Raw genomic sequence first — 144,179 nt, forward strand, 5'->3', positions numbered from 1 at the left:
GGGCTTAGCTTTTTGTTTGCTTATGCGATGGTTTTTCTTTTCAACGGTTTTCCTTTTCAATGAGTTTTCTCTTCCGTTTCTCCAGGTTGAGAGCAGCCATGTCAGAAGAGGCGGTGCGTCAAACACGCAGCCAGAAGAGGGCCATGGAGAGGGACAGCACGGGAGACATGGACTCCAAACGGGTCAAGCTGGAGAAGGGGGACGCTGACGGAAGCCCCCTGGACCTGGATGGGGCCGAAGCAGAGGGGGACAAACTGAAGAGTGAACAGTCGGCGAAGTTGGCAGCCAGCATCCTTAAGACTGGGGAGGTGAAGGCCACTATCAAGGTGGAGGTGCAGACGAGGGACGAGCCTGTTGACATGAGCACATCCAAAAGGTGAGGCATTTTCCTTAATGTTCTGTGGTGGCATGCTTTTGCTTTCACTTCACGTGGTGATATTGATGCTAAAACATTTGTTCATGTATATTAAGGCCCCGTGTTGTCCACAGTAAACCTTTTCCTCATACGTCGTCTATAATCAGCTTTCATGCTAAGTGAGGGGTAAAGGTGAAAAGAACACAAGCATTTCCAGATCGCACTTGTGATGTGGCAGGCAGCACATTGATCTGTCTTCTTCCTTTGGGAGGAGTTTGCCTATAAAGTTATTTTTAGTTTCTTTGCGTTCAAGCTCAATGCCTTGCGGTTGCACAGTGCTGTCCACTGGAGTTTCAGGTTCCTCTTGAAATCAAGTGAGCACCAAACAGGAAGTTGCATGCGGGGGGGATGCTCATGTGGGGCCCAGGCTCCATTTTCTCCCACAGCAGCACCTGAGCTTTGCCTCGCTCCTCACACAAAATGAAGACTATGTGTCACAAACTGGTTCCAACTGGCCGTTGCCATGGTTTCTACTTTGGAAGGAGCAGTTGGATGAGGGAGGGGCCAGGAGGAGTGGTGGGTGTGTCACATGACCACGCCGACGAATGCCTGATGTCAAGTGATGAGAGATAAATGCGTGTGGTGACGCAATGACAGTTCATGTCGAAACCAAGAGCTGACTCATCTCAGTTTGTCACCTTTGAACTGGGCTCAGCGCGTGTAATTAGTCACTGCACAGCCCATACTGTACTGTTCCATATGAATGGATTAGTTTTATAGGAAATCTTTTTCCAAGAGGAACCTGTAGTTTGCCTGCTACTTTAGAGTTTCAGACTATATGTCACCTCCATTTTGTTTCGTCATCTCTTCGGTGAACGGCTTTGCTGATGTTAAAGCTCCATGCAACGCATATGCTGTTGCTTCAAATAATTGTTACAGATTGAGCGGTGCTTAATCTTATAGTGTGCGGTTCAGTTGTAAAGCCGGGGCATGCAGAAACACTGGACCTTACATAACCAACCTGATGTGGAAACTCTTCCTGACTGAGTGGCAGCGACAACCATAAGCTAGTCCCCTTTGGTATTTGTCCTATGTAATTCAACCTATGTTTGACAATTAAATGTAACTGCTTTTATGGAATGTATACAGATCACGCCTCGGGCTGCAGGAGGGCAAACTGTCAGCAAGAGGCATACTTTCAATTTTACAAGTACCTGAGGCTGAGATTGACATATTTTCTAACCTTTTGAAAGATTTCAAGGAGGTTTTATGTTTTTTGTTTCATACCTGCTGTGTTCTGTATCATTAGTTTCTGTATAGTATATGCAGCTTCCTTTGATGCTGTCCTGCTGAAGGGGGTGTTTCGTAGATGGCAGTTTAGCAACCACGCGCAAGTGAATACAGAAGTGTGCACCATAGTGCGAAGAAGTGAGTGAGTTGGGATTATAAAAGATGAACAAGTAGCGTTGGGGGAGGGGTGCGCCAAGTAGCGACTGGTTGAGTGACCGAGTGAGAGAGTGTACACAATAGGTTGGCTCCTGGCCATGTTATTCCCCTGCCCCCATCACTGTCACCCTCTCCCATGTCTCCAGCGGACCTCTGCTTAGTTCAACTTGTGACTTTGTTGTCGGCAGCTGGGAGGGAGGGAAGAGCCAAGGCCCAGGCTCTCCCAGTTCGACTAGGCCACAGAGGTACGGGAGGAGGAGGTGAGGCCTCGAGGTTCTTTGTGGTGAACCAGGCCTAAGCTTGGACACGTTTGGAATCAGTCTTTCCCATGTGGGTGCATAATTCCCTTAGAGACAAACCACTATGTCACTCAAGTCATCTTCAGCCAGGTCTCCTTCAAACTTTGACTTTTCTTCGACATCTAAATCGGAAGAGAGATGGAAGACCTCTGTGTAACCATGTTTGATGGAGACAAACCTTAGTTATTCCCTCGCTTGCTCCCTCTCTCGCCATTACTCTCTTATTGATCTCCCGGTTCTTGTTTTCTTGTCTGCCTCAGAGCACATTTTCACCGCATTTGGGAGGGTGATTAAAAACTTTGATTATATGCCTCCTCCTAGTGGAAGTTGGTCAAAACTACAAGTGCTGTGTTGCTGAGACAATGGACCTTCCGAAGCTAAACACAGTCTGCTTCATTATGCTGGTCAACAAATTTGTTTGGATTTCAAAACTTTTTTTTTTGTGTTAGATTTGAGTCCAAACTGTCATCCCCCTAAAACCTTGACAAAGTAAGGCAATGTTTTCAAAGTTTAAAGTTCTTTCATCAAAGTGAGCTTAACTATTCTCATGTTGCGAACAAAACGGTCCTAACTTTCTGTAGTAAAGTGTAAAATTTGATCAACCACTAATGTGATGTAAAACATTGAAAGGAATTAGGGGTGAAAGGTAGGGGTGGACCCCTACCTTTTTGAAAAGCAACCATCGTATTTTTTTGACGTCGCTCATCTGAGCACTGAATGAGTCAAGTCACTTTATTAAATGTACCTTGAAAGGCAGCTTGATTTGCAGCAGACACTTTCACTTCCCTTCTCACATTCTTCTCTTACTGTCCTTTCAGAATAGGGCTTACCAGAAGTCGAATGAATAAAACTAAATTTGACAAGCCGGACGGCGTTCGATTTCAGTTGTTTACCTATATTTGTGTATTGACTGATAATGCAGTATTCAGTCCGAATAGGATTTCTAAATACTTTGTTTTTCCTGTCGTCCTTTCAGTGAAATCAAGAGAGAGCGCCAGCCGCCATCACCAGATGACGTGATCGTGCTATCAGACAACGAGCCATCCAGTCCTCTCATGAATGGCCACTGCTTTACTAAGACGGACACAGAAAAACTTATGGTGGGAAAACTGCAACACTTTTCTGGGTGTTGTCAAGGTCTATTTAGAATAGGAATATTATTTAATCTCTCTTTCCGTTATACAGAAGAGTTCTCCCGAGGAGCGGGAGCAAATCATCAAACAGCTCAAAGAAGAGCTAAGACTCCAAGAAGCCAAGTTGGTGCTGCTTAAGAAACTACGACAGAGCCAGATCCAGAAGGAGAGCACAGCTCAGAAGGTAAAACAAAAAATTAAAAGGGAAACTCAAGTTCAAACTGGGTCAGGAGATTAATATCTGATGTCCGAGTCATCCGCTGAGCTATTTTGGTTCTTGATAAAGCCCTGGAGGCTTGTGTTGTGGATCAGCTGATGCTAGCCTTTTGAGAGACAGACAGACCAACAGTTCATTAGGTGATGCATGTCTAATATTAAGCTATAAGACATTAATTGAGGCTTCACTGATGAAAATCTGTCAGATTCTTGCATGATTGTTACTTTAAATGACAGTTTTGATTTCTCTCATTTCCAAGGCATCTGGCTCCGTGGCGACTCCCCCTCCTCTGGTGCGAGGTAGCATTACATCAAGCAAAGGACCCCTTCAGGTACACACTACAGCAAATGGTCTTCATACTGTATAGAACGGTTGAACAACTGCAGATTTATTTTAGTCGATTTAGATGTGATGAAAGTCAAATCGAAGTCGATTAATCATAATTTTAATTGGATTAATGATATTTTTTCAGCACAGTACACCAGTCCAGAACCTTTTTTGCGCCACAGACCGGTTTCACGTAAAGACATGTTTCAACGGACCAGCATAGACACAAATAAAAAACAAATAAGTAATAATAACAGTAAAAATATAACTCACCATTCAGCTGACTGTTGTTGTAGCAATTAGAGTTGCCATGTTTCTCTCCAATAAGCCAGTATCATCTTGTGTTCAGTAATCAATAGTATAGCATGTTATAAGATGGGACAACGTAGCCAGATCCCAAAAAGTTTCCATTTCACTTGAGCCTTTATTGTATATTTTGCAAGTTACTGTGCTACTGGTCTAATTTTTTTAGTAAAATATTTCCACACACTTGTAACTTCCATACGACGTCAGTGTTGAAAAGCGACAATGTTGTGTCCCAAAGTTGGTGAGTGTTGTACCATACAAGTTCTATGAATAGTCTAATATACTATACTGCCTTCGTTCCTTGCTGCCGGTCCTGAGGTACGTCTGGTATGAATCTTTTAAGACTAGTGGCAAATGAAATGGCTGAAGCCGGCAAGGCTTACCACTATGGTGATTCACAACAAGTGTATTTTTGTACTCTTGGACCTGCACAGACATATGAAGACTGTGTTGGTCTGACATTTCGCTGTTACACAGGGTGTTTAATCTAGTGCAAGCAGCAGACAGGAGTCAAAAGTCCTCTGTAAATTGGCCAATTGGAAGACGAGATGCCAAAAACACGTGATGAGCGATTAGTCGACCTCAAGCATTAAACTTCGATGTGGAGTAGTAAAGTTAACTCGTGGACTAATCGGGTCAACCTACACACTTGGTAGAATATCATATATGTTGACAGGCTTGTTGCATATGGGCGGCTATGGCTCAGTAGGTAGAGCGGTGACCGAAGGGTAACTGGTTCGAATCCTGGCTGCGACTGTCGAGGTGTCCTTGGGTAAGACACTGAACCCTAATTTGCTCCCAGTAGGCCTGGCAGAGCCTTGCATGGCAGCAGCCGCCCATTGGTGTATGAATGTGTGTGTGAGTGAGTGAATGTGAGGCTTTTGTCAGGAGCTTTGAGCACTGTGATAGTGGAGATAAAGCATTATATAAGTGCAGTCCATTTACCATTTGACAGGTAACTGGTCGCAGCTCAGGCATGGTGATCCCTCCGCCTCTGGTGCGGGGAGGTCAACACGTCCCGTCCAAACACAGCTCTCAGACAGCCATGCCACCACTGGTCAGAGGAGCCCAGGTTGGTCCTCCCAATATTCTTTACTACTGATGTAATACATTTCTTGTCCCGACTCTGCTCACTTCTCTTGTGTCTTTTTTGCGTTTTGTTTTGCTTCTACATTTGGCTGCAATCAGCCTGTTACTGTGACTCCCCAGCAGATCGCCAGCCTGCGCCAGCAACAGCAACAGCACGGAGGCTCGGGCCCTCCTCCTCTGCTGCTGGCTCCCAGGGCCTCCGTGCCAAATGTGCAGGTCCAGGGACAGAGGATCATTCAGCAGGGCCTCATTCGGGTGGCTAATGTGGCCAACAGTAATATATTGGTCAACATCCCACAGGTGAGAACACAACCGAAGCATTAGTGGTGCCTCTTAAGGTTGCAACCATTTTTCCCATGAGAAGTAATGAAAATGGAAATAATTTGTCTGAAACTCAAGTTATCAGTATCACCATGAAAAAATAACAACTATAAACTGTACAATCTTGTTTCTTAGACATGTGTCAAAATGAAAACATAATATAGCACTACTTGCCAACAAGTGACCTGTATGTTGTTGGAGGCCTCTTTGAATATGGCTCTATATGCTCTGCTCTGGGTAATTCAAGCTGTTTATAATTTTTTCTACTGATTTGCATAATTTAATTGATTTATTGTGAATATAACAATTCTAAATATTAGTAGAAATAGACAATTTTACAATTTTTCTTATTAAATGTAAAAAAAATCTTTTCTATTTTTATTTTTTCACATTTTTCATAAACACAACTTTTTTTCCACCTCTCTACAAATGACATGGCCCATCCATCCATTTTAATGACAAATGTGAACCTTAAGTACAAAGATTTGCCCACCACTGCTTTAAAATTTTTCCTGGTAAAATTCTGAAGTTGTATGACATGGACAATTGAGGTTCAACTGTGCGAAACTTTTTATTTGTATCCACTACATAGCTTTCAAGGTTCGAGAACAACATTTTGAATGTGTCGTCACTCACATGGGCTCTACTATTGTGTTCAGGCGTCTCCAACGGGCATTAAGGGTTCTTCAGCGTCACCCAACTCTGGCATCAATGAGTCGCCTGCCAGCCGCCAGGCCGCCGCCAAGCTCGCACTTCGCAAGCAGCTGGAAAAGACGCTGCTGGAAATCCCGCCGCCTAAACCTCCTGCCCCCGAGTTCAACTTCTTGCCTTCAGCCGCCAATAATGAGTTCATCTACTTGTTGGGGTTGGAGGAAGTGGTGCAAAAACTCCTCGACATGCTTGGTAGAGGTGGGTCAACCTTTTTATTCTGTTACTGTGTTTGAGATGTATGCCATGTTTTAATTATTTAATCCCCCACCACACCACCACCCATAGGCAATCTAGGTCCAACAACCGGCATGTCCAGCTCAATTCCCAAAGAGCCGTACACATGCACCCAGTGTAAAACTGATTTCACCTCTCGCTGGAGGAAGGAGAAGGCCGGGACCATCCTGTGTAACCAGTGCATGTCATCCAATCAGAAGAAGGCACTCAAGGCAGAGCACACCAGTCGGCTGAAGGCGGCTTTCGTCAAGGCACTGCAGCAGGAGCAGGAGATTGAACAGCGCATCCTCCAGCAGGCCACCACCTCCTCCGCCACATCCATCTCCAAAACCACCTCATCCTCTCATTCGATGTCCAAAAGCGAGGTGCTCGTGTCTCACCAGTACAAGCAGGTCAGGGCTGCCATGTCGCATAGATCTGTGACGGGCCATCATTCTGCCATTAAGCAGGTAAACGCCACCTAGCAGACAATCATGTTCAGCGTATTGCTGCATTTCTGTGATGTTCTGGTCAGTTAGCATCACATATTCACCTACAACTCCTCCCCCTCCTCCTCGCAGCTGCAGAGTGCCGTGACAGCGGCAGCATTGAGCAGCAGGCCAGGTAAGCACGGGGCGGCGCGCCCGCTGCAGCAAGGGGTGAAGGTCAGCGCTGGTGGCAGCAACAGTAATCAGGGCAACGTGACTGCCTGGAGGAAGAGCAGCAGCAATGCAGGTGGATGACACTCTTTGATCGAACTACTTCCTTTGGCATGTTCTTTTAGTCTAACATTGTTGAAATTATTATGTCTCACCCATACATTTAACAATTAGGTGATTATCTGCCAATCTGTCCCCAACATGTTTTATTTAATTAAGTAAATCTACAATAATTGCTAAAGCAAATTTTGCAATGACCCTACAATAAATGGATATAGTTAATGAGCTGCCATTCTTCATGACTTCCTAAACTTTAATAAAAATCTAATAACAGTACAGAGACATTTAGACATTATTACAAAGCACAGATGTTACATATATCTGTATACACCACTCAGAAAATGTTAGGGATATTCAGCTTTCTGGTGAAATTTCAAGATGAACCAAAACTGCAGTGTAACCTTAACAATTTGACCTTCTTAAAAACTTCTAATACATATTTCCAACAATTCAATGTTACAGCTCATTTTGCACAACTTGCTGTTCTCTAACAAGGAAATGAATGGCAAAATTCACAAGAGGTGTCGACCAATAAATTTCCTTGTTAGAAGTGGCATTGAATTTGCTACTTGGCTAGTATCACACACACGTCATCAGCAGGTTGCAACATAGATGATAGAGACTGGAAGCCATACAAGTGGATTTCCTTGAAAATTGTCATGGATCAAACACCTGTTCTAGATTTTGCCCTTCAACTCCTTGTTAAAGAACAGCAGGTTCTGCAAAAAGTACTGAAACATTGAACAGTTGGATGTGCATTCAAAGATTTAGTAGTCAAATTCAGTTTACCTGTTAAGGTTTGAGTGAATTTTAGAATAATGTAGATTAATTTAGATTCAGAAATTTCACCTGAGGAAAGCCCACTATCCCTCACTTTTTGTAAGTAGTGGAGATGCCTGAAGACATGGTCACGCTTTGCAGCAAATGTTTGTTGAATCGATGCCCCTTTTTATTTTCCTTCAGGGGAAAAAAAACGGGAAGCAACTGTGATTATATTTGTATGCGTTTAAACCCTATTGTTCACAATGTTGCTAACCAAAACAGCAGCACTGAAGCACTTAAACATTTTCTCAGTTGTTGTGAACAAGTTCCCTGCACAGTATTTAAGATCTTACACTGTGGCTGTGGTTTCGTTGTCGATGGGCATTCAAATAGATTCTGACGTGGTCTTTTCATAATGTTGTGAGCATCTGTTTATGATCAGGGAAGCTATGACACTTACTTGTCCTACCCTGTCTGTCTCTGTTGACGTTTCTCTGCATTTCTCCTTAATAGTCCTTTTTATCTTGTTTTAAAAGTCCACTTTCACGTGAACCTTACTTAATGTGAACCCCCGTCCTCATAGCTGGATAGATACCCGCCGGTCACTGGTAGTTATATTTGAAGAACCATGTGATCTATTAGTGTGTTTGCACGTTGTTCTCAATCATGTGGTCAAACATAAGTAATTTTTCTTGCATTGGATAAAACGGGCTCCAGTCTTCTTCCAGTGGACACCATAGCCCTATCTCTACATCTTTACCACCGTCCTTCCTTCATGTCAAAAGAACTTGGTTGCATTTGTTTTAACCAATTTATGTCCTGGCAGGCGTGACTATGGCCTACGTGAACCCCAGCTTGTCCGCCCACAAGACCACCTCCTCCGTGGAGCGCCAGCGGGAGTACCTGCTGGACATGATACCCTCCCGCTCCATCTCCCAGGCGGCCAACACATGGAAATAATACCTCCTCATCTCCCCCTCCCTCCCATTCCTATTGTCATTTTCCCGCCCTTGTAATATCTATGATAGCCATTATGCTCCCACCCATCTATAACGTTATCATTCTAATCCTTTCTATGAACTTGATGCAGGAGGGTAAATCTGCCTCCCGTTTTTTTTTTGTCTTGAGAGGGAGATGTTCCTCCATTTCCGCAATGAGAGCCTATTCCCGAAGTTTGGGATACACGGATTGTGTCCAGTAGAGGTTGTTTTTTTTTTTTTTAAAGGTGGTTTGGGTTCAAACTTATTTTGGTCGACCATCTTACAGTGGGAGTCGCCACAGAATTCCTCTGTCTATGGATTAGACAGAGTAAAGATATTATTATTATTATTATTATTAGACACAACAGAATACGCGCCTTACCCTTCTTCGGTAGGTCCAGTGCGGTGTCTGAACTTGAGATCTCGTCACACGGACTGTTTGATCTTCGAGGACCATCGGAGAAATTGCTTTGCAAAAATGAGTAAGAAAGAAAAGAAATGCAAAAGACTGTAAAACTGCACACAGACTGCCTCTTCTTTCCAATCTCCAGCGTGTACACCAGAGAAGCCGATGTGTCGGACTCTTTGTATGGCTGAATTCTAGATTCTTGTCTGTTTTTTTTTTTTAAATATTGTGCTCCTCCAACGCTTTGGAAGTTGCCTCATGCCGAGGTCGAAATTATACGAGCTCATGTTACTGTTGAAGGTGGTTTTACATCTGCTGGTTTCCACATTGTAGCCGACTTTTAAAGACTTGGAAAAGAAAAAGAATAAAGATAAAAAGGTTTCACTGACTATTGTAAAATTATGGAGCCTAATGTGTTGTTTTGAAGACTATTGTTGAGAGACAAAATAAACTTCCAAAGAACTAGTGGAGCCCAAATAAATCCCTTCTGCTGGAAGGTTTGGAGTTTATTTGAAGCCTCTGGAGAAAACATGATGTCATGCTAAAACTGGAGGAGGTTTGTCATATTTGTGACATGCTTTTTTTTCTTTTTTTTTTTTTCTCGCTTTTAGTCATTTAGGTTGTGGTGCATTGTTTTCTTTTCTAGTCACAACTGTCTCCGGGTTTATTTATAGTCACGTTATTAGTAATAACACCCGCGTGAATGGATGACCCCCGCTCGTCCGTGTCGTTTGGCGTCTTGTCAAGAAGAAGCTGGACAGCTTTCAGAATGTAGTGATGCAAACAACACCCACCAGGAAGTCTTCTAATGTGATGTTGCGTCAGGTTTTTCATGGAGGCTGCGCTGCATTTTAATCAGGATAAACTGGGGAAGATCATACTTCAAACAGGAATCCCCACTGTGCTGGGTGTTTAGTTCCTTAACAACCATGCGATGTCTCCAACCTGTTGCTAAATTAATAGTGAATGAAACCTTGGGCAGGTTGTGCATTCTATGCTCCACTGTCGGATCAGAATGACGACCATCGGATTGACACCTCGAGTCCACAGCAGGGGAATTGGACATATACCTCAGAGGATCTGATCCAAAAAGCCCCCCAAAACATTCATCATACCACCAATAATGTTGGATGGTATTTTGCCAGCACGGTGTTCTTGCGGTCAGCACGTCTGTTTCGCCTTTGAGATTCGGCTCTGGTCTTCCTGTTTGGAGTTTGCATGTTCTCCCCATGCTTGTTTGGATTTTCTTTGGGTATTTCCTTCTAAATTCCAAAAACATGATTGTGAGGTTCAGTGAAGACTAAATTATCCATACGTGTGAATGGTTGGTTGTGTAAATGTGCCCTGTGATTGGATGGCAACCGATTCAGGGTGTACCCTGCCTCTTACCGGAATCATTTGGGGTAGGCTCCAGCTAATTCGCGACACAAATGAGAAAAAGCAGTGTAGAAAATGAATGGAAAGAGAATACATTTTAATAAATTTAGTATGTCCCTCGAACAAACTGAGCTGTCCCCTGATGGGGAAAAAGCGTCATCACCTCCTGGTTTCACTTTGGACTTGTGCGCCCGCCTCCTAAAATCCACATGGGAAACAACCCAGGTAGTCTCTACATTCCCGACAGGTTAAAAAAAATAAAATAAATGCAGCATCAGCCCACCTCTTGGTGATGGATTTATCGTTTGCATCCACAAGTGTTACAACCCTGCCGCTGTTTGAAATCAACATCATTCCGTTTGTTTTAGGGGGAAAGATGTGGCCCAACCCACATTGCAAATAAAATAATGTATGAGGAGATATTTGTTTTGTTTTGGGGTGGATTTCTTCATCCCCTGCTCTGTTAAATAACAATAAAAACTAATTTTAACTCCTCCTTGGCTGATTTGTTGTCAATACATTCTTAAAGTTGGGTAAATAATGTAACTCTCAAAAGCAGTCAATTAAAATGTCCCAGAGCAGCACAGCAGATTTATGCTGTCTTCTAAGGGGAGCGAGTCAATAGACAATCTATGTCTGTATTAAGTCGTCTTATGAAATCAAATAGACTTAAAGTCAAAGTGACATGACCTAACTGTCTAATGGAAATCATGCATCTCCAAATTGTGTGAATTTTTCTAAACAACAAAAATAAGATTTGTGCTTTTCATTGTATACTGACCATAAGAACATGGATCGTTTATTGTAAAGTCTCTTCCGCCCTCTAGTGGTTCTAGCACCGATTACTGTGTACTGCAACTGTACAGTAGTACATGATTTTTTTATTTATTTTTATTTTTTTGCACGAGCATGATTGTATCCTGCTGGGACAACCATTCAAGCCAAGTGTCAAATGTCTGGTCATTTACATTAAATTCTCCATATTTGCTTGGTGTCCATGATATGAACTTCATTTCTATTTAGGTTTAGTGACACTGGTGAGGACTACTATTTGTTCAGTACTGTGAAAAAAATATTGGCCTCCCTTCTCAAATTCTTATTTTTGCAGTTTCCCCACTTTGAGATCATCAAACGAACCCATGTGAATTTAAAAAGTTGTTTTTAAATGGTAATTCCATTTATTAAGCGGGGGAACTTAAGTTACCTGGCCGTGTGAAAAAGAAAATTCATTTTGGCAAATCACATGTCTTTGGTTAATTGGCTAATCACATCTTTTGGGGAATTTTCACTGCTCACACACAAGCCTGATTACCTGTCTGGACAAAATCAAGTCGGACAAAAGATATAAAAAAGCTGCAACAAAATGACAAGATCCAAAGAAAATTCCAGAACATTTGAGAAAGTAATTGACATCTATAAGTCTGGAAAAGGTTACAAAAGCCATTTCTAAAGCTTTAGAATTCAAGCAAACCATAAGAAGAGCCATTATCCTCATATGGAGAAAAGATGGAACAGCGGTGAACCTTCCCAGGAGTAGCCGGCCTAGAAGGATTATGCCAAGAGAACAATAATGAATAATCCAGGAGGCCACAAAGGAACTCAGGACAACTTTTAAAGAACTACAGGCCTCCCTTGCTTCAGTTAAGGTCAGTGTTCATGACACAACAATTAGGCTGAGCAAAAATGGCATCCATGGCAGAGTTCCAAGACAAAAACTACTGCCGACCAAAAAGAACAAGAAGGCTCGACTTTTGCAAAACATTTACATATGGTGTAAATGTAGCACAGCATTTCATGAAAAGAGCATCATACCAACAGTCAAACGTGGTGGTAGTGTGATGGTCTTGGGCTGCTTTTCTACTTCAGGACCTGGACAACTTGCTGTGATTGATGGAACCATGAATTCTGCACTTTAACAGAAAATCCTGAAGGTGAATGTTCAGCCATATCATTTGTGATCTCAAGCTGAAGTTCACTTGTGTTCTTTAGCAGGATGACGATCCAAAACACACCAGCAAGTCAACTTCTGAATGCCTTAAAAAATAAATGGTTTTAGCGTGGCCTCGTCCAAGTCCAGACTTGAATCCTATTGAAATGCAGCGGCATGACCTTAAAAAGTTCATGCTTGAAAATCCTCAATTTTTGCTGAATTACAAAATATCTGCCAGGAAGAGTGGGCCAAAATCTCTCCACAGAGATGTGTAAGACTCATTGGTAGTTATAGAAAACGCTTGATTTCAGTTGTTGCTGCCGAGGATGGCACAAACGGTTATTTGGTTTAGGGGGCCATTACTTTATCACACAGGGCCAGGCAACATTTTTTTCCCCCTTAATGAAATCACTGTTTAAAAACCGGATTTTAATTTCACTTGGGTTATATTTGTCTGATATTTGCAACATTAAAGTGGGGAAACTATGCAAACATATAGGAATTTGAGAAGGGGGCCAATACTTTTTTCATTAATTGATGTGATTCACTGACATTGCGATTCCATGACAATTTTTTTTGTTTTTTAAGAACCATCCAATGCATGCTTTGCAAAGTTTTATATATATATTTGCAGTAGACTTGCATTCAATGACATTGAGTATTAGGGCCTCTGATTCCCCCCCAAAATATTTTTCTTTTCCCATTTTACTGTGCCCCTAATACTCGTACACCCAAGTAAAATATGATTTCAGCTTCAGTGTCTTTGTTGCAAATTCCCAATTTATTCACAGGGCCCGTTTCTCCAAACTGCAGTATTTCTTTGATACTGCTAGATGGCAGAGTATACCAAATACCTGGATTGCGTCTTGCGCCCGTTTGTCCTCACTGGCATGTTAATCTTTTTACAAATGCTTCCTGACAATGCTGGAAGATGTTTATATTTTGTTGTAATTTTTAGCTTTTGAATTTCACACATCTCAGCACATCAGAACAAGGCTTTTATAGGTTTTTTGTTTTTTTAATTTGCTGTGTATGACCTTCAAGCCTTGTCTCATCCACATCCTTTCATTATGCGTGCCTTTAATATGCATGTGTTTCATTTTCCCTTTGTTTCCTTAGCTGCCCTAAATATATGATCACGCTGGATCGGAGCAGGGCAACCTACAGCTCGCCAGAGCATTTGATCCAGTGTGCCATTTAACATGATCCTCCAGTGAATATGGAAAAGATCCAATAAATCCCTTCTCAGAAGATTAAATTAGGCAACATTATGTATGGATCTGTTCAGGACATGACCTTCTTCATACACAACACTTTAAGATTAAGGGAGGTTGAGCTTTGGAACCGCAGGGTCACGGTCAAAGTTCCACTGTGGACTAAATGTAAAAATGGCAACAAGTTTTTTGAGAGATGCTAGTCTGCTTCTGGACGATTGTCACGGTGCCATTTAGCAAGGCACTTTCAAGAGGTGTAGCACGGTTTGCGCGCCCCTTTCACTCCTTGCATGCCTCCATGTGTGTGATCTGGTTCTGTGCTTGAGAGACAATGATGAGTATAATAAAAAACATGATGGAGCTTGTGGAGCCGAGTTATGAGTTTTGTCCATCATGGTAGATCATCATCAAACTTTGCTGCCATACTCAGCTTATGATGAACACTCACTTGCAAACCATATCCATCCATCCATTTTCTGTACCGCTTATCCTCACTAGGGTCGCGGGAAAACCATATCCAATGACCTAATTCTAATCCACAATGGATTTGACTTTCATCTTTAATTTCAGAGTATTTACATCCAAATCAGGCGAACTGTGTAGGAATTACAACAGTTTGTATCTATGTGTCTCCTACTTCTTAAAAGAGCAACATGTAACAATCAACCGAAACTTTCAGATTTTAATACCTGGTTGCAAATCCTTTGGGGTTGACAGATTGCAAATGCAAACAGCACACTTGAAATGAATCCGAGACCAGTGGTTCTCCACTGTTCTCACCCAGGGACCCACATTTTCCTCACGTTTATAGAAGCTAAGACCAATCAAGAATATGATTTGTTTGAAAATAGCCTCTGACAACACGTAGTTAATTATATTTCCCAAAAACATTTCAAATGAGTTTGATGCACTCCCAGAAACATATTGCCCGCCTTGACTTCCGCCAGCCAGAGGCTCAGTTGCTCTGTTTTTGTTTATAGAGTAAAGCTCATCAGAGGCAGCTACACTTCCTGTCCCTTACCTAATATGTTCCATGTAGGACATTGGGATAGGGGGCGGGGGGGGGTCTCAACCCACCAGTTGAGAATCATTGCTCTCGACCGTTTATCTGCTCCTCCTACAGTAAATGGGATAATGAGGTAATAACATACACTTGGCTATGGAACAGCTGAGCAGACAATGACCTCATTAGTTTTGGTCCTTTTAGAAAATGGGAGGCACATATACAGACTGTTATAATTTCCCAGGCGGTTCACCTGTTTTGGATGTAAATACTCTCAAATTATAGCTGGATGTCTGCAGTCGAAGCGCATCTCGTTCAATTCATTTCAAATCCATTGTGGTGGTGTGTATAGCCGCTAAATGATGAGAATATTGTCGTTGTCCCAATGTTTATGGACCCGATTTCGTTATTTGATTTTTGTCTCGACGAACATGCGTGCTGGATTTTGTGTCAATTGTACGCACTGGCGGCAGTGCGCCAGTGGTGAGCGCGTCTGAGATTCGTCGGGTGGCCGTAAATTCTGCGAATCGCTATTTTCTTGAAATGCGGTAACCAGAGTAATTTATGCGCGCATAAATCATTGTGAAGCACAATTCACCAAGCGTTGGACTGTTAGCCCACTAACGGAGAACATGAGCTGGCTGAGATGGGGCGCGAGCTTGGCGATTTCATCCCCCCCCCCCCCCCCCCCTAGTTACATTAGAAATGACAAATATTGTTCAGTGTTGTTGTAAAACACAACATATGCGTACTTATAGACAGCATTTGCGTTCCGTGTGTATAAATAACTCACATGATCAAACTCGTGTGAGGGATTCGAGTCTGAACCTGGATGTCTGAGAATTGACACAGACAAAGAAAAAAAATTTTTTTTTACCAAGGATATTGGTATTTTTTTTGTAAATGCTATTGTGAATGCCTTAATGGCAATTATGCTATTAAGCTAACAATTTGTTGATTCGTACTATCACTCAGTTGCACAACAACACAGGCAACATCTGATGGGAAAGGTATGCATGCATGCCTTTGTTTTGTTTTGGTACAAAACTAAATTTATGCGAAATGTTTGCAAGTCTCCCCACTGTGACGCCTGCTTTACATTCCACCTCAAGGGATGCTTTGGCCACTGAGGATTGTGCACAAATGTGTGAATTCGAGGGGGGTTGCTCCGATGGTGGCCGCCTGGGCCAATCAGCCAGCTAGCGTTGCCTCTCCCGATTCTTAATTGGCCGCCTCTCTTTGAGTGAGTGCGCTGCTTTTTAATGCCGCACAGTGGGGACGAGACCGGAGAGTGACGAGCACCATCTACCTCCGAAACAACCATTGCGAAAACTGACTGTTTTGTTAAGAATTTTGTAGAGGTGCGGCTCCTCGTTTCTTGTCTTTTCACCGGTCCTGGGTGACAAACAGATGGACAAGATGAACCACAGCTCAGCTGAAGCGGAGACTGAAACCATAGAACCGCTGCGTTACCTCAGGTAGGCACCCCCGCTTCTGCTACTACAACACTTGTCTGCGTGAGGAACATCTCCAGGAACCTTTATGTGACAGTGCTTTACAGAATGAGATTATTATTCTTCACTTATTCAGGTTGAATGGGAGGATAATTTGCAGTTCAGAGTGGATGATCATGACGCTCGCACCATAGTCCACCCTCTAATATTGTTTGCATTTTTGCTTTTTGTTTTACATGGTATGGTATGATAGCATTTATTGTCAGTCCTCAATATATGTGTAACATACAGAGGGCTGAAATTACTTTTCTAAAAGACCGTTGTCACAAAAAACTACCCCCCCCCCCAAAAAAAAAAATATATATATCATAAAGCATGGTTGTGATCTATGTTTACTGTTAGATACAATGTTGTTGTTGTTTTTTTACTATTATGTGAATAAAGTTAAAATTTAATGAAGAAAAGGCATATTTTAACTAGTCAATTTATCTGAGCCAAGGTAGATTTTGTTCTCGCAAAATTGACTATTCTTAGAACAATTTAATTCTTATAAGATTTTTTATTTTTCTATACTCACAAAAAAATCCAACTAAATTCTTTAAAAAAAACTTTTAAAAAAAAGTATTTTTTTTTTTCATATTGTCACTCTTTTCTAGTAATCCGATTTTACAGTTGAAAACCATCTGACTTGTAAAACGACGTTTTTTTTCTGGAAAAAAAAGTAATTTTACTATCGAAAAATAATATATTGTAAGAACACTTTTTTTCTTCAAAATACAACTTTATTCTTGAGAACAAATCTGGCCGTATTTTAGAAAATTTTTGAAATACAATACGTAATTAAAAAATAATCTTACTTAAAAAAGATGATTTAATTTTCCTAAGATTACACCCCCCCCCCCCCAAAAATAAGACTTCTCATAACGTTACTATTTCTAAAGAAATTAAGGCTTATTCTCAAATATTCTGGAAAAATATGACTACAATATATTCATAACATTCATATTTTTTTCTGAAAATACAACAAAAAAAAGTTAAGTAGTTTAACAAGGAAAAGTAAGACGTTAACAAGTCAAGTTTGCTGAGCCGAGATTCAGAATGTTCTCATATTCAAGCTTTATTCTTAAACAATCTGAACACATAACTGCAATTACATTTAAATGAAAGTGTGAACAATTAAAAAACAAAACTGTGTGCGTGGGTACATAGACTTGTGTGACCTTCACCAATGTAATGAATTCACATTTGAAATATTCATATCATTAGCACGTGGCTCATAAATCATTTCCAAATGAGACATTTATATTCATGAATCGTGATGGGGAAGGTGGGACATAAGCCAAATGTTGGCTGTTGTTGCCATGGTAGACTGAACCTTCTGCATGGGAAAATGTGAAATAATGATCATGTCAAGTATCATGTTGCGTTGACGATGTTGGATCTCGTTGATGATATGTTGTTAAATCTTTATGGCTCACCATAAGAAGCCTACTGATTTTGAATACCATCGGACTGAGATGTATGTGGTCTTTGGCTTCCTTCTTACTGGTCACAATTTGTAAGAAGTATTTGTAAAAACTTCGAGAAAAACTTGGGATTACATTTAATTACAAGAATTAACTATTAACAAGGTGGGAAACAAATTATCACTATGCAACACTTTATTTCTATCAATCTATTGTCGAGTGTACATTATGAAATTCACTTCTACAACATTCCTGGGAACTCACAAAGTCACTGGTGAGCTATTTTAGAATAAGCCCACGGGATACTTGTAGTCTTTGGGGGCTATGTGTTGTCCATCGACACCATGTTGGTGATCCCTGCTCTAGCAGATATTGCTCTATGTCAGATCAAGTACCCCATTTATTTTGAGTACTTTCCAAGATACTTGAGGTCATTGGGTTCAGTTGGATTACATCAATAGGTACATGGGCTTTGTCTGTTCCTTCCTGGTCGTAACTGGCATCCAAGCTTGCTCAAATGTAGAGTTCTGTTTGAGAGCTAGAAACATCTTGATTGTGAACAGCATCCTGTGTCAAGATGCATGAGGTAGCGAAAATCAATGAAGAGAAAATACTTGGCCCTTGCCGCTTCCTTACTGGTCACAATTTGCACCCAAGCATACTCAAACCTGTATCGGGGCTATTGCTTTGTGTCAGAAAAAGAACCTTACTGATTTTGAGTACAATCATGGCCAAGATGCTTGAGGTATAATAGTTGTAATAGTTGTAGCTATTAATAGTCCATGGTCAGACTAATGGGTACAGTTGTAGTCATAGGTTTCACATGATCCGGTAGAATGTGTACGATGTCCACCATTTGTTTTTTTATTATTTTTTATTTAAAAAAAAAACATGAGTCATTAGGCAAAATACATTTACAAATCCCAATTCCAATGACGTTGGGACGGTGCGTAAAATGTAAATAAAAACAGAATACAGTGATTAACAAATACTTTTCAACCTATATTTAATCGAATACACTACAAAGACAAGATACTACTGCCTGTAGGTGTCACGGCCACGTGTTCTAATACACTGGTAGGTGTAAATAGCTTTATCCCCCAAAAAACTTTTTGTATCTTTTTTTATTTTATAAACTCAGCCATAGCTCCTGGCTTGCGTACTTGACTGTTTTTCACCTTCTTCATGGAGGAAATGAAGACATGATTACAAGTTCCTACTGCTTCTCCCCACTGCGTTTCCACCTTGTTCCAACGTGGCAAATTATGATGTGCTTATCTAATCTGACTTTAATGGAGGAGAAGAATTATGGACAAACAGTGCCCGGGAGCAAATCCAGCCTCTCCATCTTGCTGACCCAATCATCTGACTGTGCCTATAAATAAAATGGTCAGGCTGTCACACAGCCAAATTCAGCTGCCAGCGTCCTAACGGTGATGGGTGAGCTGAACGGAGGCAGTGCACAGCCTGAGGAATAACAACAAGCTTGCATATGCACGAGTGTCACGAAGCACCGCGGGTCCAGACAGCATTACAAAGTGACACGGCAGCAGGTGAGATAAGTCGTCGGGGCTCAGGTGTGCCAAAGTAGTGGATGTCAAAACATGAATCGCATCTTATAGTAGAGAAATGACGATACCTTATTTCCTCAAGTAATGGTCATACCTCTAATAGACGCCATCTAACAGTTAATCACCAATCATTCCCAACGACAAATGCCTCCTTTTCCCCCTATATAACAAAGACACAAACACACATGGAATCCAGCTATCCATCCATCCATTTTCTATAGCATGGAGCCTATCCCAGTGGACGGGGCGCGCTACACCCTGGTCTGGTCACCAGCCAATCGCAGGGCACATATTAACACACAACCATTCACATTCACACCTAAGGAAAATTGAGTCGTCAATGAATCCAACATGCATGTTTTAGGAATGTGGGAGGAAGCCAGTTTACCCAGAGAAAACCCATGCAGGTACTGGGAGAACATGCAAACTCCAGGCAGGAAGGCCAGATCTTGTATTCAAACCCCTAACCTCAGAACTCTGAGACTGATGGACATTAAAGTGTTAAGTGCTGAGAACATTAACCAAAACAGCAGCACCAATCAAGGCATAATTCAAAAAATTCAGCCCCCCTGAAGCTGGTTTCACTTCGCAATTTGAAGAAAAAAAGACCCTCCAGAAGTATGCAGTAACTGTATTCATGCAATAGAAATTGTGATCTTGCTCAAAAGAATTGGAGATGAATATCATTGCCTCAGGCAACGCATGCAATGCCGCATTGTACAAACGTAAATAATAATCCTGTTTTTGCTCAACATGAAACAGTTTGAGAGCAGAGTGAAAAGGTTGCACGGATTCAGTAGGCTGACATGTCACACGGAATTCGGTTTGTCTCACTCAAGAGACCACAAGGGAGCGGGACTAAAGAGACCACCCACTCTAGACGAAGAGGGTCTTTACACTGGCCTGTGTGTGACCCTACGCATGTTTGTGTCTTATTGTAGAAGCTCACTGCTTTCTTCCCTCCTCCAAAGCTCTAATTTAGGACAAATAGGACACAAAAGATGAAATGCTTGAGAGCCAACGCAGGATGTTTTTTTTTTCTTCTTTTTGCGGCACTCGATATTAAAAGCGCGAAGGTTCCCCCGCCCTGCTTTAAATGCAAGTGTCGCCCTGTTTTGTCATGACATCTCCTTTTTCTCCTTCTATCGGGGTCATCCTTGGAGCTGGAGAGCACACTTGAGCTGCAAATAACATCTTGCGCAAGGGTCCCATTTACTGACAAGTTTAAGAGACTGAAGGATACCGTTTTGTCAAATCTTCTTCCGCGTTATTGATCGCCACCGTGGCTTGAATGAGATGGAGTATCATCAGAATTGCCTATTGACTGGGTTGTGAGCGTTTTCATGCGAGATGTGCCAACATTTCAGAGTACACAGAGGATCATTAATAATCAGACAACCTAAATCACCACCTGCATTGAACAAATGTGTTTTACATTCTGGCAACTTTTTATTTTATTTTATTTAATAAATTTTTTTTTTTTATCACTGTTCCTCTGAGGTTTTGTTTGTTTTTAGAATGGCATTGCAGGCCACAAACTAAATGCCTCCCTCAAGTAGACCCACCAGGGGAACAAAAAAAAAAAGTGCCAAGCCTATTTGAAGTCTGTTGCTAACCAAAACAATGTTTTATTTTACATTGAAAATAGTGATATATCATTATAGTACACTTTTAATTGTTTTTTTTTTTTTACAGTAGTGCCCTGACATAGGAGCTTAATTTGTTCTGTGACCAAGCTCGTAACTCAGATCACTCATCTCAAATCCTTTCTCCATTAAAATGAATAGAAATTCCATTAATCCATTCCAGCCTCCCCAAAAAACAACATAGTATTTTTGCAATTACTTTTAACAATAAAAATAGGACTCTATAATACTGAAGGTAATAAAAACATAGAGTAATGACAAATATATAGAATGTGAAGAGTTAAACAGTCCCGCGACCCCAGTGAGGATAAGCGGAACGGAAGATGAATTAGTTTTGCTTCAATTCACAGGCTATTGCGTTGCTCCTTCTGGTGTGTGCGCCTTGGCCACCTGGGGGCAGTATTATACAGACATAATGATATACGGTACAACTTAGCTCAGTAAGCCAAAGTAATATATGTAGTTTTCCCCCACAGGATAACACATATATCTTTTCAAATATCTTTTGGGTTATAACAATGCCACACCAGTGCTATTCATTAGCCCGTCTATGGCATTTTGCTTGTTAGCATTGACTAGACGGCCTTTCCGAAGGTAAAGCATGTGGTTTAGTTAAATACACAACACACTAATTCTCTTTGCTTTGTTTTCTTTGACAGGATAGTGTGAGTAGTAATAAACAACGTTCCCATTTTTGAAGAATTTTTTTACTACCAGCCAAACTGCTGCTTGTTGTAAAATTAGGAAATTTAACAGCTACTATACGGCACTCATCCAGGTCCCTCAAATTTCTGCATGCAAGTCAAAGCAAAGAAATTGGTGAACGATGGCTTGTATCTCGAAAAACTAGTTAGTTGGGTCACTCCTACTGTATCTCAAGGCATCACTGTATTTATTTTCAGTCGAACTTTTTCCTTTTTATCAGTATTGTCAATGTGATTGGCTGGGACAAATTTCATGGTTCTACTGCCAAATTGTGAGGAGTGTGGTGTCCATTTTTGCTTAGATAATAAATTCTATGCAACCATTGAGTATTTTAGTCATTTTAGAGTGAAAGCTACCATTGGCTGGTGACTAGTTCAGAGTGTACCCTGCCACTCGCCCCAAGTAAGCTGGGATACACTCCTGCTCACCCGCGAACCTGAGGATAAGTGCTATACAAAATACAAAACGGATAAGTGCTATACAAAATCACTCTTATCTTTAGAGTGAAAGAACTGTGTTGTTCCTATTTTATTATGCTAAATCCCATCTGAGGGTCCTGATGGTAATTAGGAATGATAAGAGGCTTGTGTCTTTCAATATGTGTTGGCAGGATTTTGTTTTGTTAATGAGTTATTTGTATGCGTGTTTTCGTTGAGAGGGGGAAAAAAAATCAATCATATCGACCGAAGAAAATTGATCTGAGCTGAGCTTTTGTGGGCGAGCGAGCGTGTCAAATGAGTGCAGGTTGACTGAAATCACGCATCACACATTGGTTTGTTGCTTTTGATGTGTTTATTAGACAAGTCTAAGATTCTACTTCTAAATAATGACTACCGACACTGGCCATCCCTCACTGGTAGTTATGCAGATTTAATGGGTGTGCTTTTGAGTTTATTAGAAATCTTTACTTACTTGACATGCTGTGAACTACTCTTAATTATCCACATAGATGCGTTCGGAAAGAATGTACTTAGTAACAGAAAGAAGAAGCTGCATACAAGCTGTTCCTAAAATTGTCTGGTTTGGGCCCCTCAATTGTACAAATGTGCTGTTTTGGAGGCTGAAACACAGTTGGAGCAAAACTTGCTTTCTAATACAGATCCATCCATACATTTTCTTTACCGCTTACAATACCTAAAATTCACATTTTACCTTTACAAGGTTTATCATTTGTACAATAACAGATCAAAGTTGTAGTAGTTTCTAGCAAGCTTAGACCTTTATACCCTATTTAGCAAAGGTGTCCCAACTTTTTCCTCCAAGGGCTGAGTGCAGAGAAATTGAAGGATGCAAGGAGCACTTTGACATTCTTCCACTTAAATTCATGAAACATGCTAAAACCTATCCATCAAGTATTTATACACTGGCACCTTGAGATATGAGTTATTTGACTTCGAAATGGTTTGGGATATGAGTGTTTTGAATTCCAAGTGTGGCCCCGGAACAAATTAATATCAAGCCACCACTGTATATTGCTTTTACATTCACTGCCAGTCAAGAGTTTGGACACACTTTCTCATGCTAGAAAAGCGCTACATAAAACCAATTCAAAACAAACCACATCTGCCTCACAGTTCTGAGGACCCGGGTTCAAATCCGGCTACACCTGTGTGTTTGCATGTTCTCCCCGTGCCTGCGTGGGTTTCCCCCAGGTACTCCGGTTTCCTACCACATCCCCAAATCATGCACGGTAGGTTGCTTGAAGACTAAATTGCACATAGGTGTTAATGTGAGTGCAAATGGTTGTTTGTCTATATGTGCCCTGCGATTGGCTGGCGACCAGTTCAGGGTGTACCCCGCCTCTCACCCGAAGATAGCTGGGATAGGCTCCAGCAAGCCCGCGACCCTAGTGAAAATAAGCCGTACGGAAAATGGATGCATGGATGTTATGTTACATTGTCATGTTTTATGTTCAATTCATATTTCATCTGCAATTGGTTTTAAAGTGCTCGGTAAATAAAACTGAGCTGAGATGAGTAACACGCAGAGTTTTTGACACACTAACATTCAAGCCAACACCGGTTTGAACCAAGAACTTTCCAACTGTGCTCATCACTGCAGCGACTATCGTTTCCCCCTTAAATGCTACTTCCTTTATTCGCAATCTTCTTTGTGGTGTATCACTCTGCTGGGCTTCCTGCTAGCAGTGGTCAAGGCTCTTCTGATGGAGGTGAAAGGAAAGCGAAAGAAGTGTTGTTAGGATGACAGAAATGGACTAATACTGCGTGGGAGCCCTCTGATGTGTTTTGTTGTAGCGGTATTTTATACTGTATACAGTATAACACGGGGACTCACCAAGCGTTCTTTTAAGGTTATTTCTCGTCAGAACAAGGACAGATTAAACAGAAGAGTGTACAGAATGCAGTGTACGTGATCTTCTGACTAACATGGCAGCTGCTGTCACTCTTATACTAAACCTCTCGCCTCGCGATCGTAATGTTGAATTGTTTAGTGTAACTTGGAACAGAGTGTGCAAAATCACCTTGGATAAGAAGCCACATGCTGCTTCACCAAGCCCCAAAGACCCATGCATAATTTTCTGATGTCCCATGAATTACCACCTACCTACCAACTATCCCTATGCCGACTTGTATGTCAGTCGGTCTCCCTCAGTTTTTGTTCTTTTTTTTCTGGTTGTCATGGAAACCACCAAAGCCAGCGTAGTATTGTGAGTCCAACTGCCTTGCTTCTGTGAGTCAGTGCCACCAGGCAGGTTTTTGCAATTCCCAGTAATTGGCTTGGCTGTCTGGTTCAACTGAATCCCGATTTGGGAAGGAGGCTCTGTTTTATTTATTTTTTTTATCTTTTTTTTTGCTTCTCGCTCCAATTGTGTAAATGTCTTTTGTGCAGCTCTCTGCTGTTCTTTACCCCACCCCCACCAAACCCTACCTAGCTGCCAGTGAAGTTAAAGTTGCCTTGAAAAACAGGAGAGAACCAATTAAATCAGCTGAGCTGCTTATATAATACACATCATTTAATGCCATTGTGGTTTTAGGATGAGTTTTTCAAGGTTTTCTTTTATTTCCTCAATTGAACAACACAACTCGGACAACCTCAGCTGAGCTCTATTTTTAGTCAATCCGGCACCTCTAATGAGACAGTCGGGGGGAGTGCGGGGGAATTTTTTGCTTCTGGATGTGTTGACGGGTGGTTGCTATGCCCCCCCCCCCTCCCCCCCCCGGACGGTGACCTGGAAGCCGCCAGGTTACTAGTGACGCTTAGGAGGCGTAGACTGAAATCATTCACCCCACAAATGCTCATATAATATAATGTACCAGAACCGGGAGCGACATGTGAGCAGATATTGTCTTTGTCTGGAGACATGGTGAAGCAGAACGTGGTTGCCCTGTCCCAAGACATATTGCAGTACACAATTTAGCAGGAGAGCTACTGTCACACACTTATACTAAACACTAAAACACCTCATAATCCAGTATATACAGTAAGGAAAAGCAATGTTCAGCATCAACATGCTAATGTAAAAATTTCTGCCACCCACTCCCAGTCTGATATTCAGCCTGCATCTTTTTGTTTTAATAAATTCTAGTTTGTCTGCATCTCAATCCACAGCATTATTTTTTTATTGTTGGACGGCACATACATTTCAAAGGGAAATCTCTCTTCCTCCCTTAATGTGCCACTGCTCGGCACTAACAATCCATAAATATAGAGGTTTCCACGGTGATTAAGTTTTTGTTCAACTGGGAGTAAAAACCTTAACACACACACACGGGACACACAGTCTGCTGCTATTGTCTTTAAACGAACAGCCTCAAAGTCACGAGATGCTACACTTTCATAATGAGGATACCTTCTCTGCCATTGTCCATAGCAACCCCAGATTAGCTACTTTACTGCCCTGTAATATTGGTGGACCACCCAAGACACCTTACTGTTCAGTTTTCTCTCCGGGTACTCTGGCTTTCTCCTCCATTCTAAAAACATGCATGTTAGGTTCATTGAAGACTAAATTGTCCATTGGTGAGAACGTGAGTGTGAATGGTTATTTGTCTATATGTGCCCTGCGATTCACTGGCGAGCAGTCCACTGTGTAAGTTAATCATGTACAATCTGAGAAAAACTGGTCAAAGTCCGAATCGTGTAGCCTCAGGAGTGTTCTCATGTAGATTATACAATGCATTTAACACTTTAGAAAACTAGTTGAGTTCACTGATTTTAGGTTATTTTATTTTTTAATTAAGAAGAAAAAAAAAATGCAGCAGGGACAACTGAATAGCTCGATGACTTCAGACCGGACATACTAATTGTCTCTCCCCTTAAGAGACCGTCAGAGGATGACTTTTTCATTAAGGAGATTAACACTGCAAGAAGAGCTCTGATGACAATATGATGATTTAATTCAGCAATAATAGTGGACCGGGTTAAGAGAGTAAATACATTTTCACATCCTAAAATACCGCTGCCCTCTTCACTGACGCTATCCCGCTCACACCCACCCACAGTCACGTACTACAAATCCGGCGATTGCCTGCTGTATTGTGACCCCACAGCTTCCCCAGCTACACTGCTTGTGTGGCATTCTGTCCCTAACGTATGGGAAATGTCATATGCGCATACATTACAGCAAAGCAGCTCAGAACAGTACAAACCAGAGGTGGAACCTTTTAACGTTTGGGCCGTGCTGCAGCTAATAAAGGGTTTTGCATCTATTTGTTGAAGCGGGAACAACATATCATGAGCACACGCCAAAGGGGGTTGGCTAATTGCTACTTGATGGTGAGAGGAGTCTCGCAAAAGACCCAAAATAGACTTGCATTAATGATGGGTGGCATATTGAGCATGTTGGATTAACATAACATGCAAAATGGTATAGAATTTATTATGATTAGTCTTTTTCATACTTTTTTTTTTTTACTACGTCCTCTTACTGGGTCAAATTATTTACGTCATTTGCAATTTATGCAATCAATTAGTGTGTCATTCTGATGTCATTATATCAAATTGTATACATATCATTCTACCAAATCATATACAGTGGCTACACACCCCGGTTCAAATGGCAGCTTTTTGTGGCATAAAAAAAGAGACCAATATAAAGATTTTCATAACATTTTCTTCCATTAATTTGATCAATAACCTGTGCAAGTTACAATTTAAAAAAAAATATATACATATATTTTCGAGAGGGGAAGAAAAACAACTGAATGTGCAATCACATTAAAACTCAGGTTGAATGGGATTCAGCACACACCTGCCGTCATTTAAAATTCTGATAAACCCCAAATATTAGATGTTCTAGTAGGCTTTTCCGGACTTTTTTTTTTTTTTTTTTCGCTTTCTAGCAGAAGCCTAAAGGTTTTGTGCTGGCAGTGACTATTTCAAACTGTTCATCATTCCTTTAACGTTGACTAAGGCCCTTGTTCTAAATAAAAACCAGCCTGAAAGCCCCGAAAAAAAAATCAACATTGGTTTCCCCAGACCATAACACATTTTCCCACATCTGGCTGATTTTATCATGTCACACTCTCAACTTTCATTGTATAATAACTTTACAGTAATATCATCACATATCATATTGCGTACCGTATCTCATTTTATTGCGTTCACAATGTTATGTCGTCTCATTGTACAATACAATATTGTTACATCATCGTATCATTCTGATCATATGGCAAACCATTGTTTGGTAACGTATTTCATTCTATTTTGCATCTGTATTGCGTCACCGTTTTTCATTCTCGTCGTATTGGTCCTGCAGTCTCTTCAAATTGTATCATTTTGCATCGTATTTGTACTTTTCTCATTTCATATCATTCTTCTAGCTTGTATAACTGTATTGCATCACAAATCATTTTAATACACGGCATCATATTTCGTTTTATTCTATATAAGATGAGATGAAAATTAGAGAATAACATTTTAAAAACACAATGAGAGTGAATCTGACAGTTGAGATTTCTGTACATTGCATGCCATCTCACCACAATGACGTGAGATGTGAATGATACAATGCGATGACACATCCACATTTACTGCATGACCCAGTCCTCTCATATCATATCTCATCTCGTCATATGGTTTTCCTCAAACCTCATCTCACACATGTCAAGGCTGCATTTTGCTCCAGACTCCCCTCAAAAACATAGAGTAATGAAATAAATAGCATGTAAAGAATTAAACAATTTTGTGCATCATTTTATACTGGAATTCAAATTATTGTGCTGCTCCCTCTGGTATGCCTGCCTTGGCCACAAGTGGGCAGCACAGTACTGCCACGCAGACAAAGAATAATAATTTCACAGTGCTGTAGTATTAGTCATTTTTCGTTGAGGATAAAGAACATATACCCCTGAGTATTGTTATCTGTCTACATGTGTTGCGCCACCGTTTGTGTTCAAATATCCATAGCTCAAAGGGTTCTAAAACCGCAACTCTCGATGCTAATCGTTAGCATGTCAATGGGGTTCTCCATCGTATGTTAGCAGTACTTAACCCGCAAAGGCCGACTCAAGGTAACTGGACAGGTCTTGTTTGTTGAAGACGTTTCACCTTTAATCTAAAAGGCTTCTTCAGTTCTCAAATTTTAGGTGTGGAGTCTCCTTATTTATGTCAACAGTAGGTTGTTTTTGTCGCCCAGTGTGGTTGGTGAAACGGCCATCCTGCATACTAAACAGCTTGTTAGGGCCACTCTTCCTGTTGAATGAGGTGACCTTTGGAGGGAGAGACGTCAGGGCGTTGTTATATGCAGACGATAGGTGATGTCTGAGACGTCCTCCTCTGTTTGGAGATGGATTTTCTAGTTTGACATAGAAAGCAGCAGTTCTCCCTATCCAAATTTGAGATGATTATGTCTTCGAAGGAATATTCGATACTGGGCCGTGTGTCTATGAAGCGGTTGCTTCGTCTCTCTGACGTAGAGGTCGTTGCACTCTTCACTGCATTGCACCGCGTAAACAACATTGCTGAGGTTGCGTCTTGGGATTTTGTCCATGAGGTCAACCAGCTTTTGTTTGAGGATGTTGGTGGGTTTAAAATGCATATTTATGTCTTTTTTATTTTTTTATTATTATTTTTTGATATAGAGTTTCTCTGACAAACCAGCCATGTTTCGCCTCCCGTTTCTGTCTTCAGGCTCTGGTGTTGTATCTCTTCTTTTCTTGGTGGACTTGACAATGGCCCACTTTGGATACCCACAGTTAGTGAGAGCCTCTTCCTTCTGTGCAACTATACTTAGCAAAAGCTAACGACTGTCGTTATTTCATCGTCCCAAACTCTATTTCAAAAGTCTTAGGAGCCATTAGTGATGCAATTTGTAAAAAACCAAAATGATGAGCTGACTTGACAGTGCAATGAGCTGAAATTCAGCTGCATGCAAACTTACTTTTTGTCTAAAAAACATAGACTTTAAATCTTGAGGCCACAAAATGCCGCAAGGCTTCCGTGGAGTGAGGATGGTATGGAGTTATACGACACTTCTCAGACAGTGGAAGTCTCCAGGAGATTTAATGGATTTGCTCTCAAGATATTGTCAACATTTTAAATTGATTAATGATTTATGAAAATAACACCACGTGGGGACTGACCATTAGTGTCGACTCGTAAAAAATGACCATAAAACTGTCCGTAATTGTACATATGAGGTTTATGCCCAACACCGACGTTTCCTAAACATAAGGAGCCTTGTGATTCAGTATATACAGTAAGGAGAGATAATGTACAATTCTAACAAATACCTGTAAGGATCCACATCCAGTATATGCTAATGCAAACATTTCTAACACCCACTCTCAGTCTGATATGCCAGCCTGCAGCTGCCATTTTCTGTTACAGTATAATGAATCCCACGGTTTTATCTGCACCTCATTCCAAAGCATTGTGCTTTTTCTATCATCAGATGCCACTTAAATTGCAAAAATAAATCTTTCTTCCTCTCTTTATGTGCCACAGCTGGGCACAAACAACCCATAAATATAGGAGCTCACACACACACACACACACACACACACACACACAGTCAAGCCCATATAGCTGAAAAAGGTCGGCCGCATGCCAGTTTCAACATGGTGGCTCTGGGGTCTCTCTCATGGTTCTACCTACTGCTGTGCTCATGAATTATACACAACCTGTATATTGTGTGTCTGTTTACACTTGATGGTGTGTGTGTGTGTGTGTGTGTGTGCTACAATCTCAACATGTGCGTACTGCACTTCCTGACTAAAGGGCCCTAGTCCTGCATTAAGGGACAAATGATTTGGCCCCCAAACTTTGCCCAGCAATGAAGGCCTCATTAAAAAGAGAAACAATCAGTTGATCTTTGTGACTGGGCTGAAAATCCTTTTTCATTTGTAAAGCGTAAGTGACAACGTTTGACTCTTTTGTCCTCTGCTAAGTGAACTCGTGTTTAAAGAGCAATTGGTGTGAAGGAAGAAAGTACATCAGAGTAATCTACATTACAGTGCACAACCGTTGATTAACGATTCCCCACTTCCGAATTCTCCGACTTATATTAAAAAAATAAATAAATAAAAATTAGAACCTAACCTTGCTGTTTCTGTAACGGCCCAAGATAACTCCCAAATGCCTTTATCCTTCTCAGGTGCCATGTTAGCGGAGCAGTATGTAGTGATGGGCACCATGTCATAGCTTGACAACAAGCAATACATATTGTTTTTAAGTAATACATAGATACATTTATCATTTCATATTGACGTGTGATGAAAAAGCAAAGTGTGGAGAGTCTAGCAGTCAATGAATTGGAGCATCATTGCCAAAAGCCTGTCATACTCTTTATTGTCAGCCCTTTCCAATCTTTGTAGTATTATACTGTAATAATGTAGCTACAGTGACCAGGGCAATGCACGTCAGCCTTGAGAATCATTTTCATAAATAAATAAAAATAAAACGGTGCAGTATATGTAGCGCCTCAAAAAAAAAAAGGGTTTTCCGATAAGAACACCGGGGGTCACAGTGTTTCCATTTCATTGTGTTGTCGACTGTAATAGGTTTGTGAATGTCCAGTTCAGTCGCGTTTGTTTGCCTTCCTCGTGTGCGGTGGCACTAAGTTGATTCAAAAATAGACGTGGTGGAAACTCAGACATAGTTTACAGAATCATTGAGGAGCCGGCTCATTGGCTTTGCTTGGCTCATTGGCACGGACGTGCTCTTTTGATGGTGAAATCGCTCGCCGTAGAGTTGAGTTAACTAGCAGGTTAGCTATTATGCTTTGCTAGAGCTCTACTTCCTACTGCCAAAGACATCCCAACCAAAGATTTTATACAGACCTGTGAGAAAATGTCTTCCGCAAAACCGATGATGGGGGTTTGATTCCCTGTCTGTCCCTTTTTAGAGGTTGCTCGTTACCGCTTGGCTGTCTTGCGATCTTCCTTGTACAGCTTTTTACAACACCCTATATTTGGCGATGCAACCCCAAGTATGACACCTTTTTGTCATTGTTTTGCAGTTCAGGTCAGTGGTAGTCACTTGCGTTCACTTGAAGTACCCCGCATCTTCCCACCCGTAAAAAATTAAAACCGTCTGGCAATAACAAGACCTCCATCCTTGGAGCGAAGATGTGCCGTAACTTCCGCTAACAACCCAGGTTAAACTTAGCTCCTTCCCGACATCCAAAGATCTGAGAACAGTCGAGATGTATCACTTCAACATACTTCATTGACACCAATTACTACTTTCCTATTCGCCGGGGCTTTGTCGCCATCTTGTGGCATCTTAGGAAAGAGTGCAAAACCATGAATAGGTGAGTTTTACAGCAGATAGCCTAAGATAAGCGCCAAAGGAAAAAGGAAAAAAAAAAAGTCAATCGCGATCTGCGAATGTGTTTAACAAATGAGAGTATCAATGCATCGCTGAGTCAAACAAGTAATAACATGTTTCATAGGAAAGTAGTAATTGTTATTTTTATGGGTTGCAAAGGCAGCATACACACCAGCGTCCTTGCACTTTTGGTGCATTTTTTTCAGTTACGTCATCTGTAAACTCTTTGTTTTCAGGGGTAATTATGTCAAATGAGTTTTAAGTCTTTGAGGTATCTTTAGGCGTTAAACTATTAAGATTGGAGTAATTGTGGACAGTTTTAGTGGGAGGCACCCATTATGTGTCTGGCCTTGGCCCCTAATCAACCCGAAGAGCGATAGTTTACTGTATTATTATGATTGCATACTTTTATGCTGTACTAACGAGCTGCATTATTTTCTCCTCCTTTTTGCGTGGTCCAATTGCTGCTGCTCTAGCGGTTAAATATTGTGTTTTCCTGCAAAGACTTGGACATTTCTTGAAGTTAATTACAGCCCGCACTCACGTCGACTGCAGCCGTCAGACGCCTGATGTCATCCCGGTTCCAATTAGCCACACGAGAACGTCTCTGTGGCCCTTGTGCAATTAATTTGGCAAAAAGCTGTAGTTAGCGCTGCTGATGGCTTTTTTGAGTGAGGAATGCGGATGATTGTTATGAGCCTTTTTGCTTCTTCCGTGTGAGCGGCCGTGATAAGACTTAGTGCTGCACATTCGTATAGGAGATAGTGTGCAGCTTGGCTTGTTTCATTACACAGTTTCATATTCATTCACCTTCTCTGTCTCTTTTTAAGCATCATCAGCTCTCACATGCTCATGCATTTATGGGAAATAATTGGAATGATTTCATTCTTTCCAGCCATCCCTACATAGAGCTTTTCCTCAGTAGGGCCACGGGGGAGCTGGAGCCAATCCCAGCTGAGTTTGGGCGAGAGGTGGTGTACAACCTGAACTGGTCGCCAGCCAATCGCAGGGCACAATTTAAATTCTTATATAATGCAATAACATATTAATACAATATAATACTATTAATGTATCATTTTAATGCAGTGTACAGTATAAAACTACAGTGAACCAAAATATAAACAGAACACTTGGTAATGTTCACAAATCTGTCTAGAAGTGTTGGTGAGCACTTCTCCTTTGCCGAGATAAGAATAAATAAGGTGTGCCTTAGGCTGCCCACAATACAAATCCAATCTAAAATGTTAAGTTTGACTGTTGTTATTATTATATGATACATTTTTGATGCAGTTTGATTATTATGGTGACAGTCATTATTGGAAATGTTCCTGCTGCGGTTTTATTTAATCTTATCATATATGTATAGCTCATATTTTAAACATATTACAAAATTTTATGAAACTTGTACATATATATGCAGGCAATATATATTTCATATAAATTATATTATAATAAATTAATAATAATGTGGTATGATCATATTTACTACAATAATAATAGTAATGTTTTATTAGACTGTATATTAACAGTTTCATGTTTAATATGATCAATAATGGTATTTTATATATACAGTATGTGTTTGAAATGTTTTTGATGCGGCATCAAAGTGTTATTTATCTTATGGTACTGCGTTCCATCTAATTATCCGCTATATATTCAAATCATCTACCAGTTCAAGTCTTCCATTGAGAATGCTTTGCTTGCATTTTAATTAACTTAACAGAGAGACGTTGTACTTGTTGATTATTCTTTAAATGAGCATCATCTGATTGCCGTTGCTATCGGCAATGCAGCACAAATGTTAAAACTCTGACTTTTATAGCCAGGCAGTGTGTAATATTTAAAGAGAAGCGGGAAGGTGGCCATGAAGATGTAATTCAGCCCCTGCTCAATATGCACAGGCAGTAATTCAGGGCTGTTGGGCCGGAAGCCAGTTGACTGTGTGTCTCTCATGGAGCTAAATAAGGCAACAGCAGCAGAAACCCATGATGGAGTGCAGTACTACACCAATGTGCAATACTAAACATTGTTACATGAGTACCTCTCAAATCTGCTAATTCTTTTTTTTTTTTTTTTTAAGGCACATTTTCATAGGATACCTTCTAAAGTGACCAGAGATTGTACTTTGATTGTACTGTATGTATGTGGTGGCTCATATTCCAGCATACGTAAATAAGATGAGTAATGTGCAGACTGAACTAAACCGGTTAAGTCAGACTTGAATTATTGTATTTTTCACCTTCAAATAAATCAATCCAGTGCTGTCGACTTAAGTGAATCAAGTTGCTGATTCGATAAGCGCCAGTGGAGCAGAATGAAGGACCTCACGGCGGGCACCTCAACCGCGACCATACGGCGGCACACGGACCCCGCCTCCCACCCACTTGGCCAGCTGAGGCTTCGCATGTGCCACCTGATCCAAACTGCATTCATCAAATTATGGGATGGTGAGCTTTGGCGGAGGGTTTTGATCATTTTGGACATCAGACATGCCGTTTGGTGAACATTGACTAAAGCTGGCGACAGTGAAACCCCACTAATTCCCTGTTCTCTATTCACAAATTGACCTACAGCGTAAATCGTAAAACATTTTTTTAAGATACAGGTTTTTACAGTATACAGACATTGCCCTTTCGAACATTTCGGACATTTGAAGACTTCCGTGTTCTTCTGCACGTCTAAATTTAGAGCTGTGCGCATTCAGAGTAGTTCCACATTGTGCCACAAATGAGGTCTACTGGAAGAAAGTCAGCGTAATTAAGAGCAAAAAAGAAGAGGCAGAGAAGATCCCCAACTAAGCTACCGTAACAGTTGTTGTTCCCACAGAGCAGAAAGAATGTAGGCCTGCGAGTCTCGTTGTTTGTATGTGTTGTTCCCCCGTGTGTGTAAAATTAGCAGTTATTTGAGGGTTTCTTATAACTGTAACATGTATGGAAATTTTTGTTTGATTGTCGTTTCACATCATGTTAGCAATAAGCTAGTGGACCTTGGGCAGATGTAATTATATGGTTTGGTTGAGCCTTTTTGTGTGTAAGTTATTTTCTGTTTTGTGTCTGTTTTACAGTAAACCTTGTTAAATGGGTTTGTTGTTTTCATTTTGGCAGAAGATCTGTACCAAACAGATGATAGAAACATATATTCAGCATAATTTGAACAATAGTTTTCTGTGCCACAATTTTCCATGACTTCTGATTTCAAGTTCTATTTATTCTTAACAATATATGTTACACTGCTGTTCCAAATTTTAGGGTCACGCTGAAGTACGAATAGACACCACCGTGAAAAGGTTTGGGTGTCACTTAGAAATGCTCTTATTTCTGAAAGAAAGTTATTCTTTTTAAACCACATTAATATTATAAAGACTGTATTACTGCGGAAAATCAGTCAAATACATACACAATAATCTGATGAGGCAACTACATTTATAAGGTTTTCACATTCATATGGCCCTCTGAGGAAAATCGTAATGATGAAAACGAATTTGATACCCCTGCTCTAAATTGTCAGTAGGTGTGAGTGTGCGTACGAATGGTTGTTTGTCTATTTATTAGATGTGCCCTGTGATTGGAGAACAGTCCAGGGTGCACCCTGCCCTTGAGCTCCCCCTGGTGTTTCACAGAGGTAAAAATGACTGCACTTTTTTCTGGAGCCCAAGATTTCTTTACATCAAGCCAATATTTTATTTATTTTTTTGCCATAATCCTGCTGACTCACTAATTCAATCATCGCTATCTCACTTTCTAACATTCCTAGTTCTCACCACTGACTCAAAGAAGACCATGTTTGCTAATTGACCTATCAAACATTGTGGCTCTCGCATTTGCGTCCTACTCCTCATTTTGTCCTTGACGCTAACAAGCTAACTAAATAACGCCGCCTCCTTGGAACAGGTAATAAAGGAGTGCAGACCTGCGAAATCTTTGTGTAATCCTGAGCGCAAATTAACACCAATTGGGGGGGAATAAATAAATAAAAGAACATCAACTTAAACAATTGTATGATCTCTATGAAAGCTATATTTCTTTCATTTTTGCTCTAGCGCGTCTGCTGATATCACTGTTTACCTGCCAGCTGCAGGACTTCATGTACTGTAGACTCACACCCTTAGGGGGTGACTCATGATGAAAGTGACCATGTTCAATGACATGTATACACACCTGGTGATCATGTGCTTGGAATGACAACGTGGAAGTCATGCCTATTCGTCAGTGTCCTTCCAAATAATGTTATTCTCATCATGGTAACAATATTCCAGGGAGGAAAACAGGATTTGTCTTGCTCCTTATGTATGGAAAAAAAAAAAAAACCCCAGCATGTTCCATTAAAAGTGGCACACACGCTGCCACACAATCAATCCAATTAAGTGGAGTGAGTCATCGCTAGTGTACCTGTGCCCTCACGCTGGAGCCACTGGCCACATCCACAGATTGACAATGGCAGTGGAGGAAAACGGAGGAGGGTAAAGACAGGAAATGGGAGTGCTAACTGGGGAGAGGCCACATGGGTCTGATCAAAGGAAAACGTCCCCAGTGGGTACATTATACAGTATTAACTTTAATATTATTTCTGTATAAGGAAATCATTGAAAAAACATGGTGATTCAACATTTTGTGACAATTTTTCAGAAATGTATCATTGTAGACGATCACAATATTTTTAAACGTGCAATTAGAGCAGAGGTGGGGGTCGTAGTTAAACAATACAATGTTATTCCACTATTTTTCCAATGTTACCCGTAACATCACGATACAGAACCAGTGTTTATTTGACGGCGGTGTCTTTTTAAGGGGAGGCAAATGTATAACTATCTGCCTCAACAATATGGCAAAGCAGACAAGTTTGAAAAGTATGTTGAGACACTTTTATAATGTAATAAGCCAGAGGGGGAGTAAATCGAATACAGCGACTCACAAGAAGTTAGAGATATTGGCCTTTTGGGTAACATTTCAGATTCACCTAAAATGCACTTATAACCTTTACAGGTGACCTTAAGTGTGACCTGTTATCATTTTTGTTTTAAATGTCTGACTGTTCAATGTTTTAGTAATTTTTGCACAACTTGCTGTTCTCTAATGAGCTGAACGGCAAAATTCACAACAGGTGTTTGAACATTTCCAAGGACATCCACTTCACAATGGCAGTGGTGAGGTACTGTTGATCAGTTTTTAGGTATCATATTAGTCTTGTGACCTTTGAAATAGCAATTCTAAACAAGAAATGCATTGATTCACAGATCAACCACCCATTGTAAATTTTGCCATTCAGCTCCTTGTTAGGGAATAAGTTGTGCGATATACTGAAACTTTGAACAGTTGGCCACGTCCATTCCAAAGGTCAAATTAAGTTCACCTTTAAACTTTGTTCAAAATTCCTAGAAATAAAACTTAATTAAAGTGTGGCCAGCCGAGGTATTTGTCATCTGCAATTGTCAAAAACTGAAAATTCCAAAGTTCACTGGAAAATGTCATTAATTTAACATAAACAGCACTTACTGTATCCCCTTTAACACTGTAAGTCAGCTTTTTACAGCTTTTTCAATTGATCGATCAATCAAGCAATCAAAACTGTTTGTATGCGCTTTTCTTACATAAAAAGAATGCAACTGAGCGCTTTACATAAATCAAAATAAATCAACCCCACCTGCCACTTGTTCACAGCACACTAACACACACATACAGGTTAAAAATAATACCATAATGACCTAAGAACCTAAGCGTATACATATATATGTAATGTATAATCCTCTCATCATTGAGGAAAACAGATGGGTGGTACAGATTTTACCAAGAAACAGGAAGTAGAATCACATGATTTGCTTTAGCGGTCCATATAAAATGATCAGATGGACTGAAACTGGCCCCTGGGCCTTGAGTTTGACACCTGTGCTGTAACTGCATAGCGGGAAGCCACAGCCGGAGTGTGAAGTTCAACATTCAAGACTCACTTTGTGATCACAGCAATCGTAACCGCTGTTGACGCCGCCGCGCATCTAATTATCCAACTCCGCTAAAGCGAACGAACACGACAACGCACATGAGTTGTGCCTGAAAGGCAAAGGCGAATAATCTACTTTTACACTAATTTTGCAGAAAGGCAGTGTGAAAGGAACTTGTGTGTCACTTGCAAAATGCAGAAAACTCAAAAGCTGCAATCAGGTTAAATCTTCACCTTGCAATGATTGCTATGTGATAGCCAAATAGACTTCATTTACATGAAAATGCCACCTAAAACACAAAGCTCGTTCAACATTTAGTTTTCCACCGTGTTCTGGGTGGGCTGCCTCAGGTGTCTCTCTGTAGTTTTGCATGGAACAGGACGTAGATGAGTAATGATTGCGTATAAATACAACGATGGAGGGCAGCAGCGCTGTTGGGCCTCATGAGCGGTGTGCTTTTATTTCCGCTGTCCTCTCCAAAGCAGCTTGACCAATGACAAACTCCCTGACAAGACAACAGCTCTGAGCCTTCACAAGTAGATCCACTTGTTTACACAATGGTGGACCTGGAGAGGGCTGGAGGCTGCACTTACATGAACTCTGGCAAAATGGATCTAATAATCACCTCATTCAGTTGCAAGGACAAACAAAATGTGTTCTGGGGCAATTTACAAATGTGTTTTTCTGTCGCAAATCATCAAAATGGAATTATCCGTGTGGCCTGCGATGAGCTGACGCCCAGCCCGTGGTGTACACATGGTAGGTCGTGCTCCAGCTCACCGGCGACCCTAGTGAGGACAAGCGCTACAGAAGATGGATGGTGCCGTGATATCCAACCAGTGTTGTACCTAAATGAGTGCAATGAACGAAAAGTTCATTGAACTACTTCATATTTTGGGAAAACGTGAAGTGAACTTAGTTAACATCTGCTTGATGAAAGTTATTAAGAATAAGTTCTTTCGGGCGTCTGAATGGTTTTCGAACAAAAGTAAATTTTCATTTAAGCGTGTCAGGTTTTGTTAGGGACTTCCAGGACAAAACCCAGTCTGAACACAGTCCGTACCAGCCTTCGTATGTCGGGCAATAACGCCGTATTTGGCAAACGAGTCAGTGCGGCCGCCATTCATGTTTTCATATGCAAGGTGCGTTCAGGGACACTTCATCAATGGGAGAGAATGTGTTCTTCATACGGAAACTGTATCAGAATGCTTTAGTTAAAACACTGTATGATCACGCTGTCATAATAAGGAATTTATTTTGTGTTGTAAGATAAGAATAGATCAGATCAAATATTTTATTCATATCAATGTCCTTTCACCATCTTTCCTGTCATACTGTGTTGCGTGTTTTTGTTTGCACATTAATGACAAAAGCCCTGTTTTTGTTTTGATTCCTCATTTTAAAAAGAACTGAACTTTGCGCTAGTTCACGTGGAAAAATTTACTTTCCCAACACTGTATCCAACCATTGTGCCGCAATGCGTGGTGAGAGGTCGTCAGCTGTGCCGTGGTAAATTATCCAATTACAATTTATTGGTCCCAAAATTATTATTATTACTTAATGTTGCATTAAAGGATGCAAAATCGCTATTTGGCAGATGCCAAGATGTGGACCAGTCAGAGCCAAGCTGTTTTCCATATTTAAATTGTGGGAAATTAGCGAGCCAATCAGAGCAAAGCTCATGTAAATGTCACATAATAACGAGAAAACCGACCGTTTCAAATGCCAGGCTGAAAAGACCAATTTGAACAGCTTGAAAATTGACATTTTTGGCTTTTCCAAACTAAATTATCATGCAAACCCAAAATTAAATAGAAAAACAGTGATGGAAGGGGACCGTTAAGAAACATTCCGTTTTTTTTTTGTTTTTTTTCCTACTGGGGGTGCTGTAACAAATGAATAGTATTTCCACTTATTTCAATGTGGAAAGATGATTTGAGTTTTTGCGTTACGTGTGGTCGCAGAATGACTTAAACTCGTTATTTCAAGCCACCACTGTATATCAAATGAAAAGAACTGGCGGATTACAGACTGAAGAGGTGGATGTGATTCTGCCGTACAGTATGTCTATGCATATAAAATGTTGTCCTCCAGGGACAGCAAATGATTCTTCTACTTTACCTCGCTTCAGAGTTTTGATCAAAAGTCAGCATTGTTATCTTGATAAAGGCAGATTTTTATTTTTAAATGTTTTATTTTTTTATCAATTTCTCTGGCATTCGAGCCTGGCGGTGGTCTGCCAGGGTTATTTTAATCCTGCTCGTTATCGCTCCGGCACATCACATTGGAAAGCTGAAAATGATGTGAAGGTTGATGTGAAGAGTGCGTAGCTGTTTCTCTGGCAGTGTGAGTAAAAAATGGAGGCTCTGTTCCGTTGCGCATTGGCTTCTTATATGTTGCAGACACTATATGGGAACATGACTGCCACTACCTCATACTGATGTTACAGCATGATGTCTGTGATCTTATTCAGGCACTCACTGTATCCCTTGACGGCACTTTTTTCAACAGGTGTTGCTGTATCCTTCAGGCACCGCATTTCCAATTTATAATTTCACTTTCATGTGAGACTAAGGCAAACACATTCATTAAAAGCTGCTTGGGATCACAGTTGAGTAGTGCTTACAATGGTAGTGAGATGGCAAGCGTCCATGGGGAAGAGGTGCTTTGAATGCACCATGGGGGAAATCAACTCTTCCCCCTGGGGGGAAGGTGCAACAAGAGCTGGTACTCAACTACAGTACAATAAACCAAGGGTAGAGTTGCATATTGCTGCTATTGACAAAGCATAATGTATTTAAATGTTTAGTTTAAGATGATTGTTTCATTAAAATAAGCGTAAGGCAGATTTATATGGCAAATAGATGGACACACCTTTGTCGGAATCATGTGCTTTCTTTGATACAAATGAAACATTTTTAAATAAATACAAAAAAATGTAAGTATACTATACTGATATGTCATTTTTATGGAAGATAATGTTTTTCTGGGTTAGTGCCCTGGGGTATTGTCCCAGAAAAGTCTTAATAATTGGTGCCTGAGAAAAGTTATGTATCAACAGTGCTGCTCCCAAAGCACACATTTTGACTTGAACTGAAAAAATGGCAACACTGTTGAAAGTTGGTCGTAAATTGTGAAAATCGTTGTTTTCTTGGAGGACCTTTGTATGTGGGCACTGTGGTGACTAAATTAAGTTCAAGAGTAATTTATTGGAGCAAAACTAAGACCCTGTAAGGGTGGAGGTAGTCTTTTTGAAAGGTCCAGATGGGGTCTGCGGCACTGAACAGGTTTTTGGAACAGTTTGTTTCCAGGAAGGCAGCACGGCGCACTTGCGGTTAGCGCGTTGGATCACTGTTGAGAGATTCTGGGTTCAAATCTGGGCTTAGGCCTTCATGTGCTGCGTTTGCATGTTCTCCCTGTGCTTGCGTGTGTTTGTTTCAGGGTACTCCAGCTTCTTCCCACATTCCCAAAATATTAATGGTAGGTTCATTAAAGGGCCACATAAAATGATGTGGTGGGCCAGAACTGGCCCCCGGGCCTTGAGTTTGACACCTATGACATAGAGGCTGAAATCTGATAAATAATCTAACCTCCACATCATGTACAAGTAGTACATAGTAGTAGAAATGAATATTTGGAATAAATTAATAGAATTCATGGAAGAAATATTTGGGCTGTAAATGTAGTTCCATGCTTCTGATCGTGTTGAGGCCAGCAGAGAACCCACCACTGGATCTCATTTGGTATCTTCAGTAACCTTTTGCATTTGTATTTTTTTTTTTTTTTTTTTTTTTTTACTCAAACTCTATGACCCCTCAAGGGAAAAGACACCAAGTGCAGTAGTCTTGAAGTCCACGTGGTTTTGGTCTCCTTGGAGCCCGTGGGTTGAGGTGATCTTTGCAAAGATCAACTTGTCTCAGTCGCTCAGGAAACATCCCTGAGGTGAGCTGTGGGTGACAGCTGCCGCCTCTGCACTGGCACAGGTAAATGCCACGAGCCCCACTTGGATACACTGGCTTGCTTACACACACGCATGCACCCACACACACACACAGCTGTGCCTTAAAGGAAACTAAAAGCAACACAAACAGGATTAGCATCAGTCGCACAGTCACCAGGGAGTCAAATGGTGCAGAATGTGTGTGCTACTTTTTACACACACAGCAACACATCAAATGAACTATAATTCACCTCATAGCAACAACAATAGCAGACTGTCTTCAAGGTTAAAAGCATGCAATGTTATTGTGTGATGACATTTCAACAACAAAAAAGAAATATTCAGATTCCACAGGCGTGAATGTGGTAATTAGGTACGCCGAATGATATCCAATTCTAAAGCATGTCAAAAATTCTGCCTTTACAGAGAAAATAATGCTATGGTCTGATTGACACCCTCAGAGAGGAATTAATTTAACAATACAGTGGAACCTCTAACATGATGGAAGACAAGTCATAAAAAAAGAGAGTTCTTAAATGTTTTTTTTTGTTGTGATGCTATATCAGAAGGGTACCGGTGCACCTTTTTTATGAATCTTTTATTCATCATATGCTATGATGATGATGATGTAAATATGTAACTATTGTGCAGTTTGTTCTATATGTACAGTATTTTGTTTTTATTGTATTTATTTGTATTTGATTTTTGTTCTTTTGTTTTACCCTGCTGTCTGCTGCCAGGTCGAAATTGCCATTGAGAATCTGTTCTCAATTGCCTAACCTGGATAAATAAAGGTTAAATAACTAAAATAAATAAATTGCACATTCTGAATCATTATCAAACATAGAAAAAAATCTGCTATCATATCAGGAGTTTTGTTGGGGGCACGGATTAGTGTTAGCTAACAGCGTTACCTTCTCGCATACAACACATACTAGAATGCTTTGTGAAGTTGTCGATGCAGTTTTGGGGGGTGTTTGTGTATTTGTGAGCCACACACTACACACAGTGCAGTGTATGAAGTCCTGCCTCCATGAGTAAAAATGCTGTTAACAAAATTTATACTCGCTATTGTCCTAGCATTTTGTGGGGTGGGGTGTTCAGTGGCTCACTTGCATGAGACTGGGCCGCCGTCTTAAACAGGCTAATTTCATCAAGACGAGAAATAGGGTGTGTAATGTAATCATCATTTTTGATACGTGGGGCAGTTCGATAGTCGCAGAGGACACCTGGAAACCTTTTTTTTTCTTGCATAAAATGCATACTATGTCTCCTCTAATGTTTTACGATGGTGACAAGAATTTGCATTATTATACCGCTGTAAAGGCAGAATATTTCATACAGCTCTTCAATCGACTCTCATTAGATTGGGTATTCCTAATGAAGTGTCCAACAAGTATTTTGTCTGTAGAAAGAAAAAGAAAAAAAAATCTCATTTAGCTGCTGCATTATTCCTTGTGACGTTTCCTCCCAATCCTCTGAGGGGATCAATTCAGACCTCCAGCTGGGAGCCCACGACTTATTTGATCAGCAAGGAGGTGAAGTGCTAACATCAACCACTAGATGGGTGTAGAATGAAGGGAATGCGGTCCACAGTGGGAATTGTAAGAGTCTGCTGTCGAGGGTTGTGCCTCACAACGACAGAAAGAAAAGAACACACACGTTTATGGTAAAAGCAGCGCCATTAGTCATGCTGTCGCCATGCAGAGAGCAGCACGGGCCCTGTGTGAAGTAGATTACATATTCACTCATACAGTGTAAACATGAGGCACGCGGAAGGACATTTTTCTTTGTTCACTTTATTACTCACTCACATAGTCTGTTTTTTTCATGACTACACTTCACTGAAGCTGCTGACCGGCAATAGACAGTCAACCACTAAAGAACCAATGCAGCCGAGTATACACTTGTTTTTATGCTCAGCTTTGATTGACACTGTCATGCAAGTATTCATTTAATATTGGTGTTATGTTTAAAGTAAGTGATGATACACAGCCGTCTCACATATATATGTTTTAGTTTCCCACCCTTTAATGAGCTACGACACATATTTTACAGTACAAACATCTCCGACACCCAAACAAAAATGGAGGGGAAGCGGCAGTAAGAGAGGCCAAAACCCTCATGTCAGGTGTAGACAGCCGCCATTATTTCGATCGGCCAGTGGATGACATCAACCATTATTTCCATGAAGCCGTCAAAAAAGATGCTAAGATTGTTAAATTGACTCTGTAACAAATACTTTTTCATTACCCTCTTGAACTACATGAGAGGGGTTTGTATTGGATCTAATCTTCCATCTATCCATTTTTTATGCCGCTTATCCTCATTGGGGTCGTAGGTGTACGGCTGGAACCTATACAGTACACCCTGGACTGCACACCAGCTAATTGCAGGGTACATATAGACAAACGTGGACAAACGAGCATTTATACTCACATTCATAACCAAGGACAATATAGAGTCTTCAATGAACGTTGCATTCATGTTTTTGCAATGTGAAAAGAAACTGGAGTACCTGGAGAAAACCTGAGCACGAGGAGAACATGCAAACTCCACACAGGGAGGACGGAGGTTGAATACGAACCCAGTGATCTCTGAACTGTGAGGTGGTCGGGCTAACCAGTCGGCCACTGTGCCGCCTTGGATCTAATCAGATTGTTAAAAATGTACAGTATATGCTCATAAATGTATGTTCTTTATAATATATAATTTATAATATATAATTTATTGCATTAATATAATACATTGTATACATTCATATTTTATGTCACCAAAAATGACATACAACGTTCCCCGCATATTTGCGTTTCGCTGCCTGAAAATTAATCTATTTGCGGAAATCTTTTGGAAACCTTTCCTCCGTTATTCACTGAAAAACTCACCTACTCACTATTTTTGTACTCAGGCCAAAACCCTGTCTAATGCTACCTCAACACTACATTCCCAGCAGCCCCGTTTGCCTGAAACGTAAAACAGCGTAGGATTTTGCCATTCCCCCCCCCTCTGTAGTCAAGCCTTGCTAAGTTTTCTTACTGTCTATCACGGTTAGATTGGCTTTCGAATCGTTTTAAGTCACAAATGGGAGTCGTCCGTTTAAAAATGTGCTTCCCGTCCCATACGGAAAGATTTTGAGACAATTCTGGCTAGCACAGCAATCACGACCTGTCATGATTTCCGATTACCGCCCCCGCCATCCCCCCAACGTGTTGTCTCAAGACCATCCCGTTTTGCTCACAGTGGGAAATAGTGTGAATGTAACATAATATAATATAATATGCCATCTTGTGGTGTCTTAGTGCCAAGGAACAATGTTGAAATAAGGGGTGGAGCTTCAATTAGACCCTGTCTGATAGAAAAGTAGTGCTTTGCCGCCATGTTGTAACACCCATAGGAAATTCTATACCTTTTTAGGCGTGTGTGAATTACTTGCAGATTTACGTAATTTAAAATTCATGATGAATCTCTGGTATGAAATGTCTGTATTTTATTTCATTCAAATTGGTGTCTTGAGTGACCACATATCGTCACGTGTTCTGTGTTGTAGTAAAGGCGAGGCAATCGCCATCGAGACAGAACTCATGCGGGACTACAAGTTTGGACAACAGCAGCTCATTGAGATCTGGGGACACGCCTGCGCGCTCGCCGTCTCGAAGGTTTGCACTTTATCATGTTTCAGCAGAGGACCAAAACATCTCATTCATCATCCATCCACTCCCAGGTATTTATGTAAGAGTATGTTTTAGAATTGGAGACACAGCGTTACAAGTTGAATGGAATATCTTTTGTTTTAACTTTGAAATGGTAAAGGTATAGGTTGAATTGTATCATGGCACACACAGATTCTTCTTTTTAAATGTAAAATGTAAATCCCTTGACAAACTACAATGGTGCCTTGAAATACACCTGACTTAAGACAAACCGTCGCGTGGCCGATTTTTTGCTTTTGTGAGCAAACATTTGAGGTACAAGCACTTCAAGGTGTTTACTGCCACTCCCAGTTCAAATGTACTGTCAAACTAAACAAAAAAGAATTTAAAACAACCATCTAAAACTCTGCCTAAAGTCCCCTGGCTTAAAGCTAACACATAATGGGAAACGCCATGGATGGGCGAATGTGGAGGTGTTATAACACTTTATGCAATGGCTGTTTGAACACAAACGGTGCATCAACACTTGTAGACAGACAATATAACAATCCTCAATGGTATATATGCTTTATACTCTGCGAAAAAATTTAAATCGGCAATTACTGCAGATTACTGAGTCAATTACAATAGTTGAGCGAAACTCTTCTTCGTCTCGCTGCATGAATTTATTATCCTGCTGCCAGGTGGCCAAGTAACACACAATAAATTCATTATGTTATTACTATGTTTTTACAATATCATAGAGTGCTATTTTTCAATTTAAAAATTCATAACAGAAATAATGTAGTTGCATAAGTGTGCACACCACCATAAAACTAGGATGTGTTCAGAATTATCCAATCATATTCAAACTCATGTTAAATGAGAGTCAGCACACACCTGCCACCATTTAAAGTGCCTCTGGTTAACCCTAAATAAATGTAAAGTTGTTTTTGTAGGCTTCTCCAGTTCGGACCATAACAAAATCTCCCAAACACATGTGGGAAAATGTGTTCTAGTCCAATTTTTGGCCATAATTCCGGAAGGTATCACATCACCAGATGAACAGCTAACCTCCAGTAAAGAATGGTGGTGGCAGCATCATGCATTGGGGCTGTTCTTCTTCAGCTGGAACCGGGTCCTTTGGAAAGGTGGAGAGAATTATGAACAGTTCCAAATATAACTCAATCTTTCAGTTGTATGCTACAAAGTTAAAAAAAAAAGTCTGGAAAAGCCTACAAGAACACCTGAAATATATATATTTTTAAATATCACAAAAAGTCATTTAAACAGAGGTGTGTTTTTTATATCAACTGTAAATTAAAGGTGAAAAATGTCAAAATGGGCATTGCATCCTTTAATTTATCTATGAGGCCCCTTGAAAGTAAAAGTTTGGACACTCCTGGTGTAGGGAATAATGACAGTTGAAGATGTGAGTGCGAGTTAAGACAGGCACAGTGGCATCATCAGTCGCCAGCAGACAGGAAGTGTGCGAGTCAAACCACCAAATCCACTTCCCCTCTTCATCCCGGTCCAGCGGCCAAGCTCGCCAGCCTAGCCTGACTGAACAAACACGGCCGGACCGCCACCGCTGGCCGCAGCCACCCGCGGCACGCCGCCGCTCGGATGACATCACCGCTATTTGAAGACAATTACAGTCGAGGGAGATGCTAGACAGTCTGATTTGGCCGGTTTCACTGTCGACCTACTGCTGTTACTGTGTCCAGAAATACCACACCAATAACACACTCGCATACACCTTAGCTTGCCAGACAGATTATAGGTTCTCTGTAAATCAATCCCTTCACTGCCGCCCGCACTCAGCAGAACCAGACTATGGGCTTCTGTATCGGTCTGAACCCGTTCATCACCTGAGTGCAGACAGCAGACGTTTTGTTGCGCCGCAACAATAAATCTGCGCTTTACACGAGCTCAGACGCTACACTTTCTCATATAAAAACCTCTAGGCCGGGCTTGAAGGATGACCATTTTTGTTATTTTAGGGGCCTGATAGTGTTTTCTCCAGACTTGATTGGAGGTGTAAGTGCATGCGAGGTATTCCCACGGCGGTCGTACAACCTTGCTGACATTCCGTCCGTCTCTTCATCTTCTCATCGAGGCCTCGTTAACATTGCAGTCGGACAGGCACTTCCAAGAAACATTAAACCTTTTTTGGTTTGAACTGTGAATACGCGATTGTTGTATTTTCTTAAACCTTATCTGTTTGCCAGCTGGCTGTGCTCACGTCTACCTGGAAGTCGATTTGACATATGCTGAATAGGTGCTACAAGATGGCTTTATGACTTATAAACCACTTGTAAATCTCTTCAGTTATAAACAACAGTGGAACACAATATCTTTTGAGTCACTGGTCAACCTCCGATTTGTTCATATTTACAGTAGAATCAAGTTTCCATATAAGAAACTGAATTACAGTGAACCGCCGTTTATCGTCGGGGATATGTACCAGACCCACTCGCGATATTTGAAAATCCACGATATAAAGGGATCCAATAAATGTTTTCATAGTGTTAGCCCTCCCATACACTTTAAACACATTTTTTAAAAGTATTCCTTAGTGCTTGCCCTCACTCTCTCACTGTTAAGAAATGGGCGACTATCGTATAACATCACTTTGAGGAAAGGAAAAGAAAAAGGCTCTTGTCAAATAAGAAGCAAATTGTGCCTGCTTCAAACTGTCTATTTGTCACTACCAGCTCAAGTTTACTGTAAAGGTGAGCCATAAAACAAAAGAGAATTAAATGTATACTTCAACACCAAAATGTCACCATTTTGTCTAACAAAAGTCCACTAGCTTAACGCGACAGGTGGGCTAACAGAAATTATCATAGATTAATTATAAACCTTCAAACAACTGCTACTTTAACACAAATGGAGCAGTAATACGTGCAAACACAACATACAATACAGTACTCACAGGCATATACGCTCTCTGGGAACAATTTGTATTACTGCATCTTAGTAGGGTACCTTCTCTGCCTCTTCTTCTTGCTCTTAATTACACAGCCTCTACATCCAGTAGAGTTTAGTGCTACCCGGCATGCTGCGGCATAATAATCCACAAATAGCATCGACGCGAAAAATTAATTGCGATATAGTGGAGGTTCACAGTCGTTCAATCTGTTGAGAAATGGTCTTTCTATGAAGCAGCGTTAAAAAAGTCAAGAAAATGCCTGATTCTTATCATTAGCATAATATCTGAAAAACATTAACACGTTTTCCCAACTGTTCTCACATGTTTAATAAACTCTGAAGGCCTCATGTTAGAATTAATCAGTAGTTCTGTTAGTTTATGCTGAGTTTATTTTGTAATCATGATATGACATATGCATTAAATGTGAGCTATGTACTCTGCTCCCTTTACAGCGGTTCACTTCCAACAATATTCGACTGATAATAGTTTCTCCAGTAAGCATGAAACGTTTCCACAGCCCATATCAAGCATCCTCCTGCTCGCTTGCTCGGATGAGATGTTGAATAAGTGCGTGCAATAAAAGGAGGCCATAGCCTAAAGGGAAGAAACAGACATTCTAAAAGGAGCAAAGAGAGCAGCCAAACAAATGTAGTTTGATCATCCAAACACGCAATATTTGAAGCTGATATTATTGTTATTTTTTTTTTGTAGGGCCGTGAACTGTGCAGCATGCGACTTCACCAGCTGAACACACAACACACGATACTTGTTTTTGTAAGGTTACTAAGCACTACTGGGCTGTTGACACATCCAAACATTAGCCTAGCATAATAATAATAAAAAAAAAAGTGTTGAGCGAGAGAAACATGATTGAAGTGTTCATTGATCACCAGTTTGAAGGCGTGCATGACGTTTTTCACATTGGCTGCAAGTTTGAATGTAAACAAACAACTGCAGCTTTCTAACAACTGTTACTTCGTCCGTTGGCGAGGAGCACACATACAGAAACAATGGTTCAAATCCCCTATCCCATTTAGTTGTCTTGTTCTCTCTCTCTCTCTCTCTCTCTCTCTCTCTCTCTTCACTTTACTTAATTTTGGTGTCTGCTCTCATCCCGCTCCATATCTCCTGCCAGTTCCATGTAGGAGCGAAGATAAAAGGCTAAAGTCCAATAGCGTCAATATTGTCTGCAAAATAAATATTGCGGCTAAGACGCTGTAATGGTGCAAACAGTTTAGCACAACGCAAAAAGAATTAGCGGGTGCAAAGTACAAATAAAGCAGACAACGGAGCTGTTATGCACGGGCTGCCAATTCACAGGCGCACGCAACAACAACAAGCGGCAATATTCTCTGCCGAAAAATGTCACTGCTAAAATGCTGTAAACAGTTCAAAACCGTTTAGCGCAACGCATGATTTTGGGAGCTGGAATGGATTAATATCGTTTTAATTTATTTCAATGGGGAAAATTGATTTGAAATATCAGTAAATTGAGTTGTGACCATGGTAACGGAATGAATTAAATCTGTAAAACAGGGTACCCTTGTATTCTAACTTCACTATTACAGACTGAAAACAGCCAGTTCAGTACGAAGAACTATTTACCAGTAACTAATATACTTGAAAATAAACTGTACCACTAGAGTTATAATAATACTTGTCACATGTACTGTTAATTAGGTATGGGCTTACTAGTGCTTATTTTAAACACTCCATGATTATGTGTTCACGAGCTAGCCGCTAACTTAGCATCTTAGATCCTAGCATAGTTTCATAAAGCTACTTAGCTGCCGGAGGGCTCTACTTATTGGAAATGAAATACATTTCTTCGAATCTTCTGCTCCTCCGGCCTGACCGTGTAACACCATCTGCCCCCGTGGCTCCTGAGGGCCACGGGGGCCTCGTCTGTTTTTCCATTGAGACGGTGCCATGATGGAGATAGCGGCTGCCGTCTCTTCTGCTTGGATTCTCCGCTTGGGTAAATGGGATCCAGAGGGAGATGACCTATTTACCAAATGACCTTATTATTATTAATAGGTGGGGAAGTGAAATTCTTTTGTATCCCATTTACCGGTAGTGGTGAAAGCCAAAATGTGATGCCAGATTTTTTGGGGTGAGTTGAATCAAACCTGCATGAAAGCTTTAGATGTTTGTTAATTGGCGTTGAAAGGACTAAACAGGATTTTCCCTCAACTGAACTAAAGATTATGGTCACGCTGCAATTTTCAATGGCTCATTCATAGACTTTCAGCCATTAATGTATATCAGAAACAAAAACAAAAAAAGACCAAAAAAAAATCCTCCCACAGGTGCATGGCTTTTGTTAGAACGAGACAGGGTTTGTTGGGGTCACACTGTTGCCTGCCGCATTATATGACTTGATTTAATTGCTGACTGTGGTTATTTTTGACTACGGTATCACCATAGAAATTGTGATATCTACGGAAGTATCCCATTGTAAGGGCAAAGGTATTTCCTAGCGATGGCGAGCCTAGCATGCTGACGGGATGGCTCACTATACAATGCATAAGAATTCTTTAAGCCTGATGGCTACAAACTGCATTCTTCTTTCTATTTTTCTCCCCTACAAGCCTTTTGTCCTCGTTTTCTAAGCATCAACTTTCTATTTGTGCCCTTCCTCCAGGCCTACCCTCTCAATTCTTTAGCGAAGAAGCAGCCAACAGTGCTGGTGATTTGCGGGACAGAGCAGAACGGCTCCATCGGCCTGGTTTGTGCACGACACCTGCGCATGTTTGTAAGTACAAAACATAACACGCACACCCCAAAAGTTGAATTTATCTGTTTTGTATGTGTACAATTCAAGACGAGAAAATTATGGGTCACTGGTGAATTTGCACTTGGGGCAAGTGGGTCAGTGCTCCAGCAAGATTAAGCAATGTTTTGTGATCATTTATTTTTTATTTTGTACATATATATTGACAACAATGTGAACAAAAACACACAAACAGACAACAGTAAACATAAATGAATAATAAAGTGTAGTCAAATGCATTTTTGCCACTGATAGCCCCAAATTAATAATATCAGCATATGTATTAACCGACTGAGCCCGAGTAATTGTGTGTGGAGGCTTCCAGCATTGATGTTTTTGGCCACTGCAATGCCCGTAAAAAAAAACCCAAAAACATCTTTTCCAAATTGTTAAATTCAGAGACGTGGCATCATTTAAGAGTAATACAATGGGGGAGCATGGCACAGACACATTCAAAACAAAACTTAAAGAAGCACAGATCTTTATACTCCCAATACATATGCATAAAGGTACGCATAAGCCAATCTAAGCAAATGTTACCGATCTGGGACAATATATGCTTCATAAAGTAGCTCTTATGTGTCGTAATTTTGCTCCAACGGACAAAATTAAAATGGGTCTGTTGGTGGTCTGGATTTTTAGAAGCCAGAACAATTGAAGACCATATCTCATCCCAGTACAGAGAGTCACTGCAGATGTAATGCTTCAGTTCCTGAGACCACATTTGAGTAATACGAAGAGGTTTATAAGCAACATCCCGGAAGACTGCATATCGTCTAGCAACCAAACCACTTTTCTGACCCTTGTTTTACAAAATGGAGTTTAATGGATGGATGCTGAGAGGGGTGTTCCATGGAATAAGTTTTCATAAGGTGCTTTTCTACCAACCAGCTCAGGAACTTAGAGCTTCTGGTAGCAAAAGGTTCCTGTGGCCCATGTGGTTTGTGTTTCCATCGCACTTATTCGTTCAGGGTAGCTTAAGCAAATAAGGCTGATGTTTGTCAATACTGACACCTACTAGATCTAAACAAAAATGCTGGTATTTCAAGCTTTCAAGTTCATGTCTTATTTTACATTTTAATCTAAATTCCAAATATCATGATACCTTTACAACCTAAACATTTATCCAGGTGAGGCAATTGAAAACTGATCCACATTTGCAATGCCGACCTGGCTGCAGACAGTCTTCGAGGTAGGGAGTTTTATTATATACAGGTACATTTCAATAAATTAGAATATATTTATTCTATTTTAGTGAGATGACATACCTAAATAGATTGTGCAATAGAAGCTTGCAGATGACGATAGCTGGAAAATGCAAATAGTTCCACTACAAATTTGAGAACAATAAATCACATCTTTGGTCATCTGCAGCCTTCCACATTTATTTATATGTTTATTCAAAAAGACATGTTTTTTTTAAAGTCTTGGCATTCAGGCGATTAGATTTGCAGTTTCTCCAGCTTTAGAGAACATCTGCTCATATGCCTTTTATGGACCTTTTATTCACCATGTGCTATGATGTGATGTAATATTTAACTTGTTACTACATCACATTGTACATTTTGTATATGTACAGTATTTTCTTCTGTTTTGCTTTGTTTTACTCTGCTGTCTGCAGCCAGGTTGGTTCTTAGTCAGTCGTTAAATACAGCAGTGTGAAGTATTTAGTATCTGCAAATGTGAAAAATGTGGAAAAATAAAAAAGACTGTACATTGCAAATATTCATTTGTGAACAAACAAACACAGACAAAAAGCCGGGCTTCATTTCCTTGTCTTGCACTATGCCAAACGTGGCATTGTTCAAACACATCAGCTCGGGTGTGGACGCATTTAGTAGTCCAAGTTGGGGGCGAGAATGGGATTCCCTCATTAAGGAGGCGGTAGTTGTTGAAAAAGGGGACTATTTGAACTATGGGACCATATCATGATTTACTCATTGGAGTAATGAGATCCTCCAACCTGTGTGGGGATACCAAATAACCTTCCATTGCTTTCCATCAAGGAGCCGAACCAGGATTAAGCCAGCGGTCTTAAAACAGATGACCAGAAATAGTTTTTGACGTCGTTAGACAAGGAGAGTCCACCATCTGATTTATGTTGATAGTGTTGTCATCATAAAACGAGGTCGCGTCCTACCCGGAATAAAACTTGACACCAACCAACGAGTAGATTTTTTTCCCCCCCAGTCATCAGTTGGAGGTGGTCATGGCAACATAGATGAAGGGAAATTGATCAAAATGTCCATTTTGATAGTCAACAGGCAGCTTTGTAATGAGTTGGGCATGTTAGATCGAGGTTGATTAGAACTCTGTTATAAATGCCCACAACATTTTTATTGACAATACTAGCTAACGAGGGAAAAATTACAATACCTAATTACAGTACTTGAATTGTTTGACGATTGGAATGTTTTGGTAGAAAGCTGAGATCCAATCGAGAATTTAGAGGAAATAGAGACGATTTCGTCCAGTTAAATTTGTAACCGGACAGAGAACTGAAATGATCAAAGGTATCCAATATATGTGGCATTGAAATGTAAGCTTTAACAAAAAAATTATATCGTCAGTGTACAGGGATATAGAGTTTTCAGTATTGTTAAAGTTTTATGAGGAAAATAAATGAATGTTGATCGTGCAATGTTGGAAAAAAAAGGGGGTGAAAAATAATTTCGCACCTTCCTGTGTAATTGACATTTATTACAGAGTTGCAATTCAATTGTGGAACTGACTGTAAATTAACTTGCCTCACAATCCTTATAGTCCTGATGTTGGAGTCATTTCCTTAGTTTGTGTCTGACTGTTGCTGCCGACTCTCTTTGTTGTTCTGTGTGATCCAGCACAGTCCTCTGTCCCAAGTTGCCCCGATAACAGCATAGTGAGCATGGTGGCTCATGTTGTTGGTGCAGCATAAACTCTGCCAAGCAAACAAGAGGAAAAAAAATGGGAATGTCGTACAGTATTTTCTAGACATTTTATGCTAGCGATTATTTTTTTGTGTGTGTTCAGATACATTTACAATATGTTTAAAAAGTGTGTTTTAATAAAGTTTGTGTTTTTTTAAAATTTATTTTAAAAATGTGTTAAAAAGTATGTGGGTGGGGTAAAACTGTGAACGTTTTTTTATGTGGTCTCTCTGAATCTCTGTATTGAAACGTAAGAAGGGGAAAAACGGATTCACTGTCAAATTCTAAGCACACTTATTCGCCGATGAAGGGTCTTCAATTTTTCACTTTTGGGAAAGACAACGTGACATCGCCAACTTCTGGCCTGACGTACATATTGCAGCTTCTTCTCAATTTTTGCACCGTTTTTGACAACATTTTCGTCTTGACATGAACAAAAACCCTTATGTTACGTGGTCATTGATGTGTAAATGTGTCCTAGGAGCGAGTACTGTAGTTTTCCTGCTGCGTAGCCTAACCAGCCTGCCTAAGTAGTTAGCTAGCCATATAAAAAAAACACCACATGATCACTAATTTTCCCAAAAATTAAGAACAAACTGTTCTCGATGATATCAATAAAATCGACGCTTAACTTGCATTAGGATTAACAGGCTGTCCCAGAATATAATTTGAGCTCCTATAAACCTCTCCGAGTAGTTATCCCATTACTCTCTCGGCAAGAGTGCTCAGACAGTCATGACATCACGCCGTTGTTACTCTCGTTAATGCTGTCTGCATGAGAACCTGACGTCATGAGCGTCATGTCTGCCCATCGGACCTCGCACTCACTGACATTTCAAAACAAATTATTCTTTTTGGAAGCTAGTTGGAGAATATCAAACACGAAACTGAAAACAGATATGGATCTTTGATTTTTACAGTTGAATGGATCTGCATACTTTTCCATATGCCTGTCTCAAAGCCACAATTTATTGGTGGTTAGAACTGTGTCAGATAGGCTCTATAAAATAAACTATATTACACCATGGTACCACACAAGTGAATACTTTAACTCATCACTTATGTCGCCATCTTTTCTATATTTTCGTTTTTCAATGTTAGCATTTGTCCTTTCTCACATATGTTCTGCCCCTCTGGGACCACACTCTTCGTCGTTTTCTCTAAGTGGAGAAACTTGATCACTTTGGCCCAAGGAACACTCCGCTGGTGCCAGAATGCGTGTTGCTCGTAGCGTGTCGTGATTCATGTCAGCTGGAAGACACACGGGCACACACGTGAGCGTGGTGCACCCAAAAAACAAAACAAAACAAAAAAAACACGCACCACCACGAGCTGTGAATGTGATAAGAACATCGTAATAAATCAGCAGTTGTAAGACGACTTTAGGATATTTGCAAAATCAGCTCGAGCTACATAATCACCACTCATCTTTCATTTTCACCTATTTTTTATTTACTCACTTTTACTTGCTTAGTAATTCAGAATTTTAATCAAAAATGAGCCTGGTGGTTGTCATTTTTGAAACTACGGTACCATAGAACCTCTAAAGCTGTTACATCCTTGCATGATTCTGGGGATTCAGTATCATAGTTCCCCAACTGTGAGACTGGTACTGTATATTTCCCGATTTTTTTTGTGTGTGTGTGAAACGTATCTGCTTGTCTGTCCCGAAGATCTGCAGTTTAAAAGTGATATATTTTTAAAATAGATTTTACAGTTTTTTACACAAATATTTATTAAAATAATTATTAAATTGCAGAGAATAGTCAAATTGTTGTAACTTTCTCCAAATAACTTTTCTTTCCACCCCTACCCCAACTCTAAATCTGATAATCGACATATTGAACTGGTCAAAATGTATATTGGTCCATCTCAGGCAACTTAATTTTGTCATTGTTTTATTGTACTGAAACTATTTATTTGAGTGACAGTTTCAAAGTAACAGGAGTGAGTTTTTAGCATAGCATTAGCAAATACTTAAAATATACAGCCACATGGCATTCATGCTAACAGCATGTTGAAATTAAGCACATTACAGTGATTTAACTAAAACTAATTTCGTAAACTGAAAATAATTAAAACTCAGTTCCCACTCAGTGACGGTGCGAATGGTTGTCCGTGTCTATATGTGCCCTGCGACCGACTGGCGACCAGTTCAGGGTGCAGTCCGCCTTTCGCCCAAAGTCAGCTGGGATAGGCTCCAGCGCCCCGCGACCCTAACCGGGATAAGCGGTGCTGTTAATGGATGGATGGATAATTAAAACTGTGATATGCTTTGGGAAAGATGGAGTTAGCCAGTTGTTGCATTGGAGTGAAACTAGAAAAACAAAGTATTCAGCAGTTTATAATGTCTCTCTCTACACCTCAGATTTTCACATTATTGCAGTTGGGGGCTGGAGCAGTGATAAAAAGTGTGTGTGTGTGTGTGGGGGGGGGGGGGGGGTCATTGTATATCATGTACTGTATATCAATATTATAACATTATGATCCACCATGTTACAATATTGCAATATTGTCTTCTCACTTCTGTAATAAACATTGGGAAACTGCAAGTGTTGTCTTTACTAGTGGATTCTTGCAAAAAAAAGAGAGGTTGCATAGAACAAACGCACGGAAAGCAGTGTTCAAGGTCCTCTGACTAATGCGGCAGCTGCTGTCACTCTTATACTAAACCTGAGCCACCCCATAACTACAAACAGACAATTGTTTAGTTATTTGGAACATTGAGTACAAAAATATCCTTGGGCAATGAGCCACATGCTGCTTCACCAAGTCTAGATACATTATCTGATCACATGTAAATTTCCATTACAGCAAAAGTTTAATATCACCAGACGTTTCAATGATTTGATTGAAACTACACTCACAACTTTTGTACAGTGCGAGCATACTCGTGCAAGAGACGGGCAACGTGCGCGTTTAAAGATTTGTGTCAAGGTGAAAGATCACAGGTGTTTCCTGCCGAACATTACAGACCTTTGGTTTTGTGGGCGTCTGGATTTCTACTCTCACTTCTATAAGGCAGACATTCACCCACGATCAGACAGCAGAAAACCGCAAGTGGTCAATGTACGTGTCTCTAGCTACCGACCCGATGTACAGTGCACCATTTGTCAAAAAATAATAATAATCACAGGCTGTTGGCTTGACGGTAACAGAATTCCCCCCCTCTATTTTCCTCTTTTTATTCTCCTTATACTCAGGAATATGAGCCCACCATCTACCACCCAAAGCGATCCCCTCACAGTCTGCATCAGGATTTCACGGTTCAGTGCGAGAAGATGGACATCCCTTTCCTTTCCTATCTCCCCACAGAGGTCAGCGCCATCTTCACAGCATTCATTTTACTGCTCTGTAACAATTTAAATCAACATTCATCCATCCTATAGTTCTTATCACATTCGGGATTGGCTGATTTAGGAAAAAGAACTTAACTTAAAATTGATTGGCAGTCAATTGCAGAACTATGACAACCACTACATTTCCACATCCACATTATATAAATAATCAGTCCCATAGTTTAGGTTGTGCTTCACTGGAAAATGCAAAAATTCCCTGAATGGAGTTTTTGCAAGCAGTTTAAGAAGTAGTCATGAACAATTTAGATTATTTCAGTTTTGTTCCAAGGCACTACCTGCTCATTTTTTTTGGAAGCATTTTTGCCTAATTCTTGTGGGTTACCTTTGTATTTTTCTATTTCTTTAAATATAAAAACAAATTCAAAAGCTAACCTTTAAATGTGCAAAGACAAATGTAATAATGTCTGCTTTATGAAGAGTATAATTTACTGTAAATTTCAATTGCCACGAAAACTTGCCAGATCAAAATACAAGCCAATTTCATTGCAGTTTACCTAGTTACTTCATCAATTAAGGTACAATTAACCCCGCATATTTGCGGTTTTGGTGTTCTCAATTTTTTTGTGGCAACCAATCCTCCATCATCGACTGAAAAAACTATTTGCTGTTTTTGCTCAGGTCGAAGCCATGTCTAATATAAAATGTGGTTTGGTGCCATCTGGTGGCAACTTGGTGCCAAGCAGCTATGTTGAAATGAGGGGAGGAGCTTCACTTAGTCAGGCCATAACCTTGTCTAAAAGGAAAAAAAAAGTGCTTTGCAGCCATCTTGTGGCATCCATAAGCAATAACAAACCTTTTCGTGTGGGAGTCAGTTACGCACAGATTTTCAAAATTCGCGGCAGTGCTCAGTCCTTATCCTCCACAAATAGCGGGGGTTCACTGTACTTCATTCTGAACCCCTTTCTAGTGAAAGTATTTCCTTTCCAGCCTTGGAACTGTTTCATATAAGGAATTAAGTCATTCACCCTGAGGGAGGTGTGGTTTTCACAGGTCCAGCTCATAAACGACGCCTACAACCTAGTGATTGACGCCATGTTGGGCCCCGAGGACGACGCCCTCGACATTAAGGAGCCTTACGCCGGGATTCTGGTGACCCTCAAGCAGGTCAAGATCCCCATAGCCAGCGTGGACGTGCCCTCAGGTGAGTATTAGCCAATGATAGCACAAAGGGCCTCCCGGCTCTACGGGGTTCAGCTTTTCCGAGTATGGAGGCGCATGTGGAGGATAAATCTGCTACAGTCAGCACAGTGTGAGCTCATCATACTGAACTAAACACAACTTGCTCTGCATTGGCTGCACAAAACCATTTGCCACTAAAATGCTACTAAGGAGAGTGTAGATCTCTTAAATAAAGATAAAGTATGTGCACCATCATGCACATTTGATTTTTTGGGGTGAATTTTTGGAATAGACCGTGGGTCCGCAAGAGACCTTGACTCGGTCTGGACCCGGACCGCGGTCTGCCATTTGAAGACACCCGACTTATGCAATTATGCTAATGAAATGGAACAGTCGCAACATGAAACCCACACGACTTGGTCCAATTCGCGGTCAAATCATAAATGCTGGCTTTACCTCACATTGGGTAGTTCCTCTCAAGGAAGGTTCCAGAAATGAGCAGTGATCCAAGACTCGCCACAGGCCAAGAGGCCCTACAGAGCACAGTAACCAAAACAAAAAAAAGGTTTAACCAAGGTATATTTGTAGTTCTTTTATCAGTTATATGCACTTAAGCTTATTTTTTGTGGCCAGACATATTGCTAGCTGACTGTCAGAACCGAGGGTATCCAATATCTCTAAGAATGGGTAGAAGCTACAAGAGTCAGTATGCGGGAGTGCATTATATAGTCTTTATGAAGGTTCCCCATTTTCCTGGGCGGAGGACCTTTTTTCCCCTTGGTCTAGCCTTTACTGATGGTGGGAACAGTGGGTAATCTACTCCCCTGTAAGTCCTTATTTGCTTATCTAACCTCCTCTTGTTCCTCAGGTTGGGATGTCGAAGAGGCAGGTCAGGATGGGATAAACCCAGAAGTGCTCATCTCTCTGACGGCACCAAAGAAGTGCGCTATGAGTTTCTCGGGGAAGCATTTCTTGGCCGGACGCTTCCTGCCTTATGATATCCAGAAGAAATATGACCTCAACCTCCCAGAATACCCGGGCACAGACTCTGTCATTGAACTGTAAAGCACGAGAAATATTTTGGGAGCGTCTCTTGTTTTGCATCTTACTGATGAGAACAAATAATGTCTCAGTCGTGTCTTTAGGAGTAGGAGGATTTAGAACCTGTGATCTGGTGGCTTTTTAGGGGTATGCTGGAGGTGTTTCTGTATCAGTCTCCGCATATGAACTGTAGCATTATACATGTTGGATTTATTTAACAAAAGAGATTTATTTCACCAAACTTTTTCTTGTTTGATACTGAAACGTGCAACAGTTGGAATTTTTTTTCATTATAGCAATATTTTTGTCTCTCTTCTTTTGCTTTTACAAAAACGGTTCTTGTTGTCTAATAATAAAATATTAATTAAAAACTGAGTTGAGTTTTTGTCACTGACTTTGATATAATCAATGAAAAGTTTCATTCAAAGGCCGATATTTTCACTGCAGCAGGTTTAACGCTACATGATTCCCCTGTGGCCCCTTTGCAATATCTGTTATGGCAGTTGAAACAGAATAAAACACATGGATCTGGACAGCCACAATAGTATCTTCCAACTGCCAGATCAAATCTACGCTGTCACTGGGAAATACACTGACAAATAATATATGAACTAGTGGCAGGGACTAAATCTCGTGAATGACTGTGGCAAAATTATTATTATTATTTATTTATTTATTTATTTCTAAACCCGTCCCTCTTCGCTGCTTGATCATACAGAATGGAGGATCTGTATACCTTCTGTGCCAGAACAGTTTTTCTGTGTAACCGTGGATTTTTATACAGTGCCTTTGTGGTTATTTGCATTATGATGGATATCTATAGAAAAGAGAGAGCCTTCGTCTTTCGGCTGGCCTGGGAATGCCTTGGGATCCCCCCGGAAGAGCTGGATGAAGTGGCTAGGGAGAGGGAAGTGTGGGCGTCCCTGCTAAAGCTAATGCCCCCGTGACCCGACCTCGGATAAGCGGTAGAAAATGGATAGATGGATTTGCTCTATAAACAATTGCAGTCAGACAGAATGAGGTTTGAGAGGTGAGAGACAGACAAAAAAGAAAGGACAGAGAGAAAAATAAAAATAAGACAGCTGTAAAAAAACAAAACAGAAAAACAAACAACATATGTAATATATATATATATATATATATATATATAATATATATATATATATATATATATATATATATATATATATATATATATATATATATATATATATATATATATTATATATTATATATATATATATATATATATATATATAGGCACGTCTGTGATGGATAGTTTGGGCTGGTCCTGATACAACACCGCATGTGCAATAATGTAATTTTTCAAAACAGGAAAATACCAAGCTGTATTTCAGCAATGCGGAGACTATATGCAAAGACCCCATCACTTCAAGACCTGATTCATCCATCTATCCATCCATTTTCTGAGCCGCTTCTCCTCACTAGGGTCGCGGGCGTGCTGGAGCCTATCCCAGCCGTCATCGGGCAGGAGGCGGGGCACACCCCGAACTGGTTGCCAGCCAATCGCAGACCTGATTCATCACTAATCCAATAATAATAAAAAATAATTCTAAATCTGTTGTGTTTAGTACAAACAAGCACGTCTATCCAAATAATAAAACACACAATATCAGAATGGGGTAATAAAATGGGTCACTGATGGTGTAGTGGTACACTCGCCTCACTTTGGTGCGGACAGCGTGGGTTCAGTTCCCACTCAGTGACGGTGTGAATGTGAGTGCGAATGGTTGTCTGTGTCGATATGTGCCCTGCGACCGACTGGCGACCAGTTCAGGGTGTAGTCCGCCTTTTGCCCGAAGTCAGCTGGGATAGGCTCCAGCGCCCTGTGACCCTAACCAGGATAAGCGGTGTTCAAAATGGATGGATGGATGGTAATAAAATGTACGTATGAATCCAGTTTTGAGGTCAGGGTACATGGTTTAGTTTATTGATCCATAACTGGGCTTGATTTGCTAGTAAACTGGTGAGATCCGCCTATAACCAGCTACAGACAAAGAAATTTCTGTAATTACAAAGCTTAGAACTTCTGGTTTCAATTAGAATGACCAAGAAGGGAAGCTCCCAAATGAATGAGGTCATTGGTGTTTATTGTACGAACAGGAGCCTAGTTCGAACGCTAAAGCACTAAAACTAAGTTTATGTTATTGTGTACAAGACTGAATGTCAGTTGCCTTTTTTTCTCCTTATTCGCATTTTAGAAATATGTCTAAATGTCCTTCATGGCTGTCAGGAAACAAGGCCTTTTCACCACTCTGACATTTGTGATTTTTTTTTTTTTTTTTAAAAGCACACTTAAACTGAAAGGGTTTGGCTCTCAGCTGCCCGAGGAAGTGAAGCGTCAGGAGTTCTCAAGAAATGTGGAAAGCAAGTAAGGGATGGGTGTAATAATAATAAAATAACAATAATAATAATTCCCTAAACAGTTAAGTCGTGACTTAACACCCCGAAGCATTCCCAGATCAGCTGAAGGACATAATTCCTTCAGCGTGTCCTGGGTCTTCCCTTTTGCCTCCCCCCGGTGGGATGTTGCCCGGAACACCTCAGCTAACAAGATGTCCGAGCCACCTCATCTTGCTCCTCTCGATGGCATATAAAACATATCAAAATAAATTTAAATACATCATACCCACCACATATGCTTATTATTAAATGTATTCAAGTGTGCACATCGCTACAAACGTGGTTTGCTAGTCAAATTTGGCTTGCTCTGACCGATCAATCAGAGAACAGAAAATGCTGACGTTGTTTTAGCTCAAAGGTGATTTTTATATTTGATAGGTTAAAGAAACAGTTTCATTCTTAATATGGGTTAAGTTACATCAGCCAGCACTACTGATTCTGAAGGCCTTGGGTTGATTAGATTGACTTAGCAGCACAGAGAGTCTGAAATTTGATTGGACACAAAATCGAACATTCACATACACTGTACGCATACTGGAAGCAAAATTAAGTGAATAGACTGTTGGGGATGAATTAGTACAATTTCAAAAAAATATTACAGTTTAGAATGCTTCTGAGTGTGTTTAGGCCAACAGAGAAGGCCTTGTTCCACTGGTACTGACCAACGTTACCTTTGACCTAAACTACCGTGGCCGTCTTAGGCCAGATATCCTTTTAAATCAACAAAGGACGACGACAAAAGGAAATAATCAATGAAAATGAGAAAAGATCACTGTCCAGACATGGACATGGTCGATTAAGGACAAATGATGCTTTCTAGTTCCAATAACAGATTCCATGAGCTGAAGAGAATATAACGAAGTAGTTTTAGTAGTTTGTTCCTGCGTTTTTAGACTTGTAAAAGTCCTCCTTCGCTTCATTATTTTAAGTGCTACATCATGTTTTCAACTAAACATTACCAAGAAGAGAAAGATAATGCCGATGATTTTTCTAAACATTTCCTTGACTTTCAGGCTTCGTGTAACTCTTCACTGTCTACGTCTTTTGTCAACAAAGCCAAATTAGCATAAAAGGCCTTCGCCGGAAAATTAAGACTGTAATTGGTCACTGTAAACATGACCTCACGTTGCATAAACAGCGTACACATGTAAATAAATCATCTACTATCCACATAGCTGGAGGGTACAGGGATAAGTGCTTTTATTTACAAAATTCTGGTTCTGGATAGTAAAAGACTTCATCATAGCTTCGGTCTGCTTACACAGATGGACTTTGGAATGTCGGAGTCATCACGCGCAATGTGATCAACAGCTTTGTGTTTGGATAACGTAAGTAAGTGGAGAAACACTGAATATTACATTACGCAAAGATAACTGGGCAAACATTGTCTGAACAAATTGTTGATTGTGCCTTGGACTTTTGTTAGAACGGTACCCATCTGCTTTTGCTAAATTCATTTTTCTTTCCTTATAGGAGTCATTAAGTCTATGGGCTCTGTTTTCGTGACGGCGCATCTGCGTAAGTACGGCAGTAACTGAGCGTGCCTTCTTGTATTTTTAAGTATTTTAACGGCGCTGCGCAAACAGTGCATTGCGTGCCGTTCATAACAACAAAACGACACATATTGTCAATACATAAAATACATTTAGAGTAAATCAAGATTAGGATGTTGTACAACCCCGTTCCAATCCCTGAGGGTGTGTAAAACAGATGTAATGCTTGCTGTAACCGAGGCTTTAACAAGCAACATATCATTAGCTGCGCTTCACGTGCCGCAAACGAGCCCATTATTACGCCTCACAAGCACATGTGGAGTCTTTGCCTTCGCTGGACTTTTTCCTGACTGGCGTGACATATGACGCCACTTCCATTCTTTTGGCTGCACATAGCCGCGCAATCAGCGACTGTTAAAAACGTTACGAACGTGAACCGCAAGTGGAAGCAGAGGCCGAGCGCAGACAGAGAATGTCAAAGAAGAAATTAACTGTCGGAATACAGCAGATGTGAAAAAAACCAACAACAAAAAAACGTCTGTCAGAAACAGCTGTAGCAACCAGATCACCAGATGAACACATATCTTCGTAGAGGATTTCGATTATGATACATACTTTACAAATAGGTTCGCATACTTTAAACCATCCATCCATCCATTTTCTACCGCTTATCCGGGTCGGGTCGCGGGGGCAGTAGCTTTAGCAGGGACGCCCAGACTTCACTCTCCCCAGCCACTTCATCCAGCTCTTCCGGGGGGATCCCGAGGCGTTCCCAGGCCAGCCGAAGGACGTAGTCTCTCCAGCGTGTCCTGAGTCGTCCCCCGGGGTCTCCCTCCGGTGGGACGTGCCCGGAACACCTCACCAGGGAGGTGTCCGGGAGGCATCCGAATCAGATGCCCCAGCCACCTCATCTGGCTCCTCTCAATGCGGAGGAGCAGCGGCTCTACTCTGAGATCCTCCCGGATGACCGAGCTTCTCACCCTATCTCTAAGGGAGAGCCCGGACACCCTGCGGAGGAAACTCATTTCGACTTTAAACCAGTGGTGGGAAATGTATGACCTGTGTGCCATGATTTGGACAGTGAGAGCTTTTTATCTGGCCTATCATACAATTCTAAAAACCAATAGAGCATCAAAGAAATTGTTTGAAAAAGCCCCGACATTTAAAAAAAAAATACTCAAAATTAAGAGACCCCCCCCCCTCCACCGGACAAAAATAAAATAAAAAACAAAATAAACAAAACACTGGACCTTTTTTCGTATTTTGACCATTTTTCATGTTCTGCAAATAAATGCTCGATATGATAATATTTGTATTTGGAATTTTGGAATGTTGTGAGTACTTTATAAAGTACAACAAAAATGCTAATTTTGCTAAACAAATTATAAATATACCTATAAATAGCAAAATCAGACAAACTGACAGTTTTGCAGGGGTCTCTTACTTTTTCCAGAGCTGTATATAATAGCATTATATTTTGTACTTGACAGGTCTTTATTACAATAAAAGTAGTCCTTTGCCACCATCTTGTGGCATCTTGGTGACAAGGAACAACATTGAAGTGAGTTGAGGAACTTCAGTCAGAGAACAGTAGTGCTTTGCCGTCATATTGCGGCATCTTGGTGAAAAGGAACCATGTCGAAGTGAGGTGAGGAATTCCATTCGGACAAAAGTAACACTATAACCATCTCGTGGCTTTTTTTTAGGCAATTCTAAACCTTTTTAGGGGGTATTTTTGCTATTCGCAGCAGGGCTCAGTCCCTGAATTAAAAGTAAATAAAAAAACACAGACACACGATGAGCACACATGAGCTGCTGTTAGCCACAGCTCACGCCGAGACAGTCACACGCAATCTTGCCATCACGCCACCCCACCAGGACCTTTTATAAGACGTATATCGAACACAGACATTCCAATCGATAAATTTTATTATTTCATATATATGTATATATATATATATATATATATATATATATATATATATATATATATATATATATATATATATATATATATATATATATACCTGCGATTGGCTGGCAACCAGTTCAAGGTGTACCCCGCCTCCTGCCCGATGACAGCTGGCATAGGCTCCAGCACGCCCGCGACCCAAGTGAGGAGAAGCGGCTCAGAAAATGGATGGATGGATGGATATATATATATACAAATTTTTTACTTGCAATTTTTGGGGGTTAAAATACGTTTACAATGTGTATAAGAAGTGCGGTTTGACAATTTTAAATGTGTTTAAAGTGTGTGGGAGGGTTAAAACTACATATCAAAATTGTATGATATTTCCATATCAGAAATTTTCACCTATAGTGGGTGGTTCTGGAATATATTCTCCGCAATAAATTGGGGTTCACTGTATTTATTAAGAATCGTATGGGCAACTAAATATTGTTAACTTAAAAACAACTATTTTTAGCATCCACTCCCTCCCCCTCTCACAATGCCTTGTGAGTGTTCACCCCCCCCCCCCTCCTCCCCACCCACCACCGGTCCCCCAACCCCTCCTTTATACCTTTTTGTGGAAGATGATACAGGGGACCCAGATGTTTCCTCGGCTTGACCAATGGTGAGTAGAGAGGGGCCGGATTGGCGAGCGCCCACGTTGCTCCATCTTTTTAAAAACCATCGGTCTCCCTCCTCTGACTGGACAACTGCTGCCTGAGCAGTGACGACGCCTCTCAGCATCTCGCACACCTGACCAGGCGCCAGTGACCGGTTCACTCCGCTGTGCTTTTGAGTGACAACGTGGCACCATGTCGGGATTAAAAACAGCGGCCTTTCTGCTCTCTTTCCTGGCTTCTGTTGCTCTCGGTCAAGGTGAGTAGTGACTGCCATGGAAGAATAAAGTTGAATCTTACGTCAATGAGATTATGAGATGATAGATTTGGGAGGGGAAAAGGGCGAGAGCGCACGTGTGCATACATGGTACTTTTAGGACCACCACTGCGGCTCGTGCGCTCCAATATTATGTCACGAGCACGCTCCACCGACAGGCTAATTCACAACATGTGCTGATAGCAGAGGAGGGGCTCACTAAAAGGAGAGCCCCACCACCCCACGACACCTTGGTGTCTTCACTTTTCAAAGGTTTAACTTTATAATACTGCAAAGTATCTTTTCCATCATCATTGCCTTCTTTCATTGAATTCTTTCATTGATTAACTATATCAACTACCTTAAAGTTTACCACATGATGTCCATTTCACTCAATTACAAATGACCTAATATAAATAAATAAAGGAACACAAACGAGCAATTAAGAAAACACTGGACTACTTTTGATAATGTTTCCGAAATGGACCTTCACAGTTGCTCGCCGTGTACCTTTAATTAGGGGTGGGGGTGGGGTGGGGGTGGGGTAGGGGAGTAGATTAAAAAGACAGTTCCTAAATCCAAGCGTGAGTGACATTGGAAAATGAAACATGCAGGGGCTGCAGAGCCCCACGAGATGTACACTGTTTATTTGTACTATTATTTATATTCACTACTTATGTCAAAAACATATTGTTTATGTTTCTTTTCCATTTTATATAGAGCAGTAAGTCAATTGGAAGCTTTTTACTACTTACTTCTTCAAAATATTTGGGTAAACCTTTGTGCCAAGGGCCATATTTGATTTTTAAAACAGACAGATGGGCCAGGTCATTTGCAGATGAGGTTTTTTTTTTTTTTTTTTTTAATGTTCAAATGTGTAATTATTTTATTATTTATAGTAAATCAATTCAGCAATTATTTACGAAGTGACATAAATTATAATGGAATAATTTTTTTTTTTTTTTTTTAAAAGGCAGCCAAAATAATGAAACAAATATTACAGGACTCTTGATAATGTAAATGCTTGTCGGGCCACATGCTGCCCACCTGGTCATAGACATAAAGTAACTGCTGAGCTCATTTGACATCCGTTGCTAACCAAAACAGCAGTCTCGCAAGTCTTGAATATGAAATATGGAGACATCGTATAAAGTAAACATAAAAGGAAAGTCCCCGTCGCAGTAATGATCTTACGTTATGTAACAATTAGGGTTTTACTTTGTTCTAAAATCAAGTTTCACTTGACATACTGGATACATACCGGAAACATTATTAAATATCATTCCAAAAATGCAAATAAAGGCCAGCCCAATAATTAACACTTTATGGTTAGTTGCAGTCAGGAGGTATTCTAATGATTCATTAATCATTTCTGTTGTCTGTCAATTTGTAATATTGCTATTGCAGGATGATAATAAAAAGAAAAAGTTCCAAAAACAGGAGAGAAAACTGTAGCTTACTTGAAGTTGTAGTGGTATATATTTAGATTTTTAGGTATAAAAATGCCACTGATGTGAGTCCAGCTAGGCCTCAATAGGTCTCTTTGGACTGGATGACCTAAGTAAACATATTGCAGAAGCCATAAATGAAAAAAAAAAAAAAAAAAAGTTCAGCAGAGGAACTTTGTCCTGAAATAGTGATGTCCTTCCAATTTATACATTGGCACCTTCAACAGGAACTCCACATTAAAGTTGCAGTGAAATTCGCTTCATTTGTCCTCAGTAGCCAGTACCGCCAACTAGAATCATAAACTAAGTAGCCCATTTTCCCACCTGTTGGCTTGGAGTCCAGCTAAATGAGAGAGTGGAATAAAAAAAGGAACAGGTAGTGTGGAGTTTAACTAGCCATAAGGTCAATAGCACTTATTTTGATGGCCTTTCTCACTCGCCCTTTATGCCTTGAAGCGTGGTGGTTTACGATTTGTTCTGCTATTTGAAGGCGGCCGGCTACTTGTGCTGCAGAGCTAAAAGAGGAGCACTGTGGCGGTCGGGCCGTTTGATGCTACTGTAGATGGATGGTGACAACCAGTTGGAGGACCGCTGCGTATCCAGATGTTGACCAGCGTCTGCTTCGATACTCTTGGCCACATGACTTTAATGGCTTCCAATGGGATAAGAGAGGGCTCATTAGAGCTGGCACTATTGCTTAAGCCACAGGTGTCAAACTGGTGGCCCAGGGGCCAGATCCGGCCCGCAACATCATTTTACGTGGCCCGCGAAAGCAAATCATGTGTGTCGACTTAATGTTTCTTGTGAAAATGCCAAAATTGGTGTCTTGTATAATGTTGAGATTTTACAAGAATTTTATGTCACCAATCACCTTTTTGAAATAAATTTAATAACAGTGGCGGCACGGTGGGCGACTGGTTAGAGTGTCAGCCTCACAGTTCTGAGGACCCGGGTTCAATCCCCGGCACCGCCTGTGTGGAGTTTGCATGTTCTCCCCGTGCCTGTGTGGGTTTTCTCCGGGCACTCTGATTTCCTCCCACATCCCAAAAACATGCATGCAGGTTAATTGACAACTCTAAATTGCCCGTAGGTGTGAATGTGAGTGCGGATGGTTGTTTGTTTGTATGTGCCCTGCGATTGGCTGGCAACCAGTTCAGGGTGTACCCCGCCTCCTGCCCGATGACAGCTGGGATAGGCTCCAGCAGGCCCGCGACCCTTGTGAGGAGAAGCGGCTCAGAAAATGGATGGATGTAATAACAGTTTAAGTTTTTTTTATTGGCTTCTGATTTTAAAAGTATCCATTTTCTGAGCCGCTTCTCCTCACTAGGGTCGCGGGGGTGCTGGAGCCTATCCCAGCTGTCACCAGGCAGGAGGCGGGGTACACCCTGAACTGGTTGCCAGCCAATCGCAGGGCACATACAAACAAACAACCATCCGCACTCACATTCACGCCTACGGGCAATTTAGAGCCTCCAATTAATGCATGTTTTTGGGATGTGGGAGGAAACCGGAGTGCCCGGAGAAAACCCACGCAGGCACGGGGAGAACATGCAAACTCCAGACAGGCGGGGCCGGGGATTGAACCCGGGTCCTCAGAACTGGGAGGCTGACGCTCTAACCAGTCGGCCACCATGCAGCCTCGTTTTTCACATGGCGAGTTTATTGCTGTACTTTGGTGCAATTATACGTTTCAGGGTTATTGTACTGACTTTTATTTAGGGTGTGCCAGTTCAGTATGGATGTTGAAGGTGGTGCGTGGCTTGAAATTTTTAGAAAAGGCTGCTTGAGCACTAAGCCTCTTACCCTAAAGTACTTAAAATCATAAATATAGAGTGGTACTAGAGGTGCAACAATTAAACTAATTGATTATAAATTAATCAACAACTATTTAGATAACGAATTCATCATTTAGAGACTGTTTTCTGACATGCTGCGGCCCAAACCAGTAAATTTATGTTTGTACATTTTCTGCACTGCCAGTTTGAAATAATGTCCTGTTTTTAATAAAGGGATGGAAATTTAAAAAATGTTTTTTTAATCCAATTGATTATTTGATTAATAAAAAAAAATAATCAACAAAATACTTGATTATTAAAATTATCATTAGTATCTTGACTTATGACTTGAATTCATTGTGTGACCAAGCTCGTAACTTTACTCATTGACTTATAAACAGAAAGCAAAAAAATAAACTGGTATTATAAAGTGTAATTTCTGCACGGACTGTAGTATTTGTTTAAGGGGTGTGGTCTAGTGAGTGACATCAGGAGCTAGATTCAGTTGGGTTGGCAGGTTAATTCGGTGTGAGTGTCTGAGAGTGACATTTTGTATTTGTGTGTTTGACTGTTTATCCCGATAAATGGCTTAAAGTGCATCGGGAACTGTGGCTCTCCTTTCCCACATGCGAGGGCATTAAAAAACCTTAATTGCTCCATTTTTCTCCACTTCAACTAAAGCATTGTCGTATCTGAAGCTCATTCGTAACTAAAATTTGATGATTTCTATGCCAAGGTACCACTGTATAGGGGGCCGTCAGTTTACAACGGTACCAAAATATGACGTTTCAACTTTACAAACTAGTTTTCACGGCGGCGTAAGAATAATTATTTTTTTTCATACAAATATTAGCTACGTTGAGCGTAAACTAGCGATACGACTATGGCATGTTCCAACTTACGTACAAATTTGTGTAATATTCACTCCGCCGTAGGAATGGAGAGCGAGGACCCCTGTATAGAATTTTTAGTGCATGTTTTTCTAGTACTAAGGATTTTTTTTTTTTTAGGTGTGATTTTCTATTGACTTCTTATGTAATTTCTGTTTACCTGCAGGGAGCTTGGTGGGAGTAATTTATTTCTAATCGGATCCTCTTTGCTTTGGGCAATTTTTGGCTGTCGTGTATCAGTTCAAACAAGGACAATGAGATAGTTTGAATGTGCCCAATCATGTGTGAACGCTATCAGGAATTAAATAATACGGCTAATACTTTACTGTACAGTATAAGAAAGAAAGAAAAAAAAACTTGAAATCACGCAGCTGATGTGCATCATTAGCTAATGTCAGGAGCGAAATTACTTGTCTTAATGAGGCGCAGATGCTTTAGGAGTCCAAATATGGACATTTGATGGAAAGGAAAAAGATTACTCACACCTTGATGAAGAAGCCAGCCAAATGCATAAAAGGCTTCCATACGACATGGCAAACAGTTCATCCCACACACACACACACACACACACACACACGTGCCACAGTCGCCCGCACTCTCAAGCATGCACAGACAGCCAGTCCGTCTGAATCAATTTATGCTCCAACTGCAGTTTCGGCAGTCTAATCCAACAAGTTATGTAACATAGGAATGGTGGGTACGTCGGGGGTCGATGTCTTCTCCTGGAATATACATGTAATAAACAAGCTCCAGACTTCTATACAGTATAAATCTGGCACAGTCATACCTGCTGTGACACCAAGGCCTTTTGTGCATGGTCCCCTTTTATTTATTGGCACCCGCTTAGGAGCATGATGTCACAAAGAGCCGCTGTGTCGCAAATGCAAGCGGTAAAACCTCTAAAATAAGAGTTGCGGTTGTCACGGGTTAAGACGTCAAAAGAATCGTAATCCGGTAGCTCGTGTGGCACGCGGGAGTCGCTATAAGCGGAACCGGGTTGCTAACCGGGCCCCAAGCGCCACATCATACCCTCCAGCCTTTGACGACTCTTTAGCATTGCTTTTTCCCTTCCTGCTTTACGAGGGGTCACCGCGGGGGTTAGCCAACGCTCCGTTTTAACACTTGACAAGTTGGTGGAAATGTCCAGGTTGAAGATAAAACTTCATGAGTGTGAAAAGCGTAAAAGCAGACGGAAATAGCACACGTGAGAGGTTTAAGGACAAAAGAGACAAATTATATGCAAGAAACTCCTGCCGGCTTGTGTTATAGCTCAGTGAGGTAAAGTCATGTGACGCAGCTGTGCTAAAAACGCCATAACGTGACGACATATTACTTCACAACACAATAAAGAAAAGTCTTTCACAGCTGCGGTCACCATCGCAAAACAATTGGCCCTGGCCAATCTGAATTTCCTCTCTCAACTTTATTAAAACCATTAGGCACCTTGTAAAACTTGCAGCAATTGCCTAGCTTACAGCCTCTGTCAGCAAACATCTTGAAATGATGATAAACTGCTAAAATCCCCACAAATGAAAAGTAGAGGAAGGGTTGTTGTTGTTTTTTTTTTTTTTTTTAAATTAGCAACTTGTTTGGAGCACAACTGAAAGCTTGACTGATTAACTACAATATGTTGTAAACTGTAGTCCAGTGGAGTCCCTAAAGTGAATCACATTCACGTTTTGAGAAAAAAAAAAAAATCCATTGGAAATAATTGGAAATCGGTTTTAACCTATGGTCAAAAGTCAAAACCTTGATAAGTCAATGTGTTTAAACTTTCTGTCGTTCATGGGGGAAAAAAAAAAAAAAAAGGCTACCATTGTTAAAGATGCAAAAAAAATAAAACACTCAACACTGGTCGGACTTTTTCAGTAATTTACTGCAAACTTGAATTGCAGTAACTTAATGCGGTGTTAAATCGAGGTTCCTAATCATTGTCTTGTTGATGAGTTATACAAGGTAAATGGAAGCTCTTTTAGGAGACCAAGTAACGCTTTGCTTAGCATACAGCAGAACTGACTGGGATGTCACTCTATTGCAGACAACCCACAGTCAGGGTTTCATGAAAAAAGTGCAACATACATGTAAAATGTTAAATAACAGACACATTCAATGAACTACGGGTAGCAAAAATACATGATTAATGTTATGTTAATCCTTATCGTTCATGAACATTAAGGATTCATGTCTTTATTATGGCAACAGATCAACATTTGATGGCGCAATGCATTCTGTAAGTCGGAATATGATATAGTCTATCACCAACCTACGCTAGCAAAGTATTAAAGCCATAATTACAGTTTATATGTGTATGAAAACACTTGTAGACCATAAAATATTTAAAACATCCAATAGAAAACACGAAGTACGGCAGTAACTGAGCATGTCTTCTTCGACCATATGACGACGTATTCTTCTTCGTAACCCGAAAACGTCATATGCCGGCACCGTCGTAAACTGAGGTCCCCTTTCTTGTTGCAGCCGCTCCTGTACCGATTAAATGCAGATATCAGTAGAAAGCATTTATTTTTCTGCAAATGACTTGTTTACCCTACACTAATGACCGGCGAAAGATTGCGTTTGTTGTTCTGGGTCGCGACCAGAATGGAATCTAATCTTTAGTCAGTAGCTCCATTTTGGCTCGTTGAGGCTAGAATGTCTTTTGATCGGTTGCGCTGACATCTCACTTTTCTCAGTTCATTGAGTAAATGTGCTGCTGGCATTGTAATAAAGGCTTGAAGCGAAGCCATAATAACCATCAGCCACTGGGAGTGATGCTCACCTCTGGAAGTGCGAGTTATAACACACACACACGCACATACGGCACATAAGATCCTTTTTGTTTACGCTACGGGCCGCGACATTTAAGTTTGCTCGCCGGTCTAAATGAACTCTAACTTTTTTTCATGTTCATTCATTCTTGATGTCCTGTTTGCGCATGTGAGTTAGTAACCAGATGACTGTAAGTGTGTTAAGAATAATAAAGTTAGTGCATAGTTAACAAAAGTACTTTCTTTCTGTTTGCAGAATTTAGAAGAGAGAGTGCCTCAGTCAGGAACAGAAGAGCGACACCGAACAGTTTTACAGAGACTCGAACGACAGGTATGGAGCCACTGAAAGCTAACCAAATAAAAATATCAATCGATTCCGAACTGGATCCTAACCAGCCAGTGGAGCAGATGCACGGCAACAAGTTAAGCATTTCCAGTCGAAAGGTTAGGCGGGATCACCGTTCCCGCTGTCAATATGTTCCAGGCTACTGGGATGTCATCTGACGGAAAAATAAATGGATGATAACCTCGGATTGTGAAATAAGTATATTCAGTGTTGGGAAGATTACACTGGAAATGTAATTGGTTACTATGACAAATTACTCTGTTGAAAATGTAATAGCAGTGTACATATTTCAATGACTTTCTCAAAGTACTATAACTAATGACGTTTGATTACAAAGCAAAACATGATGAAATTATAATACATAATATATCCATCCATCCATTTTCTGAGCCGCTTATACTCACAAGGGTCACGGGAGTGCTGGAGCACATCCCAGCTATCTTCAGGCAGGAGGCGGGGCACACCCTGGTTGCCAGCCCATCGCAGGGCACATACAAACAAACAACCATCCGCACTCACATTCACACCTACGGGCAATTTAGAGTCTTCAATCAACCTACCACGCATGTTTTTAGGATGTGGGAGGAAACCGGAGTGCCCGGAGAAAACCCACACAGGCACGGAGAGAACAGTCAAACTCCACACAGGCGGGGCCGGGATTTGATCAGAACTGTGAGGCAGATGTGCTAACCAGTCGTCCACCGTGCCGAATGCATAATATAATGTTGCATTATACATAACATACATGTGTACAGCATGTGGTAAACATGAGAACAGGTTGACCTAATGAAAAATGTGCACAATTTAGACAATATCGCTTCGTATGACAAACCAGATAAGTGAATGTTCCATAAAAAAGTCCAAAATTATATATATATAAAAATAATAATAATAATAAAAACATTTGAAAAGTCAATGTTCTTTTAATGTGTTCAAAAGTGTAACTATGAGTCTAACCTTTTCAAACTCTCAGACAGACTAATAGATTGCACCACAAGGTTCTTTGAGGTAATTGGAAAAATATGTCATGTTTGAGTCTACAGCATATATATATATATATATATATATATATATATATATATATATATATATATATATATATATATATATATATATATGTATATATATATATATATATATATATATATATATATATATATATGTATATATATGGCTGGCATCAAAAAGTTTTATTAAAGACGAGGAGCGAGCCAACAATGCAGTGTGCCGCCTGCTATGTTCAGCAATCCAACTCGGCTGTGACTTTTACGATGTTTCCCAGTGACCCAGAACTACAAAGGAGATGGAAAGTTAATATTCACTGAGACAAATTTACCATCACAACTAATACAAGAGTGGGCAGCGGTCAAAGCTCCGTCTCCCTTTCCGCTCAGCTTGGCTCCGGCCGGCCGAGCCAGCCGCTACTGTCACGAAACTCCAGTCAAGGGGATCGAGAAACTCTCGAGCCGTGAGCACATTGATCCTGCCAATGCCACATTACAACAAACGTGGAAATAGACAAACCTATTGACAATTTTGAGACTTCAATGAACGTTACATAAAATACAATGCAGGAAAACTACTGTCCCTTCAAAGTAACAGAACAGGAAGGTTTTTAGAGGCTTGCATGCTAGTCATTAGCCATTTTGTTTTCAACGATACTCTATGTGCTGTGTACGTTATAATCTGCATTGTGCATTTAATTTGTGCAATTAATATGTACGATTAATATTTAATCTAATATTAATAATGATGTTTATATAATGTTGAAATGTTAAAATGGACTATAATATGGTCAAAATTCTTCTTGGACAACAGACAAAACTGTATCTGATAATCAGCAAGTAATGCAAAAATACATCGTTGCTTTAATTCATGTACTGTATGCTTCAAACAGAAATAAGGGAAACTTCTGGCTTCTCTCTCTATGGCACGTCTTGTGTGGGGCTAATTTTTTTAGCAACATTAGGCGTTAGCCTCACGAACTCACCAAGACGCTGTTAAAAATGGTTAAATCTTGCCATGTGGTCTCATACAGTATCCCTTTAAAGTTTAAGACTGACAAAGGTCCAACATACTGTAAATATTTTTCTAACGTAACTCTCGTAACAACCGACTCGCCCATGCAGGTGGGTGAGGCATGCTCAGTCACAGCCAATCAGATTTCTCTATTGCCTACAACAACCAATAAGAACCAAATATGAACACTTATTTTGATTGGCACATTGACACAACATAACATATGCATGGCTATAATTATCTTGGATAAAATAAGAACAGTATTTGAATTATATCTGCAGATTCATCAGTAATGTAGCCCTTTTTTTTTTACTATTAATTTTTAAAAGTGGTTAAAAAAAGGTTTTGCTAATTTAAATAATTGGAGAGAAATTCAGTGTTTTCAATGTATTACATTTTGACATCTTGACCTATGCAATCTCATTTAATCAGGTTATAATTTGAGTTTATGACATTTTCCTATCTGGGATCCAGAAATTCTCATTTGAATGAAACTGGATCTCCTTTTAGCTATTAAGATCATGCTGTCTAGTCGTCCACTCATCGATTTCACAGCTGACAAATGTTTTAGGCCTTGAGCGGAGGCCTACGCTGTTTTCTATGAATACGCTACATTCCATGAATAGGTTGCCAATGCATTCATTTAGAGTCAAGTACTCTCATTTTCCTGTCTGAAGGCTCTGCAGGCCTCATCTGCTTCATAATGACTCCCTGAGGTGTGTTGGGCTTAAATGAGATGAGCAGATCTTTTCTGATATGAAGTCTGAGATCCATCTCAGAGTTTGCCCCACAGATGCAACGATTGAATTCTGAGTTTCAATTGCCTCCAGGTCTGACAGAGTGGACATCTTGGTTTAATATTGACCACCCCGGGGGGAACGGGGACTACGAGCGCCTTGAGGCCATCCGCTTCTACTATCGGGAAAGAGTTTGCTCAAGGCCCACGGCGATGGAGGTCCGCACCACAGACTGGGTGGCGGCGGTAGACACGGGAGAAGTGGTCCACTCCAGTCTGGAGAAGGGCTTCTGGTGCATCAACAAGGAGCAACCCTACGGACGAACGTGCTCTAACTACCACGTCCGCTTTCAGTGCCCACCAGGTAGTCCGAGCCCAGGAGTAGTAATTGCAAATACACTTATCCCTCGTTTATCACAGGGGTTAGGCTTCCTGTATGAACCTCCCCAGACTCTTATTCATTTCCCCACATTCTTTTTAACCTCTACCATACTCTTATACACTTTCTAATACATTTAAACACATTTTAAATTCTTAAACATACATTAATAATACACTGTAGTACTGTACACTACAGAAATTGTATTTGTACGCTAGGGAGCGTTTATTTTAGGACTAAAAAAATTACAGCAATTCTTTGGGGTGCTTTGTGTTGAGAGTGAGCTTTAGATACTTCCAAAACTCATGCCCAGATGCTCCAAGTCAGGTTGGGCCAACCCGATTTCACTACCTGATGTCATTTATTAGGCCACACCCCTTAAATGCACACATACCAAACTACATAACAGAGTGCTATTTTTCTTTATTAAAACTCACACAAACATTTCTGGGGTGCTGGAACAGCACTAAATTTCAATAAGGAAAATAACTTTTAATCAAATTGAGTTACAAGTCAAGTTACCACTTGACATCTTCGCTCCCTTGTGACTGCACTCTTCTTCTTGTTTGTGCTCAGAGCAAAGTTTCTGGAGCGAATGGGGCGAGTGGGGTCCATGCACGACAACCGTTTGTAACGATGTCGGCATCCAGGTCCGCCAGAGGAGATGCATGAGCTCGCAGCCAATGCCTCTGCTCTTGGTTCCTGCCTGCCAGGGCCACCATTCAGAGAGGAGGGAGTGCTCCACCCCTCCATGTACAGGTGATTGTAACCTCTATTTTAGTCACATGAGAGCTAGTTATCTGTGGCACGAACAAGCTTAGCTAGTTTATGTTACGTGCTACGGGTTGCAAGCGTTGTCTTCTTCGTCATGTTGTTGCAAAAAGAGGGGAAATTGCACGACGTGGAATGTCGTACTCAAGGTCTTCTGACTAACGTGACATATACAGAACATGAACCGCCTCATGATCACAAACTGTTTACCATAGCTTGGAGCAGAGTGCAGCAATAACCTTGGGCAATGATCCACAGGCTGCTTCACCAAGACATTATTATGGATTTTGTTTTCTTTTACACGTTACTGTATTATACTAATTATAATCCCTCAAGAGTATGTAATAATGTCTTGCAGCGTGATTTGGTAAATTTCCATTACAATATTTCATTTTTCAATTGTTTGCGTGTGGGCAGCCAAGTGGAGTCCGTGGGGTCGCTGGGGGTCTTGCTCTGTGACATGTGGCGGGGGTCGGAGGATCCGAAGGAGGACTTGCGTCAGGACCTCGGAGGCAATAGAATGCACCGGACGTCCCGCTGAAACTCAAAAATGTGGCAAGAATCCATGTGCAGGTATGATGCAGGATGCCGATGTAGTTCATCGTCACGGCCAGCGCGCCTCTTTGACCTGGCCTCATTGTCTCGACAGTCAAATGTCAACGCGTGTGTGCCGAGGGCCGCCCTGACGACGACTGCGGCCGCTGCGTGTGCGACGGCCATGTTCTTCACGGCGACGTCCACAGTGTGACGGGGGTCCCTGTGGCGGGGGCCTTGGTGGCATTCGCTGGCCGTCCCAAAGTCATTCGTGCCCGGACAGATGCCAAAGGCCACTTCAGACTGAAGGGAATCTGCTCATCCAACGTCACTTCACTCATAGTCAGGAAGGACAAGTTTGCCCCCGTCACCGTCTCCTCCACCAGTAAAAGCACAGGCCTATCCTGGGTGTCTGCTGTCCTCAGATCAGCTGGTGAGTAGCTATACTATACATCCATCCATTTCTATCCCGGCTGTCCACATTAGGGTCGAAGGTGAGCTGGAGCCTATGACAGCTCACTCCAAAATGTTTTAGAAAATTCCAAACCTGAATATAGGCACAAATTATGACCAGAAAATAGAATCTCCTAAACACTTTTTTTTAGCCAACATTGTAGTTTTATAATGAATCACATAGACTGCTGTATTCGTGTTCTAGTTAGGTATAGTGCATTGCTATCGGAATAGAAATTGAAAGTCAAACAAAAAAGGATGAGACAATACTGTAGTTTTCCTACAGTAGACACAGTGCAGCTTTCTTACTGTATGTGGATGCCCTGCCACTTTCTTCTTAAATACAATAGCATTGATTTCCCCACAACATTTCAAGTACTCTCATAAGGAAACTGAAAAACGCATCAAGAACAATTTCTCTACTCATAAGACCACACAGCAGCATTTATTTGGTTGCATGGAAACTACTAAAAGGCAAAATAAAAGTAAACCCCGTTGTGCTGCTTTAAAATGCCGAAATTCCCCTGAACAATCATTCTCCAAAAGCACACGGGCAAAATGTGTGAATCACGTGTAATATAAGTGAATGTTACGAGCTCTCAAAGCTGCTTCCTGCTTTCCCACAGAGAAGCCCTACATTGTGAAGCACCCCGAGGACAAGGTGCGTTACGAGGGTGGGCGTGTGCACCTGTGTTGCAAGGCAACGGGATCACCAACACCTGACAAATACTACTGGTGAGTTGAATACAAGTACCGACGTATTACAACCTTATCTCCTCAAATGGTGGCCTGCGGTTGAATTGGCAACATGTCTAGTTTATATGTTAATTATACATATTTTTTCCCAGGCATTCAAGGAACATTTTGCGATGTATTAAATTGTGTCTGAATGTATTAATATTGCAATTCTGTATGGTCAAGGTATCACAATGGCACTCTCCTGGACAGAAAGATGTACAAGTACCAAGAGGAAATTGTACTGAAAGACCTGAAGCCAGAGCAGGCTGGACAGTATTATTGCAAAACCAGCAGCTCTGCAGGCAGCATTAAGTCCTCCCCAGCATCCCTCATTGTCATTGGTAAGTCTTGAATATCTATCATGCCCCAGCTACTGTGTGTTTCTTTTCCCAACACATAAACCCAGCCAAAACCAGCACTCCAAAACCAGCTGATAACACTCCATTTTTTTAATCCACAGTGGTACAATAAACTTGAGGATCTGTCTGACTCCACAAATTTACTCTAAATCCTTCAGAGGATCAAGCAAAAGCACAATTCAGTCGAGGTCTTTAGAGACGGAATATTACAGTTGAAGTGACCTCAAGCTTTAGACCTCATCTGTGTGTCGTGTCCATGCATTAAGAGAACAAAAAAAAAACACATCTGAGAGAGGGGTAAAAATTTCATTGGGGAGATACAGGGAAAATAAGCACACAGTCTGACTGCAGTTCAGGACCTTTTCTTTCATTGTCATTACTTTTTTTGAAAAAGCGATGCAGTGTAACAACAACAACAACAAAATTCACAAAGCAGCTAAGGAGCTATTTAGAAGAGTTTCAAACAGCGATTCCCAACATTAGTGCACCGTAAGAGATCTGGTATGCTGCGGGAAATGATCCAATTACATACAGTACTGCAGTTGGTCAGAAAATTATCTCAGTGGTTCTTTTTTCAAGTATCAGCTTTGTGTACAGCTCAACAGGCCCACATTTCCCACTGAGTAAGTCAATTTGTGAGTAATGGGGAAGAGATCATTATTGTTTTAGTATACAATAATATACTTTTCAAATATAAAACATGTGCCTTGGCTTAATAAAGTCTGTGAAACAGTGGTTTAGATTTATCAAATAGTATTAAAGCACTAGAAAGTTATTATGGCTTGAGCTCCAATGAGTGTGCAGGTCCATTTCTTTTTATATTGTGTATATTGCTGAATTTAATCATCCATACTTAAAGCTGATTTTTAAGAATGATGACGCTTCAACTTTGACTACAGTATATATATTTTTCCTCTAAGTAAGTGTTGCGCCCCTCAAAACTTTGTTGACCATGCTACTCCACTGCATAGCAGATGCACACAAGACAGTTTCAGATGGTGTTTTTGTGCAGGAATTTTTGTCTGTGTGGTGAGAACAAGTAGTAATGTTTTATGTGTCTCCAATTTATCATTTTTATGTGCTGTATCAACATAACTTACTCTGGTTTATCGCAAATTCACAGCAAAAGGAGCTCCAGCGTGCAATTCCACTCCTGAGGCACATCTGATCAGACTGCCGCTGGATTGCGTACAACCCGGGACGAACTCCAAGTTTTACAACGCTGGCCGCTGCCCTCATAACAAATGCGCTGGCTCTCTAGAATTCGATATGCGCTGCAGAGATGGAGCCGGGTTCTGTTGTGGTGTCCAAGCGCTGGAAAGTCGGACAATTGATTGTGGGAGCTACAGCCTTCCAATCCGGTCTGTATCCGAGTGCGGCTGTCAGAAATGTGTGCAGCCAACTGTGCTGGTGCGTGGAAGAGTGGTCACAGCTGACAATGGTGAGCCACTGCGATTTGGTCACATCTACATTGGCAAAGAGAGGGCAGGCACCACTGGATACCAAGGAGGTTTCACCATACAAGTTACTCCTGACACACAGAGATTGGTGGTGAATTTTGTTGACCCCACTCAGAAATTCATTGACACTCCGAAGGTGTTCATTTTGGACAAGAAGGGTGGATCCATTTACCACAATGTGAAGGTGATGAGGAAGCAGGCTCCGATTGATATCGAAGCAGGCGAGACCAATGCTATTAACCTGGGAGAAATTAAAGGGGAAGACCCGATTGGGCAGTTAGTCATTCCAGCCAACTCCTTTCACAAAGACAATGGAGAAGTCTATGAGGGAACCGTAAAAGCCAGTGTCACTTTCATAGACCCAAGAAATATCACCACGGCTTCTGCGACCCCTGGTGACCTCAACTATGTGGACACTGAGGGTGACATGCTCCCTTTGAGGACCTACGGCATGTTCTCTGTCGACTTCCGTGACGAGAGCAACAAGGAGGTACTTGGAGCCGGAGCAGTCCAAGTCCTTCTCGACACACAGCATGTGAAAATGCAAGAGCACATTCCCAAAATGAAACTGTGGTCTTTAAATCCCGACACTGGAGTTTGGGAGGAGGAAGGCGACTTCTCGAGCACGACAACTACAGGTGGACACGGACGGAGCAAGCGTGAGGAGCGCACCTTCCTCATAGGCAACATGGAGATTAGAGAACGTAGACTCTTCAATCTGGATGTGCCTGAAAACAGACGGTGCTATGTTAAAGTCCGTGCCTACATGAGTGACAAGTTCCTCCCTGTTGAACAGCTGGAAGGTGTTGTGATCAGCTTGATTAACCTTGAACCCAAGCCTGGATATTCCTCAAACCCAAGGGCATGGGGTCGGTTCGACAGCGTCATCACCGGCCACAACGGGGCCTGTTTACCTGCCTTCTGTGATGCCCAGCGGCCTGATGCATATACAGCATATGTAACAGCAATGATGGGGGGTGAGGAACTGGAGGCTGCTCCCTCCTCCCCGAAGATGAATCCAAATATCATCGGAGTCTCTCAGCCATATCTGGATAAAATAGACTACCAGCGCTCAGATCATGAAGATCCAGCTCTGAAGAAAACAGCCTTCAGAATCAATCTAGCAAAGCCCAACCAAAATAATCTGGATGAGACTAATGGACCCATATATCCATATCAGAATTTAATAGCATGTGAAAATGCTCCGGTTGATGCAAATCATTTCAGATTCTTTAGGGTGGAGAAGGACAAGTATGAATACAACGTTGTACCCTTTGAGGAAACTGATCTGACAACCTGGACAGGTGACTACCTATCGTGGTGGCCTAACCCTCAAGAGTTCAGAGCATGTTTCATCAAGGTTAAGGTCCATGGACAAAAGGAAGTGATGGTCAGGTCGAGAAATTTGGGAGGATCACACCCAGAGACGAAAGGCCAACTTTATGGCATCAGAGATATACGCAGCACTCGGGACATGCGAGAGGCCAACACTTCAGCTGCTTGTGTTGAGTTCAAATGCAGCGGCATGTTGTTTGATCAAGCTGAGGTGGATAGATCCCTCATCTCGATCATTCCACAAGGGAACTGTCGCAAGATCGCTACCAACAGCCTTTTACAGGAGTACCTCATCAAACACCCTCCAGTTGCACAAAACAACGACTCCCATGCCTTCACCATGTTAGCCCCTGTGGATCCTCTGGGACACAATTATGGCATATACACAGTCACAGACCAGAATCCCAGGGTTGCTAAAGAAATCGCCATCGGCCGCTGCTTTGATGGCACCTCAGACGGTTTCTCCAGAGAGATGAAGACAGACTCGGGAGTCGCTTTGACCTTCAGCTGTCCAGAGAGGAAAATCAACAGAGAAAGCCTCTTCCAACGGCTGCAGACCAACCCAGGACAGACACTGTCACAGATGGCAAGGGACATGAGGGAGATGGAAGGCATGCAGGTGCAGAGGGCATCCACTCGAGTGATGGCCTATCCCGCCGAGCAACAGGGCAGGACCCAGGGTCGTAGGGTTGTCACTACAAGCAGGAGGAGGACGGCTGTGCGCACACAACAACGCCAATGATAAGAGTCTAGAGGTAGGTTTGAAAGAAAATGTATTCCTATCGGCAGTCATATCAGAGTAACTTATACTCTTTTTTTAAATGTAATTTCTAGACCTTCACTCAAGACTACTCATGTTGTGGAAGTAAAACCTGACATTCGGCTGAAGGAACTTCCTCTCAACTGTGGAAATTACCAAACTCAGACACACAGCAAAATGTTGAGCCTGGCTGAAGATATCCAATAATCGTATACTGACTTGAAAAGGTTTGCTATATTAATTTTTTTCCCCGTCCCTCCTGAAAGACATACATCTTGTGACTATATGAAAAGTAGTAAATGCCGTGTATCTACAGGCTCTGGTCACATTTTATGTCTGAAAGTCGTATTTGACTTTTGAGAATGTACATTTTATAGGTCTCATTTGTGGTATTCGGTGGTATTTTTTTTGTTTTGTTTTTTGCAGCGATTGTCTCAAAAGCATACTGTTTATGGTGGTGGCACCCAATTGTGTAAAATTGCTTTCCAATGAACGTTTCTAAACGTTACAGACACTGAGCCCTTTCTCTTCAAACAGAGAGAACCAAAAGAGACCATCTGTACAGTCCACCAGGTAACAGAGGACGTTTTCAGACATTTTTCTCAATGTTGTGCATGGACACGCCACTTCGTCAGCTGAGATTCAGCAATACATCTGTCCGTACCAAAGCAAAATGACATCATCCAAGAGAATAATGGCATGACTTGACACATTTGCTGATTTATTCAGCTGTGTTGTGTTTACCATTTTTAAAAAAAACTGTAATACTTGACAAACAAAATCCATCCATCCATCCATTTTCTGTACCGCTTACCCTCACTTAGGTCGCTGGCGTGCTGCAGCCTATCCCAGCTGACTATGGACAAGAGGCAGGGCACACCCTGAACTGGTCACCAGCCAATCGCAGGGCACATATAAAACAAACAAACAGGATCTCAGAACTGTGAGGCAGATATGCTAACCAGTCGCCCACTGTGCCACCCAAAAACTGTTAATTGAAGCGGCAACTCTGTCATATGGCCAGTGGTGTGGTGAGGGGGATTCCACCAGAAATTGCACGTTAGGCGTTAATTTATTTGACTGCATCTATGTGTGTGTGTGCGTGTGTGTGTTGGCGAGAGGGGCGTCTATTAGGGAGGAGACCATTAATTGGAACAATATTAAACAAGACACATAGCTCCCCAGTACAAACATGGACGCACACAACATTGCAGAGAGTCACGCGTTAAGAGTCTACTGGACTCTGTGTCTACATAACGTAAGATCATCTTTCTCTGCACAGGGAACCTGTTCACAATCTGAAGCAAGGCTCCATAGTCACATACTTTAATATATGCTGCTGTTTTGGTTAACAACATAGTTCAAATGGGCTTAACAGTTGACTTTAATGTCCGTGTAAAAAATAGCATGTAAAGAGCTCATTAGAGTTCCTCCCCCCTTTTTTTTCTTTTTCTCACAGCGACTTTTAAGGTAATTTAATTTCTTTAACTACTATTACTTCTAATCTTGCTTCCATTGACACTTTCAGGTTTCAACCATTTAGACAACCCTCAACATGATTTTTTACCAACTGCAGCAATAGTTTTACATGTTTATGTAAGTCAGTAGACTGTATATTAAGTGTACCTTTAATTAATGTCATAACTTCACACTTTCAAACTTGTTTATCTGAAAAAGGAACATTTGCAGCGCCAATAATAAGATTACTTCTTCAAACTGAACTAATCTGAAACCCCACCAAGGGTGACGTGGTCCACTGGGAAACCAGGATAAGCTGAGACGTAAACACACTTGTGCAGTTAATTAAAGAATAAACTGTGCTTTCCTTTGGGGGCCATTAGGGCAATATGACCCAGACATTCATTAACAGTCAAACAAGCTCAATTATACGAGATAAAAAAAAAAGTAATTAAAGCAAGAAGATTAAGTCCATCACAATGGCACCAGCCTTCTATCAGGTAGTGTTCACCTCAATATTGTCCGTGATGCATGAAAGGTTTATGTGGAGTATAAACAGTGTCACATTGCTGAGGGTAACAATCTAATTGGTATTTGGCAGTTGTCTAATGGTCGCACTAGATTAGCCTCCAACTACCACTGACCCTAATGAGGACAAGCACTATAGAACATGAATGGATGGCTGTATACTAGCCACTTTTTGGCATCATTGGTACGTTTTGCAAAATGACAGAGATACCTGCACACACTCTGACCACAAGCACAGTCTGGACTGAAAACAAATATCGCCCTGCAGCAGATGTACCATCCAATCTGCAAGGCAGATAACAATTGAATCCAGGAGCTATAGCAACAGTCTGTCAGGTCGTCATGACATCAAACATCTGCAGAGCAACTGTCGGAAAAGTTAGACCTGCAGAGACATCCGCTAGTGACGGATGAAATGTTTGGTCAAGGAGGAAAAAGTGAAGTAATTGGGGTCTTCACAGTCCAACAAGCGGTTGCACATGCAAGCTGGAAAGATGCTTTGACAGCAGTGGCGGCTTATTCATGAGAACTTATCAGGGGGAGTTTGAGCGACAACGTAACAATAACAATAGCCCGGCCAAGGCCTCGCATGGGAAAGCAAAGCGTGCTGTTCGAAGTTTTGCTTAGAACATCAAAGGACACTTAAGAGGCAAAACATTTGCAGCATTTTGAGGATGAAATGATGCGAGTTTAAGGCCCATTCCAACAGACAAAGCACACAAAAACCAGATTGATCCTGTGTGGAAAGAAAATGTTGATCTCAGTGGGAAGGGTATTCATCGTAATAACATTTTCACTTGGCGGAGAGTCATACAATGTTAGCCTGACAAATCATTGGTTGGAGGGTTACTGTCTATTAGCGTTGAGAACGGGAATCTTAGAAAACTTTCTGGAACTCTACACAGCCTGACTGGCAACATTTTGAATAGTTGAACACAAATTGTTGAGAAAGTGTTGACATTTAACTGCATAAACCTATTGTTTTCCTATGACCCAGTAGATCTATTTTCTTGCAAGCACTGTCCTCTTAGATAACCTACATGTTAAACTAAAGTTAAACATGTTAAGACAAAAGAAAAATAAATGTTATATAAAAGTATATTTATATATTTTTGGGAGGTTAATATAATCCTTGACACAAAAATGGTCAATGTAATTTCAGCTCTTTCGTACAAGTCATAACAGCCTTATTTTTTTTCTGGCAATTTTCCACCGGTGGTGGTACCAGAGCTATAAAATTGGTTAATGCTTCATGTGAGTGTGAACCCAATGTTTTTTGAATGATTCGGACCCAATATGCTTGAAGTAACTGGGGCTATACACAAATGAAACAAAATTAACATTCACTATATATATATATATATATATATATATATATATATTTTAAATCTTTTGCACAGTCAAGCTGGTCTCAGAGAGATCATAATTTATTTCGGAGGTCATTCTTGAACATTTTCCCACTACTTCGAAGTGAAAATTTCCCCATGCCACTCTGCTTGCAGGAAGCCACCTTGAATTGCAGCTTTGATAGCATTAATGTTTGCATGGTGACACCAGTCACTCTTCATGTGTAAATGGTGTATTGTATAAACTTTGTATGATCAAGAGACTGTAAATAAATGTTTTTGATGAAGCCTTTTTGATTGGACTTTGTCACTTTCAAGAAATAACAGAAATTATAGTTTGCCATCATTTACTTATGTGCTGTGGATAGTGAATACATTATTGTGCACATTCAAAATTAAATTCAATGTATAATTCATGCAAGCCAAATAAACAACCACTGGTTGAAATGTGGTCTTGCTAACAGTTGGTTGCTTTTGATTCCTGTCTTGCTCAAACATCAAGGTTCCTCGTCAGCTTTCTAGCAAAAGCCTGAAGGTTTTGTGCTAACACTGATTGCTCTCAAACTGTTCATAATTCCCTCACCTTGTCAAAGGCCCCAGTTCCAGCTGAAGTAAAAACAGACCCAAAGCATGATGCTGGTACCACCATGTGTCACTGTAGGAATGGTGTACTTTTGATAATGAGCGGTGTTGTTTTTGTCCCAAATATAAGTTTTGGAATTAAACCTTGGTGGCGTCTTAAAAAAAAAATCCCATTTCTTTGGTGTATTTTGTAAGTTTTTCCTTGTAAAATAAAGCTTTTGTCTTGCCACCCTACCACATAGTCCAGACAAGAAAAAGCAGAGAGATTGTTGTCAGGTGGACTAAACTAGCAGGTACTTGCCAGCTCCTTCAATGCTGCTGTCAGCCTCTTGGCAGCTTCTGTTTTCACATCTTTTTCTTCTGTAGTTCTTGCTAATGTCACACTGTGCCATATTTTCGCCACTTGATGATGACTATCTTCGGTGTGCTCCAGGGTATATACTGCATGATGCCTTGGAAATTCTTTTGTACTCTGTTACGGCATAATACCTTTGAAGAATGCGATCCCTCTGATTGTGTGGAAGGTCTCTGTGGAGCATGACTTGTGCTGTAAGAAAGATGTGACTACAAAAATGTCAGGGTAAGCCAACTACCAAGAGCATGCAGGCCACAACAAGCCTGCTTTTATATACTTGGCAGTTTTTTAATCATTCAAATTTGGCAGGATTATTAACAACACTTCTCTGTGGTGTGTCAAATTTACAAGACATTTTTATTTTGACTTTTCATAGACTTAAAAGAATATTACAAGACAGCTGGTTCCCCAAAACTGGCAGGCTAAAGTAAGGGGTGCCTGGTTTAAAAAAAAATTTGTGAAAGACTATTAAATAAAACAATCAATTTTATGCATCTACACAATTTAACACCATGTCAATTGTGTGTACCCATCACGGATGATTAATAACGCCCACAGCGAGACCTGAAATGCTCACTCAAGTGAGGTTTAACCAATGAAATTATGATTGTAATAAAACTTCCCATCAGGGAGGAATGGCATCAACAAAATATAGCAAGTGCACGCACAGCTAAAGATAAGAAAAAAAACATACACAACCGGTGAATTTAGTTTTTTCTGTCAATGATTCATTAGTGGTTGAGAACCTTCCCATGGTGCCTTTCAAACCAGCCTTAAATTCCACTACATAAGTAGAATGGTTTAAAAAAAAAAAAAAAAAAAGGTCATAATTTTCAAAGACAGAGAACCTTATTAAGGTAAATTTGAAAGGGCACATGTGGGCTTTGTGACATCAGTGAATGTCTTCTTTAAAGGCCACAGGTCTCCCGGCAAATCATAACACAGGGGAAGAAGGCAATAATCATTGTACTTGAAGGGACAGAGACAGTCCGAGTTACAGCGAACATCCATTCATTTATCACATATCATTTATTTCATCAGAAAGATTTAGAAAAAATGCACACAAAATGTTTGGCATTATAATAATAATTTTACATTATTATTTACTAATAAAGAAAATCGCAACGAAGATTACCATCTCCTCTAGAACAATGTAACTACACTCCTCTTCAATTCAATGTGAATGCAACCAAACATCCATGTTTGGTTCATTGAAGAGTTACATAATTGCCCATAAGGACGGTTGTGCGCACACAACAACGCCAATTGTTTTTCTACATACCCTGCAATTGGCGACCATTCCAGGGCGTACCCCACCTCTCGCCCAAAGTCAGCTGGGATAGGTTCTAGCTGACCCAAATGGGGATAAGTACAACAGAAAATGGATAGATGGATACACACTCACCCAGAATATACTCTAACCTCAGGTTACTTTTTAAGTAGCTGAGGCAGTTATGGCCCAGATATGAGGTAAAAACACAAATCATCAACTGGAAAAACAATTTTGAATCCATCATTGTCTGTGACAGTTGAGAACAGTAAAATATTTTTCTTCTGCACAGAGTTCAAGTTTTGTTCAAGTGTTTTTTTAAGTTTAGCAAAAGGTTTTTCTGTCTATATGAAGCACTGTCTTGATGTCTCCTTCAGACAATTGCCTGATATCATCGTTTGATTTTACTTGCAATCAAAGTACAATGTCTGGGTAACTGACAGATAAGGCTTAGGAATGCTTTCAGATGGCTGGGCTTTGCGGGATAAAGTCTTATAAATAGCCCCGAATGTGCTCGCTACCGGCAGGACGTCCCGTAATCAGCGACTTGGCGTCCCGGCCAGGACGATGGAAGGTTGAAGCTCAGTTCTTGTGATGGACAGGAAACGGCTGCAAGGAGAGACAGCTTGCGTGCTTCACGTACACGTCACCATCCTCCAGCTTGACTTCATGCACTTGTTGCTGAACCAGTGGAAACATCAAGACATTAGACCATGGGTGTCAAACTCAAGGCCGGGGGCCAGATGCGGCCCGCCACATCATTTTATGTGTCCTGCCACATCATTTTATGTGGCCCGCGAAAGCAAATCATGCTCGTCAACTTCTGTGATTTTTGCTAAAATTTGTACCCAAATTCCAAATTGTCATAATAATAAACAATAATGTTGAGATACTGCATTTTTCTATTACCAAACACTTCTTCTACAGTAACTTAAGCAATACTCAAACAAACTTTTATCCTTGTCTTCTGTTTTCAAAACTAGTTATCCCTCAAATTGTTGTGTAATGGTTACAGCACAAATGACACGCATCAAGGTTTCATGCATATTTATCTACCATGTCCAACATTTGAGGGTTCATACCTTGAGTAAAATTGTTTTACGCTTATATCTTGCTTTCATTACTGACCTTCAATGAGGTCCCTGACTTCCCGGTCCTGAGGTCAAAGTCGTAGTCATGCCACGGACAGAAGACTCTCAGAATTCCATCGCCCTCCTCGATGTCCCCCTCACACAAAGGACCTCCTGAGAAAGACAGGAGATGTTTATTAGGCTACCATATTGCTTTATTAAAGGTCCCATATTTTGGCTAGTTAGACCTCCATAGAGCGTCTCTCTCACATAGACTTACTGTAGTATAAAAGTGTCAATTTCATTTTTATAAGACACTAGTACTAGTATTCAGAAAAGGCCCCTCTGACAGCTAGTTTGACCCACTTTTGAATCCGCTTTGGCCCGATTTGGCTAAGACCGCACTCTTTCCTCTGATTGGTTGCCTCTGTGTAGAAGACCTAACCCTCACGACTTGAGAGAGTGAGAGCACACGTTTGTTATGTTGACAGCGCTGACTCGGGAAGGAGAGGTAGGCGGAGATCTTCAATAGTGACGTAGATAAACTCGAGAAATTCGAATGACCTGATTTCAGGCCTCTCGGCAGAAAAACGTCTGGGACTCAGGAATGCATAGATGATTTTCATTCCTATTTCATGTTTACTTAGGCACCACAGAGCCAATATAACATTCATAGTATAAGTAGTAAAACTGATTCTGGACCTTCAGATCGCACTGAAATTATGACCTGTATTTTATTTCTGTTATTTCAATAAGAAAATACTTTCCCTTGTGTTGTTTTCATTGTGGAGACGACTGTCAATCTATCTGGACTATGAACAAACCGGTGCTGAAAAAAAAAACCTGAATGCCGAGTCAGAATGTCTGGATTCGAATCAAAACAAATCAGAGAATATCAAACTATGACAACAGCTGCAATATTGCCACACCGCATTTACTTCCTTTGTTTACAGCCACTGCCATTTTGTATTACTGAGCATGTGCATATGCACAGTTTTACAGTAGCTACTGTACTCATGCAGCTGATCATAGAGCACGAATGCACCTAACAGTCTCCCCCGAGACGCTAATCTCCGCGGAACGAGGTGTCCGATGGCTGTGTCCGTGGACCTGCCCGGATGTTTATATCTGTGACCGAGGCCGAATGAATCAGAGAAGGTTGTGCAAGATTAATTCAAAACTTCGTGGCATATGATTGCTGGCGGCTAACTAGCGGCTGATGTTCTCAGCCAGCGTGGATTTACGCATTTTACACCACAGAGATGGGTGCAAAACAGACCACGCCCATGATACGACGAGGGATCCTGGTTAAAGTAAGCCTTTTTACATTAAAAATAAGTGTGTTGGTAACCTCTTTTTGACAGTTGCTAAATGTGTACCTTCTTTCTCGTGTTGACAAAATCTGCGACCCCACCCATAAAAGTTGCCAGGATGTAACCATGGGGCTATCGGACTTTCATTTCTTTGACAGTGATATCTTTATTTTGTCATAGTACAAGGAGTAAGATTCAATTGTGATGCACTAGTCATTTGTTACTATCAAAGAGAATAGTAATTGGCGATCCAACATGCTATCTATCTATCTCTGTTCGCTCTCTCTCTCCAAAATTTGGGCAATTGAATGAAAATACAGTGCATAGTGTATAGTTTTATTTTTTATTTATTATTTTTATTAAAGACTGTAGGACTTTTATTTTGGTTTGCTGTGATGCATTCTGACAGAGGATTTCAAGAGACTTTTACTTTGAAATGCCACGTCAGAATGAAATAATAATCCCGGTGGTTTAAATCAAAATGTGGTCTGGCATCGGTCAGAGTGGAGCTAAAATATGCATGTGCGTTTCAATTAACTAATTAAAATGTAAATGACAGTTTAATGAACGACGCCGTCCAGCAGAATATCAAACCTAAACGTCACATTTTACTTTGAAATCCGCTTTGGCAACGGGGAGGGGAAACCATAGTCCGCTGTAACCAAGACGTGGCTTTTAAGACGAGCTTTTATTTTATTTTTATTATTATTATTATTATTTTTTTTTTTTACCGGAGTGTGCACAGCGGGCATCCATGGCGAAGAACTCCCCCTTGACGAAGAAGAGGCACACGTCCGACTGCCGGCCGAGGGAGGAGTGCACCAGGCGGCACCTCTTGGCGGAAAGCTCTGAGGCTGCGCCGATGAGTCTCCACGCGACACCCCTCGCGTTTCCTTCTCCCTCTCCGGGGGATGAAGCCATTAAAAAAACAAACAAAAAAAAACGGCGTCGCTGGCTCCCTTAATGTTATAACGTCGCACTAATCTGCATTTCCACCTTCATTTGTCGTGTTTCGTTGGCCTTTTACAAAGGCCGAGTACCTCACTACACCATTCTCGCCCGTGCACGCGCACGTTGCTCGTGGTTGTCATTTCCTGTCCATTTGCTCACATGGACGTAATATGCGTATTAATAACAAAAAAAAATAAAAAAAATCTCATTTTTATTTGGATCTGCTCCATCAGTTAATGAATCCTGTTAGTAGTTGAACAAGGAAACAAAACTGCTTGATGATTAGATGAGCAGGAAGGTTTTTGTAGTCGATGGGAATGATGACAGCCAAGTCGACTAGTCAATTATTTCATTAATATATATATATATATATATAAAATATACGCATATATATATATGTATATATATATATGCGTATATTTTTTTTATCCCTTTTTTGCACCACTGACCCGTTTCATAAGACATAGTTTGACAGACCGGTAAAGAAACAAATATTTAAATGAAGGATTGAAAGTACAACTCAACGTTACGCTGAAGAAGAAGAATTTCTATTGTTGTGAACATGCATTTTTCCTCTGTATTAATCCCATCACAGTTGTGAACACAGCAAACAGTTCAGGGTATCGCTGCCTTGCTTAAGGACACTGCAACTGTGGGTCTGGGAGATGTCGGAGGTGGATACTCCTTAGCTGCATTCTCTCAAGGTCTGTCCACACTTGATGGAACTGACATCTTTTTCCCACACTGACACAGTTGATTTTAGTTGATAAAATTGAAGAAATGAGCGTTGGAAGCAACAGAAAATTGGATTAATGCGAGCAGTTCGATGGCTTTTCCAGTTGCACGATCCAAGCATGAACCTGCGCAATCAACTCGTTACGTGACAACTGCCAACACACGGACAACAGCGGATACACACATATAAATTCACTGCTTACAACACTGAAACGGAACGAGAGTAAAACTGAACAGTAATTTAGAGCATTAGTCCATTCATTAGCAAATTCCTGATTTAAGTTATCATCCATCCAGTTTTCTATACTACATATCCTCATTAGGGTGGCGGGCGTGCTGGGGCCTATCCCAGCTGACTCTGGACGAGAGGCGGGTTACACCCTGGACTGGTTGCCAGCCAATCGCAGGGCACCTATAAACAAACAGCCATTCACACTCACATTCACACCTACAGGCAATTTAGAGTCTTCAATTAACCTACCATGCATGTTTTTAGGATGTGGGAGGAAACCGGAGTGCCCGGAGAAAACCCACGCAGGCACGGAAAGAACATGCAAACACACGGGCGAGGCCGAATTTGAACTCGGGTCCTCAGAACTGTGAGGCAGAAGTGCTAACGAATCGTCCACCGTGCAAATGACTAGTATCAAAACGTTGTGCATGTTGGGTAAAAGATGTGACGTTTGACATTTGTTTTAAAAGCTGATCCTTCATTATTTGTGTGCGCGCATTGTCTGAGGTTGCTCGAAATAGGTTTGCAGAGTACGAATAAAAACAACTACGAACATATTGATGAATCACAGCTGTCCGCACGATTTAAGCACAAAGTCGTGCATACGCACGATCAGTGAACGGGGCCCAATGTTCTTTTACGTGTTCAAAAGTGTAAGTATGAGTCTAACCTCAAACAAAAAACAAAATCATGTTTGAGACTACAGTAGAATGGCACATGACCAGAGAGAGCCAATAACAACCTTCGGCTTTAGAAGGAGGTGGCTATTTTTCAAATGTATCTAAAACTGTAATCATGGAAATTACCAAAAGAAACTGTAATTGAACTAAAACATTTTCTCCCAGTAAAGTAAGGCATTACAATTACATACATTTTGTAATGAAATTACATAACTTTGTGACATGTAATAAATTACTCCCCACACTGTGAATGAAGATTGTCTTGAATTGTTGTTCATACATTTCACTGCTCCAAAGAATATTAATAATTTGGCAGATTATCTTTCGCCAGCAACGGTAGCTGAAAGGTGAGTCGAAAGCCTTCTGAAAATTGGCCGATTGGAAGACGAGATGCCCAAAACAAACTCTAAACTTTCAGGCGGAGTAGTAAAGTCGACTCGTCAACTAATTGACTAGTCCAACCCCTAATGGTTATTACAGCTGCCTCTCAGTCGAGAGGTTCTGGGTTTGAATCTTTGAAAATTGACTCATGGATGGCTAGACACTTCGCCCAAAGTTAGCTGGGCTAGGTTCCATCTTTACCACGACCCATAATGAGGACAAGCGTGTGAGTGATGAACAAGGCAACCTGTACCGCGCTCAACCATGCTTGATGTCTAAAGTTTGGATTGTATGAATAGGCAGGGGAGGGAGGGAGACGTTACTGTCCATCAACATGGTATGGTACAATCAGTCTCATGTGAGAACTTTCTTGGTGGAGTTAACAGATAAAAGCTGCAATGGCATTCAGTTGAGCACAGACAAAACCAAAATCGGTTTCTACCTTTTGCATGTGTCTGAATTTTGTCATTACCATTCATTCAGTGAGAAATTGAAGTAAGGTGGCCAGACTTGACCTCCTTGATGGAGGTAATGATCAATACATATCAACTCCCTGACTGCAGCAACTACTTTGGGAAACAGCTGGTGCAGAAATCAAAGCAGACATCAGCCAAAACAAACGCTCATGCGGAACTTTGCACACCCGCCACCGGTCACAACCCAAATGCTGAGCCTGCTGCCGGTGATCAGAAGTGCACATGTTGCATTATTACACGCACACAGACCCTTTCCTGTTCCCTGGTGGAGGTCGGTCAGTGACACGGAAAGGCTTTCCCGGTGGCCTGCTCAGATAAACTTGCCCTAGTGTCAAAGAGTGAGGTAAATATGGAAACATTAGTTATTCAAAATGTAATTGTGGATATACAAACATAAAGCCTGTTATTGTTCTGTTGATGGCAGGCTTGCGTTTGAGGGGGTTTAACTTTCCACAGCGCGGTTTAACATCACAGTTTTGGAGCTCTGCGTCCTCTGTTGAGCCTCACTGTCAAATATTTTTTCACTGGGAAAGCATTTTTTTTCCAAATAATACTTGACCCAATAGAGCAAAACTAACCTCAGGAAGATGCAGCCTGTTAAAGTAAATCAGCCATGTGAGACAAAATCAGCCACTTTAATCTTCCAGTGACTGCAATAAATCCTTCACTGTGCATTCAAAGTAAAACTAAATCACTTTAAATCCATTTTTACTCATTTCCCCACCACAAATGTGTTTGGTGTTGGTGGCCAGAGTGCAGGCCTGACCGCTATTGCCAAGACAGCTGTCAGTAGACTGATGCATAACAGAGACGGCTTGTTTGGACTGCGAGAAAGCAACCTGTGCAGCTGGAGTGCAGTCAAAATCTGAATGCTGCGTCAATAAGGACCGTGTTTACGTGGTCAACCAGCCACATTGTGCGAAATGACTAATATCAATATGAACAATCGTGCATGGGTGAGGTTTGATACATGAGGTCTGTGGACATACTTACAGTATGTCACCCGCATCTATCACCAGCTCATATTGTATTTACGTAATCATGTTGTCTTTTGCCACACCGGCCAAGAGGTGTGACAATACTCCAGTCACGCACAGAAGGCTAAATTAATGCAATAAATGCTACAGGATTGAAAATGTAAATCCTCGGTGGCCATAATGACACATTTAAAAAAAGAAATAATGATAATCGATTCTTTTCACATATATAGGTTGAATTTCTCTTATTTTATAATCTCATTAAGTTCCTCATGAAGTTGAGTGTTGCTTGGGTTAACATCTGACATCTCCATCTTGGCTTTCCGGTGAAGTGGAGTGAAATATCATTTTGTGATTTATTGAAGAGTGAGACACAAATCATTGTGACGCACCACATTACTGCAGAAAAGCCTTGAAAAAAAAAAAAAAACATTTAGCAAACAATGAAAAACATCTGCATTGGTTGGCTTCAATGGCGCAGATTAGACACAATTTATACAATCCTGCTCAATTTGGAAACGCACCAGACATGTATTACATGTTGGATGTGTTCAAGATGCTTGAAGAGAGCTGAGAAAAGAAAAAAACCTACATTGTTGTCATTGGCAATTAGCAAACATGTTGGGCGATAAATTAAATGAGTGTTCAGACAGAAAACAAAAACAATTATACGAAGATAAAAATCAGAGAGATGTTGGTGTTGCGGGAAAACTGAATCAACACATGCTTGATGGGAATAATAAAACAACACGATATTGAGGACATCCCGGAATGATCACTAGAGTGCTGCGCAACTACTTGCGGTAATACGACCTGTAGACATGCCATTTACTTTGTAATGATAACAGTTTAGACAGCAATTTGGGCCTGATCTCATTACTTTGTTGACTACAACTCAGCAACCACACAAAGGTGTCTCTTTAACTTAATCAGCAGGGGCCATTTGAGGACCAGAACTTCAGGTGTACAAAAGAAATTCAAGCACAAAAACTCAACCTGGTTGCTTAACTCCAATTGTGTAACTGTGGTCCCGGTCTTAACATCTTTCAGGACCATATGAAAAAGAAAGAAATTCCAGGGTCAAACTGTTTCAATCCTAAAACCTTTATTAACTGTGGAGTTGATTTTAAGTTACATCATTAACCGTCTTACAAGTGTATACAGTACATAAGTTAACCATTATATACAAAAGTTAGCCACTTTTAGCAAATGTAAAGACAATAACAAAAACTTAACTCTATGACTAACGACGGGAATTACACATAAAGTTCATTCTTGTCGCAGATACACACAACGCACGCTTTTCTTAATAGTTGCATGAATTGGTTCATTGTAAAAATACTGCACCACTGCAATAATTCATCATCATTATCATCATCATCGACATGTACGTACAGGCACTGTAAACTGTGTATGTGTGTGCTTAGCTGTAAGCTGTTTACTGTACTCTATTTTAAGCTGTGCCCGAAGATATTTTTTAGGAGTTTGAAATGCTATTATAGTGTTTTGATTTCATAATTTGTGGTACAACTATGGTTTACACTATTAATAGAGGCAATTCATATCACTTTCAATCAGTGATTTGTCAAAATCCACTACTGGTGGTCAAGCTCGGTCTCTATTCCCTTCACTGTAATGCCCACTGGATTAGGAGCAAATAACAAGTAGAAACTTAAGAAAATAAAACCAATAATCATCTGAATGGCTCCTGCCGATGATCTCTAAATATGATGACACTGAAACGGGAGAGAAGAATATCCTTTCAGAAAGGTTTAAAGAAGAAGCCAACGGAAAAAGCAATCCTTTGATGCTGGCTGAAGTGAGGGCTACTGAGATGTGTTTTTTTCATCATCTTTATTGAACGTAGCAAAAAGGTGCAGCAAACGTAAGATGAAAACGCTAGAATCAGAATCAGGTTAATTGGCCATGTTAAAACACACAATTAATTTGTCTCCCGTAGGTAGAGCTCCTCTAGTACTACAGCAAACAAGCATAAAAAACAGATTATGGAGAGTCATTGAGGGATGTAATATTCCAAAAGAAGAAGTACATCCATTGCTGGGCCTTTTTAAAAACACAGAGACACATTGTATCTTGTTAACAGGAAGGCCTCAGGTGTCTTTTATTCCATGGACATTACACATTGGGGGCGTCAGAAACCAGTATTACGTGGTATGAATTGTGTTTTGACCTTTCTGCACTCATTTTCTGGCGATGAACTGACCACAAGCAGCAGCCATTAGACACTCTGATACACAGGGACAGCTCACAACATCACACAGCCGCAATATAAAAGTGTTGGCAGACTGAATGGTTTCCTTTTCTTTTTGTAACCAGAAAGCTGCTTGAGGGAAGGGAAAATCAGTGAAACATGAGATCGTCATTCGCCACTCCAAATTGTATCCTGGGTTTTGGAAAGTTGGACTAAACAAGACAATGACCAGGCCTTTTGCTGCTAATTGGCTTTCAATTAGGTATCGGTTGGATGATTGATTTTCTTCTTTTAAAGGGGACGTATGATGCAATTTTTCCACAAATTCCCAGGTGTCTTAAATTTTTTTTCTGACATTTCACTTCGGTCAAAATACCCCAAGGATCATGAACTGCGGCTCAGTTCTCATTATTGTTTGAATGCAGTGGTCTTTGGGGGGAGCCGGTACCAAGAGACGGAAGAAGAGCCTAAAACTTCGCCCAAAAAAGTAACTACGATTTAGGAGACAATATCAGCAGTCCTACTAAATATACGGGTTTATCGCTACTGGTCATTCTTACTCCTGCTCTGGATGATATGTGGCAATAGGCTTGCAAAAGAGCCAATGAAGGCTTCTAAACTGTGTTCCGTGTTAAAATAAAAAAATCTGAGCGACAGACCCTCCCCCCCCCCAAAAAAAAGAAAAAGCACTAAATATCTTGCTTCAATGGATAACATCCTATGTTTGTAAAGCAAGTTCTTTTGTACCCAATGATGACTGTGACCAAAACAAAATTACAGAGTAATGTGGAAAAAAGTAGCACACTTTGGGTGTCATTGTCTCCCATTACCCAAAGATGGTACCGGCTCGTTGAAGAGAAATAAGTGCAGTCCTCCCACTAATAACAACTACATTCAGCGTAATGGTGAGTTGTAGTTTTAATCATTTGTTTCTTTGCTAGTCCGTCAAAATATTGCTTTATGTGAAACCGGTCCACGATGCCAAATAACCTGGGGACTGCGAATATACAGTATATAGTGTGTTTACTGTATGTGCCTGTTATCAGAAGCTAACGGTAGTAGCTGACACTAATCTCTGCATCCAACAACATGATCATGATCATGTAAACTGACAGATCTTTGCCCAGGTACAGTACATCACAATCGTGGCAAAATCTAAACGACTTGTTTATATACCCATTTTCTGACATCAGCAGCTTACAAAAAATTTTTACTAGTTTGTGTAATTTTACACTTGATGATTGCAGGCACTCAGAGACCCAAATAAGTCAGCCAGTAGAGGTGAAGATGGCGTTGAATTACTGCTTTGAAATGTTAGTAAAAGCATACACTTCCTCTCCTCCAGGTCAGCCCAATCAACCTGCCAGCATATGTGGGTCTTTTTCTCTCCTATTTTAACAATCCTTACCACTTCGGATCTGCACAGGTTTGTGTTGAAAGGCCGCAACATTCTGGAAATGTCATACAACTGGGACTTTTGCAGTATAGCCCAATTTGTGGGTATTTTGCTCACACAAAGAGAAGAAAATATGGGCGAGAGGGTGCAAAATTCAGATGTATTTTCCAAACAGTGTTGCTAAGTGAAGTACAACTGAGTGGACTCGCATGCATCTTAAACCGCAATTTTTTTTTCTTCTGACTAACATATGCGGGAAAGATAACGTGTTCTCCTTGCGGCACATGGAGGGCATGACACCCATTCTCTGGATCACTTGCTGCAAAGTCCGCCATGTGTCCGTGACTTCCATCGGATGCTAGATACATTCCTCCCCTTGTGATTTTGTCCACATGCATGATACATCTTGTTTCATCTGAAAATGTCGGCAAGAGGAGGTTTTGAAAGAAGCTTGGAATGATCCATTAACTATGTGATTAAATTGGCATAACACATGTCTCATAGTCTTGTTTAATGATTAAATTAAAAAAAACTCTTAAACAACAAAAGAAAAACTGAGTGAAAAGAAAGTCCAGGATAAGTCTCTTCCACATTTGTGATCCAATCATATAGGATTAGCTCTCTGGAACTAAAATGAATCAACTACAGATTCCCACATCTTAATCCCTAATGATGAATGGTGATGCTAAACCAGCCCTTAACTGTATGCAAAGAAATTATTTAGGTGAGTCAGCTATGGAACAAGAACCTGCGAGCTCTGATGACATCGGCTTCAAAGCAGCAGAATCATGGCTGAAATCCACCAGGTATAGTCGGGAATTCCATCGTAAAACCAGAATGGAGACGCCTCAGGATCGCAGGTGGGAACTCGAGGGAGCCTTTAAACCATGATCCCAAGTTGGAGTCTAAAGCCCTGGTGAAGCAGGTTGAAGCTGGACTCTTTGAAAAAAAATGTCAGAACGTGGCCTCTCAGTCCACCGAGACTAACAATAGAGAGGCGTTAGGTGTTAGTAAAACGCCCTTGCGCACTGCCTTCTGCTCAGTGAGAAACCAGGTGAGCTTCAGCAAATGAGTTGAAGAGGAAGAGGCTGATGGTAGATAGTTAAAGAATTCCCAAAAATATATGAGCAAATAGCTTTTACATAAAAAACTTTGGGAGTCATGTGATGGGACAAAGCTGCACATAATACACAAGTAGCGTGACCAACCACGGATGACAGGAAGCGTCCCTGCAATACTTCAATCCTGACATGTTCATCATAATCTGCAGTGATGCAAGTAATTATGTTGCCTAGCAGAGCGTGACATTGTGCATTTTGGCTGGATAAAATAAAGACAACACGTCTGACGCAAATCGACTGCCAAGAGAACAACCCGAAGACGCCACTTACGTGACATGGATTCCGGCGTTACGAAATGCAAATTTCAATTAAAGATCTGAAAATAAAAGAGATTATCTGTAGACGGAACACAAAAAGAGCCGACGCAAACTGATTTTTTTGCTGCTTCAATCCTCGGTTTATAGCAAATCTTATTTTCTCTCTCAGGGATGCCTCAAGCCACAATAATCTGCATTCGTCTCCCACAGCAGGGCACTTAACTGTACTTCCTGACCTCAGGAAACAAAGCAAGGCTATGATATGAGACAATATTACAGTCTAGGGCACGGGCGATCCGGGGCTTTCTGACAAGGTAAACAAGAATTTCATCTGGGCATGTCTTTTTTAAAATGTTTTTATTAGACACAGGTAATAAAACAGTCTATTTGATTGGAGATACCTTATAGGCTATAAGGTTGTGCGACGTTTCCGTTATTGTTTAGACCGAGGGGACCGTTGGATTTCAGCTTTAAATCATCTTTCAGCGTCATTATCCGTTATATCATTTGCTCGAGCCTGTCCTGTTTAATTTAAGGACTCAAGCGAAGAGAGGCCAGGTCTATAAAGGAACACTCGATACATTATGAAAGCAGAGATGGAATCCGTGCTGGCTCACCGCATCCAACCACATCACAGCCCCTCCAGCCAGGCCGTCTCAGTGTGGGACTTAATGGGAATGAGGGGATCCATCCGTCTGGGAAACCGAATATTCAGACACAAAAGGTTGTTGGCTGTTTTTTGTGCCATCTTCCTGGGGAATTATTTGGGGTTCACACAGGTCTAACACATATATTGCAGCTATTTTTCTGCCTCTGTCAGATATCAGTCAGAGCGTTATCACTAATGTCAATCGCGGATGTACTGTATATTAGTTTGTCTGCTTCAACGCAACCAATGGGAATCACGGTGTGTATTGTGAAAATCGTTTTACTGGGCTAAGTACATACAAACATTCCAAATAACTGCCAAGTCTTATTGTGGAAAGAATGAGTGCAGCTGCCCCTCTCGCTTTCTCTTTCCATTCTTTATTTTTCATCGGTACCAGCCACCTCCATCATCTACACAGCATGTGTGCACAGCCATTTGGCCACTTCATTAGTTTAGAGGATCGACCACTTTGTGCCATTTTCACTCGAATAAAACACATTATCAGCGCAACTTTGCGGAGTTGGTATAATTTAATTAACACAAGATGATCTCGGCTCCATCTTCATTTTCAGACCAAAAGTTGAATTAAAAAACGGTGGAAAGCTTGGTGAGGAGCGCTTCGTTCACTTTGGTTTAGTGCGCACAAGGGTGCGAAGGTTAGCAATCAAAGAAACGTCACTATCAAATGAGAGTTTGTTTTAATCAAAGCAAATCTCGCAGAGTCTGAGTCTGAGTAGAATAAGTCTGTGAACGCAGGGAATACAGTCATCTGCTGTAGTCTTCTGTGTGTTACATCTGGGAAAGATCTGTCTGCTACTTCCAATTCAGATAAATCGCACTCGGAAGAAGTGGGTCAGGGCACGAGCTACCTGGTAGGAATTACCTGCACGTGGCACAGGGTATCCTCAGTGTCATTCCCGACTTTCCTTCGAATGGTGAGGGAAGCACCATTGGAGCTGCAGCTCGACACCTAACGAGGTGCCGCATGTCTTTCCAGGCTCAGGCCGGAGGGGGAAGACGCTCCAGTAATTGTCCAGAAAAGTCGGAAAAGTGAAGGGAAGGTGATCCCAGCGAGTCTGGTTCTTGAACATATATAATCCATGACAATTCCAGAAAGAATGCACGACAATTATGATGTGATTCTCCTTGGATTCCAACTCAGAAGTCAGACTTGGTTTGTTAACAGGTTGAGTTTATTCCAGTGGCTGCAACACCTTGCATCCTTCCTCATCTGAGTGTTGTAAGTGAGTGAATAAACCCATTTACTCTAATGTATACCCATCCATCCATCCATCCATCCATCCATCCATCCATCCATCCATCCATCCATGATCTGCTTATCCTATTCAAGATCATGGGGACCTGGGGCCTATCCCAGCTGACTTCAGACTTAGAGTAAATCGGACTACACCCTGGACTGGTCGGCAGTCAATCTTTAATATATTATATATTGCTTTTACATTCCAGAACAGTGGAAAAGCTCACATAACCAGGACCAAAAGAGACAGATTACACTCTGGACTGGTTGCCAGCCAATCGCATGGTACATATAGACATAGAGGTAGATGTATAGAGTCCCGGTACAGCATCACAACCTCGGGTGTGATATTGCTTTTATACAACAGTTCTGCATTCGCCATTTGTTAGTTAACAGTAATAAACAACAACAAAAAAGATTTTTTTTATTTTTTTATTTAATCAGTTATTCAACCCTGCCAGCACAAATAGTTACTTCAACTGCTTCTATTATTAGTACAACCAGTAAAATATGAGTCTGTTAACAGTCGCTTTGGCGGCCTGTGTAATTCGGATGTTAGTTTTGTATCAGCTGGCTAACAACAAACTGTTTAACACCAGTGATGCTATCGCTAGCCAGCTAGCTGATGAGGTAGCTACATATCTGCTTGACTTGAAGATAACGGCGTATTCTCATGCATATTTTTTATCAACACCTCGCGTTTTGCCATATTTACCATCGTCTACACCGTATGCTGTTTTAAAATTAAGTGCATTCGCTGTGTTGTTGATCGACTGGCAGTGCTAAGTTGCTAACTAGTCTCTACTCCAAGTTGCTCATTGTCCAATCAAATTGCTTGGTCGGGACTAACTGTTGTATTACACATTTTACATGAAGGCGATATGCGAAGAGTGTCAGTGATAAGCAAAGTCTTTGGTGCACAATTTGCACACAATCGTGCTCTTCTGCTTCCATCAAACGTTTGTTAAAAAAAATAAAGAAAATTCCGTCCAGCAGGCAATGAAAATATTGCTTCTTTCATCATGTCGTTAGCCTGATCGCACATTACGAAATACATCTGGTGCATTAGTGCTATAGATGGGCTTGGAATTAGGCCACTGAGTAAAGTTCAGTGTCACCTGGATTCAATTACTCCATCCATCCATTCATCCATCCATCCATCCATGCATGGAAGTTAAAGTGAGTGAACTACCACACTGTCAATGACCGGCCCACAATTCCAATCAAATACAGTATTATTCCAACCTGATTAACAATATACAGTAGAATTAATTGCATTTTACAGGTAACTTCAGTCGTCCTTTCATTTACACTCTTATGATTGGTCAATACTGGGGTACGAGAATGGAAAAGTCGCTTAAATGACTTCAACAAATGTGCATGATACGAAATTTCAGCTTCCTCCTGCATGAATTTGCTGAATGTGTGCTTCATATGCGGTTGTCTTAGATTACAAAAAGGTACTTTAATTTTAAGAGCTGAATTTTAACCCTCTGTTTTTGTCCCAACCCCCCGGCTGAATATTTTATTTTTCCACAGGTTATTCGACTTATGCAGTATGGCCATAATATCTTACGATGACACTTTATTCCTTTTCCCCATGCAGTATGCCAAAAGGTTATAACAGCATTATAATGTCACGTTTGTAAGACAGGAAACACGATCACTGTGACAAATATGAATAACAAAAAATCATTTCATGCTCATTTATGATTTTTTACATCATGGCTCTGGCATTTGAGCCGGAGCTGTATTTCACAACATGTTTTTCCCAGGTAACCTGTAATACAATGACTACTGTGTAACCTTGAAAAGAATGTCAAGGGCAGCCTGCATGAGACTTCTGAGGCAGAAATCATTGTGGTGAGAAGGGAGCTTGGTGCAGCATGTGGTTCAGTGCAAAAACTGTTTTGTTTTTCACCCCAAGCAATCCTATTAAAGCGCTTGAGGCTGGTCAAGTTGCACCCAATAATGCACACTTACAGAGTGGTGTGCATTACCTTTATGAGTGATGGTGCATTAAAGTCATTAGATGAGTCATGTCTTTAGAGTTTGAACGGGTAAGCAGAATGTAGGCTTTAGTGAGATAATTAGACATCATCAGTGCAGGGATGAAGTCACACAATTACAGTAACTATTAAATTTTGCTGTAATGCAGGACTGTAACATTTTTGTTGTAAGTTGTAATGCATTTTGCTTATGGAATGTCCACAAAAAGCATCACCCTGTGGGATTCGCAAATCATCTATGATTCCATTCACTCAGTCGGCATGTGTTACTCCTCTCGCTTTGACTTTTGGTTTCCAGTCCCACATCTTACTCTTGTTGGTCAGCTTTTCATTTGACTGTTGCTACATCAGTGGGCGAAATAGATGTCAATCATTATTGCGGTATCACTAATTGGGAGTGAGGTGACATGGATTTAAAACAGCACTAAGGAATAATTTGATTTTTTTGAGTTTCCATAGAGACTTGAAATTAAATAAATTCAGTAACTAATCAGTTTTAATATTAATATGCTGATCTGAAAGCATATATCAATTACAGTGATGGATTGAGATATGAGTTTAATTTGTTCGGTGACCATGCACATAACTCAAAACACGTAAATCCCAATGTTTTTAAATAATGAAAACAAGCACACTATAATTAATGTACAGTATTTTATATAAAAAACACAGTAATAACATAATTAAATAGAATAAAAATAATTAAACGGTTTGTACATCATAATTAATTGGGACTCTGTGGCTCCCTGGAGGCAGTATAATACAGACATAGAGATAAAAACAGAGACAGTCAAATCTTAGCTCAGTAAGCTGCAGTAATATTATATATATTTTTGGAAGAGAATAAATAATATATATGCCTGTGAGTATTGTTATGTCAGTCTACATGTGTTGCTCCACCGTTTGTGTTGCAATATCTGTCGCTTAAAGGGTTAGAACACAGAGACACTGATGCTCTTCCTTAGCCCGTCTATGCCATTTTGTATTGGTTGTTGGCATTAAGCAGACTTTCCTAAGGCAAGGGTGGGTCACTCAGTTGGTATACATGTGAATCACATAACTTCTGGCAAACAAATGTTATTATTATTTTTTTTAAAGTTAATTACTGACTGAAAAGCTCAATTAAATCAAAATGCAAATGTAAATGATTGAATAACTGGAAAAAGTAATTAAGATTATCCAGTGATTTTTTTTTTTTTTTGGTCATTGTTGTCTTATGAGTTGCCATCAATATCATCATAAAGTTAAAAGTCCGGAAGCGCCTTCTTGTATTGTAGCGCTTGAACTTCAATAGCCACCATTGATCCCCAAACAGTGTTTATTTGCTCTTATGTCTATAACGTGTTTAGTTTTTGCTCACCGGTGAGACTGATGGGAATGCCATCCCCAACATCTATTTTCTTGAACTCAAGGCTGCATTTCATTGACTTCTCACGCTCCCTCCCAGTGACTCCCTCATTTTCCCTCGTGTTCTTACAACAAAATAGCCTTGATGGCTTTTTTTGTTTTCAGCAGCCAGATGGAGTCAAGGCCAGGTCAGTCAACAGTGGGGTTGGAAATAAAGAAAATTGTCCAGGCCAGGAAAAAGGAAAATACAGGCTTGCAGTATTTATATGCCACAATTTAGATACACCTGTATAATTTAACTCCATCCATAAGAAAATACAAAAACTATATATATAAAAAAAAAAAAAACTTTCCAGCAGTGGTGAGCAAAGTATGGCGGCGGTTAGAGCGTCAGCCTCACAGTTCTGAGGACCGGGGTTCAATCCCCGGCCCTGCCTGTGTGGAGTTTGCATGTTCTCCACATGTCTGCGTGGGTTTTCTCCAGGCACTCTGGTTTCCTCCCACATCCCAAAAACATGCATGGTAGGTTAATTGACAACTCTAAATTGCCCATAGGTGTGAATGTGAGTGCGAATGGTTGTTTGTTTGTATGTGCCCTGCGATTGGTCGACAACCAGTTCAGAACTGTGAGGCGGATGTGCAAATAAATTTAAATCAATGAATTAAATTATCTAATAGGACATATTTTTTAGTTAGTAATTATCCATCCATCCATCAATCCATCAATTTTCTGAGCTGCTCCTACTCACAAGGGTCGCGGACATGCTGGAGCCTATCCCAGCTATCATCGGGCAGGAGGCGGGGTACACCCTGAACTGGTTGTCAGCCAATCGCAGGGCACATACAAACAAACAACCATTCGCACTCACATTCACACCTACGGGCAATTTAGAGTTGTCAATTAACCTACCACGCATGTTTTTGGGATGTGGGAGGAAACCGGAGTGCCCGGAGAAAACCCACGCAGGCACGAGGAGAAAATGCAAACTCCACACAGGCGGGGCCGGGGATTGAACCTGGGTCCTCAGAACTGTGAAGCTGACGCTCTAAGCAGTCGGCCACCGTGCCGCCATTCTATTATTAAACTATTTAAAATATTTTGCAGACAATTTAACAATTTCTTTGACCTTATCTACGAATGACCTGGCTTGTCATTCTATAAATCGAATTAAAAAAGTTTGTCCACCCTTTTATACAGCGATATTAATAATTCAAACATATTTTTAGCAATACAGTGGTGCCTTGAGATACAAGTCTAATTAGCCACGACTACTCTCGTATCTCAAAACGCTTGTATCTTAAATCTCTTTCCCGAATGAATTTTTTTTTTAATGCAGTTCATCCGTTCCAGTCCCTCAAAGAACACCTACATTGATTTTTTTTAAATGTGTTTTTTTTCTAAGAATAATTACCTCCAACAGTATTGTACTGTATAAAATCATACTATAACAACATTTGCTCTCTACATAACCTGCAAACCAGGGAAATGTGAGCACAAAATATGACTACCTAATTTAGAATCCTTCCTTTTTCTTCTTCTGTGGGGCATATTGGCGGTTGGCAAACCATCTGAATGGCGCATTACCACCACCAACTGATATTGTCCTTCCCATGATATAAGAAACAGATTGCCAAGATAGTTTTTTTTTATGAGATTTGGAATGCATGACAATTGAACCCAACAATCAGACATGTAACTGTACGGTAATCACTGGAATTTCGAAGAAGAGCCGTTAAAAAATGTGGCTCCTAGAGTGCTGAATAGAAGCTGTAGATGTACACACCTATGACGTCACAAAATAAAAGCATGTACTGTCACATAAACACACTGATGTCCCTCGTGTAATTGCCGCTGTCGGGAACAATCCTGAATCAGCACACGTCTGTTTTCTCACTTGAAAAATTCCCATAAATCACAAACACAGAGCGTCTGAGTCTTCCTCCATCTTTATTTGGGTCACTAAAGACACACTCTCTATTGTATCTGAGACATCCTCCAAATATCTGCTTTTCCCTCATGCCAAATACCACAGATACCAGTTGTTCTTTTTCCATCTGGTGCGAGCAATCAATAAATCAAACACTCAGAGAATTGAGCAACGGGAAGCTTCGCCCTATTAAAAACAAGGGGAAAATAAACCGTATAAGTCAAGAAACGAGAGCGTCCAAAAGCATCTTGTTTTACTGTGTCATCCGGTCACAGTGGCAAAGTAGGCTGTTTAATCAGATGAGTTCAGTACATATTAAATGTGTGGGTGTCAAAGCAGACACTATAAATCAACAGTGACTTTACAGACTGCCGTAATCTGCTCCTTAGACATTTGTTTAGTCACAGGAAATACTGCTTTAAAGACTGTGCGGGTACCATTAATAAAAACTGACCAAAACCAGTGTGCACTCACATTAGCCTTTCCAAACATAATATATAATAATGTTTGATTAACGTGGAGCGACCAAAGTTGAACACAATCTGTTCCATGACCACGGTTGTCTTTCAAGGTCATACATCAAATGAACATACAGTATATAAAATGAATGTTTTGCAGTATTAAAAACATCAGCATCATAATCCATCCATTCATTTTCTATAACACTTACCCTCATTTGGGTCGCGGCAGTTAAGAGTTAAGATCCAAATCCAAGTCTTACAGTCACCCAAAAAAAAAAAGATTGAGAACTAAAAATGCTTCTGAATTTGATCCATCCATTTTCTACACCGCTTATCGTCACTAGCGTCTTGTGCGTGCTGGAGCCTATCCCAACTATATTCGGGAGAGAGGGGGCGTACACCCTGAACTGGTCGCCAGCCAATCGCAGGGCACATAGAAACTAACATCCATGCGCACTCACATTCATACCTACGGGCAATTTATAGTATTGAATTAACCTACCATGCATGTTTTTGGGATGTGGGAGGAAACCGGAGTGCCTGGAGAAAACCCATGCAGGCACGGGGAGAACATACAAACTCCACACAGGTGAGACCGGATTTGAACCCGGGTCCTCAGAACTGTGAGGCGGATGTGCTAACCAGTCGTCCACTGTGCCGCCTGGCATTTCCTATATTCTTGTAAAAACAAACAAACAAACAAAAATCTAGTGTTAAACCAAAATTTTGAAATTTTGATGTATGTAATTTCTTTTTTATGTATACTTCGCAAGATCGAGAAACATTTTTAATCAAGCAAGCACACAAAATGCAGTTTCCAAGGTCCTCTTATTGAGACAGTAGAACTAAAAGAAACCTGCCTAGTAATCACCACAAATACAATTGTTTACTGGTACCTGGAACAAGGTGTGCAAAATAAAGAAGGTGCTTCACCAAGTCTAAAGACATTTGTCTTTGTAGTTTATTCCATGAAAGGAAAGGGAGAAATTGCATACTGCGGATGCATGCAATAGCGGTTGACCGATGAGTAGACTGACTTTACTACTTTGCATTGACGTTTACCGTTTGAAGTCAACACATTTTTTTGGCATCTCGTCTTTACACTGACCAATTTACAGTTGACTTTCAACCTGCCGGACTATAATTCTGGTCTCTGGGGCAGCGAAATGTCCGGCCAACAAGGCCACACAGTCATCATACTGTACTGTATGTCTGCACAGGTCAGAGTATGAAAATACGCTGGTTGCGGAAGAGCATGGCTGTTTGGTAACTCAGGACCGGCGGTGAGGAATGAGGGCACCGGCGCGAAGTGAAGGTCTGTCTTCGTCACCAAACTTTTATGGACAAATAATGCACGGACAACAACTGTGTGCAAATAAGAACTTTGTTCATCACAGAAGTTGTGGGGTACAACATGCACAACCATCACTACTTGTCACTTCATGATAATGACGTCAATGTGTACTCATGGCCGATTAGCCCAGTTAGCGAGGCGCTAGTGACGCTAAGGTTGTGGATTCGGGCTCCGAATGGGGCATATCTTTCAAATTTCCCCATTGTAAGACAAATGAAGGTTATCTTATTTTACGACCGCATGGATACTGGTGATCGATAGCACGGTCACTTGCGAAATATACAAGTCTATTCTCAAATACAATAAAAGCTCAAGTGAAATAGAAACAGAGAAATGCTTCTTTTTTTTTTTTTTAGCCTGGCTACAATGTCATGTCCAACAACATGCTATGCTATGGAACACGAGATGAGACCCGCCAGCTCACTGAAGAGAAACAGGGGCAAGTCTTCCATTTAATCATCATATCTGTCAAAACGTGTCCGTCAACATTTGTCAATCAAAATGTTGTCTTCATGTGAAACTAACTACAACTGTGGTGCTAAAAAGGTTTCATCTATTTGTGGAATTGTTTCAATGTTTTTTTTCAATACTTTATTATTATTTTGTATTTATTTTATTTATTTTTTTTGGGGTGGGGGCAGCATCCTTTTTGTTCGAAAAACACTTAGTAGCTCTATATCCCCACTTATTCAATAATTTTTGGGGGGTTTAAAGCAAACTTTTTTTTTTAAATGCAATTGTAATGGGCGAAAATTAGTCCATATTACAAATGGTTAAAAAGCGAAGCGTGGGAAGTCTCTGTCACCGAAATCCATGAGTGCAGTCAATGAATGGAGCGATCATTGCCATCAGCCTCTCCAACATCTACAACCTCTCCTTTATTTCTCATCAGTTTCCTCTCTTTGTAATATCATAATAAAGCGACGGCAGCCAGGGCAATCCTCTTTTACTTTGACCATCGCACCATGTTGCCTTTCTTTTTCAGTCATTTCGTATGTGTGTGAGGGTCAGTCGCCAGGTGGGTGGGTGTGAATCGCTGACAGTAATTTCTTCGCGATGGACCCGCTCAGGCGCTCAGTGTGTGGGTGGGCCTAACGAGGAATGCTGTCACACTTTTGCGAAACATAAGCTACCTCCTGATCACAAACACGCAATTGTTTACTGCTACTCGGAACATAGTGTAAAAATGAACTCGGCCAGTAGACCACGTGTTGCTTCATAATGACCTAAGACTAAGACATTAATATCTGATCTCATGTAATACGCTGCACTGTTAAATTTCCATGACAGAGATCATCAAAAATCTTTGGCAAAGCATTGAAAGCTGGAAAAAGATCACTTTAAAAAATTTTGCTACTTGAGCACTGAAAAAAAGCACATACTGATCATTTTGACCTCACCTGCATTCTCTATCTTGTGTTTAACACACCCACGCACGCAGGCACACAAGCACCCACACAAAATAATTTTAGTGGACTGGTGGGGTTTCCAAGCAAAATCCGACTTAGTGCAGTGGCTTCATAGGGACTACAGTGAATATCCTTAGCAATTAGATGAGCCATCCTTGAAAATCGTACATCTTCAATCAATTTTGAGGTTATGATATGGTTATGGACAGATTCATTTAACTGCATTTTGAAATAGACCACCATGCAAGTCTTGTTATTTCTACTCTGTATTGTATTCCCTTCTTCTTCCCTTCTGCTGAAGAGCAGAACCTTTAGTTGCTCGTGTCACGTTTCATACCAAAAAAGTGTTTTGTCGGGGGAAAAAAAACCCTCTCCCCAACGTGTTATTATGGGAGTTTAAATGTGATACATCCCCCAAAGAATTAATCCCATGTCTAACGCGGATAGACACGCATATGTTTTTGGGATTGAGCGGGATAGAAAAACGCGAGCGGAGCTAATTTATGTAGTTCAAGGCTCAAATTATTTGTCTGGCTCTGTTACTTGAGGAAAGCATCCATTTTGTTAATATGATGCTTGCTGTCCAACAGAACATTTTCATTTAGTAGGTGGTGTGTGATTTGACAAAAAATAGAACTCAGTTTTATTTATGAAAAGCATCAGTTTTATTATTAAGATGCTTGTCTGTCACCATATTTCCATTATTTAGTCAATACTGTTGTGGACAATTTGACTTAAAGCAGCGATGAACAATAATTAGATTTTTTTTTTCAACCAGGCTAAACTTACAGAAATGTAATAAAAAAAAATAATAGCATATCTACACCGAAAAAAAGTCCTTAATTTGATCATGTTCATCTTTGTTCATCTGATGAATCTATGCGTCACAGAATTGCTCAAGGTGAAGAAGGCAAAGGACACGGTCGGTCCCTTGCCAATGTATGCAATGCAAAATGTGTAGAAAGTTACAGGAGGGGGTGGGGGAAAGAAGAAAAAAAAGCACAAATTCAAGCTTCAATTGGTCTATGCAGTCTATGGCCTTACTTGGACCAGACATATTTTATTGCAATCACAGGTGCACCTGAGAATGTGTTCAATCTGCATACCCAATTTCTACAGGCATGGAGAGCCAGCGCTATTTGAGCAGCCTCAATTTCCAGATGTGAAATTATGGCAACGGGAACCTTTAAAAAAAAAAAAAAAAAAAAAAAATCAACAACAAAGGAATAACTTTGTATCTGCAGCATTTTCAAGCGACATGTTGTGGAAAATGGTGGTCAGCATCTAAACATGGTTTGTTTCAAACCTCCAGTTCTTGGCAGCAATAAGGATCCAGGTTTGCTTTTTACACGTGAGGCGAAAAGAAAGCGCAGATGTGCGCTCACGCCCTCTCCACGAATTAAGTTGTCAGCGCTGATTGCGTCACTTTTTGCGCCTGACCGCAAAGACCCGCGTTGGTCCAAGTCTCCTAGTCAACATCGAGATGCTAACAAAGATACAAGTTGGTTGTGGTCAGTGTCCCCGCGCACGTGTGGAAAATGTTTTATGGAATGAATGCTGTGGGCCCTTGGCCAAATCTGTTACATCAAATTCAGGAAAGTGGCTAAAACATATTGGAAGGTTATTAGTGCTTTGTATGATTTGATAGTAGATAAGCAGCATTAAGACATTTTTTAAAATCCAGCTATTCATTTTCTATGGCGCGTGTCCTTATTATAGGGTTATGGGTGAGCTGGAGTCTGTGCCAGCTCACTGGCCATGAGAGGCAAGGTACACCCTGGATCTGTAGACAGTCTTGTTTTTGGAGGATTGAAAAAAGGAATTTAGGAATTTACTTATTGTTAAAATTACAACATTATTCGCATGACATTATGATCCATCCATTTCATGTTACGCATGTCCTCATTCGAGACACAGGTGAGCTGGAGTCTATCACAGTTGATTTAGGGGGGATTGGTGGGTTACACCTTGGACCAGAACCCCATCCACTGTCTAAATTTGAAAAACTTCTGGTATTAATCCAGAATCAGTCAAGAAAACAATGCTAATTTGGATTTTATTTTTGTTCAAATTCGTTTTGTTGTTCTCTCTCACTGTCTCACATATTTGATATAAAGAATTCAAATCAAATTTGTAGATTTTATTTATGTACTCAATATCATCAACTCAAAAGTTTGAGAAAATTATTTTTCCTTAGAAGATAAAATTCTTAACATTCTTCTTGAGGATTATTCTCTAACAAGTGAATCTTCTCAATGCTTTTACAGTAATTGATAAGAATATTAGTAAGCATTTAATGTAGTCTAAGATTTTGACGCTTTAATGCTCACATCTTTCTGAAGAGCATCCCTGCAGCTTCCTTGGCTAACACTGACAGCAGTGCTACTGCAACTGGCAAGCGCGTCGGACTCTTGCTGTCGATTATGAACACTCACTATCACTGTGAAAAAGGTTAAAATCTTTTATTTATAATAAAAAATAAATAAGTTTGTTTTTGCCTTTTCCTCTCCACTGGCATAACTCTCCATTTTCCTCACAACGCACCAACAAGTTTGGTTTGCTAATTGCTGCCATCTTCCTAAATCAAGTCTGCACATGCACATTAAGGAGCTAGAACAGTCCATTGCACGAGAAGGGAGGGGAAGCACTTGCAATGATCATATTGATGGGTTTTTAATGTACATGTATGAAATAATACTAAAACAACAGTGAGTGTTTTCAATTAATATATATATTTTAAATCAGTTTTTAATAAGACATTTGGGGACCCCTGGAAATCCTGAGGCCCGAGGCAATTGCCTGTGTTGACCTAATGGGAAGTCTGCCCCTGGCACTGATGGTCCCCAGCCAAACTCAAAGAACTTGAAAGGTGACACAGAGAGAAAATGGCCCAAACAAAGGTGTGCCGATTATGTGGCATCATATTAAAAAAACTTTAAACCTATAGTTGCTGCAACAGATGCATCAACAAACTACTGAAAAAAAATAAAATAAATAAAAAATAAAAAAAAAAAAGCAGTGAAAACTGATGTACATAGAATTTAGCTGCTTTAAATGTCATGAACACATTTACAAAAATCTACAAAAACAAAAAAAACAAAAAAAACGTAATTTGTAGGAAAAATTGTAAGTTTTGGAATAGGGCAATAAGATAAAATGTGACAGATGTGATGTACCTGTATCAGTAAATGTAATTCTAACCAGTTGGTGATAAAATAAACATCATTGAGACTAACAGGCACGGTCAACTGTACGTGAATAAATAAAGGTCAAAAGGTAAAATTTAACATCGAGCGCAACTGCGATTTTGCAGTGGTATGTTTATGCGCACGTGTGCGCTGCCTGCCCACTCGCTGTCCTCAGTCTGGGAACTGTTCTCCCATTCTTCCAGAAGGCGATGACGTGTGGCCATCACAGACGCTGAGCTACGGTCTCGGAATCCAGCCTCGTCGTGTCCTTTGTGTGAACAAAAAGCGCTTCTGTTTGGCAGCTCACGGGGCCCCACTCAGGACGCCCACTGAGTTGAAGTACTAAAAGACCATTTGCGTCGCATGCTATCCGTGATTGCCTGAGGAACATTTTGTGCGTTTGGTGTTGCGTGTCAAGGGAGGGGCTAAAACTACCTTTATGTTACTCTTTTTTTTTTTTTTTAAGCTTGCCTATGTGACACTTAACTCTTCATTTGAATGTTCTATTGAATCAATAGCTATTTTTTTTAGGTCTTCCAGATAAAGTCAATCTTTCAAAAACAACAATGTAATTGTTTGAGAATAAAGCCAAAATATTAGGACACTAAACTTTGTTTAAATAGCAAGACAATTGTAACGCAAGTTTACGAGAACAGTTTGCTCCGTGTAATCCTGCATATACAGTAAGCCGGTTGAAATTTACGATAAAACGAAAACAAACAAACGTTGAGAATTACATGTGATTAAAACCACATCATACCTTTGCTTTATGAACATCTGTTTTGTTTTATACTAACAAAAAATAAATACATTTAAAAAAAAAAAAAAAAAAAAGCAACACACCATAGATGGCTGAACGAATAGCATCGTGCCGCAGTGTTCTAACCCTCTAAGTAACGTATAGTTCTACAATTTTATGTTTGTGATCACATGGCATTTCAACGTGTAGTATAAATGTTAGTGCTGTGTTAGTTAGAGACCTCGTACTGCATTCAGTGAGTTTGCACTGTTCAACTTCTCCCCTGTCTTGCTGGGAAGAAACTGTTACGGCTACATCAAACACAATATATTTGGGCCCCACAGCAAAACAACAGAAGAAGCGCATTTACGGACTTTATTCAACAAAGGGAGCACGCTGATGGGAAAAGATGATTATAAACACAAAGTGACGTGACAGAAGGGCAACGTGAAAACCATCTAGCCGACCAGTACTGAAATAATGACGGTGGATGAAGAGCTACAGGATGAAAACACTAAAGGAAGCTTGGAGAACAAACTCTAACCTACATGAGGAAGAGAAACAAGAACACAAAAACATAGTAGTACTTACTAGAAAAACAGCAGATGAAAAGAGCTACTGGCAGGACAGAATGGACGTGGCAATGCGCAAGAATGTAAAAAAGATGGCAAGATAATGGCAACAAGCGAGGTACAATTTCTCAGCATTTTCCTCCTGCATCTCCCATGCTTAAATACACTGCTGATGACGAATGACCAGCAGCTGCATCGCGAGAGACTCCGCCCACCGACCCGCACCCAGGGACTGCAACACAACAGAAAATTCCACACAGGAAACAGGCAAACAAAACAGGATATGACAGAAACAAGACAAGGACAACACTTGGGGCCCTATTTTTGTGAATTGCGGAAGTGGGGAAACTGTGCGTCAGCCCGGTGGATCCGAGAGTGGGCGGACGATGCATAATTGCAGCAATCAAAGCTTGCGATAACAGTTGGTGACTTACAGTAAATGGGTCAGCGGACCTCAGTGTCGGGCATCCTGTGGCCTGATCAAATCCACCAAAATTGCATTAGACCAGCGGTATTCCTTGTGTCGAGATTTGGACGTGGTCTTAGCAGGCTTTAGTTTAGACCGACTTTGTTCCAAATTGTGACTCTGCCGGGTGTATGTCAAAGAACACACTCTCACTTAGCATAGACCGCTCTGCCAAATTGGCAAACGCGTGCAGCAAGCCTTGCTCTGACACGAAAATCAGACTCCACCGGCATTCGCAGATGCGCTCTCGATTAAAATTGAGCCCTTGGTGTTTTCCAGTGTTTAAGACTGTAATATCAAAAATATTGACACAAGGGCAATAAAGTTGCAGTGTCATGTCATGCGGGACATTTTTAATTCTTTGGGTAGTAATGTCATAAAATTATGCGCAAAAACAAACATTACGGTTAAGACTGTGAATGAGTTTGGCATGGATTCATTTAAATTATTACTTTATTCTTGTAAGATAATTTTTTTGGGGAGGAGGAGAAAAATACATGTCCCCCCTTCTCTTATTTATCTCAAATTACATATATTTTTTCTCATGAATTTATGTATTTCTTCATGTGAAATTACAACATTTCTCATGTATGGTACTATTTTTTTCCGATTTATTTAACCATTATTTATCCAGGTAAGAGAAAAATCTCTCAGTTGCAATGCCGACCTGGTTGGATTTGAAAAATGTCAGCGGAATAAAAGAGCAGAGTAAAACAAAAAAACTAAAACTGTTCAAGGTTTCATGTTTTGGTTTGACAATATGACACACAATTTTTAAGATGCTTTAACTTACACACCATGCTGCCAAAACTGACAATACAAATTGCAATTTTAATTCGAATTAAAATTTAGGGCAGCATGCTGACCTAGTGGTGAGGATCTTAGCCTCACAGTTCTGAGGTTGAGAGTTTGAATCTCAGCTTCGGCCTTTCTGTGTGGAGTTTCCATATTCTCCCCTTGCTTGCGTGGGTTTTCTCCAGCTTCAAGACAAATTCCAAAAACATGTTAGGTTGATTGAAGACTCCAAATTGTCTACTTGTATGAATGTGAGTGTGAATGATTGTTTGGCTATATGTGCCCTGCGAACCTGTCTGTAGCACAATGCCAAAAAAAAGAACATATCCGGAAAGATAAGGAGAAGGAGTTTCAGGAAACAGTAAAGAGTAGCAATTGAATGAAGAATTACAAGTGCCATTTTTCTCACTTAATCCCCTGGCCCCCAAAGTGTCTGTGCAAGTCGGAGGGGTGGGGGCATGGTGGCATTAAGACCCCGATTCTACCAGGCTGAGTACAACTTCGCCTCGCCCTGTGATTCCCATTACTGCCCTGTACTCCAGGAGCTCACCTCCGTCTGTACGCCCCCACCAACTCCTCATCCTCCTTTCCCCTTTTAACGCTTATAAAGACAAACTCCCACAAATTGACCGCCACCTTCCAAAAAGATGCTGTAGTCGGCGTTTCACAAGCAAAACGACACTCATTTTTGTTTTATTGCAACTTACGCAGCAAATCCTCATGGCCAGGCTTCATTCCAGTCATCCAAATCCTGCCTTTTTACACCCCAAAAGTGTATTTTTCCTTTATTTCTGCCAAAGTCAAGCCAGGAGCAGACGTGAATTACACTTGATTTACGTCATAAATACGTATTCCTCCTTAAAAAGAATCATTTCATTTTCAATATTTCAGTTACTTTCCAATGGCATCCCTCATTGCTCCAGCAGGTCTAGCTCAAATGAAGCATCTTTACAACATGATAATGTCATAAATCATGGCGATGCGACACTTTGAATTAGAAAAGCCGTGAGAGGTCTCAAAAATATGTCATTAAATTCCTGCAAATTATATTACAGTTCATTACACGCGCTCTCATTTACATTCTAAGTGTTGCAGCTTGTAACAACAAAATGTGGTCGAATAAGGGAAAAAAAGAAAAGAAAATGAAAGCCTTCCAAAAGTGTAATACTCCGTCTTTTTGAGACACAGCATAAGCAGAGAGGGGAAAGCGCTATTTGAGGAAATACGGTATGCGAAAAGGAAAAAGGACGATAAAACAAGCTATCAGTTTTAGTTTCATGGCTAATTATTTGCCTCCCATTTTCACTTTGGTTCATTTTCCCAATTCAATTCAAAAACGTTTCATTCCACTTCTTTTTACAGTCAAACGTAAAAATAAAACCTTTGTTGACACAAGCATGCAATTAAAGAGTTAGAGATTATTATTATACTACAAGGATAAAGTTGTAAGGTTAACGGTATGCAAAAATGAGAAAAAAAATGTCTTCATTAAAAAAAAAAGCTACAATATTACAATATTCCAGAAAAGGTGGTCTTACAGGAATAAACTCGAAATTTTATGAGAATAAAGTTGTAAAAAAACTGAATGAAATTGTTGTAATGTTATGAGATAGAAGTCATATTTTTTAAAAGAGTCTTCTGAGAATAGTGTTTTAATAATACAAGAATACAATTGTATTTCTTTTGACAGAAAAGCTGTCTTCTTACCAAAATACAGTTTTAATGTTGAAAAAAATGAAGTCAAAATGTAAAAAAAAATAATAATAATACTAATTTTAAAATTGTAGTAGAGTAAAAGACCATTTGCGTGGTGTGAGAACATTGCTTTTTTTCTAGATGGACTAATCGAATGAGACTAGGTGTTGTGAGAATAAAGTGAGAAAAAATGTGTACGTAATGTTTTGTTAAAAAGGTGCATCCATCCATCCATTTTCTGAGCCGCTTCTCCTCACTAGGGTCGCGGGTGTGCTGGAGCCTATCCCAGCTATCATCGGGCAGGAGGCGGAGTACACCCTGAACTGGTTGCCAGCCAATCGCAGGGCACATACAAACAAACAACCATTCACACTCAGATTCATACCTACAGGCAATTTAGAGACTCCAATTCATGCATGTTTTTGGGATGTGGGAGGAAACCAGAGTGCCCGGAGAAAACCCACGTAGGCACGGGGAGAACATGCAAACGCCACACAGGCGGGGCCGGGGATTGAACCCGGGTCCTCAGAACTGTGAGGCTGACGCTTTAACCAGTCGGCCACCGTGCCGCCTGAAAAATGATTGATGGTGAAAAATGTTTTATTTTTTTCCCCACAAGAAAACAAGTCAGAATCTTACAAGACGTTGTAAATTACAACAAAAATGTAATAATAACTTTATTTTATAAGAAAAAAAGTTGTAATTTTACATGGATAACATTAAGCAAATATCTCCAGAAAAAACATTGTAATGTGAGACAAACATCTTGGGCTTTTTAGAAAATGTGTTTTTTGTTTTTCCTTTCGAGACAAGAATCCATCCATCCATTCATTTTCTATAGTGCTTTTCCTCATTAGGAGCCTATACCTGCTGACTTTGTGTGGTGAGAGGCAGTGTACAGCCTGGACTGGTTGCCAACCAGTCGCACAGAGACTATATGGTCGTTTGGCTATATAGAGACAAACAACATGTCAGAGTTCCAATGGCGGGGAAGACCTATAAAACAAATGTTGCACACAGTTGATGGAAAGGTTGTTTGACCGTAGGGGGACAGTTGCTGGTTGATGAAGGGGATCAGTGAGCTGGGTCTGCGGACAATGCGGCAGGCTGGGGACAAGGAGCAAAGACAAATCAGGATTGGTATTGAAGTTCTCAAGTACAAATTGACTGAGTGACTGGCTGTACGAACTCCACGTTGCGTATTGACAATCTGGTGGCGTGACGGAGTCCAAGGGCAGCTTAAGAAGGGCAGCTGATCGAAGGCGGGATACAGCTGCTGAGTGACTTCAACTTGCCACACCTGCAAGGACTCACAAACATGCACACACGTACACTCACACGCACACACACACTGGGATGGAGCTCAGTGCGCTGAGACAGCAGACCTGACAACCATTCACACTCACATTCACACCTACGGACAATTTGGAGCAGCGGCCGTTCAGCCGTCGATTTGTGGCCCCCCGAACTATTAAGCCCTTTTTTTTCACACTACAGTTAGACCGCTATCTCACTGGCCTGGAAACTAGTTGGAGACCTGTCGTCTCCTGGAGGTTCTTGGAATCGCGATGAAAAGGAACACGCTTGATTTCATTGGAGACCCTCGGGCGACTCCTCTATATGCTCACTGTAGAGAAAAAAGGTTAAGTAGTTTAATGTCACAAACTTCTCTACTTATGCCTACTTCAAGCTCTGAAAATATCAGAACAATCACCTTCAATATTTTGGATTTTATGGACATTAAGCATTTTCCTGGAGGCCGTGATCCAGCGGCTAAGCGCAGAGCACGGACCCGATCAAACTTCGGGACACGTCACCCTTGCATTTGAGAGTTCGACAGGAAAAGAAAAGAATATTCTACTTAGGTCACTCATAAATTATTAGTGACAGTAAGTATTCTTTTCTTTTGCTGCCGAACTCTCAAATGTGGGCTGGGCAGCACCTGCATGCAACAAGCGTTATATAATTGTGAAACACCAAAACATAAATCATGATTAAAAGTCGTTTAATCGTCCAGCCCGTACATTAAAAGTTTGGTTTCGTCTTAACTGCAAGCTGTGAAGCCTGTGTGGACAAATTAGATGTGGAAACCGATGTCTCAAAAATGGCATGTTCCAAGTTGGCTGCTACTGTAAAGCAAAGTGGACAGTGAGTGAGTAAGCAAACCCACCTCTCTGTTTTATTTAACTATTTATTTTAATTAATTGCCCTGCGATTGACTGGCGACCAGTTCAGGGTGTAGTCCGCGTTACGCCCGAAGTCAGCTGGGATAGGCTCCGGCGCCCCGCGACCCTAACCGGGATAAGCGGTGTTGAAAATGGATGGCTGGATTTTAATTCATGTCAGAATGGTAACATTTCATTTTCGTTGGTATTTCTGTTGTTGTTTTGAATGAATATCACAATATTATCTATCACACCTGGCCTGACCAACCTCAATAAATGGACCTTGGACTCTTGGACTCTCTCCCTGTAAAAAATCTTTGTGGCCCTTTGAGATTTGTATTTGAGTACCCCTGATTTCAAGTCTTCGATGAACTTGACATGCATGTTTTTGGAATGTAGGAGGACATGTACAGGGGGGACATGCAAACTCCACTCAGGACGGCCTGAGATGTAAACCCCAGAACCTCTCGAATGTCTTGGCCCATGCTGAAACCACCTTTAACTTTTGTTTGATCTTCAAACCAGAAATAACTATTATATATCATTGTATAATTATTACCTGATGATACAGGGCAGCTCTTAGGAGAGCAGCTGCTGGTCTCTGTCTGTTACGGTTAAGTTCGTGAGGGAATTTGAACAGAATTAGACATTAATTTAACTTAATTCTTCTATGGTTAGCAGTCTACGTGGCATGGACAGTGCCTAAGCATCGACTTATTTTAATTCTGCACTTTGAGTCTATATATGAAGTCTACTTGTAAATCTTTGGAGGACACGCAGATGCTGCATACATCAAAATTCTTTCTTTTATATGAAAGTGAGTGCTTTCCCTGCCTCACATTTAAAATGCCAGGAGTTATTGTAAATACCTTAATGCCATTTATATTTAAGTTTTTATATTCCTATTTTATTCATACAATGTGTACAGATATGCTTTAGATTATAAATTCACAATAAAAACAACGAACTATATACAAATCGTCCAAAATAAATTCCAATGCTATGCATGATGAGATGCATTCATGCACATCCCTGCATAATAAACATCTGCAAAACCCATAAAAGTCCTGCACGCCAAGGTCCTTAACTGTGAAAAAAAAAAAGACATTTGCAGGTCTTTTAAAGTGAAGGTGCGACTGTCTGCCTCAACCAGGTTCACTGTGTTCTGACCAAAAGGAACCAGAACACAAAGTGTACATTCATCATTCATTGGCTACTATAGCGGGAAACAGCTGCCATTACAATATAGAAATATTGTGGCAATCAAAATTGAGCATTACTATCTTTTTGAGTGCTTAACTTTTATATTGAATATTATAACCTTGTGATTTTCATTGTTGTTGTTAAATTTCTTAAAGGTTAATTTTTTTAAATTTTTGCACAGATTGACCAAATGACAGGCAAAACTCACAGCGAAGTTTGATTAATGTTTTCAATTAATTCAGTGATTTGAGAGGTAGATATCATATGCATATTAATATATGTGGTTTGCTTGTATTGTTTTAAGTAAAATATGAACACACACATATATATAAAACATTTTAGTTTATCAAATAAAATAATCTTGCCGTGTTGGATGTGACCACAAAGACGACACTGCCATCTAGTGGAAACAACATATTAATGCTGAAATAACTATTTTGATAAATCCTCCGATAGATAGATAGATAGATAGATAGATAGATAGATAGATAGATAGATAATAGATAGATAGATAGATAGATAGATAGATAGATAGATAGATAGAGCTTTTTTCTACTGCTGCATGACTTTTTTTGCACACTAGGACAATTTGGGCATATGGGAGGCTTAGTAGGCATATGGGAGGCTTAGTAGCCCTCCAGTGTAGGACAACTACATATTACTAGTGAGGCAAAGCTGTGCACTAGTTGACATCTGTGTGCTACTAGTACTACTGGTGAAGTGCTACACGTTATCTGGTAGAATTATTTCAATGTTACTAATTACTACTACTACTAGTAGTAGAGGCATCCAATTGTCCTCAATATTAAAACAATTCGGTACACTAGTAGAACGACTGTCATGTTTTTACTGAAATTTTATTTTTATTTTTTGTACAGTACTGCTGTATGACAAGTCTGCACACTAGCAGGACAACTTGGGCTTACTAGTAGGCAGAGGTGGGGAGGAACCCGTTACAATTACTCCGTTACATTTACTCAAGTTGCATTTTGGATAAATTGTTTTTAGTTTTAATGCAGCATACTTTTTACTTTTACTCGAGTAGTTACGTTTGTTTTATGTATGTATGTATGTATTAAGAAGAAATTGTACTTTTACTCCGTTTATTTATCAATTATTGCTTTTTATTCGTGTACGATCTGTTCAGACTACGACTTCCGCATTGGTCTTTTTGCTTCAATACAACGTAATCGCCAGCGACAATCACATGACCGAACAAAACGTCTTCTATTGGGCTTCGCGGGCACATGTACAAAAAGTAGATATGGCAGCGCGGTAATCTACGTGCTTACGTGGCGGCCATGTTGGGGAAGTCGTCGTTACTATGAAGGCAATGGCGCGCCACTAAGTTTAAATTTCACACAACAAAAACAGCAGCTTTCATGCATTGTGTTAATTTGGATGGCACATTCTGCCCAAACGTGGATACTACAGCCCACTTCTAAATTGAGAAAACAGCTTGCGGTAAATTTCAGATGTTTTTGTTGTTATTTTGGCTGCACATGTTAACCCACATGAGCTCTATTTTATGATAATAAGTAACTGTAAAACATGCATCTTTTGGGGTGTGTGCTAGTCACGCACACACACACGGCATATTCACGTTATTTAGTTTTAGTTGTATTTTATTTGACATTCATGCTCTGACAAATGAGAAATTACTCACCATTTACTCAAGATTTGATTAGTTTCTGTGCTGAGTACTTTCTTACTCTCACTCAAGTAATTTTTTTTGGGAGGACTACATTTTACACATTACTTTCAAGTAACAGTACTCTTGAGTAATATAGTCGGCTACCCTACCCACCTTTGCTATTAAGACAACTCCATATTACGAGACAAATTAAAGGGCATTTTGGTTCTACCAGAATGTGCACATTTGCACGATTTAGGATTGTTTGGTTTTGGTGGAGGTTTTCACGAACCTGTTACCTGAGTGAACAGAAGCGAGAGTTAAGACAAAGGGGTTTTTGTTTAAAAATAGAAGCCCTCACGTGTGAACTGGCCTTCTTTTCTCGACACTTGCACCTCCCACGCGCCCGCAGCACTTCCTGCGCCGCCGCACGTTTCCATTGTGGTTCATCGGGCCATTGAGCAGGTGAGAATCTGCACGCTCGCCCCTCTCGAACACGTCTTATGTGACAGTATGATGCGCTTATGTCTCAAACACATAGGCTGCGATAACCACATAGGACATCAATCTAACGAAAGTCAAGTGTTTATTTATTTATTTATTTCAGTTTTCTGCATGGCAGTGGATTGTGACACAAGAGGGCGCTTTAAGCAAACAAAGCCCTTTACCATGCAAGGTGGGCTTCTCTGTCAGGTTCATTGACTGTGTGTGCGCGGGCGCGCTTGACAATCTGTGCGTGTGCAGTGCTGATTGTTATTCTGCGGCCGCAGCTTTGCAGAGCCTTGCTGTTGTCATGCACCCCATTGGACAGAAATATGGACCTGTACAACGATATAGATATACATTAGATAGACTTGTACTCTATGTATGCAGTACAGTAAAATCCAATGGACTCCTCCATTTCCACTGCATATATAATAAATTATATTTATTAATTGTAGACTCTAAATTGCCCGTAGGTATGAATATGAGTGTGAATGGTTGTTTGTTTGTATGTGCCCTGTGATTGGATGGCAACTAGTTCAGGGTGTACCCCGCCTCCTGCCCGATGATAGCTGGCATAGGCTGCAGCACGCCCGCGACCCTAGTGAGGAGAAGCGGCTCAGAAAATGGATGGATGGATGGATGTTAATATTTAGAGTAGCTGAAAAGAAAAACCAGATTACGTAACAATACATTTAGAAAAAAGAGATGTAAATATGTACATTTTAATTTGAGTAGTTATTTAAATATTTTAAATCTCTGATTATATATTTTAATATATTGTAATGTCAACCAGTTCAGGGTGTACCCCGCCTCCTGCCCGATGACAGCTGGGATAGGCTCCAGCACACCCGCGACCCTAGTGAGGAGAAGCGGCTCAGAAAATGGACGGATGGATGGATATTGTAATGTGTTAATTTATGTTAATATTTAGAGCGGTAGAGAAGATGCCTAATTTCTCTATTTAATTTTTTAAGCGTAGTATTCAATTAATATTTAAGTGTATGTGTTTGAATATTGAAATTTGTTTTTAAAATTTAGAGATATTTTTACTTAAAACATAAATCATTTATGTTTTTATATAATTTCATAACAATACACATTAACTTTAAAAATATTTTAATGCGTTTAATGTGAGGAAAGTACATGTGCAGTGATGATGAGTCAGTAAAACTGTTACCCAAATTTAAAAATAACAACATAACTACATGTAGAGTGTACAGTACATGTTGACCTACATAATATCTTTTGCATATTTATTATTGATGGGGTGAACTATCAGATTACCTCAGGCATCCACAGAGCTGTTGTATAATCAGTGTCTTGAATTGTTATGAATGCTATATATACTGTAAGATATGTGCAGTGCAATGATGAGGTGTGCAAGGGTACGTCTTTAAGAGCATCACATTGTTATTCTGCCTTTGTCCACAAGCTGACTGTGGAGATGGACAGATAGTGGTTGTGGGGGAGGGAGAAGGTGTGTCTGCATGTGTGTGTGCGTGTGTGCGTGTGTGTGTGTGTGTGCGTGCGCGTGCGCGCGCCTGTGTGAAATGTGTTTGGAGGAGTCTCCTCCGCTGAGTCTCCAGAGGCGAGTATGGATCGGAGTGAAAGAGAATGAGGACGAGAGAAAGCGAGGGAGTACCAAGAGCATATAGGGCGTCCTCTGCATCCCGCATGTTTTAAGACCCCGTCTCAAGGAGTCAGACATTGATCTTGTTGGGCCATGTTTCTCTGGGAATGTTGTGTTGTGGGGACTCCACACTGGAGGGCTACTAAGCCTCCCATTAAGGAGCCAATAATGTGTGTCACTGTGTGAGGAGCGCAGCTGCAGACGCCGATCCCTCTCGCATGTCAAGCCAATGGAGTGAGTGTTATGCCTAGATCAGACTAGAGGATTTTATCTCCGATATTGGCCCAATTAGCCGATTTCCCAGATCGGGCACGACATATTTTGTGGGAAACGACAAAACCTCTTCTCGTGTGACATAATCCAGGACCAACGACTTGGCCCTACGATAGCCCTATGATGCAAAAATGAAGTATAGCATGTTTGATTTTTGGGATATCTTCAGTGTAGTGTGACATATCAACGACAACTCTCTGACAGCGCACCTTGATGTCAACCAATAGGATTGCGTATGATGACTGGCGCATCGCCCCCTGTTCTTGCTGGTGTCAACATACTTGCTCGCCGTTGTCAACCTTTATTCACGCGCACAAACTAATGTTTACCGAAACTTTAGAGCATGATTCGACAGAACGCCGGCATGTATACGTACAAATGTTAGTGCTAGCATTAGCTTGCTAGGCTACATAACGTTTTGTTGCCTGCTTGAGAGCTGTATCATATTAAAAGTACGTGAACATACCTCAAGCAATCATTGAATGAACGTCCTCTCCGGAGCACACGTTTTCCTCGTTTTGTTCTTTTTTTTTTTTTCTCCACACAATACATTAGCACGGATAGTTGTTGTCGTCGTCATGGTAACGAGTGTATCCGGTAGTGTTGACCAGTGTTAGTGGTATCGGAATACATGTCGTGTAGTGTTGCCACTGTCCGCCCGAGATACGGCAAGATTATATGGCAGTTGTCTTGACATAGTGCAATCACGAAAGACCAAATTTGTCTTGTCGTCTGATCCAGGCATTAGTTAGCCTTGTCATGTCAATACATTCAGTGTTTTCAAAAATGCAGAGCTACAAACCTTTGTCACTCTATGGATATACTGTTGGATATGAGTGAAGCTAATTGGGATGACTGAAACGCGTCTGCAGCGGTGATGGTGGAGTGAGGCAAGAAAACATCTAACACATGGAAATAGAGGCTTGGTGAGTCATTCCCTACTCCTACTCCTATACAGACGTGGAGTATAGCAATGTCCATGCATCCATCCATCCATCCATCCATCCTACCCACTTTATTAATTATTTTAAAAATTCATTTAGGTTTTTTAATAATTTAAAGAATGTAATAAATGGCATAAATCTGAATTTTAAAGGACTGCCTGAGGAAGAACGACAATGAATATGCAACTCATGTCTCAGGTTTCTATTTCCACAATATCGATAAATTATGAACAATTGCTGCGTGGGTCATCATGCATGTGAGCTTAGCCTCCCGGCGCAAATGCCACACGTGGATGAGAGGATACATTGCTTGCGACATTTAAAAGGAGTCATTACTGCGTGTCCATTGTCAGCATCCTCTGTGTCCTATAATGAGAAGGTGCACACTCAGGACATCAGAAATAGACTATATCGCGCTTAAACATGACACCTCTCGTCCGGTGCTATTTGGACCCCGTCAGTCACTGTGATTCACTATGTGTGTGTGTTTTCTCTGTTCTTCTGCACAGATGAGCTGAATAACCGTGGAGGGCGGTGGGTGAGGGGGGCAACAGCAACGGGAACATGGATCATGGGCGTGTGTGTGTGTGTGTGTGTGTGTGGTCTGTGCCACGTCTATAAGTGGCAGATTGGGCTAAGAGAGGAAGCGATGGAATACTGACTCATGAAGAAGTGCCACATTTGTCACCTCACTTTTAGAAATAGATATATCAGGCCGCTACTTGAAAGAGGAAGGCAGAAATATCACATGAATTTTTACAGCCAACTGGAGGGGGACATCGCAGTGCGTATGACTGTGTGTTTGTGCGCGTGTGGATTTGTTCTTGTTCAAGTTTTATAACATTTTGTGAAGTGTTTTCCTTCACTAATCAATGCAACTTGTATTATTTTCAGTCCTTTTTTAAGATAGAACCAGATTAATTTACTGTATGTATACTACACTTAGTAGTGCAGATATGCAGTGTTTAGCCTGTTTGCATCAAAATCTATGTAGGATTTTATAAAAAAATAAATCCAGTCTAAAGAGCAAGAAATGCTATTTTTCAGATTTAATTTGATAGCAAATTCCAACAATATAACCGCTTTTTTTCCATAGTATTTCACGTTATATAATATTAAATTTCAGTAAATAATTCAATTACTATGGTTTATATTCTTTTATTTTATTTTTGTGTAGCTTGGTAGACAGTACAATCATTATTTCATATCTTTTTACCTTACATTACATTTCAATAAATAACGTAACCACCGCCGTAGTGGCACGGTTTTATATTATTTTATTTTGCATGACGTTTCCAAAGATAATAGAACCACTATGATTTATATTATTACATTGTATATAAAATTTAAATGCAAAAAATACCCACTGTTTTTACTATTTTATTTTTGTTTAAAGTGTCAATGAACATAATAATGTCCTTTTGGAAAAGTACCGTATTTTCGGCCCTCTGTATGTTTCAAATATATTGAGGACTGACAATAGCATGCTACCTTAACATACCATCTACTTTAAAGAAAAACACATTTTATGTAATTAGAGTTAGTCCAATGTTATGTAATGTTTTAAATGCATTGTACAATGTTGTACAATAACTTTTTTCTTTTAATTTTTTTATACAATATTATTTTTATAATACTATAATACTTGACTTTAGAGTTTAATTCATTCTGACACTCTCAAATCATCTTTCCCCATCAAAGTGGATGGAAATTCCATTAATCCGTTCCAGCCCGACAATAAAGCAACCCCCAAGAATGTGTTGCGTTTTTTTAAAAGGAAAAATAGCACTCTACAATATTGTACTGTATGATAACATACAGTAATATCATCATAGGGTGAAGTGCCACTGTATTGCTACATAAGTATAACAACTTTCAGAATGATCATTTTTACATTGAGAAGTCTTGTAGTGTTCATTTTGACTTGTGACTAAATATTGTTACTTGCCTCATAAAGACCCACATGCTCACACTTGAATCCATGCAGTGTTGTGCAAATGAGCCCAGGCTGCACAAGTTAATAAGTTAATTGAGTGACACAACACGTTACGTTCATGAGTCATACATGCTGTTGTGCACGGGTCTCTGTGCAAGGTAATACTGCACGCTGCCTTTTGTTTAGCAAAGTAATGCTTCATTTAAACTGGTACTCCTGCAATTCCAAGCAAGTTTTCACCATCTCCCAGTGACCTTGTGGGTGTGTGGTGGGTAGTTTTGAGCTGCATTAGTAGCCAGAAGGCATTCAGGGAGAGACATACAGGAAGGGGAAATACAGTTTACTGGTCGCCCACCACTTCCTGCGTCTCTCCCACACTTGCAAGTCCACGGATCCGAGTCGAAAAAACTTGCGTGCTTACTCGCAACAAAACAACAACAAAAAAGAAGTTAAGCCAGAGCAAACAAAAGGTTTCAAGGAGGGTTGGCAGTGTCACATTATTGCGCATGCTGCCCACACGGCCCGTCCATTTTGTAGCTGCCAAGTATGCAGTTACAGATCACGAGGCTTCAATGTTAACCACAACAAACAATAGAAAAGAGATCAGACTGATGACCTCCAATCCTGACATTCATGATGAGTCAACAAACTTTCATTTCACGTACAGTTTCTCCAATGTGTTTCACTTTGTCACACAAGAATCAAATGAAACCATCCGCTCATATATTGTAACACAAGTGAGTTATACAGCAGCTGGCTGGCTTGCAACTTGGACGAGAAGCTAACTTTGCAGTGTCAATCCTTACTCCGTGCTTCTTCTCGTCAAACAGCACAATTGGATGGACACGGCAGTTCCAAATCCTTTGATTACAGAAACTTGGTCAATAAAGAGTTCCCTCAGGAATAGGCTCAACAGTTAGGCATACACTTGCCGGTGAGATAACTAGAGCTCCTTGACGAGTGACGCGGGACCTGAGAAACTCAAATCGGGACGTGCACGTTTGCCTCCAAGATCCAGGCCGCTGTTATGCATACACTTGTTGGCAAGATGACAAAAGGCAGCTCGCGAAGCCTCTCTAGTAGCAAAGCTCAGTCCCTGTCCGAGGTCGTCATGGTAACGATAGCTGTACTTGCCATTGTCCCCAGCAGTGATAAGGGCTGAGTCACTTGCAACAGCCCTTAAAGGGTTGATTTCAGCTGGACAAGAAAAGAGGTCTGTGATATATCTGTTTTGATTAAAGCATGTCACAACTGTGTTTTTGTGACACCAGGGAACTGTTTTTAATTGTTAAAAAAAAAAAATGAAAACAATATCTTCTTGAAGGCGTTTGTTTGGTCGAGGTTCCACTTGGCCCCCTTGGAAGAGAGTAGCAAGAATGCAGAAGGAGGATGTAACCAGCAGAGGTCCTTCTCTCACCAAATGTCGCTTCCATATGCAGCCCGCATTGAAGTGGGAAGTGTTTGAGCTGAGGGAAACTATGCTTAACAAAACAATAGTAAGGGGGAGCAGTCTTTCAAATTATATTTAATATTTTGGTCACATTTGAATGCAACGTCGCAGCTATGCAGGGAGAGAGTGACTCATAAGAGGCCCCTTGATTTTCACACATACTCTTGTTCTTGGAAGAGGTAACCACCCACCCCTGCCCTTCAGGGTTTCCCACATCCCCATTGAACTTTCCACCCACTCACAGAGGAATGCACAAAGAGGGAAGAGTGTGGGAGGAGCAGGGGGGTCTGCGAGAGGCAGTGATGGGGCACTAATGGAGAGGAGAGGAGAGGAGATGTCAAACAGGGGTGTTAGCTGTTTTTTTTGTTTGCTTTTTGGGAGGTGATGCTTTTAAAGTACATATAATATTTGAAGTAGTCAACATTAAATATTGTTACTCATTAATGTCAATCACTTCTTAATGAGAACTCACTCTTTTGCCAAAAGTTTCACTTTTACAAACCACCATTTTAACCATTTAGTGCCATCATACCTCTCCATTCACATACACACTACACATATGGGGCTCTAGTTTTGTGACTAGCGCAAATCCAGCGCTGCGCTTGATGTAACTATGCGAGGAGGCGAGCTAGACCAGGTTTTGGTCCTCAACTCCGTCAAGCACATCTCGAAGGGGCACACACCCTTGTTGCGCGGGAACACCCAGCTTGTCGCAAACCGGTCTGCAAAACTGGCAAACCCCACAAAATAGAGCCCATAATGTGAAAAATCTTTCTATGAGACAAAAACTGTACACTGACGTCCAGACGTCATAGCTTGTCATGTAATGCTGGTGTGGGCCGGTTGTGCGAGGGCACACCAGCAGATTGCTGATGACAGATGTGCGTTGGGTGCTTTTAATCTAATGACGAAGGCGTGACCGTGTCTGACACGATATGTTGCATTCATGCACGCATGGCTGCGCCTCGTGTGTCAACACTGAAAAATTAACACCTGTTTGCGTCACTTGACTTTGCAAAAACCCAGAACACCTCGTTGCATTTTGTTTTTTGAGCTTCCTTAAGGACTGAATGCAGAATTTTTCAGTGTTAAACTGCAACATGGCTGATAAATATTGAGCCTCTTTCCAACTGAAAAGCCCCCTCCTGTTGGAAAAGTTCCACTTATATTATTAACGCTTTTTAAACATCTAGGGCACTAGTGTCAAACTGGTGGCCCGGGGGCCAGATTCGGCCCATCACATCATTTTATGTGGCCCACGAAAGCAAGTCAAAATTGTTCATTGTGTCCTGGTGTAATACCTTTGAGATATTTGCAAGCATTTTTTTGTTACCAACCCCCCTTTGAAAAGAAATGTAATAGTTGAAAAACATGTTTTTATAGGCTTCTTATTTCAAAACTGGCTATTCATCAATGTGTTGTGTATACTGTATGTAATTACAGTATCGGGGGTAATCTTTCATTTCTATGGGTTCACAGTTGTAGCAGCCCTCCAAGGGAAGTCATAACTAGATTCTAGGGCCTTCATACACTTCACTCATGGTAAAGGTGTGTTCAATAAAAAAAATTTGTGGGCCACTTGAACCAAATCACAATTTATGTGTTTGCATGTTGCAACGCACCTTTGAATACACGCATAATGTAATACATGTAATATATCTGTATACCTGTAATATCTGCCCATTCAGATACACACATAAGGTAGTTTTATCTGTGCATGATTAAGTTAAACACCTTTCATTCGCTGTGGACAATGTACTGTAATATAAATATTGTATATATTCTGTCAACACTGGAAAAACCCCTGTTTGCATCATGTGACATTGGCAAACCCAGAAGACCTTGTTGCAGTTTTAAATATATTTTTTTTAGCTTGCTTAGAGGCTCGAACGCAGAATTCCGCAGCTAGTGGCGGCATTGCTTATAAAAGGTGATCACTGAATAGCTTCCTGCTTTTAATGATAAACATTTACAGGTCTTCACATTTGGGATTGGACTGGCGCTTATAAAAGGTGATCACTGAATAGCTTCCTGCTTTTAATGATAAACATTTACAGGTCTTCACATTTGGGATTGGACTGGCGCTTATAAAAGGTGATCACTGAATAGCTTCCTGCTTTTAATGATAAACATTTACAGGTCTTCACATTTGGGATTAGACTGGCTGGTTGAACTTGAGTGTGTTCAAGGGCACAGTGCAGCATTGGAAGCTCTGTGAGTGGAACATGAGGAAGAGATTTCATAAGAGGAGGCAGGTGGCAGTGACACGAGATATTAAAGCTGACGCTCGCGCTCTCTCCCGCCTTTTGGTGACTCTGAATTTGGGACAGTGACCCATCAGATGGCGCTGTGCTCCCTGTCTTTCTTGTATGCAATTTATATTTAATGCAGAGCAGGGATTAAATTGTGAAATGTAAGTATATGAATGAACGTCTCACATTACTTGAGTTCCGATTTTGGAGTAATATTATTGTGGCTCAGGGCTAGAGTGGCAGTGCCCTACTAGATGGTGCTGTTTCCCTATTCTTTTCAATGTGGTTTATATTTAATACGGAGCATTGATTTAATCGTGAAACGTATGCATATGAATTAAAGCGTGTCTTAAAATCATATTTATTGTGGTGTGTCTGGAGCAATTTCACTGCCTTAGGGCCAAGAGTGGCATTGTGTTGCCCTTGTTTCTAATATAGACTTAACATATACATAATTTACATGAATTGCAGTGCAGCAATCCCAATTGTCAAATGTATGAATTGACGTGTGCCATAAAATTATGTTTATTGTGGTGTTTCTGAAGTAATTTCACTATATTCGGGGCTAGGGCGGGTTTTACCATCTAGACAGGGCTGTTATCCCTTTGTTTCGAATATGAATTTCATATTAAGCAGTAATTCAATTATAAAAGTAATATATATGACTTGTCTTAGCTTCCGATAGTGTTGTTTTTGGAGTAATTTCACTGAATTAGGAGCTAGAGTTGCAGTGCCCCCCTTGATAGTTGTTTCCCCCTTCTCGTGTGTTTATATGTTTTATATTTACTGTAATACATTACACTGATTCAATTCTGAAATGTATGCATATGAATTAACATGTCTAATATTCCTTACCTGTTGATTCTGGAGTAATTACACTGCATTAGTCCACTAGAACATCAGAACTTTATTTGGGGTTAATCAGAGACATTTCTAATGGAGGCAGGTATGTGCTGACTCCTACTTAAGATAAATTAGAATATAATTGCTGTTATAAGTGTCAAACTGTTATAAGATGATGTTATAATGATGTTATAAGTGGGTGTGCAAACATATATTCATTGATTCCGTTCCACTTATCCTCACAAGGGTCGCGAGGGTGCTGGAGCCTATCCCAGCTATCTTCGGGCTTCGTACCTAGGCTATAGAGCTGTTTTTGTCTCTTTATGTTGACCGACCCTTAGTTAATGCCATTTATAGCATTCTAATATTTCCATGAGCCTATGGGGCACAAATGATCATATGCTCCATGAACTCTGCCTAGCAACAAGCGGCTGGGCAAATTCTGTTGATCTACATGGCCGAGTCCATTAAGTAGCAAAAACATTTTTAAAATGTGACATTTCTTTCATGAATTAAAAATGATTTTCACCAACTTTTACAATTTTAATATACATTTAATTTGATTAAATAAACATAAAATGTGAAATTCCAGTAGTATTTGGTGCAATAATGAAAAACAATAAAAATCGCCATGACCAATATTATTTATTTATTAATGTTATTTTAATTTTACTTTACTCCACCATATAAGAATGACACTGCGATAGCAACAAAAACAAGAACAAAGCGGGGGATGGGAGGGCTTGACCTTTATTTTCAAGGCCCTCTGTGCAGGTCAGCCACACTGTCCTGGTGCCTTTCAAGCCTGCAGGTCACAAAAGGAAGGCCAGAGGTTCATCCGCGTGAGAGGTTATCACAGCAACATGATGTCCAAAGGTAAACTCCATGCCCGAGCAGGCAGACTGAGCGGGAAGGCAAACAGAAATGGCGTATTTGCCTTTTCTCAAGAAAATCAATGGGCCCAGATGGCAGCTTGTTTCCTTGCTATTTACTCCGCGGCTCCATGACAAATGTCCTGGCGGCCTCACTTCCCGGCCTCTCGCCCCACAGGTAAGCAGAACGTCGGCCCCTCCCTCGCTCTGAACTACAATGACGGTTTTGACTCACGTGAAATTGTGTCGTTCGTAGTTTTGACTAACGTAGTGAAATTCTGTCGTTCGTGCCGCACTTGTCAGCTCTCCGGTAAACCGAATCAGGTGATTCCCGCAGCTCATATGAAACCAATTCCTGTCATTGAAGAACCATTTGTGTTTGTGACATGTTTATTTAGACGTTTGCTTGAGTGAGTTATGCTGTGGAATGGCAGGCAGGCAAACGACACACCTCTTTGTAACTGAAATAATCAGTCAATAAGGGCTTGGCTTGGATTCCTGAGTTCAATCTTATATATATATATATATATATATATTAGGGGTGGACTTCAATGCATTGATCGTGATTAATTTACAACAAACAAATGAATTACTTGGAAAAAATGTACACATTTTAATTCCATTTTGTGTTCCAAACAACGCAGAGTGCACAGTGCATGATTTCCTGGTACACCGATTACACTGACGTACACGTGAGAGCTCGGCTACCAAAATGGAGGAGTTGTATGACACAGAGTTGCTAAGACTGATGGGAGGCACATTTTATCCATCCATCCATTTTCTTCACCGCCTATCCTCACTATGGTCGCGGGACATTTGATATATATTTAAAAAATAATTAAAAAGACCTCAATGGAAGCCTTGATAAGCTTGTTTTTGTGCACATGGTGCAAAAATTTGTTTTTGTACCACCGAAACACAATTTAAAGGCAATACTGTTCTAAAAAATATATATTTATATTATTATAATCAAGATTCATTAATTACAAAGCCTCCAATTAATTTGATTATTTTTCTAAATTTAATTTTCCTTTAGTATCAGGAAAAACAAGTCAAATGCTGCATGGGGCACACCATCATATCAATAATAATAATAATCAATTAATCAATCAATCAGGGGTTAGGCTGGACTCCAAAATCTTTATTCTTGTTCTAAACAATACATTTCAGAAAATGTCTGCTTCTAGCGCAGCACTTCTGCCTCGCAGTTTCGGGGTTCGAGTCTCAGCACTGGCCCGCCTGTTTGGAGTTTGCCTGTTCTCCCCGCGCTTGCCTGTGTTTTCTCCGGGTGCTCCGGCTTCCTCCCACATGCATGTACATGCATGCCAACTATTAGTTTCAATAAATACTCTAAATTGTGAATGTGAGTTGTCGTTTGTTTGCTGTGATTTGCTGGCGTCCAGTCCAGCGTGTACCCCGCCTCTTGCACAAAGTCTGCTGGGATAGGCTCCAGCTCACCCGTGACCCTATTGAGGACAAACAATAAAAAGTCCTGCGGAACATTGGTGTGAAGAAAAAAGGAGTAAATTATGCAATTTCACTTAATTGGTCCGTAAATTATTTATTTAATGCAAATAATGAGTCTCGGTTGCTCTATCCATGTGATAGATGATATTCGGTTGCTCTATCCATGTTGCTCTATTGTGACAGGCAAAACAATTACATGCGCGTCTACTAGCTGGCAGAAGGTACAAAAACCTGTGCATCCACATTTTGTTTGGCGGTATGCTGTGACATTGTGAGAAGTACATTATGTGCCTTGGCTCAATAAAGGTTGGGAAACACTATGGAAGGATGTACTCTATGTTTCCTTACAACCTCCAAATTTTCTTCCATGGTCATGTCCTTTACTGGTGTCCCAATATATCTCACCATACAGTGTATGCTGTCTTTCTTCCAGCAACTTGCAACAAATGTGTTCATCTGAGACTAAAAAGTAGTCTGAATGCTTTTTTTGTTTTTTTCCATGAACAAAAATACATAATGCCCAATGAGACAATGTGTGAGTATTTTTAGGAGTGAGGAGATTCCAGCTTGTTAGTGGAGTCTGGTGTGGAACCATACTTCCCTATGCTGCAGACATACTGTAGAAAGATATTTTTATTCCGATAGTGGCACTTCCTCTCAAGTGCACTAAGAAAGAAGTCTTTTTTTTTTTTTTTTTTTTTTTGCTACTGCTTCCCCATTATTGGAAGGAGGAATAAGACCAGATGGGGGTGGGCCTGGAAAGTCAGCTTTGGAGCGAGCAGGCCAAACAGGCGTGGAGCGTGCATGGGTGGAGGTGTGAGTGGTTATTTTGCGGCGGCGGTATTGCCGTGGGCGTCGCGGGGCGGGGAGCAAAGAGAAGTTCCTGATTCCTCAACCTTGAGCTCACCACTTTTTCTGTCACCACTCCTACCCCTTCTCCCCCTTTTTTAACGCTTATTAAATGCAGATCTTAACTACTGGCTAAGCCATCCTTTCCTTCCTTCTCCTCCCTCCACTATGTCAATCCAGCTGTTAAATCCTTGTTGGGAGGCGTCATCGGCATTGGGAAGAGGTGGGAGCGCGGCTATGGGATCTTTACTGGAAGCGAGGGCGCGTTTTTGCAAGAGAAGTGATTCACTGCACATGCCGTGGCGCTATATAATTTTCCCGGCGATTCATCCGAGAGCTGGCATGACAAGTGAACGCATCACTGGATCAATCATCCTCCCCTCATGTGTGTGAGCTAGATTAAGTACTGAATATTAGCTTTATGAGCCCACGGAACAATAGAAGATTACTGCTATCAAGCCAACTATTAATGTGTCATCCCATTGAATATGGAATATGAAAGGCCTGTCAACAATGGTGCATTATCACACGCACACAATAATAAAGGCATTAAGCCGGGAAGAAAAGGGTGACACACACAAACACACACACACAGTGCATGACGGTGGAGACAATAACATCCTGTAATGACAAGCCATTGTTATGTTTTTATTTAACTGTGGTCTTTATAGTTTAATGATTGAATTAATTAAGGGCTCTGCATAGTACAATACCCAAATAAGAAGTACCACGAGGATACAACACAACCATCTGCTGGACAATTTAAGAATCAATAGAAATGGTTACCAACTGGTTAGCACATCTGCCTCACACTTCAGATTGTCGTTGGTTAATATCCGACTTTCCTGCATGGCGCTCACGTTTGTCCCGTGCTTGCTTGGGGTTTCTTCGGTTACTCCGGCTTCCTACGAACATTTTCAGTATCACGGTTCGCCTCACTTCTCCAGCTTCGGCCATTCCAATTGCTGCCAGTCTAAAAATATTCATACAAGCGGGACCACTGGACTGACTGCGAGGAACGAGGGCAGTAATGTGAAGTGAAGCTCGATTTCTGACACCAAATTGTTATGTCCAATAAAAACAACTGTGCGATAACGAGAACCTTATTCATATCACAACACGCACCAGCCAACATCACGACACTCGAAACTGTCGTGACATTTGTCAGTATACGGCATATGGCCAGATTTATCATAGTCGTTGTGTGTTGATGCACGGCCCTTTACAAAGTCAATGTATACTCACAGCCGATTAGCTCAGTTGTGTGGTGCAAACAACGCCAAGGTCGTGGGTTTGACCCTCTACTGGCAGTCAGTTGTGCAGATTTCCTGGTTTTTGGGCTAATGAAGATTATCTTACTATACAATACTGTATGGATACTACAAGCATATGGAAATAATCTACTGAACATGAGAGAAATACCACAGTCACTTGCAAAATATGCATATCTTTCACACAAGCACGAGTGAAACAGAGATATGCTTAATATGTTTTAGTTTGGCAACGATGCTCTGGAATACAAGATGAGACTGACCGGCTCGTTGTGGGTGGCTCCCGCTAATTACAGCAACTACGTTGAGTATCATGGTGGGATGTAATTCTAATCATTTGTTTTTATTTGTTCCTATACTGGTCTGTCAAATATATGTCTTCATGTGAAACCAGTCTGGTGCAAAAAAAGGTTGGGGACCGCTGTACTGAGCTGAAAAAATGACTTCAACTTGACTTTCATCACATTATTGTCTACCACAAAATATGATAACCCCCCCCCCCCCCCCCCCCCGTTTCCCTCCCTCAAAATATCTTAACCTCAACAATCAGCCATTTGCACCTTACTTGTATAACCTTCAGTCTGTGATTGAAGTAGGTTGTGCCAGTAAAAAAAATAAAAAATAAACAAAGGAATATTATATTATAAAATATTATATTTTACAGTATTTTTAAAAATTCTATGAAATGTAATATTACAACTGTTTTTTGGTTTGTTTGTTTTTTAAATAAAAATAAAGAATGTAGTTTGCCTTTTGCTCATAGACGGGGCTCCAGCTCTCCATAACCCTGTACAAAATAAATGGGATAGAACAGAATTTTAGTTGTGGGCCACATTGGAGTTGTGTTTTTTTTCTCAGAGGGCCTTTGTGACTCTGAACCCATATAAATGTTGCATCGCCTCATCATATTATTACACATACACACAAATTGATGGACAACTTGTTTTGAAATCAGAAATCAAGGATAATAGTTTGTTCAACTATTGTTCAAGTTACTAGTTGAAGATGTTTAGTAACAAAAATACTTTCGTGGGAGTGTATTACACAACATTGTACCTGCACAGGACTGGGTTGGGCTCAGCAGGTAGATGCAATCACTCGCCACACTGTGTGAGACACAGACAAGTATGTGTGTGTCTGTGTGTGCTCAGCGAGACGTTACACAATGCAAGCGGCAGACGGTGATATTTGAATGTGCTGAGTGTTCTTTGGCGACGCAATGTGCAGGTGGCACGTGTGTGCGCACTGGAAAGAGATCACCTTATGATAGAGCAACTGACTGAAACACTCGACAGGTCGCTCACCCCAACACATAAACACAAACTTGCTATCTGCTTGTCCTTCTTATATGATTGTGTCTTTGAGGCAACTGTGGGGAACCTTTTCCAGATCAGGGGCCAAGTCCTCAGAGGGTCACACTAAATGAATGAAAAAAATATATAGCAACAATCCTTGTTTCAACGTACCAAAGTTTTGTTATGGTTTATTTTCGAATCACATTTGATCCACAGTGGGTCCGCAGACTGCTAGACAAAAATACATTACAAATATGTAAGTTGTGTTCCTTTTTAAATTTTTGTTTTACTTTCAGCTGATTTTATTTCACTTTCATACAAGCAGTTGTTAGGTTCCTCTTTAGCTTGTGCTTAATACAGAGAAATAAGTGAGGTATAAGCTTGGGTAGCCTTATTTGGTACAACAGTTAATTGAAATTTAATCCATCCATCCATTTTCTGAGCCGCTTCTCCTCACTAGGGTCGCGAGCGTGCTGGAGCCTATCCCAGCTATCATCGGGCAGGAGGCGGGGTACACCCTGAACTGGTTGCCAGCCAATCGCAGGGCACATACAAACTAACAACCATTCGCACGCACAGTCACACCTACGGGCAATTTAGAGTCTTCAATTAATGCATGTTTTTGGGATGTGGGAGGAAACCGGAGTGCCCGGAGAAAACCCACGCAGGCACGGGGAGAACATGCAAACTCCACACAGGCGGGGCCGGGGACTGAACCGGGGTCCTCAGAACTGTGAGGCTGACGCTCTAACCAGTCGGCCACCGTGCCGCTCCAATTTAATCCTTTTTTTAAAATTGAATTTTAATTACTAAAATAAAAAACAACCAGAATCCCCACTGAGGGATTACAATGAGTATACTAATTTAAAATAAACAAAAACTAAATTCAAATTCTACTTTATTTGATTTTATGTTTCTTTATAAAGTAAAATTGCCATGTAAATGCATCTACTTATATTAAAACGACATTCATGTTTTCAAAGTTTAGTCTTGAAAATGTGGGTCCCAAAACGAGACCAATTGAAAACCACTGCTTTCAAATTCAAGCGCTCCTCAAACCTTGAAAATAAAAAAAAAGACATTTATATACTGTACTCTTATTCTTTGTTTGAATATTCTACTTCCCAAGCTGGTGTCGCCATAATCTTTCCATTCATGCAAATATGCTCCATCAGCGACCGTAACTAATTGTCTGCTAGTTATTTTCCATTTCTGTTATTTTGAGCGATTCAGTGGCAGCGGAAGGAAACTAGTTAATGAACTTGGCTTGTGTGTTGTGGATGTACTTTTTCGCTCTTGGGTTTTGTGGTACAGAGGATCTCGAATGTAAACATATCCAGTCAGCGCTGAGGAATGTCTGAGGCAAGCAGAAAAAAGCCCTGGGGCAAAGTACAAAGAAAGGAGGAGCCGAAGGGGGTGGTGGGTAATATGGAACATGAGAGTGGGTAGAGAGAAAAATCAGGTGAAGCAGAAAATGATGTGAGGAAGGAAACGTGACATCAGGAGCGTGAACAAACTCTAACGGAGTACTGTCCGAATTGTTAGGGTGGAGAGGACAAAAAAAACAGATGTAAAATATGATTAAAAAATAATACACTGAACTACACTGTAAAAACCAATTTGTTGGCTCAACTTAAAAAAAACAAGCAACCTGGCTGCCTTAAAATTTTGATTTACGAAAGCTAAGGATTTCTAGTTCTTTACACTTCCATGTGAGGTGATGCCACTTACGATAATAAGTTATATTTATTACTATGAAAGTGATAAACAGTTAGCTCAACTTGATATTCTAAGTTCTACTAACAAGGAATTTTAAGGAAATTTAAGTTGTATGACCTAAATGCCTAGTTGAGGTGACATTGCATTACAAGTCCAACCAACAAACATGTAGTTCTACATTTGTTTCTCAAACAAGGAAACATAGGTTTTTCCAAGTAAGCCTATTAGTTGAATAAACATACAATTTTAAGGCAGCCAGGTTACTTTTTCAGTAAAAGTTGACCTCACTGACAATCTTAAGTGTGATCAATACCTCAAAATTTGTCAGGTCCACTAAATCACTTATTTTCTAAAAAACATTTTTTTTTTTGACAAATAACATTTGATCACAAATCTATAAATTCATAAAACAATGAAAATATAATCAAAAACATAACAAAAAAAAACCCATAAATTTCGAGGTGCTTTTAACAGCTGCACTCCAAAAATGGTGAACATTTTTTAGAAGAATCTGAATCTTACAATGCAAGTAATGTCTATGTATGGAGAACTGACACAGGTACACTTTGAAATGCATTAACACTCATTTTGGCATATTATGTTGATATTTTTTAAAATCTGTCTCCTTCAATTTTTAATCTCTTGTCAACAAATACTGTTCTCTCACTCCTCTGTACCTTCTTCATTCTGGTAACGTACAAAGAGGGAGACAGTCTTACAGCATATGGCCAGGAATTTGAGCTATGCAATGTTTACCACAGAAGAGTATCAAATAAATGAAAATGTTAAAAAAAAAAAAAAAGGGAGGCTGCCGAAGTCGCAGGAGCTTTCAACAGATGTGTAAACCAAGACTTGAACTGAGTCAGGTCTCATTTAACAGTTGCAGTCCAAAAATGAATAACATTTGAAGTGATCCCACCTGTCTGTATCCATAAACAATGAAAGATGGATCACTGGAAGAGATCTGATCAAACTGTTTGTTGCGGAATCTTGTTTTCGTGCAAGAACTTTGGATGAACATGTCGCAGTGCCAACATCCATGAAAATTTTCTGGATTATCTCACAGCTGTATTTCAGTCCCTTTGGATAGCCAATGTTGAGACTATCCAAGAGGCCAATTAGGACAGCAAAGGCATTTGGAACACTTTTTAGCTGACTGATGATGATTTTGTCCTCTAGTATCACTGTAACACCCAGAATGTCTGTGAGCATGTCGCCATCCTCAGCTTCTCCGGTCATGAAGTGTAGGCCTACATCGAACCCTCTTGCTATTCCCTTCTCCGGATCAGAAGCCTGAAGACAGAAGGTGAAAACACAAGAATCAGGTATCCACATTGAAAGATTCTAGTCCGCTAATTATCTGCAAATTAACGCAAGGCCCTTATTTGTATAGCCGGTTTTTACAAACGGTTTGTCGCAAAGGGGTTTACACAGCATCAACGCATCCTCTGACCTTAGACCCTCATATCGACAGAGGAAAAAACAAAACACGCTCACCTCTCTGCACTGCTGTTGTTAACACACCTTTCTCACCAGCGCAACCAGCTTATCTGCTTTAGCCGGACAGCAACTTTTACCCTGACTGACCTGTTGACGATGGGTTTTGTAGTCTTTTAATCGCAGCCATGATGGGCTGTAAGTCCTTTTCTGCAGCTACCCAGAGGGAATGTAGTTCCCGTCTATGCCTGCGTTCGGAATGTCATGCCAACATACTATTAATACTAAGTATGATGTCGAATTGAGTATGTGATCTTCACTCTGTACAGTATGGGAGAAATTCCCGGATTTAAACTAGATTATCAAGAATTTCTGAGAGTTACTGTATTTTGTAGTTACTGTATTTTGTAGCAGAATCCGCGTGGCTCCCAGCATACATTGCACCATGTATTGTTGAACTGTTGTCGTAATAAAGACAATCTTAATTTTCATAAACGATCAGAATAAACGTAACATGAATAATGTGTGCTTATGTTACCCGTAGTTCGTTGAATGTGTCTTATTTAACTCTCGCGTTACATTTATGTTGCACTTTGTATTCATGAAACCCTGACTGTGGGTTGTGTGCCATTCCGGTCAGTTCAGCTTTATGCTAAGCCAACTCTTATCTGGTGACTTATTAACTGCATCAGATATAAGTGTAAACTTCCTTCTGTTGGCTTATTTTAGCCTACTTCTTCTGAAAGACAAAAGAGCTCCCATTTTCCTTGTGTGACTCATCAGAACAACAATGAATAAATGATGTAAATAATTATATAGTAACTCTCTGTGTTATGATTGAGAAAGTACAGTACGGTATACCATTTTTATTTGGTGTGAGAAAGATGGAAGGAGGCCAGAAGAGTGAGAGGAAGTTTAGACAGGGAGCAACACAGTGGGGGGGTCTTCACCCTGGAGGCAGGGATGGAAAGAAGAAGGAGGAGAAGTTTGATAGCAAAAAAAGGGGGTGAGAGGATGAACGGAGGGAGGGAGGGTGAAGGGCAGCAGTCCATCACTCATTGCGAGTCGGCTGGCGTTTGTGAAGGAAAACCCACGGGCGACTTCAAAGGCCTCGACGGAGCGAGGGGGTTAGGGTTCTGTAATCCAAGCAAAGGTTAGGGGTCTGCAACTCTGATCCCTGCTGCTGCTGCTGAAACTAATTTAGCCAGCGGGCCCCACGGAACCCGTGCAAGGCCCGCTTGTAACTGGAGCAGCTGTGAGTGACAAAATGCAGGCAGAGACACACAGCATAACACGTCGCTTCCATAGTGCAAGGTGGTGTACTCCACTTTTACCCACTACAAATACTTGGTTCTTGAGTGGGTGCTGATCAGGGCATTTCAGAAGGGGGGAAAAATTGTTCATCAATAAGCCAATTGTTAAGATCAAATTATCATCATCTCACGTTCAACCGTTCTTCTCCCTAGTGGCCATGGAGCTAAATAACCAAATTTGCTAACTGGTTGAGTTAAAACAGAATGGGCTTGATTTATTAAAGGTTTAGGCAAAAACATGCCCACCCTGGATTACATCTGCCAAACGGGCAATATTGCCGCGCAGTTCATTTTGTGCCTTCAGGAGGATGTAATTGCAAATAAATTAATTTAACACCGGCAATGTGATTTGTAAAACCTGAAACCAATTGCAATGGCTGATTTTGTGTCATTTAATACGACTTCTGAAAGGCAGATGCAAACCGGCACATGCAACGGTGCCAAAATGAGAGACGGCGGCGAGAACTCTGCCCCTTGTGTAAACATTTTTGAAATGGCAGAAATGAAAATTAGTGCAACATATCATCTATTGAGCAATACATTTTGGGAGCTTCTGAATGATCTAAACGCTAACTTGGAGCCAGTCACAAGAAGGAGTCATGCCAACTGACAAAACTCACTTTGACTCTGCCTTGCATATGGTTCATTTGATTTCAGAGCATGGTGGCAATTGGTGCTGGCCTCTCACAAAGTAGTTTTTCGGGTGTGCTGACCTAAGTTTTAAACACAATATTATGAGTTAGGGCAGATACATCTAATTCACACACACCTGAACAACTTCAACAAAACATGGCTTCCCAAAAACGATCGGACCAATAGATTTATTTTCCGTAACTCAGCAATATGTTTGTTTGCCTCCTCCACTAACACTTCTATTCCATCACTTCAAATTTCATTTTGCACTTGTGGTGCACTCCTAAATTTTCCATGGTGAAAATCATTAGCGCTATTTAAAGCGCAAAACTGTTTTTTATATACAGCAGTGTCCACCACTATTGCACCTGTTGCAAATAGTGCTTGCTATATGTTAACATTAGTGAATATGCAATTTATTCTATTTGGGATCTTAGTAAGTCAGATCCAATTACTGTAAAGTATAACTAGCTACATAATGAAACATCCAAAGGAAACATTGAACACAAACATTTGGTAAAACATGGTTGCAAAAAAAGACAATAGCAAGAATATAGAAAGGAAGTGAAAAAGTTTGGAACCATCTTTTATTATTATTCCTATAAGACCTTATCCTCTGATTTCAGGGTTTCAAATGTTCCCTTTGTAATGCCCTTCGTCCTCTATGAAAGAGGACAAGTTAAGTTTGTGTGCAAAACAAAGAGACATTTTATGGACATTAGTTGGACTCTTGAAAAACTATATCACTATAACTATACTCTGAT

The 144,179-nt window shown here is 40.6% G+C and overlaps 4 protein-coding genes across 6 annotated transcripts in view; 3 read left to right on the plus strand and 1 right to left on the minus strand.

The window, feature by feature from the left end:
• The window catches only part of gatad2ab (GATA zinc finger domain containing 2Ab), a 35,011-nt gene extending 23,850 nt beyond the window's left edge, over positions 1 to 11,161 (plus strand). Inside the window, exons 2-11 of the mRNA XM_061684089.1 lie at positions 86 to 376; positions 3,077 to 3,200; positions 3,286 to 3,417; positions 3,710 to 3,781; positions 5,039 to 5,155; positions 5,272 to 5,472; positions 6,153 to 6,402; positions 6,490 to 6,887; positions 6,999 to 7,152; positions 8,725 to 11,161. Coding sequence (XP_061540073.1) covers positions 99 to 376; positions 3,077 to 3,200; positions 3,286 to 3,417; positions 3,710 to 3,781; positions 5,039 to 5,155; positions 5,272 to 5,472; positions 6,153 to 6,402; positions 6,490 to 6,887; positions 6,999 to 7,152; positions 8,725 to 8,858 — 1,860 coding nt within the window. The 5' untranslated portion in view covers positions 86 to 98 and the 3' untranslated portion in view covers positions 8,859 to 11,161. The remainder of the gene's footprint in view (positions 1 to 85; positions 377 to 3,076; positions 3,201 to 3,285; positions 3,418 to 3,709; positions 3,782 to 5,038; positions 5,156 to 5,271; positions 5,473 to 6,152; positions 6,403 to 6,489; positions 6,888 to 6,998; positions 7,153 to 8,724) is intronic.
• Positions 11,162 to 16,091: 4,930 nt separating this feature from the next.
• Positions 16,092 to 59,351, plus strand: yjefn3 (YjeF N-terminal domain containing 3). 2 transcript variants are annotated; one of them, XM_061684794.1, is made up of 6 exons: positions 16,092 to 16,286; positions 44,805 to 44,913; positions 50,466 to 50,576; positions 56,704 to 56,817; positions 57,850 to 58,000; positions 58,847 to 59,351. In XM_061684794.1, exons 1-6 carry the CDS (start codon positions 16,219 to 16,221, stop codon positions 59,041 to 59,043), a joined length of 750 nt encoding a protein of 249 aa, XP_061540778.1. In that variant the 5' UTR covers positions 16,092 to 16,218; the 3' UTR covers positions 59,044 to 59,351. The 2 variants fall into 2 exon arrangements, with proteins under 2 accessions (XP_061540778.1, XP_061540779.1); XM_061684795.1 differs by lacking the exon at positions 16,092 to 16,286 and having other exon boundaries at positions 44,836 to 44,978.
• Positions 59,352 to 65,493: 6,142 nt separating this feature from the next.
• cilp2 (cartilage intermediate layer protein 2) lies at positions 65,494 to 86,153 on the plus strand. 2 transcript variants are annotated; one of them, XR_009769047.1, is made up of 11 exons: positions 65,494 to 65,766; positions 72,901 to 72,975; positions 75,840 to 76,109; positions 76,701 to 76,883; positions 77,313 to 77,468; positions 77,545 to 77,862; positions 78,509 to 78,617; positions 78,804 to 78,961; positions 80,103 to 82,529; positions 82,609 to 82,761; positions 83,072 to 86,153. XR_009769047.1 is itself a non-coding variant. In XM_061683902.1 (10 exons), the coding sequence occupies exons 1-9, from the start codon at positions 65,703 to 65,705 to the stop codon at positions 82,514 to 82,516; spliced, it is 3,747 nt and encodes a 1,248-aa protein (XP_061539886.1). In that variant the 5' UTR covers positions 65,494 to 65,702; the 3' UTR covers positions 82,517 to 82,529; positions 82,609 to 86,153. The 2 variants fall into 2 exon arrangements, 1 of the variants encoding a protein (XP_061539886.1); XM_061683902.1 differs by having other exon boundaries at positions 82,609 to 86,153.
• Positions 86,154 to 87,114: 961 nt separating this feature from the next.
• si:ch211-212d10.2 (uncharacterized protein LOC557710 homolog) lies at positions 87,115 to 91,550 on the minus strand. The gene is made up of 3 exons (XM_061683904.1): positions 91,188 to 91,550; positions 89,202 to 89,317; positions 87,115 to 88,754 (listed from the first exon to the last, which is right to left on the minus strand). The coding sequence occupies exons 1-3, from the start codon at positions 91,375 to 91,377 to the stop codon at positions 88,656 to 88,658; spliced, it is 405 nt and encodes a 134-aa protein (XP_061539888.1). The 5' UTR covers positions 91,378 to 91,550; the 3' UTR covers positions 87,115 to 88,655.
• Positions 91,551 to 144,179: the final 52,629 nt, after the last annotated feature.

Source organism: Phycodurus eques, chromosome 8 (genome assembly GCF_024500275.1).
Source record: "Phycodurus eques isolate BA_2022a chromosome 8, UOR_Pequ_1.1, whole genome shotgun sequence".
NCBI lineage: Eukaryota > Metazoa > Chordata > Actinopteri > Syngnathiformes > Syngnathidae > Phycodurus > Phycodurus eques.

Coding starts and splice junctions, on each gene's coding strand:
- yjefn3 (XM_061684794.1), top strand. CDS start 16,219: ATGGACAAGATGAACCACAGCTCAGCTGAAGCGGAGACTGAAACCATA. Junction 44,914..50,465: donor GCGCGCTCGCCGTCTCGAAG/GTTTGCACTTTA, acceptor CCCTTCCTCCAG/GCCTACCCTCTCAATTCTTT. Junction 58,001..58,846: donor CAGCGTGGACGTGCCCTCAG/GTGAGTATTAGC, acceptor CTTGTTCCTCAG/GTTGGGATGTCGAAGAGGCA.
- si:ch211-212d10.2 (XM_061683904.1), bottom strand. CDS start 91,377: ATGGCTTCATCCCCCGGAGAGGGAGAAGGAAACGCGAGGGGTGTCGCG. Junction 89,318..91,187: donor TGCCCGCTGTGCACACTCCG/GTAAAAAAAAAA, acceptor TGTCTTTCTCAG/GAGGTCCTTTGTGTGAGGGG. Junction 88,755..89,201: donor AGTCAGGGACCTCATTGAAG/GTCAGTAATGAA, acceptor CCACTGGTTCAG/CAACAAGTGCATGAAGTCAA.
- cilp2 (XM_061683902.1), top strand. CDS start 65,703: ATGTCGGGATTAAAAACAGCGGCCTTTCTGCTCTCTTTCCTGGCTTCT. Junction 65,767..72,900: donor TTCTGTTGCTCTCGGTCAAG/GTGAGTAGTGAC, acceptor TTCTGTTTGCAG/AATTTAGAAGAGAGAGTGCC. Junction 77,863..78,508: donor TGCTGTCCTCAGATCAGCTG/GTGAGTAGCTAT, acceptor GCTTTCCCACAG/AGAAGCCCTACATTGTGAAG.